Here is a 144179-nt window from a genome sequence, read left to right as displayed (position 1 = left end):
TACTAAGCCCTGTTAACCAACGAAAAGCCACCATTTACAAAGGACAGGCACAGAAGCCGAATAAAAAGATGAGCGGAAAGTGGGCGGAGTTCAATGTCCATTTCCTGAATACAGCATGTCTCGAAGAGACCTAAAAACGTCACTACATGGGCTTTTTAAAATGATGCATTGAAAATACTGGCTCTTTATCTAAATTGTCTATTAAGCAATACTTTTCTATTAATTCCTTTCGACGGTTACCAGTGACAATGAAAACAACATAATCTGTCTCCTTTTCAAAGCACAAATCTTTGAGGTTTAAGCAATGGGACATTACTCCCAGCTTCTATGTTGTTGTGGCCGGAGATGTTAGAGAAAATCTGCGAGACACAGCATAATTTCCTTTCCGTAAAAAGTCACAAACAGCATAAATGCAATGAATAATCCAGGTGCTTGTAAAATATTTATCAATTGCAGCTTAGGCAAGAATGAACACTTGTGAGAAATTGCAGAACCCAAACCTCTTTAATGTGTGCTTTTTAGGTCCTTCGAAAGATGTCGTTTCTTCTTAGCCATCGCTGTTTTTCATCTTCTTTAAACTAAGGATTAAGGAAGATGCCACATCACTTGTACAATTGCAAGTCATATTTCTATTATCTAATTTGACGAAAAATACTCCTTCAGGCACTGAATGTACCCTCCTCTTCCAACAAGAAAGTTGTACAGCAAACTGTCACTAAACTGCAGAAATAAGGCTGAGACGAGCTTGAAGATCACCTGCTATTTTGCTCGAAAAAGTTGATGTTTCAATGATACCTCTTGAAAAATCAAGTCTGAGCTACAGCGGTTAGCGCGGAGCGAGGTATAGCCATGCATCACACATGTTATCTTACCCTGATGGCGCCACTTGGGTTGAAATTGACAAGGAATTCAATGAAACCAGCAAATGGAACTGCTCGAGCCCAGAGTCAATTTCAACTGCTGTTTCATCTGAAATTGACTCGAGCTTCAGTGGTTCTATTTGTCAGTTGTGAAATGAAATTGACGTCAATTTCACTGTAGGTGATGGCAGCTGACAGTACTGGAAACCTTCTCTTTACCACCAGACCTGATATAGCGTGGGTAGCAAAACTGCGAGCGATAGAGGTACCCTGCCCGCGTGTGCACATGCAGGGACCTTGCAAGGCAGCATCGCTCAGCTGTTGCAGACAGGCTGCCTTCCTCATACCCACACACTCACAGATGTCTCTAAAGACGGATAAGAAGAAAGTTTTCGATTTGAGCCCATGCCGTTTTTCCTCTCTAACAGCAGCATCAAATCCCAGAAAGTTAAAGTAAATTTAGTCGGACCGCTAGGTTAGTAGCTTTTTGCAGTGGTGAATCGGATTAAGTTTAGTGCTGTTCAGTAAAACATTCCATGCATTTGCTCCAACTTCAACAGTTTACATTATAGGTGTGATCTTTAATGGGAGAAGGTGTTTGAATGTATTAAAATAATTGTCTGTATTAACTGATAAACTGCAGGATATTAGTTATTGTCAAGTTGCAGGGATATTACTTTTAATGGACATCTTGCAATTCTTTAAATGAGGTAGGACAATGGTAAGGGTTAAGGCAAACGTGTGTGAATAAGAGTTGGCGGTGCTCAAAGGTAGGAACCATGAGGCATATTAGCAAGAATCTCGTTAAAATTATCGCCGTTTTAACGGCAGGAAACTGCCGCTAAAACTGTGATAATGGGCTTGCTAATATACATTATAGAATTCCAATAGAAGCCCAGGTTGGATGTGCCGGACATCTAACATGGGCTTCTATTGGAATTCTATAACGCATATCAGAAACTCATTATCGCCGTTTTAGAGTCAGTTTCCTGTCGCTAAAACAGCGATAATTTTAACGAGGTTCTTGCTAATATGCCCCCATGTGTGTGTAATTAGTGCACTACCTATGTATATTTCCCACAAGGGTGGGAGAGGAATGTTATGCATGTAACTATTGCTTCTTTAAAGTCCCTCCCTCTCGAACTATCACACCTGAGTGCTCGCCATTATTCAGGCGTCATGGCCATTCAAGGTGACATTTTCTAAGAGCACACATTCCTGAATACAGGAAGCAATATTCCTCCTTGTTTTCGTTTTCTGCGTTGCTGTACATTTGTGGGAATATGGCATACATGTCAGGATCATCAGACTGAAAACCAAGATTTGGTCACTAATAGGGATTAAACTTTGTGAGTGCACAATGCATTTCCGAGATACTGTAGTGTAAGTTAGGGGTTTGAAAACTACATAGAAAATTATAGTCCATGATGGCGCTATTGTTGTCAGTTGTGACCCACTAAAATTCGCTGCCATTACAGGTATGGTGGCCTGCTGGGCTCTGCAGACCACCATGTCAGTGATTGCTTTTAAATAAAGCAGTCTTTTTTTAAAATGCAGATCATTTTCCTTAATGGAAAATGGGATGAGTTTTAAAAGAAAAAAAGGAAACTTAAAAGTTCATTTTTAAGGGTAGGCAGTGATCCCTTTGTCTACAGATTACAGAGGAAATAGTTTTGAGTTACTTCCCCGTTAAGAAATTTGACTAGGAGAGCTGTTTGAGATCAGTTATGGAAGCATGCATATAAAAGAGGCTTGAGTTATGACCAACCATGCCCTGCAACACTCTCCATGGGTTGTTTGGTTCTCTCTTGATGAGAGTATGTGCCACTTAGCTTTTGCATTTTCATGCATATTTCTTGTTTTACCACTCTTCTGTGCCCTTCAAGTTTCCAGTTAGTTTCCTTCAGTAGTGTGCCTTACTTTCTTCTGTATTGGTCCTTGTTTTGAGATGTTTTCCATCTAGTTGCAGGAGCTTTCCAGTATATCTTGGATTGCAGGAGGGGTTCAGGTACTCACAATACTATTTTATAGGCTCTCCCCTCGCGTACACAGGCAAACAGTCTTTTGTTATGGTTCATGTTCTCTGACTTTACCATATCAGACTACCCAATGTTATTATCTTGTAATAAGCTCCCTGAAGCCCTGCATGGAACCCATTACCTGAGACTCACAGAGACAAGAAAGTCAGCTACCATTGCCATACCATAACTGTCATCGGAAGGAGTGTGCTTTATTCTGTCTTCCCTGAAAATCTGTTAGGCAATAGTGAGCATCCATAAACTCTGCCAAGCCTCCCACATGTGCAGCTGCTAAACTGTCTTTTTTCAAACTCACTGGCAACAGCAATGATGTGTAGCTAGCAACCAAGTTCAAAGCATCCAACCTGACTGGACTGAGCGTAGCATCACAAATGGAACTTGTGAGAGTATCACAATAACTTCTTAGAGATTAAAGTAGGTTACAGGACCTGGGGCTAAACCACATGTTGCTGTTTCCAGCGAAAATGAAAATACTGGGTGGTGGTATATCTCACTTCTTCAGTGACGCTGATGCATCAAATCATTGGATGGACAAACACGCCACCACACTGGGTGACCGGAGAGAACATTACAGAGTGTACCAGTGGACATTGTGCAGGAGAAGGAATCACTGCAAGAAACTTAGGAAACCCTCAATGGCTCAGATGAAAGCTACTTGGGCAACGGCATTGGGGAGTATAAGGAAAATGAACGAAGAAACATTGAATGGTGCAAAGATTGATACAGTGGTCACCACAGATGGTAACAACTCCGGGAAGAAGTTATCATAATACAGCATTTAATGAAGGGGCAAGGTGGCTTAGATGATGGTAAAGGACATGACTTTGCAATAGGGTTTGGGGGAATTATTATTGGATCTATATGAAACTTACATGAATTTAGAAGTCCACTAAGGGGTCTCACTAAGCCAGCCCCTGGGGAAATAGACAAAGTGTCTTACCACCCATTACCTATTTGCAACACCATAAGAAAAATTTGAGTAGGATACTGGCGACACCAGTACTTAAGCTCTTACAGATCTTAGTGCACCCTGAACAATCACGATTAGTGCCCAAATGAAACGTGTCTGAGACAGTTGCACCGTATTCTGAAAGGGCTTTTGGAAGGCGACTGTGACAAGAAGCACCCACACACTTGTAAAGTCCAAGGGGCATATTATCAAGAATGGCATTAAAATTATCGCCGGTTAAGCAGCAGAACACTGCAGCTAAAGCGCCGATAATGGGCTTGATAATATGCCTGTTGAGAATTCCAATAGAAGTCCATGTTATGGTGTGAACATGGGCTTCCATTGGAATTCTCCATATCATATCATACAGGATTAATATCGGGTGGCAAAAGTTTGATGTTATTCGTGCCACAGATTTCTTCCCAATTCTTATCCCAAATCAACCTGAAAGGAGACCCTGAATTAGCAAGGACTCGAATAATTTTCCCACCTATCGTAACATCACACTTAGGCATGGTCAGGCCCCCCTCATCAACTGCTCCGACTTGTTGAACACATTCACCAGAGCAACTGACATGCAGTTCTGATTTACCAATGGTTCATCTACAGAGTTCACTTTTGAACTTCTACAAACCCTTGCAAAATTGCCCCTCCTTCCACAATTTCAGGAGGTGGCATTGTGAGCAAAACACTTAGGATTATTGGCCAAATGGCTTGAACTGCCACATTTATAGCATTTAACCGTAGAGAATTTTGTGTATCTTCAAATATTTTTAGATGTCCATCCACCTTTTGTACCATTTGCAACTCTTCATTTGTGTCCGACATAGAGATTCTGGACAAACTGAAATTCGATCATGTATCCCTCATTTCCTTAACCCAGGATGTTGAATGGTCTATGCTCTCAACAATGGTTACTGCATCCTGTAAAGTTGGGTTTCTTGACAGTAATTTTTCGTGCACTCTTGGATTATTAGTGCAGCACAGCAAATGATCTCTTATAAGGGACTGAGGGGCATATTACCAAGGCTGGCGATATTGGATTATCGCGGCCGTTTTCGGCCGCTAAGCAGTGATCCTTTTGTTGCCCTATTAGCAAGTAGTCGCTAACTAATGTTAGCATCAGCTTTGAGGCGATAGCGAGCGGTTTGGGGCCCGCTTTGCATGTTAGCGATATTTATCGCTAATGACATGCAAAGTAGGCGTACCCAAACTGTTAGCAACTGAAAATAGTTGCTAAAATCGCTATCACCAATTAGCAAGGCAGGCATAGCGATGGAAATATTTGTGCTAAGCGCGAATATCTCAAAAAACTAACGCCTGCTCAGACCAGTTCTTAGCCATTATATCCAATGGGAGGTGGATATAATGGCTAAGACTCTGTTAGCGATAATGCGTGAATATCGCTGTATTCTCAGCGATATTCACAGATTTCGCCGCTATCTCCGGAAATTTGATAGCTTTTGAGATAAACGTTGCTAATACAACGTTATCTCAGCGATAAAATCCGGCGATGCTTGGCGATAGGAAAATTGTTGCCAAGCCTATTTAGCGATAATTTTTGCTAGTTGTTGGTAATATGCCCCTCAGTTAGTTCAGCAAACTCACATGTTTGTGCAAGAGTCCTAAGAGAATCAATACAATTCCCAACTTTCTCATCCTTTACTTGGGTTCTCTTAAAGAATTTGTGCCTCTCCATAACAACAGTTATACGGGCTCCGAAAGGCTTCTTAAGCATCATCACCAACATCTCATGCATATCTCTTTGTTCTCCCTCAGCATTACCAATCGTAATTAGGTCAAGACTGTCATAAATATTCCTAGAAGAAGAATGTCCTGCTTCGTGGCAGGGGAGAACCTATAGCAACTAGATAGGAGTTAAACATATTATGTAGTTCCATCATCATACTATAATGCAGTATATATAATAAAAACACAAAACAACATCCCAACGGGCAGCCCTGCCTCGTACCTTTATGTATGGTATATTCCCCTGATATATGTCCTTCCGTTCTAGTACGTGCCATGGGGGCGCTGTATAATAATCGTATCCATGTTATAAATTCCATCGGGATTCCACATTTTCCCAATGCCTGGAACATATATTCCCAATGTAAAGAATCAAAAGCCTGCCTTAGGTCTAGGGAAAGGCAGCCAGCATGTGGATAGCGCTTCGTGGCCTCTGTTAGCAGATAATGTAATTTTCTTATGTTAAGAGATGTACTGCGAGCAGGCAAAAAAACAGTTTGGTCTATGTGTATCAACTTTGATAAATGTGGGAGCAGTCTGTTTGCGAGCACCTTACTCAATATTTTACATTCTGTGGACAACAACGACAATGGCCGGTTGTTTGCCATATCTGTGTGTTCCCTGCCCGGCTTTGGTAGCGTAATGACCAGGGCTTGAGCTATCGTAGTAGACAAAGAGCCCTTCTCCCAATAAATCCACTAATTGGGGCACCAGAGCCTCTGCATAGGTATCATAGAACTCAATGGGGAGCCCATCAAGGCCAGGCGTTTTGTTGCGCGGCAGCCCCTTCATTGCTACCCTGATCTCCTATGATGTGATGTGTCCTATAAGCCCCTTACGCACCAGTTCTGGAATTGTCGGGCAAGTTAGGTTGGATAAAAAATCCTCTGTGTAGTTCATTGTGGGGCCATCAGGTGCTCTGTATAATCTGGCATAGTAGTCATGGCATGCCACATTAATCTCCCCTTGAGAAGTAATTATGTCGCCATTCTCTTAAATAAGTAGAGGTATGACCACAGATGGAGGATCAGCTCGTGTAATTCGAGCCAATAATGCTCCCGCCTTATCGGCCTCGCTGTGAGTACGTTGTGTGAATGCCGCATAATCTGTGACTCTCAGGGATTCCAACAGTTCCGCATGGCGGATTCGCGCCCCTTGTAAAGGGCCTTTTTGTTCCGCATCCGTAACTGCCTCTTTTTCTAGTGTGCCCAGTGTCTCCTTCACCTCCACTAGTGATTTATGTAATTCCTGCCTTGCATCTACCGTCGCACCAATGGCCCTCCCTCGTATCACCACCTTAAAAGCTTCCCATTCTGTCCTTTCATTCGTGGCTGTATTACTGTTGTCTATAAAATAGTGTTCGATAGTGGCGGAAAGGGTACTTCGGAAGACTTGATCCTCCAAGAGTTGCGGCCAGAGGCGCCATGTGGGGACTGGCCTGGGTATCCTACCCCATGTGATTATGGATTCCAGAGGATTATGATCGGAGAAAGTCTTGGGGAGGTAAGTGGAGTCAAGCACCTGCATTGCTATCCTACTAGAACAGAGCAGCCTATCTATTCTCATATGGAGGTGGTGTACCACAGAATAATGTGAGTACTCTCTATGGAGGGGATGTCGCATTCGCCATACATCTTTTAAATCCCATCCCTCCGTCCATTGCAGTAGTGCCTCGGCCTGTTTTAAGACACCAGTGCCCTGTAACGGCGGATGTGATCTATCCAACGATGCATCTAGCACTACATTACAATCCCCTCCCAGTATCCAGGGATATGCCTCCCAGCCCGCTAATGCCCCACTCAGTGTATTCCAATAGTGGTCCTGCTCATAATTAGGGGCATAGAAGGTTCCCAGTACTACCAGTTGACCATCCAACAGCCCTTTAACAAGTACATATCTACCCAGTTTGTCAATCCTCTGCTCCTGCGCGACAAAAGTCACCCCATGCTGTATCCAAACCGTGGCACCCCTAGCATAATTAGAATATAAAGTGGAGAATACTTGTCCCTCCATTTTTTCCTGAGTTTCACGACTTCACTTTCTATCATGTGTGACTCTTGCAGGTAGACTATTTGCGCTTTGGGGCGCTGTAATTGGGCATGTATCCTGCGCCGTTTATGTACCGTGCCCATACCTCTTACATTCCAAGTTATAATTTTATACTTCCCTGGTGTATGCATCTGTCCATTAAACATAGCGTGTAATAATATAACAGGACATATCTGTGGATCTTCAGAAAAACAATGACGGACAATTCGAGACCGTACCCCATCTTAACTCCCTTAATACTTGGTCCAACCAGAAAAATGTATCGGACCAAAACTCCCAAGAACTGATCCAACATACTTGTAAGGATCTCCAATGAACATACAAATTGAATTAACGCAAAGAAAACAAAAAGAAGACATACATAGCGCCTTCACCATCTGGGGGGTTGTGCCTGCGCCTTGCACATGCTATTATGTGTCAAACATCTGCCAGGTTGAGCTTCTACGGTACAAGAGCGCTAATAAGTGGTGCCTGATATAAAATAGCTATGTTGCCTGAGGGGGGGGCCTATCGCAGCCGCAGCGCAGAATACCACATAAAGTCTACAATACTTGTGTGAGTCCATCACCCAAACAGGTCCGTGATCAGCTGTGGAGTCGCCGTGGGGAACAAAGCCACACTGCCCTCGGAGTCTGATTCGTGGGAGTCCTCCTCTTCCTTAGAGGATTTATGAACCGGCCTTGATGCATTCGTGAAGGTCGCTGTGGCCAATACCGCCTGTTGTTTGGTCTGTTGAATCTGTTGCGATGTAACCCGTGCTCGCCCGTTGGTCCTCCGCAGTCTACGGCCTCTGCATCCAGTCGAGGAGGCCGCAACGGATTTCTGTCTCTCCTCTGTGATCATGGCAATCTCCTCCGCATTAGTAAGTTCCATCACCTCCAGCCAATCCTCGGCGTCTCCAGGGCTCTCAAAAAAGTATGATTTCTGTTTGTGTACTATCTTGAGGCGTGCCGGGAACAACAGCGCATATTTTATCTGCAAGTCTCTAAGTCGCCGCTTCACCGCCATGAAGGAGGATCCCTGTTTCTGCACCAGCATCGTGTAATCCGGAAATAGTGAAATCCTCGCATCCTCAAAGTTGATCGGCGCTGCCACCCTGGCTTTTTGTTGTAGAACATCACGATCGCGGTAGTTCAAGAACTTTACTATGAGGGGTCTCAGGGGAACACCTGGTTTTGGCCGTCCAGTAGGTATTCTATGCGCCCTTTCTATGCAGTATTGTGAGGAGAGCCCCTCTGTGGTGATATGGCCCTTAAACCATTGTTCCATATATCCCATCGCGCCCCGTGCCTCGCTTCTCTCCGGCAGGCCAATCACCCGGATGTTATTCCTATGCGCCCTTCCTTCCGCATCCTCCACTCGTTCCATCAATGTGGCCACCTGTGTTTGCAGCTGCTTCACATCAGACTCCGTTTGTTTTTGCTTGGGCATCAGCTCTGCCAGTGTCGCACCCTGCTCCTTGACCGTCTCCGCCATCTTTACATGGTCTCCCCTAAGCAAGTTCAATCCCGTGGATAGGGACCCTATTTGGAGCTCAAGCTTATCTTCTGTGGTAGGCTCTCTGGTCGGGGGTACATATCCTGAGCTCATCTCCTCGTCCGTACCACCTAGGTCGCTCGGCGACAGGTTCGCATCCTTCTGTTCCTGCTGCTCCGGCTTGGTGCATCCCACCTTACTCATCGTTCATGGTGGAAGTGTGCACTGGGGTCAAGACACGAGACAGAGAGGGCCACACAAATAACCACGTCCCGACCCACCCGTGTAAAGCTCTCCTTTGACGCCGTAGGGGTGAAGAGGCGGCGACGCCAAATCCGCTAGAACCTTCCAGGACCTTGCTTGCAGTGGTAGTGTTCAGGTAGGGTCCCCCGGTCCCCACAGCCTCCTAACAGCACCTCAGTGACCTGCAATGGGGCAGTTACCAACCGTGGCGGTATTTGATTCTTCGTGTGATGCTATTACAGTGGCTTCCCTCTCGTCACGTCCCAGCTCCAGTAGTGAGGGTGAGCCCAATGGCGCTTGTAGGGAACTCACCAGCCACCTACGCCCTCATCAGCGATTTCCATGTGGTCGTCGGGGCCCAGCACTGTGGCAAAGCAGCGCAAGGTCTGCCCCCAAGGTTCCTTACTGGGCGGTGGGCCAGCATTGGTGCACGAATATGAGGGGGCGTCCTCCACATGAACACCTCGGCCCCTTTCCAGTCGTCCGGCCTGCCCCAGGTTATAAGAGTCGTGTAGCAGCCTGTCACCAGTCCGGCCGATCACATCCAGGTGATCATTGCAGGAGTGGACACCATATATCCACTACGCACTCAGAGTGGCGTGCAGCCCGATTACAAATGGCCACCACCGCCTCAGGACACAGTCGTCGGATCTCCACACCTCACACACAGGGGCAGGGTCCAAGATCTCTTTCTGTTCTGCCCCCGGTACTCAACAGGGTACAATACTTGGGTCTTCTCGCCCGGCAGAGCGGCTCCTCTGGTGGCCGCCGCCAGTGGAGAGTGGGCCTCACCTCATCCCCGGCCTCGCCTGAATGTGTGCGCCAGCGTCCCGCCTCGGGTCCCTCCGCATCTGCGGGTGTGTCTGTAGTCACGGGACCGGCAATCCCGCTGTCGAGTACATGGCTAAGTGCCCCGCCATCCTTCGCTGCCGCTTTTGTCCCCGGATAGCTATCCTCAGGATTTGCAGTGTCGGAACTCCGATGCAGGTTCCCGCGCGGCCTCTTCAGTCAGTATGTGGCCTCACCGATACTGGCACATCGCAGCACTGTTTCCACATATAAGCGTCTCCGAGAGTGCAGGCTCATCCACGCTGTCCCACACCGCAGCCACAGGCACTCAGCTATGACATTTAAGGCAGATAAAATCAGGAATTTGGAGGCTCGAGTCCGGAGCTTTCCTAGCAAGCGTCCGCCATGCTCGGTTGCTGGCCACGCCCCCCACCAAAATAAGTTAACACATTAAAATAATATAAAAAGATACCACATATAACTACATTAAAAACATTGTCCTTCTGTGCTTGACACATGTTGGCTGTGACACTGGCTGAATAAAGGATAAAAACGAAATAGAAACAGACTAAGCAACTACTTGTATATAGTACGCAGTTTTCTCCATAATGCAAAAAAAATGGAGACTACACCATCAACTTGGTCTACTTGCTCTTTAAAAACAAATCTTTCATTTGAGCATTTTCCACTTCGGATTAACTGTATATTGACTAGAGTAGGGTTATCATTCAACGTTAATGATGTCAATGTATCCATTACCATTGTACCTCTAAAATTGTATTTTGCATTGTGTTTTGTGTTGAGAAGAAACTAACACATAAGTAACAGCCTAACCCTTTCATTGCTGGGCCTCCCCCACACTGCTTAGCCTTTTTTTGGGATATTTGGGGTAGTTTGTGCTTAAGCCTCCATAACTGTTTTCCACATAGGCTACCCATGCCAAAATTGTGTCCTTTTTTCGAACATCTTGGGGTTTCTAGAGCTACCCAGAGTTTGTGGATTCCCTTGTAGGGGACTGAGATATTTGCTATAATATAGCTAAAGTTTGGATTTTTGGGGAAAATGGGAAAGAGTACTGCAGAAGAAAGTGGCATCAATAAAAGGTTTGTGGTGATAAGATCACCATCATCCCAGTTTTCAGGAACAGTCAGACTTGAGTCAATTCAAAAACAATTTTTATACCCGAGTTTTGGCATTTTACTGGGAGATAGCCCATTTTCCTATCTTATGCGCTTTCAACCTCTTTCCAGTATGTAGTGGAAGCAGGTGTATACCACAACTATACATTTCTTAAAACTAGACAAAATTCTGAATTCAGCATGGGGTCATTTGTATAGATCCTTCAAGGGGTTATCAAAGAAACCAAGGGCCTGATTATGAGTTTGGCGTCCTCGCAGTGGGCTGCCACGCCAGTTCTCCGAGCAAAGACCACCAAACATTTAGGCAGACCTCCTGCCTGATTAGGATTTTATTCCAGATGGGCTGTCCTGCGGCAGCGATGCCTTTCAAAGGCTCATACTCATATGTGAGCCTTAGAAAGACAGTGCAGTGCGACCACCACAGCACCTTCTAGCACACCATGTACTGTGAAGTCCATGCCGCACTGGTACAAGGGGTGGAGACAGACAGGGAGCACACCATGTGCCTCCATGCATGCACCACCATGCACAGAGGCAACTGGAGGTCCTATAGAGCTCCTTCGTTTCCCCACCACCACACTTTTTATGGCAGTGAAGAAATGCGTAATATGCTTGGTGGTGCCGCAGTGGCACCGCCATCATATTGCAGGCCTGGGACCTTTGCAAGACCGCCAGGTATCACGGATCCCTGATGGTGGCAGCAGTACTATGGCAGTCCAACTGATTATACAGCAGTTGGACTGCCAGTGCGGTGATTGCCTCAGTGCCACAGTGGCCTGCCAAACTCATAATTAAATAGAAAAGAGGGCAACCCAATATTCCCCTTGGAACTGGGTATAATCAATCGACAGCATACAAATGTCCCTTGAGGAATCATTTAACTCTTATTTCATGATTTAAATACTGTCACATTAGTGAACACAATTTGTAAGGATCAGGAAATTTCTCACAACATAATTTTATGTGAATACTTTTTTTAATCCAAAATTTTTGCAATAAATATCTAATTAGCAAGTACGGCAATTTAAACACTACTGATAATGTCTATTTGTTCAACAGTAGTGATCCAACACCTTTTGTATTTCTATACATATGGAAGATCAACCCCATACATCAGAATTAACCAAATCACCTTTCACAATATATTTGTTATGTCTTTACAGAACATAAATATGTAACAAAAAGGTGTGAGAGCGTCGACGTTTCGGTCTCTTGACAGTCTAGAAGATCCACGAGACAATCTTCAGGACAATATAGTTGCACAAACAATCTTCCTGTTGTAATCGGGATAACACAAGCCGTAGGATTCAATCTTTAAATGAGCTGTGTGTAGCAACTGGCGCTGCTCAATGCCCTCAACCTACATGATCATAATTAGGCCCTAAGTATTGAAATGAAAAAATATTGAAAATTAATAGGAAAAACTGTCCATTTGTGACAATTATTTCATTTGTAACTTTTCTTCACGATGGCAGATTTACAAAAAAGTATATACCATTAGCCATTACATCTGCTAGACCATTGTGGTTGTGGGTTTTCTGCGAACTCAAGGTACCCAGAGGCAATAACTGAGTAGCACCTTGCAATTATTTTTTAATTGTATACTGGGTATAGAGCAACTCAAATGGTACAATATAAAGAGTGAAATTGGCACAAGATAGGGAGTTCAGAAGCAGCAGTTGTTAGCACATCTCTGAATTTGTGGGTAACCACACTAGCATGTGAATTAGAGGGCATTTCTCAAACTTCTTCTTTCTTACACACTGCATTACATTTGAAAGGCACAAATATAGAGAAAAACAATTAGCAATAACACTTGTTCTATGATTCTCTGTTCCTCTAAGTCTCCCAATAAAAATGGTAACTTACTTGTGTGAGTAGGGCTAATGGCAGCGACAGGAATGGTGCCAAAACACAACATGGACACATCACATTTTTCCAATTAAAACTGACCCCTCTTGTACAATGTGCCTAGCTGTAGCTTTTGGGCTGAAGCTCAGTCGGCACCTATGGAAACCTAGCAAACCTGTACATTTTTCAAAACATAACACCTGGGGAAATCCATGGTGGGGTAACTCACCAGGGGCCCGATGTAGGTAGCCAAATACCGGTCGGTAACGGCCGAAATTCGGTAATTTCGGCCTTTACCGACCGGTATAAGTGCATCTAGATGTATGGGACCAAAAACGTACCGATTCGTTAAATACCAGTCGGTAAAACACCGAATCGGTATAAGACGAATCAGAATTTACCGAATTCATATTTACCGAGTCGGAAAATAAAAAATGGTAAATGTCCGAATCGGAAAATACCAAATTCATATTTACCGAGTCGGTAAATAAGAAATGGTAAAAATGGCCAGTTGAGATGCAGCAAATCCAAAAAATACCGATTTTCATGAAATTCGGTATTTAAGAGTCGGTATTTACCATGGATTGGAAGCAGGTGGAAACCAGGAACAGGATATATAAGAAGGTCCCAAAATGCAACAGTGCAACCACAATGGCGGCTTTCTACGTTATTGCAAGGCGGCTACGGATACAGGCAGCAGGAGAGAGGGTGTGGCTAAGGGAGGAGCAGGTGTATAGGCAGAGGATCACCCTCTTCCAACTGACTGAAGCAGAGATCCTGCAAAGGTACTGACTCCACCCCAGAACCATCCTGAACTTGATCAGAGACCTCCACCCATATCTGGAACACCCAACCCCAAGAGCACACGCCATCCCAACCCATGTGCAGGTGCTGTGCTGCCTACACCTTCTTGCCTCTGGGAGCTACCAGCACGTGATAGCCACAGTAGGGGGGTGTCCCAGAGCTGCCTATCACGGTTTTTCAGAAACTTCCTTGACGCATTGATGCAGAGGATGGAACACTACATTGAGTTCCCTGACACACCTGCAGAACTAGCAAGGACGAAAACTGATTTCTATCAGCACAGTTCCCTCACATCATAGGCTGTATCGATGGGACGCACATCCCACTATGCCCACCTGCAGCAACTGAACACATATACAGAAACTGGAAGTCCACACAGTCTATCAATGTGCAGGTGATCTGCAACGCTGGCAACATGATTACGGACATTGTAGCCAAATATCCAGGGAGTACCCACGACTCCTACATATTCACCAACAGTGGGATATACAGACACCTTGTGGCTGGTGATTTTGGTGATGGATACCTTCTAGGTGAGTATGTGTTAAGACACCCTGATAGTACATGCAGAATGAGCAATCATGAGTATGTGACTAATCAAAATGTCATTTTCCACTCAGGTGACAGTGCATATGCCCTGCGGTCATTTGTGCTCACCCCCTACCTGAACCCATCCACCAGGAGCGAAAGGCGTTATAACGTGGCACACAGAACAACACGTTGCGTGGTGGAATGCACTTTTGGACTGCTGAAAAGTAGATTTAGGTGCCTCCATAAGAGTGGAGGTGCACGGCAATACACGCCAATTATCTGTTGCAAGATTATTGCGACCTGCGCCATGCTGCACAATCTTGCCACCAAGGAGGGCACTGAGATAGAACTAACATATCATGAGGACATAGATGATGTGACAGTACAAGCAGATCACAATGCAGCAGGAGCAGCACCAGCAACAGATGGTCAACTGCGACGCGCAGAAATCACCAACAGATACTTTTAATAGAGTGATGACACACGGGCATGTTCATGTCTTGGAACACTCACTTTAATATGCACTACTGCACTTTTCAAAACCACATAAATTAAATTAAATGCACTTTGCACACTGGGTGGCCAAAGTTCACTTCACTGTGACCTGTCCTGTGTCCATTATGTTTCTCAATGTTTGCGCTTACGCATGTGGGAGCCACGGGGCTGGGAGTCTACCTGCGCAGTCGTGCCGGTGTCATCTGCATGGAGTCTGCTGCTCCGACGAATGTCCTGTACAGGCGTGCTGGACCCCCTCCTGCTTGTAGACTCCTCTGTGTCCCCAACACACGTGTTACCACCTGTGGCTGTCTGCTGTGTCACCAGTACCTCCATAGCAGAGGTCACCTTCCCCATCCCCCTGGACAAGTCACTGCAGCAGTGTACAATGTCAGTCTGCATGTTCACAGAGCGCCGGCACAGCAGTGTGGTAGAAGTTGCCAGACGGTTAGTAGACTGATTCAGCAGCCTGACCTCGTGCCTATACCTGCGCCTCTCTTGGTGGTCACTCTCAAGCCTGTCACAGAGGGAACCCATGCGCACACCCATGTCCCTCACCCCCTCTGCCATGGACTCCATTCCTTTGCCCATTGACTCCATTCCTTTGCCATGGCACTTATCCCCCGATCGATGTCTGACATCCTGCTGTTCAGGATGCGCACCTGTCTGTGCACTGCCATGATACCTTTGGCTTGCATGCGCTGGACCTTCACCATTGTGGCTTCCAGCCCAGCAAAGACCCCCTGCACATTCTTCCCCTCATCCTGCTCACGTGCCCTACGGCCACGGTCACTTACACGGCCAGATCCCATTGACCCCTGTTGGCCTGCGTCGCCAGCCAGTGGTGGTGTGCTAGGTCTGGGAGCGTCGACCACTTCCTCATCGGAGCTCTCCAGGATCCTTAATGGTGGTACGTCCTGCCTCCTTGGCCTCACATGCATAGGGGACCCTGAGCTGGGTGTTGTGGCATCTGCAGGTGCTGGCGGAGTCTGTGTCTCGAACAGCAGGGGCGACAGTGGCTGTGCAGTGGTGTCTTGCTCCATTGCTGTGGGTGCGTGCGTTGTGGTTGTGTCATCAGGGACAGTGCTTGGTCCTGCTGTGTCTGTGGGCTTCTCCCTCGCAGCCGTTGTTGTAGCACTTGACTCCCCTCCCTGCGCTGCTCTGCGCGATGACTCTCCTGTGGACAGGTATGGACAATGATCAGCTGTGTGTTTTCATCACACAGATTCCTAACACACATTTTCATATGCCTCAACTGTTTGTGTATGGGGAGTGTGGCATGGCATGCAGTGTTCGGTGTTGGCAGCTTTGATGTATGTACCTATGACTACGACTACCATGAGGCATTGCTGGTGACTACTGTCATGTGTGCTGGATTGTGAGTGACTCACCCACATTGGGGAAGGGGCCAGGAAATGGGTGGGGTACATGTCCCTGCATCTTACCTTTCTTTCTTGCAGCTCTGGCTGAGCTATCAGCATCCCCGATCCCGTGTATGCTCTCAGGCTCCATGGTGGATTCCACAAGCTGCTCCAGTTCAGTGAGGCTTGGAGCACTGCTCTTTCCCCCACCTGTGGCTGCTGATTCCTTCCTCTGGGTGGCAAGCTTCTTTTTGGTGGTGATCCTCAGATCATAACACCTTTTCTTCATGTCATCGATTTCGCGATGAGTCACTCCTAGGGCATTGACTTTGCTCTGGATTGCCAGCCAGGTGTTCCTCTTTACAGACTCTGCTACTTGCAAAGACTGTCTCCCAAACAGCTGACTGTAATGCTGTACAACCTCCTCCACCAGCACCTGGAGCTCAGTTGGGCTGAATTTCACCTTCCTCTTTCTGTCACCTCCATCCTTTTGTGCCTCCTGGGACTCCATGGTGTTGCTATCCTGGCCTCAGTGCAGCCTGCTCCTCTGTCTCACCTCCAGCTCTCTCTGCAGTTCTGTTGCTCTGCACCTGCATGGGTGTGGCCACCTCCAGGTACTGGGGTGTGGTACTTGCATCTGATTGGTTGATCTCTCAGATGCTTTGTTGTGGGGTGTGGTGGGTGTCCCTGATTGGTTCACAGGCTCTCATGTCATGTATTCGAATTTTCGAGATCGGAAATTACCGATTTGGTAAATACCGAATCGGTAAATACCGATTCGGTATTCTCCGATTCGGTATTCTCCAATTCGGTGTCTCCCATTCATTCCTATGGGAATGGAGGCCCATAGGGGTGAATGGGTGTTACCGAATCGGAGATTACCGATTCGGTGGTTACCGAATCGGCATTTACCGAGTGTGGATAGCGAATGTTACCGAATCGGTATTTTTTACCGATTATTTACCTACATATGGTTTTCCGGTTCATAAATACCGATTCGGTATGATTCGGTATTTACGAACCGGTAAAAAACATTTACCTACATCGGGCCCCAGATGTTCTTACCCAGAAGCCCTTGCAAACCTCAAACTTTGACTAAATAAGCACATATTTATTCACAGTTCTATTATGGTAAGTTATGGGATCCACAGGGCGTAACTTATTTCCTACCACCTACCATCCCCCAAGTCTCCTAATTAAAAATGGTACCTCACTTGTGTGGGTAGTGCTAGAGTCTGCAACAGGAATGCTGCCAAAACGCAACATGGACACATCAATTTTTTCCACTGAAAACTGCAACGTGGCTAGAGAAGATTTTGGGCCCTAGCTCAGCTAGGGAATCCCAGCAAACCTTCACATTTTTAAAAGCTCGACAACTGGGGGAATACAGAGTGAGTGACTTGCATGGCTCTCAACAGATATTCTTACCCAGAAGCCCTTGCAAACCTCAAAACTTGACTAAAAAACATATTTTGCTCATATTTCTGGGATGGAACGTACCTGTGTGGGTAGGGATAGTGGACGCGACAAGAAAGGTGCCAAAACGCAACATGGACACATAACATTTTCCTTTTGAAAACTGCCCATTTTTTTGCAATGTGTGTAGCTGTAGATTTTGGGCCCTAGCTGAGTTGGCACCTAGGAAAACATAGCAAACCTGAAATTTGTTTTTAAACTAGACACCTGGGCAAATACAGGATTATGTGACTTGTGTGGCTTCCACAAGGTTTCATGCCCATAAAATCTAGCAAAACTCAATCTTTGACTAACAAAACACATTTCCCTCACATTTCTGTCATAGAAAGTTATGGAATCAGCAGGAATCAACAGAATTCCTTCCCTGCAGCATTCTCCCACTTATCCCAATAAAAATGCTTCCAAACTTGTTTGACTGAGCCTAGAGTCTGTGACAGGAACAGATCAGACAAAAGTCAATGAGCATCTCTTTGCAAGGACTCCTATTGGTGTTAGTTTGAGCTGTTCCAGTCGTGGGCACTAGGCACAGCCATACAAGTGTAGCTGAATTTCTATTGGGACAAGTGGAAAAATGCTGGGTGGTAGGGCTTTTGTAGATTCCTTCTGATTCTGGGAGATTATGTCACAGAAATGCAAGACAAATTTGCAACTTTTATCAAATTATGAGTTTGCAGGGCATTGTGTGTAAGACAACTTTATAGGATCCTCATGAAGTACACCACCCTGTACTCCCCAGGATAGTTTTAAGAAAGGCCTGGGTTTGGTAGGTTTTTCTGTGTGGCTGCCGAACTCAGGCCAAAAAACTGCAGCTACACCTTTTGTTGTTGTTGCCACATTGTGTCCTGGACCCTTTACTTTTGTAGGCACTAGGCCGACCCACACCGGTAAGGCACCATTTTTATGAAAAGATATGTGGGAACTCTGAGAGGCAGGAAGATTTAGGCTCCCAGCAGACTGCAGTACTTTGAGGGATCCCGGCGAGCCACACTGGAGCCCCCTAGTCCCTAGTTTACTAAATAATCAAGAGTTGGTAAATTTTCCACAGAGACAATGTATACCGTGGCAGAGAAAAACAGAAAAAGCCAATATTATTGCACAGCCATCTACACCTCAAGTGTACACACATACTGGTTGGATTTGGCACGAGGGTGAGTGAAAAGATTTCACAAAAAAGAAATTATGTGGTAATATTTAAAAGTTCAGAATGCTGATCCAATGTCTCAAAGCTTGTTAACTGTAAAGCCATGGCAGCGCACCAACCACTTTACAGGCCATTCGCACACCTTTCAGTCCAAACTGCCAAACCAAGTCCTCCCTGGACGAGAAACAAGCAACCTGAGACTGGTTTCGGGGCATCACCCCATATCAGCCAGGCTAGCTTCAATCCGGTGGCAAAGTAAGCATGGGGCCCACGTCTGGGCATACCCTTCCGACTTAAGGCGACAAAAGCAAAAGGATGCTTGTTTTCCAGTTCATGGAGAACCTGGCCTGGCAATTCGGGCTGGACTGTTCCCATGGAGAACAGGGTCAAGAATGATTTGCATATGGCTGGGTTTAAACTGGAATGGCATGGGGAGCAAAAAACGATGGATTTAGGCCCAGATCTCTGTAGTGGGGTTAATGTTTGACATTGTTCAACATTCTGTCCTTTAATTGTTCTTTTTTTATTTGTCATCCCGAGTGGGGCGGGTGTGGGTCTTGTGCTTTCCATGCTGCTGGTGTCAAACTAGGCTGCTGATGAGAGGTGAAACCCCGAAACCGGTCATAGGTTGATTGTTTTCCAGTTCAGGGTGAACCTGGCCTGGCAGTTCGGGCTGGACTGTTCCCATGGGGAACATGGTCAACACGATTTGCATATGGCTGGGTTTAAACTGGAATGGCATGGGGAGCAAAAAACAATGGATTTAGGCCCAGATCTCTGTACTGGGGTGAATGTTTGGTATTGTTCAACATTCTGTCCATCAATTGTTCTTTTTGCATTTGTCACCCCGAGTGGGACAGGTATGCCCAGACGTGGGTCCTGTGCTCCCAATGCCGCTGGAGTCAAGCTAGCCTGGTTGCTGAAGGGTGAAACCCCGAAACTAGTCCTAGGATGCTTTTTTTCCAGTTTAGGGAGAACGTGGCCAGGCATTTCAGGCTGGACTGTTCCCATCGGGTACAGGGCCAAGACTGATTTGCAAATGGCTGGGTTTAAACTGGAAAGGCTGGGGGAGTGAAAAAAAGAAATGGATTTAGGCCCAGATCTCTGTACTGGGATGAATGTTTGGCATTGTTCAACATTCTGTCCATCAATTGTTCTTTTTGCTGGAGTGGCCAGCGGCAAAAGCTAAGTTTTTTTTTAAATGGTATTCTCACCCACCACGTCTGCACAACCCCACCCGCCCCACCATCCTTCAATAATGGCAGCTGCCGCTGGCCTTCAGTTCTTTACTCTCATTGCAAGCAATGGCGAGCAGTCACAGACTTCTCTAAGGAGGTAGTGTGGGAGTGAGCAATCACCCAGCAGCCCAATAACTTTTGTCCAACCCGGCACTTTATCATAGAAAGGAAAAGTACTTTATTACTTGAAAATTGAATACTACACAGGAAATACTAACAGGCACAGCTAAAAGCCCCCTATTTAGAGTGATGCTCCTCAAAGCAACATAGTCTCGAGCCAGGTAGTACCAACACCAGACGCACAAAGAGGTGTGAGCTTTCTGCCTCTGCCTATTATCAGCCACTCTGAGCAATGATTAGAGGAAAGACAAAAGGTTGGCTTCATGAAAGGAGTCCTGTTCCCCCTGAACAAGATGACTGCAGTTCTAACCTTCATCCCCACCATCTACCAAATGGCAATCCTATAGGAATACTAACTGGCAGTTCCACTTAGCAAAAAGAATAATCAAATTTCTAAAGGAGCCTTGCATCCCTACTCCCCGTTTTAGTGTCTATAACCTCACCGTCATCGTATGCACAGGAACAGGTAGAGGGCAGTGGCGGCTGCCTCGGAAGAGATGTGGTAGATGGATAAGAAAAATGAACTTCCCTTGTCTGCTGCACCACCTCTCCTCCATCCTTTTAGATGAAGAACAGCAGATGGCTGGTAGCACTGGCAACACTCTGTCTCCGGTACTCTCCCAGACAATCACGACGCTGCATGTGCTGCATCGTGATTGGTCTGAGTGGCCTGTTTGGCTTCTCAGACAGCATATGGAGCCTAAACATGTACTCCACTGGGCTGTGCAATTAAGCCCCGTGGAGAACATGCTAAGTGCGATTGATGATTTGGCTGTCCTAAGAGGGCTGACCAAATCGTCATGTGCACATGAAGGATTGCAAACCACTCCTCACTCTGCACTGGGGTTACAGAACCCAGCCCTGCCCAACCTGTCTCTGAGTCCTGCATAGAAAAATAAAATGATTATAATGTCCTTTTATTATCATTTTATTTATCATCCTCCTGTCCTGAACTGAGCGTCTGGATGGGGGTGGGGCCTCTGCTGAGGGTCAGCAGCAGGGAGGATGGTGGGCTGTTTGTGCACTTTTCAAAGTGCACATGTCCCTTTGGCCGGCTGTCTTACGACAGCTAGTCAGACACGTGCAATTTGAAACCTCTAACCCATCTGGGTTGGAGTAAGTGCAGGCCTCCAGGGCGCTGGGGAGTGCCGAGTGAAGCCGCTCCCTCCAATCAGGGCACTGCTCTCACAGCATAAGAGCAGCGCCAGGATTGGTGCCCACACTGCAGCTTCCAGTTTCTTCGAAGAGGTCCAGAGAGGAAGACGTCGAAGTTGGTTCAGGTAAGTTTTGTAGGTAAAGTTGTATTTTAGCATCCATCCAGATGTCAGGAGACCTTTCAGCCTTGCTTGCATGTGGGCCCATTGCACCCATGACACACTATCAGCTGTACAAGTACTTTGGGGTGGGCGATTTCTTTGTTTTGTTTTATGAAGTGTGCCACAATTCTCTTGGGGCCATATGTATCAAGGCCAAATGGGTTCGCAAATGCCGAAATTCGCATTCGGCGTTTGCGAACCCATTTTCGCAAAATGGTATGTATCAAACAATTTGGGTGCAAAATAAAGAATCGCAAAATTTGCCATTCCTTATTTTGCGATTGCATTTAAGGAATCGCAAATTTTGCGATTCCTTAAATGCAATGTATCAAGGAAAAAAAATTCAAAAATGCCCTTAAGGAATCGCAAATTACCACCAACTTCTCGTTGGTGGTAAGTTGCGAATTCTTTTAAAAAAGCATTTTTTTGAAAATCCAATGGTGCCATGTGACGCTCATACATGCCCTTAGGGCATGTATGTGCGCAATATGCGCACACCTGTCATTTTCAGGGGTGCAGCAGGGTGTTCTTGAGACACTCCTGCCCCCTTGAAATTATTCGCAATTTGCGATTAGCAAATTGCGAATCGCAAATTGAGAATAATTTCCCATTCATTTCTATGGGCCTCCTGGCCCATAGAAATGAATGGGAAATTATTCCTTAATTGCGATTAGCAATTTGCTAATCGCAATTAAGGAATTTTAAGGAATCGCTAAAAAATAGCAAATTTCTTCATACATACCATTTTGCGATTTCTAAAAAGAGATTCCTTAAAAATCGCTGTTTAGGAATCGCAAAAGGGTATGTTGATACATATGGCCCTTGGTTCGCAGTTTATCACAGTAGCAAACGTTGCACAGAATTTTGCAAGTTGTGGTTATGAAAGTTGCAGGAACATTATGAAATTCAGTCAAATTTTGCCCCACGGCAAAAAATCTGGAAACAGTGGCAACATTGTTCTGCAAGCAAAATTGCTTCTTTTGCATTTCTGCAAAGTTTTTCCACTGGCTGTAAAAGTGCAAAGCTTTCCCCTCAAGCTCTTACCCCAGGGACTGGCAAGGGGATGCAACGAGTATCGAACGACCTCTCATTGCAAGCACGCTACACATACCTGTTATTTGAGGGAATGGCCCAATAAGGAGTTATGTTTTAATCCCTAATTTCAAGAACAAAGAACTTGCTACCATTTCATTTCATTTCAAAATGCTTTATTCGGTTTGTACAAGTACAACCATATAGCAACATACATAAATACGGTTTCAAATTCACATTTATGTAAGTTAAAGAAAACAATTAAAATTACATCGATATCCATACACTAGTTTCATTTTAGTTCAATTATAATACAAGGTGTGTCTCACTTGAGTACAAAGTTAAATTGGTCACTATATACGTTTTAGCAGCAATTATTATAGGAAGAGTTAGTGCAAAAAAAAACGCTAATATAAAGTACAAAATTCTAGAGACTTATCATATACATAAAGTGCTATTAACATGTGCAAATATGCAAGATTAAGAATAAAGTGCAACGGCTGTTTGATCACTTTAAACATTTTAGCAACAATTTGTTTACGATAAAGGTATGTGCAAAACGCCAGTGCGAAATGCAAAATACCGAGAGACAAGCATTACCATAAAGTACTTTCGGCAGGTGCAAGTGTGCAATATAAAGTGCATTGCAAATAAATACATATATAAACAATGTAACTCAAACAATGAATCATAGGCAGAATAGGACATATTCGTGACATAAAGTGTAGCCGCCAGGGGAGTATTCGGGGGGAGAAGAAGTCATATTATGATTGATTTCCTTTGCCACATACATTTTAAGATATAAGTGGCCACACGATAACACACATCCGGGGAAGCCAAGTCGAACATCAATTGCATTGCGGCTCTTGGATTGTACATGTTATAATTTAAGAATAATTGCTTCAGATAAAACTTTCTAAAACCAGTATAAAAGTTACAAAAAAGTAAAAAATGGCGGGTGCTCTGTTTGGATTTCCCATCGCATGGACACAGACATATTGCAGGTTTTTTTACTGTGGGGAAAGCCACCAAATGGTGAACTATTCCCAGCCTCAGGCGAGCTAGAACAAAGCGGTGGGAATTAATACTGACAAATGTGAGATAAGGAGAGAGACCTGTGCTAGGATTGTATTCCATGTATAATTTAAACGTACTTTGCATTGCATACTCCTTCATTCTGGTCCCTTTTACATGGTCCAGGTAAATGGATTTGAGGTCACGCTTTGTTAAAACTGATTCTGTTAATATATCTTTAAAAATGTCCTGACCAAAGAGGGTCTTATACCAAAATTGAATATGTTTTAGCCAGGGGATTTTCGAGTGACGATCAAGTTTAATACAATCCATAATTACTTCCTGGGTAAACCTGGTTTCTTCCTTAGCCCATATAGATCGCCATAGGGACAGGGGGCGCAATGCAATCAAATCTGTAACGTAATTTAGGCCTAACTCTCTGTGAGTAATCTCAGTTGAAGCAGAAGCGGGGAGGCATAGTAGTCGTTTTAGGTACTTGTTTTCCTCCCGCTGGATGGACAGGGCAATCTGAGGATTATATCCCCATATCCCAGCTCCATACAGGGCAGAGGACATACACCTTGAATTATAGATGGAGATCATTTCTCGGATTCTACAGCCCCCCAGTTTTGAGGCAAATCTGAAGATGCAATTTACATTTCTGATCATTTTCAGGTCAACGCAAGATTGTTCATTTACCCATCTCCCATCTCCTGAAAAGGTAATACCTAAATAACAGAAATATTGTACAGCTTCAAGTTTATCCCCATCTAAAAAAAAGTCTTGTTTTTCTTCATTTTCTTTCTACAGGTCATAGTCATTGTCTTACCCTTGTTAATTTTAAGCTTTCTGCCCTGAATGAAAATATGGAACTTCTCAATTAACTTTTGCAGCCCGTTCGCGGTCCTGGAAATCAGGACCGCGTCGTCCGCGTATAAAAGGACGGGTATTTGCTTTCCATTAATAACAGGGGCATCGGCATTAGATTCTCGTAAAAATTGGTCAACATGATTGATAAAAAGGGAGAATAAAAGAGGGGCTAGCACGCACCCTTGTCAAATCCCTCTGCCAACTTTAAAAAAGGGAGTACATTCACCATCTGTTCCGAATCTAACCTTACTTGAGAGACTACTGTAAATTCTAGCCAGAAGGTGGATGATTTCGGGTGGTGCGCCCATGGCAAGTAGTGTTGGCCAGAGCAGTGCGTGTTCCACCAGGTCAAATGCGGAACTTAAATCAGCAAAGCACATAAACAAATTCCCTTCCTTGGCTTTCGTGTACTTGCCGATAATAAGTTCCATGTTCACGCACTGCTCCATAGTTCCTAGACCCCTTCGAAACCCGTACTGGATAGGTGAAAGGATGTTATTATCTTCTACCCAGGACTCTAGTCTCGTCACGAGTACACGACTCAGAATTTTTAACGACGAGTCCAAGAGTGAAATTGGGCGGTAATTTCGTGCTTCTGCCCTAGAGCCCTTTTTAAAAAGTGGCACTATAATTGATTGTCCCCATGAAATCGGTAACTTATCTTCGATTGCAGCATTAAAGTAACGGGTTAAAATGGGGGCCCATAGGGTAATCTCAAATTTGTAAAAGTCCACAGGGACCCCGTCCGGTCCCGGGGCTTTCCCCCCCTTACTCTTCTCGATTGCCTCAATCACCTCGCTTAATGTCACGGAAAACAATATTTTCTCCCATTTAAAACAGTTTGATGTGTCAGTTAAAACATTGGAATTAAAATCAGAAGTAAAACCAGAAGTAAAATCAGAGTTAAAAATCCCTGTGAAGTGTGCTATCCAAGCCCGGCAACTGACATGCGAAGTTTATTCAGGAATATTATCGCTCTTCAGGAACAAACTATTTACAGTGTCCCAAAAAAGTTTGTGATCTTTGGTATCTGCAGCCAAATCTAATTTTGCCCATGCCTCGTCCTGCAGTTCCTTCTTCCTGGTGGAGAGTGCAGTTTTGTAGTTGTGGCGCTCTTCCCTGATCTTGCTAACGTCTCTTGGTGTAGCATCAAGTGAAGTTTTCAGCCTTTTTAATGACTGGGCACAATGGTCATCAAACCACACCGCCTTGACCTTCCTTAATTTCCGGACTTTGTGTGTCAAGGATTTCTCAATCATTTTTGTTATGTTTAGGAAGTTGGATAACAAGATTCGTGGGCATGGATTAGAGGACAAGCAGTACTCTACATCTCTGCAACAATTTGTGATCACGTTGGCTACAAATTGAGTGGGGTCAACTTTTATCCATTTCACCCTCATCCCATTAGGTCTTTCTGCCACAATGTCCTGGATTGGTTGGCCATAGGTATTCCTTTTGGTTCCCCAGCCCAATAATTCAACGGTTACACCATTGTGGTCACTAACAGTTTGTTCAATTCCCCAGACATTGATATAAACTACGGAGCAAGATATCATAATGTGATCAATGAATGATTGGCTGTTTCTCCCATGAAATGTCAGACACCTGACATTGTTTATATTCTTGTTACATTCTAGGAGGTCCAGGTCATATTTAGCAAGTAGGTTATTTAGAGCACCGCCATAATTATTGTGTGGGAAGTGGTTATATACACTTGTTTCCCTTCCCGAGTACTCCTCCCTATGGCCACATGCCCCCTTGAGTGCATGGTTACATGTTTTGATGTTAAAGTCTCCTGCCCATAGGATTGCGGCTGGTTTGGATGTACTTGATAAGGTCACGTCAATGGCCTGCTCTATATCAGAAATGATCATTCCCCGTTTATGCCCCGCAATATTATTGTAGAAGTTTACTACTATTAGATCTCTACATCTACTATGGACCACGCGCAGAACAGAAGCATGGTCTCCTAGTACGACATAATTGCTAACACTAAACTCGGTCAATGCAGTGGATATCAAAGTCGCTAATCCACCCTTGGCTCTACCAGCCTGGGATGCCACAGCCTGCACACTAAAGGAGGTATATCCCTCAACATGTACATCCTCCCTGTCCCAGGTTTCTTGCAGACAAATTATGTCGTAACCCTGTTTAATAAAGTCATCCCAAACGGGGGTGTTTACCTTGGAGGCTATCCCAGCTATATTCCATGTAATCACCCTCAGGTTATCAGGTTCTGAAACCTCATGTGGTGGATCAGTAACTATTATAACTGAAGATGTTATCAGGTTCTCCAGTTGATTTACGCCAGTACATGTAATTGCATCTATCAGGGTTGGATCATTGGAGTTTACTACAGCGGTATCTGTTGGAAATTCCTCAACTGTATTAGCGGCCATCAACCTAGGTTCCTCAGTTACAGATGACTTAGCAACGTGAGTATCCCCTAGTCAGTCATTTTCAACTAGGGAGTTGAATATCTGAAATCTATTAGATGTTGGGACTGAATATTGGCCATAAACGCTAGTACCCAACCCGGAGACATTAGGGTTATTAAAATAATTAGGGTTTGGTGTTCTGAATAAGTTCAGTGGTTGCTGTAGTACATATTGGTTGTTTGGGTCATAAGGAATCATACGGTGCCCAGCTGATTGCACTGGTGCCTGCTGTACAGGTGGATGAGGCATGTGTATTGCTCTGGGGTGTTTAAAGTTCTGCATGGGAATTTTAAATCCCACCTGATTCCTGTAAAAATAGTCCAGTGGGAACAGGGTAGTGTTGTAATCATTATCTGATGGGATCGGCGCATTCAAGATGGAATCCCTTGCCCATTCAGTGGTCTTATAATTTATGATTACACAGTCCCCACTTATTTCCTTTTTACTGGGACCCACCCACCCTACCCTTTGGGTTGAGAGGATCTGACTTGCCCCTCATAGGGGGAATCCACAGTTGTGGACGAGCCAGTACAAGATTTTGTTTTTGAGTGTTTCGTTATTTTCGAATTGAGAGGGTTTAAGTTTCGGGACATTAGCGAGAATTGCCACATATGGTCTACTTTCTGGCGGGAGATTAATCACTGCAGGAATGATGTTATTGTAGTAGCTGCATACTGGTGGATTCCCGTTTGCTAAAGTATGACCCGTTGCCTCTCTACCTCTAACCCCAAGGGGCCCACTTGTGGTGTTACCTGGGATATAGGTGTGTAAGTTACTGGGCTTGCCGGAAGCTGCCATGGGGGCCACATTTCTGGCGGGGGGAACCTGCGTGTTAGTTGTGTTAGCAACAGTCTTATTGTCCTTATTCGTAGGAGGTGCGTGCAAGGGACTTGGAGTGACTTGTGAACCCAGATGTTCAAGGATGTCTAACTTGGCTAGACCTAATTTCTCCAGATTTTCCACTTTTTTACAGATCTGCTCAAGTTTGTCAGTTAGGGGAGCAATAAGAAGTTTCATAGCATCCACAATGTGACACATTAGAGACTCCCCATTGAGTATGGTTGCGTTAAAATTGTCTCCTGGTCCCAAATTTGGGCTTGACTGTGGTGGTGGAGGCTCTCCTCCATTAGCCTGCTCTAATAATGGTGAAGTTGCCTTCTTTCTCCTGTCCCTTTGTTTCATACACACCCTACTTGGGGCCAATAGTTTTCTGTTGCGTATGCGTCTAGATCTGCGGTGAGCAGAACCATGATCAATCGTACTATCTACATAACTATTATTAGGTGAGTCAGTTATAGGGATAGGATCTTCAGTGTCGCAGGAAATCAGAACTGCGCTGGTCTCAGGCACGTTACTGAGCCCCGGTGCCCCAGCCGGTGTAACATTAATCTGTAAATTTGGGGTTAGGGACAACCGACTTTCCCTATCATGAAACACTGCAGGAACTATGGGATGATCTTCCACACGGGTTAGCTCGGCCCCAGGAAGACCCGCGTAAGATTGCATTAGTATAGAGTCATTTGATAGTGATGTCACATTTATGTTATTTACATTGTGATCTTCGGGTTGTAATGTCTGCTGAATTAAACAAGCACTAGGTGGTAAGGATAATCGTCTCTCAGTATTTTCAATGGCGTTGGCTACCACCACAATTGTCTGTTGTAGCATGCGGTCAATTGCAGTTAGAGTTGGTAGCGGAGTTTTTACTGGGACAGTATTCCTTGTGACTGAACGTGTATGGATAGGCGTTTTTTTGACCATGGTCTTAACATTTGACTTGGGCTCCATAGGTGCAATTTACAGTATGCTTATTTTGGTCTAGTGTGTAAATACCTTTTGATTGGGCAGCGAATCGGCCAGGGGGTAATGCCCAGCCCAGACTCCTCAGGCCTCTAGAGGGCCACAGAGGGCCCGCCCTTTGCCCGGGCTTCGCCCGGCGTGACCCCGCGCGCTCCCGCGACGCGGGAGGAGATGCTCGCTTTTCAGCGCCTCCTGGCGCGCTCCGCCTCGACGCGACTTCTGGTCGCGGAGGCCGCTGGGAGTTGTAGTCCCACACTCCCCCGCAGCACAGGTGGAGAGAGGCTGCGGCAGGGGGAGGTGAGAGGCAGTGAGAGCGGCGGTGAGGGCAACAGTGCCGGTGACTCGATGAGGGCTCTCCTGAAGGTGAGTCTCTAGTTCCCTGTGCGTGGCCAAGAAAAAAGATTGTAGCAGCACCCGCTCCTCAACAGGAGATGCTCGCTTTTCAGCGCCTCCTGGCGCGCTCCGCCTCGACGCGACTTCCGGTCGCGGAGGCCGCTGGGAGTTGTAGTCCCACACTCCCCCGCAGCACAGGTGGAGAGAGGCTGCGGCAGGGGGAGGTGAGAGGCAGCGAGAGCGGCGGTGAGGGCAACAGTGCCGGTGACTCGATGAGGGCTCTCCTGAAGGTGAGTCTCTAGTTCCCTGTGCGTGGCCAAGAAAAAAGATTGTAGCAGCACCCGCTCCTCAACAGGAGATGCTCGCTTTTCAGCGCCTCCTGGCGCGCTCCGCCTCGACGCGACTTCCGGTCGCGGAGGCCGCTGGGAGTTGTAGTCCCACACTCCCCCGCAGCACAGGTGGAGAGAGGCTGCGGCAGGGGGAGGTGAGAGGCAGCGAGAGCGGCGGTGAGGGCAACAGTGCCGGTGACTCGATGAGGGCTCTCCTGAAGGTGAGTCTCTAGTTCCCTGTGCGTGGCCAAGAAAAAAGATTGTAGCAGCACCCCAACCATACCATTAACCCTATTATTGTTTAAGGAACTGCAAATGTGATGTTAGGTACTTTGGAGGTAGATAAAGAACACCATCAATAAACAGGCATACTTTAACAGCAAGTTTAATGTTAAAAATATACCTAGTACATTTTGATTACTCCCTAGTAGCAGTTTAAGAAAGAAATGTACATGCTTCACATGGCTGCTTTAAATATATTGTCACTTTCAGTCAAATCGGAGATCAGTAACACTTTTGATATGTGGAAAATACATGTACCTTAAAAAAAGGGAAAATCAAAAATTTGCTATTTTCGAGTCTCTTTTTGCTCATGTTACTTTGCGGTTTCTGGAAAATAGACCCTTGACCTATCAAGTAAGGATTGTTAAAAAGGTAAGGCATCACTTCTTGTGACTTCACTTCCTGTGTCGTCATTTGTGGTTGAATATAATAATGAGTCCCTCCACTATTTGCTCAGCCTGAGGGCCGTCTTCAACAGTGTTTTCATGAGCTTGTCTTCACCATCCTTCAAACATGTTCAACACATAAGGGCACTTGGACGTATGAGGCTGTGACAGAGTGAACCTCACACCGCTCAAGTCACCCCATCTCGTGCTGCCAGAGCGCGCGGCTGTAAATAATGGTTAGTATGCAAACTGTTTAGTAGGCATTGAGAAAAGGCATCCATTAGTGTGAATGAAGTTCCTAAGTGGGTACTTTAGCCGCGAACGACCGGCATAGCAATGAGAACAACGCCACCGCCGAGGTCACTGTTATTAACTTACAAGACTAGGAAAGGAATGGGCCCGTAATGAAAATGTATGGCGTAGAACAGAGTGGCGGTGTCGGCCGGGCAACGCTGTGGACGTTTGCATGTAGCCGTGTTTGTTTTCCCTCTGAGCGCCGAGTTGGGGTCGGGATTGGATTGGGGGGGGGGGTAATCTCATGAGCGAGACAACTGGAAGGAGGGGGTCCCCTGAGAAAGAGCGAAGCTTCTTTCATGGAAATTACAGAAGGAAGGCAAAACGAGCTAAAACTGCATTCTAGCTCAGGTGGAAAATATTCGAATTTAACTGATTCTTACTGTCTGGATATTTGCTCACAGTCATTGCTGGGGCAGATTTATGTGCACAAATGGAAATATTTTAGCATGCATGGCCGCCATACCTCAGCGGTGCAGATGAAACTGCCGAAGTGCTTGATACGCTGTCATCTTTTCCTAGACGCTGGTTGGTTCATTGTAAATACTACCTACCAATGCTTACAACGTAAAGCAAAATGTGCAGGTTTGTTTTAAAAAATGTATTTGAACACTGTGCATACTAAAATGTAACATTTATAGGTTTCAAGATGTTAAATAATGATGCAAGGTGTGCAGGAAGGCCTGGCACTTGTCTAGAAATCGAAACCAGTCTTAATTGAAAAAGCCACAAAGCGAATAGAGTGAAAGTGGCTAGTCTATCATGACTTCATGTCACAGCTTTAAGTGGAATGAAAAAACTAGGGGGTCTCTCAAAGGGGCGTGATCTGTGTAATTAAGGGCGTGGCTTAAAATAGTCAAGGTAAAAACTGTTCTTGGCATAGTGCGCCCCTAACGGTATTTTGCTGCTTTTGTCATTGCATACAGGTATATAATACAGTAAGTAACATTACACCTACAACAAGCCTGGACTATTGGCTTTGCCAATGGTTGTTAGTTGCATAAGATAAACAACAACTATGGCTTGGGTGCATATAATAGTGAAAATGCTTCGGTTATAAAATGATGAGACTGTGAAAGAACTATAGCGAGTCTCTTTGAGGTTACCTCAAAGACAGTGAAGGGGGGTACTGCTGCAGAGTTAAGATTGTTTTTTACCCTGAGTGCAAAAGTGGAGAGCCCAATAGAGACCCGTTTCGGCATCTGCTTTTTAGCACCGTCAGGATACGGCCACTTAAAGCCCTGACCGGGATAACATATAAACAAGCAGTAGCAAAACCAATAGGCCTTCTGTTAACTGTCATCCTTATTGCTTTGTCAATGGGGAAGCAGGCACTACCTCGTAAAGCTATTTGGCTAAAAGAAAAACATTTTTGTTTGGTCTCAAAAGGACACATTGCATTAGTGACTATTGGTAGTGAAGAGAACTATGTTTCCTAGACAAAAAAGTGTTACTGTGGTCAAATTGCCCTGCACTCACCCAAACATATAGAGCCATGTAAGTAACCTATATGGCTCACACTATACATGACACCAAAATAAAGTAGCAATTCTTTAAAAATACTTTACTACATGATATCACATTTAAAATATCCACATTTTATTTTGATTACTCTTAATACAGTATCTAAGAACAACACTATAAAAAGCAATCATATTTAAAAAACACTCATGGAGCGACTTTTCACTATGTCCAAGATTAGTCCATCATAGATCAATTCAATTTCCGCTCGTTTAAATGTCCGCCTTAATAGTTCACTTGGCTTGTTTGATTGCTTTCTGATGTTTTGATGGTTTTCCTACAAAATTAATACTGAACTCAAAGGGTTTTCAAAAAAATATCACAGTATTAATTGGGAATCCAATATAAAGAAGATATCTTTCTTTGGCATAACAGTTTAAAATTTATCATCAGATAATCTGACATGGGACCATGACATTTACACAATTACCAGCAAGAATCCAGAAACAGTTATCTGACATGGAGCTGATAGGTGTTTTGCGGCTTGTTGCTGCTTCCGCAGGGCTCTCCTATGACCTAAAGAGTCAGAAAACATCTTTTTACAACCAAATCTCACTTCATTATTCAACATATTTACACCATACACCAACCAAGAGTGTATTACATTATGGTGAAGCATAGATAATTCCTCATCAGATCTACAGCACATTTTAGGTATATATTCGCAGACAGCCCCACATCTATCATATTTAATGCAGTCTGCGACAATACCCTAAATAATTACATTTTAAGTATTCGCTCCCCACCAAATATCATAGATACACATATTCCCATAAACATCAAATATAGTTTAATCAAATTGTTTGAGACAGACTGATATAATAAGATTACAGACTTATAATTCTATGCCATAAGAACATCCTAAATTGCAATTATATTGACACATTGACCACAATAAGGGTGTGAGCAAAAACACAGTTGTCATCAGTCAGATCCATGTCCTTTCGTAAGCTGTCCCAGTATGAGTTTAGTGATGTCAGTGTTCCCCCAGTTCCTAAGTCATCATCACAGGAATTGGTGGTATCATGTCCTGCCTCTAAGCCCTACAGCTATGAAACTCAGATCCCAAAAAAAAATGTTATCAATGGGCAAAATCACAATTTCTTATATTGATTGAGATCTACTATAGTGTCCAATAGAATTCTTATCTGAGTAACCACTTTCCTTTTCCTAAATCCTACCGTAAGTACCATGTTTATCCCCAGTTCCAAGCACAAACTGAGTTCCGAAGTTGAGCTGCTTTATTTAAATTCACTTAGATGCTAACACAAGCGATGGTACCGACCAACATAAATAACATATACTAAACATTACATTTTTTTCCTATTGTTCCATAGTATTGATTAACATACATACCTACTCACTCTAAGATTAACCACCTTAGAGGATTAATCCCTTACACCGTCGTTATAATCTATTTTCTTTCTGTCACATTCATATAGGTAATTGCCTTAAGCAAAAGGCACAAAGAGAATTCTATAATAGATCTCAATATGCTTACACCAAACATTTCACTTTGCAAACTCGTCCAACTCACCTTTCACATCACGGACGATTCTTAATCATTCTATCAAACTTCACTGCCTGGAACTTCCCCCTTATGTGCGATACATTCGTGTGCTGTTGTGTGATGTGATTAACCGTCCCAAGTCCCAACCACACGCCCAATATCCCATCATGTAAAATTTGAAACACCTTGAGTACTCATTTGTCCATAACTCCAACATTGATGGTCACTGACCACTGTAAACAAAAAACACAAATTCCCTATCACAAACATCTCAAAACAAAATAAGTTCCTCCATTTTTAACGTTGAGCTACAGAAGATCATTTGCAAAAGACCATTTAGGGCATTATTATCACATTAACATTTTGAGATTTAAATTGACACATTATTAAACATCAGACAAAAGATTATTACATTAAGAAAACAAATATTCTATGGGGCAAATTTATGTTGGACTTGCGCCACGTTTACGCCGCCGTTGCGTCACGCAACAGCGGCGTAAACGTGGCGCATCCCTGCGACCCATTTATAACGTGACGCATCTAGGCAGATGCGCCACGTTGTAAAGCCCTGCGCCACCTGTGGGCGTTCCGGCGCAGGGTGGGCATTCCGGGGCAGGTGGGCCTCGCAAAAGCGCCTGCGTGAAATCTACAAGATTTCATGCAGGAAATTTTAGGCCAATGCTGCGTCAAAACTCTGCGCCTGCTTGAAGCAGGCGTAAGGCTTGACGCAGCATTGGACAGATAGGGCCCCCCAGAGCATTGCTGGAGCTGCGTTGCGCTTGTGATGCAACTTAGTAATGCGCCGCCTTTACGGCACAGATGCGTCACGCATCTGTGCCGTTTCTGCCCCATGGTGCGCCACATTGTAAATGCGGCGCACACCATGGGTGGCGGAGCTGCGGCGCACAATAACTGGCGCGTCCCTGGGGATGCGCCAGTTATTGTAAATCTGCCCCTATATGTTTTGAGCGAATATCTGCGGGGTAAAGGGGCAACCCTCTCTTGTCCTACGATACATATATATATAGCCTCCGGAGAGGCCTCGCAAACAAACAACCCTAGCAGTGAGCGAAGAATAAAGCACCTTGGTCCATTTACAAAACATGACCAAACCCCTTTTTACCATTACAGATCATACATACTGGCAAGAGACACTCTTAAATTCCTTTTCGGGATTCTCAAGAGGATTTTCCCAGAGGCCCTTTTCTGTTGACCTGCAACGTCAAGAACGAGTATAGCTAAATTATTGTGAGAAGTGGTGTCTCTTAAAGGGGATTATTCATTCTGCATTGGATCAACAAATGAGGTAATAATCGTAGCTAGTCGGTTAGATATTGTTCGAGTTTAGGGAAATTGGCCTGTATAAACCACAGTTGAGAGGGTCTTTTTTTTTTTAAATACCTCAATTTAATTTCCCCCCAAAAGAGAGGTACTAACTTCAAGAACATAGGGGAATTAACAACTTCCAGTGACAGTGGAACAATTGTTTTTGAAAACCTTGTTTATACAGTTCAATGGGAATTGAATCAAGACCTGCAGGTTTTCCAGCTGCTAATTGAGAAATGTATTGTTTTCTATCTTGCTCTTAGTGACTGGTAGATTGAGCCATTCCTACTGCTGTGCTGTGAATAGGTTAGGAAAAACCCGCCCAAAGATAGCTGCCAACCATATCTCGAGAAACCTTAAAATCTGCAGCAAAAGAGTAGAACAGAAATAAGGGAAAGCAGATAGGATGTCAGAGCACCCTGTGACAGTCTTACCTGTTGCATCTTTAATGCCCGATATCGAGCTCTTATTGTTCATGTACCTTATCTGAAAGGCTAATAGGCGACACATCTTTGAAACAGGATAATCGTTTCATCGGGAACTTTAAACTAGCTCTGCGCAGATCTTTTTCTTTAGTTGCATTCACAGTGAGGTCACTGTCTGATTATTTCAGATACCTTGTCCGGAGGGAATATTCAGCTTCAAGTGGAAAAAGTTTGTCCTGCGTCTGACCCACTCGGTCTACCGGTCTACTTTTCCCTTTTGAACACTATAGCTCAAAGTTTGACTGTGAACAAAAGCTCTTAGGGCATTCCAGCCAATTGTTAGCTTTGCAGAACCTCTATTAATACTAATAAATCCAGTTACGCATGAGCCCAAAAAGCTAATGTAAGGATAGTATGCAACTAAAGGTCAATCGACGTAGAGTCACGGCCTGACAAAAATTACTTGTCTTAACACATGGTAACAATGGATTGTTGTTAGACACAATCGTGAGATTTGCTTTAAGAACCAGGGCTGAAATAATACCGTGACTTGCAAAAAACATATCCATATGAGAAGATGTCCTGTGAGGAAAAGAGTAAAAATTGAACCCATGTTCCCTCTGCCAGTACACTCACCAAATATCAATGTTATGTTTTGTGTATTTGTTAATTGCACTCTCTCTAACGACGGTATTATGACACTGAGCAGGTGTGTGTGCCTAGTCCTGCCTACTGTAGGTTGGTTAATTGAAAAGCCAGGTCTTCAGCATCTTGCAGAATTCAAGAAGGGGTGGTGATAAAGTGGAGTGGGAAGCAGTTGCCTGCTTTAGAAGCGATGTTAGAGAAAGCCTGTCTCCTGAACCGGTTCTGTGTATGTGTGGGTTATGTGTGAGTAGGAGACCTGCAGAGCGGAGGAGTCTGGGTGGTTGGTGGAAGGAGATGCAACTGTTCAGGGAGGTGGGACTTAAGCTTGTGAAGTGCCTTGAATGTGTGTGTTTGTCAGGAGTTTGAACTGAGTGCGTTCATGTATCGGAAGCCAGTAGCGCTCCCTGAGGTGTGAAATGATCAATCAGGGTATGTGTCTTATGAATGTGTTTGAAGGTTGTCCTTGATTTTCTCATGCTATACTGATTAGATAAGTAAGGAGTTGGTGAATCCAGGTCTGACTGCATGGACATATTACAATTGTGCAGATAAGAATTGGGTTCTGCCACAAGCTTACCTTAACAAGAACAACATTTAATTTTGTTGAGCCATCAGTGTTTGGTGTGTAAATGACCCAAAATGTCAGTTGTCAGTCACAGTTTTCATTATGGACAATCAGCCATCTCCCAGATTTATCAAGATTGAAGATAAAGAGGGAGGAATCTATGCCCCAGACTCTGAAACTTTTCCACCTGAATAGAATGCTTCAACTTATCAGCAGAAGGGGGATCTGAAGATCTGACAACCAGCCCAGACGAGAATTATTACCACGAGTAGCTAAGGCTCTAAGGCTGACTGAGATGCAAGAAACCAACCTTCAGGCTGAAGTTCAGTGATCAGGGTCAACTCTATTCCCTCAGGATCCCAGACTAACTCATCCTTCTTGGCACCACCAATGGCACCACTGTTTTGAGGACCATCTGAGAGACCTATTTCCACTCCGCCGTCATCCATTTTTATAGGGCTTTTGGGGACTGACCCACCAACTGCTGCTAGCTGTGCACTCAATATAACAATTTTGTCCTCCGGCCCTGAGTCATGCTCACAGTTTGAACTTGAAGTAGCAAGGCTGCCAAATTCAGAGGAATCCAATTATGAGAAAACTATCTTCCAATGCTCCCATAGTCTCATGAAACTAGTTGTCTCCTGGACCATAAGTTACAGTGAAACATTGTACCGTTGCAGCCTCAGTATTGGTCTCAGTTGAAGTCAACCGTACTGAATTCCTTGTTGGACTATCCCCCTTGACAGCAAGGGCAGGAGTAGGCAGAAGGGTGTTATCCTCCAGATTTGCTGTGTTTGGGTTAGATCCAAAGTCAGCCCTAGGAATAAGTGTTACCGGACCAACCAGTGAGGTGATAGTAACTAGAGACACTGCACCCTTGGGGCTAAACATATCCACCATTGTCTTTTGTAGACAAGTCGAAATGGGATTATTTTCAAAGAGGGCAGAGACATGTTTGCTTGAGCTCCTACTTGTAGTGCCCTTGATGCTGGGGGCAAACACGCCAGCCTGAACCCTTCTCTGGGATCCTTGTCAGTATCCGAGTGCTCCATGCCATCAATATCCTCCCCACTGCGTGAGCTCCATTGGCTCCATTGGAATTGAATGACTCGGGTTGCTTAGTAGGCTTGTTGGGCTCCTTGTGCACCATTCAGTACTTTCGGTGCCCTGTTGGGCTTCTTTATTGGAGGTGAAGAATCCATCGCTGCATCTGATTCCTGACAGCAGCTCCTGCAATTCTCACACCCTGGATGGGACGTGGGCGCAGATGGACATCCTTGTCAGCAGTACGGTCACCACTGACACCCGACATGCCTGGTCAAAACTGTTATGCCCGCAAGCCTCCCTCACACAGAGCTTCAAGGCGCAGCAAGGGAGAGTAAGTGCCCATTAGCAGCTGCAATCTTGACTCTAGTACCCGGAGCGGACAACAACAGATTCAGGACAGCTTTGTCATTATGCAACCAGGCTAACACTGGATCTGAAAAGCCATATTGAATTAGAGACACAGGCACACATGCTTCATTTGTGTCAATGGTTGCCAGTTGTGAGAACCAGCAATCATTTCTGGGGTCATGTATTTATTTTTTATTATGAGACTTTTACTCAAAGCAAGAGAGTGAAAGGGAAAAAAGAAGAAAGGTGGAAAAGAAAGATAGGGAATAGTGACCAAGGGAGAATGCAGGGATGATTATGAACCTGGGAGAGGGAGAAAGATGAAGATACAGCTTTTACAAATTAAGCACTGATAGGATTCCCTTTCAGATACAGCAAAGACTTTCAATGGAAATAAAAGGACCACATCTGCTCAGTGTGAGAACCAACTGTATTGTGGTCTCGAACCCCAAGCAGGGTTCGAGGCCGCGCCGTGCCTCGTGCACCTTGCTGGTGACCGTTGCTGTGCTGGCCCTGGTTGTGCTGGTATTTTCCATTGTTTTTGTTTGCCTTGCATTTTGCCCATTTGTTGTGCCTGTATTTTCAATCTAATTCCATTCTGTTCTTCTTGCATTGGGCCCTTGTGTTTCCTCCTTGCATTGTGCCCATTCTCTTTGTCTCAATCTGTTTTTTGCTCTCTGTTGTTGGCTTTTCCCTCGTTCCAACTGACACCTCTACCCTGTGGCCCTCCGACCGCCCCCGTTCCCGCCTCCCTGCCCCACGTCCCTTCCCCTCCCCTTTCATATAGATAGGCTTTGCCTTCACACTGTGTTAAGTTAGCATGAGCTTATTAGAAGTTTAAACACCATTTTACCTTTCTGCTTCTTCTGCACACGGCATATATTGTTATTAGAGCTTTGAGCCTAGTAGAATATTTTGCTTCACACGAGAATAATATGTTTTCCTATTGTATCAGCTTTGCTTGGTAAGCTATGTCTGAACAGTGAGTGCCGAGGCCTTCAAGGTTATTTCAACACAGTGGTTGTTGTGAGGTCTGATCTGCGCACGTTCTAGACATAACACATATGCAGCTGCGGCCAACTCTGGCTTTAGGCGCGTTTAATAATGCACTGTGCAGAGCATGCACACACACTTGATGAATATTCGCATGCAGAGAGCTGGTGGAAGATGATGTGATCCCTTTCCCCTAAGATCAGAGGTATGGGGCCGCCCTTCTAAAACCCAAAGTCACCTTCTTTATATATAATATAATATACTAGCAAAGGAGGGTAAGACTTAGGTGCCATTTAGCCTTCTTCCCTATAGCATTTTAACATGCTTTCTCCCTTTGTATTTTATGGACTAGTAACTATGCTGTTAACCTTGTTGCTAATAATATGTTTGCTTGTATTAGCTAAGATATTGCACCTGAGAACACGGCATTAGAAATAAACATTTCAAACTTGCACGTGTCCTCATTTACTCCTTGTTTTGGATTGGTATGTTAGTATAACAAAAGAGTGTTCATGTGTTCCACGTTACCTGAGGTGTTCTAAGTCCCTGTTCTGGGTTGTCTAATCATTGGGGGTATGGAAGAACCAATGAGACACTGATTGCTAGTCTGGTAGGGGATTTTGGATACTGAGGTGAGTTTTGGTACATCCTAATTCACTGAGGTTCTAAGTCTCTATGCACATACCTAATGGTGACCGCATGCACAGTCGTGCCTCTGGCTTGCCAAAGGCGTGCCTAAGGCAAGCCCGTCTGCGCCCATCCGCCACCCGACTGTGACCAGCGCCAGGAACCCTGGATCTCCGACCATCCATCGCAACAAACTACCACCCTCCTCACTCTCAGCCCTGGAAGACTAAGAGACTGCCAACAGGCCTCGCCCAACACGACCCACGACCAGTTCTCCTGCCTCCACAGCCGCAAGACTTTCATCATCACCCTGGCCTCCAAGACCCCCAACGCCAGCAATGGCAATACCCTAAGATGAATCCTCCTCAATGTGCGCTCTGTACACAAACATGCCATGGAAATCTGGCACCTACTCTCTCTCGCCCGACATCGCCTTCTTCAAGGAGACCTGGAACAATCCATTCTCAGCCCCCGACATCAACAACGCCATCCCTGATGGATACAAGATCCAGAGGATGAACCACCCAAACCACCCGGGAGGGGGCCTCGCCATCGCCCAAAAGAGCACCCACCACCTCTGATGAAACCTTCCACATCTCTGATCACCTGCACTTCCCGATCCAGAACAGCCCCAACGCCACACTCCAAGGGACCCTCGTCTACATGCCCCCCAGTCCCCGGACACCCTTTGCCACCACCATCACCGACTTCATCACTCCCCATGCCATCGCCACAATGAACTACATACTCATTGGAGACCTAAACTTCCACCTCAACAACCCAAGCAACCCAAACTCCAGCATCCTCAGTGACAACTTCACCGACATCGGACTTAAACAACTCATCACCACAGAGCAGGACACACCCTCGACCCCATCTTCTCAGCAGGAAACAGCGTTCACTTCAGTCACACAACGCGACCGCCATGGACCCACCACCATTGCATACACTTCACCGCCGACAAACCCAAGGCACCCAAACCAGCCCCACGCCCTCCACGAAGGAACTGGAGCAAGGTTACCCACGAGCAACTTAAGTCCACCCTCACCCGAGACAACTACACCTGGGCATCCACTGCAAACAACGCAGCCAGAGAACTCCACACTTGGATCTCCATCTGGACAGACGAGCTCACCCCACTACGCAACCCCGACAAGCAGTGCCCCAAGAAAGCCGCCTGGTTTGCCACCGATCTCCAAGAAGCCAGGCGCACCTGCAGACGCCTGGAGAAGAACAGGAGAAACTCCAAGAAGACCAAAAACTACTCCACCTACAAGAACGCCATGATGGACTACCACAACCAAATCAGAACCACCAAGAGGAATTTTATCCACAACAAAATCCTCGCCAACTCCACAAACTCCAAGGCACTCTTCTGTGTAATCCAGGAATTCACCAACCCACGCAGCGAAGCCACAGATATCACCCCATCCCAAGACCTCTGCAACAAACTTGGAACCTACTTCCACCTCAAGATTAAAAACATCTAAGACAACTTCTTCGACCATCCACCTGATGCCACAGCCGGACCCACGCCCCCCAGAGACACCAGCCAGCCCACCATCCCAACTTGACATCGGTCCCGACCGAAGACACCGCCTCGACCATGAAAGACATCCACTCAGCGGCCCCTACCGACTCCTGCCCTCCACGCATCTACCACAGAGCCGCGACCCCATTGCCTCCGAAATACAATGCACCATCAACACCACCTTCAAAACAGGCACCTTCCCAGATGAATGGAAACATGCAGAAGTCAGACTCCTACTCAAGAACTACCGGCCCATCTCACTCCTCCCTTTCGCAGCCAAAGTTGTGGAGAAAACAGTCAATAGGGAACTCACAAGATTCATCAAAGAGAACACCGTCCTCGACCTGTCCCAATCTGGATTCTGAAGCACCCACAGCACTGAAACCGCCCTACTCTCCACCACAGACAACATCCCCACCCTCCTTGACCAAGCCCACACCACAGCCCTCATCCTACTCGACCTATCGGCGGCCTTGGAACCCGTCTTTCACCACACAATAATCGTCAGACTACATGACACAGGCATACAAGGAGCAGCCCTGGATTGGATCCGATCTTTCTTCACCGGAAGAAGCCAAAGAACCAGACTGCCACCCTTCCTCTCCGATCCCACGAGAATCACCTGTGGAGTCCCACAGGGGTCATCACTGAGCCCGACCCTCTTCAACATCTACATGGCCCCCCTCACAGCCATCGTCCGACAACACGGCCTCAACACAGAGAAGACAGAAGTCCTCATCCTTGGAACTACCCCCTCAGCATGGGACAACACCTGGAGGCCGACCGCCCTCCGAAGCCTGCCTACCCCCACGGGCCATGTCAAAAACCTTGGCATCGTACTTAACTCATCATGAACCGACAGGTCAACGCCATCAAATGTAGCTGCTTCAACACAGTCCGCATCTTTCGCAAGACTTTCAATTGGATCCCCACTGAGTCAATGAAGACAGTCACACTCATCACCAGCAGATTGAACTATGGAAACGCAATCTATGCCGGCATCAACACGTCCCTACTCTGCAAACTCCAGACAATACAGAACACCACCGCCAGACTCGTCCTAGGTATTTCCCGGTACGAACAATCGGCCAACACCTACAAAGACTCCACTAGCTCGCAGTGGAGAAGAGAGTCACTTTCAAAATCCTTACCCATGTCTACAAATGCCTACAAAACAACGGACCCAAATACCTCAACAACAGAATCAACTTCTACGTATCCAAAAGAAACCTCAAATCCACCAACCTCGCACTGGACAAACCCCACGCATCCACAGAGCCAGAGCAGGTGTCAGATCCTTATCTCACATTGAAGCCAAAACCTGGAACGAGCTACCAGCAGACATCAGACACACCCCCTTCCTGAACACCTTCAGGAAGTCCCTCAAGACCTGGCTCTTCGGCTAGACAGATCTGTGGACCCCCTCCATCTCAGCGCCTTGAGACCCTCACGGGTGAGTAGTTTGCTTACAATCCTCCTGATTGATTGATTGATTGATTGGTTCTCAAGACTTGCTGTGTTTATGAGACTTCCTTGGTCTAAAAGCTGACTAATTAGTGGCCCGATTTAATTGTTGGCAGACAATTAATATCCATGGGCTTGGCTCAGGGCTTAACGTCCTCCAGGCCAATACTACTCCGCCCCCTAAATTTAGAAGAAACAGCCAACAAGCAGGCAGTCATTTCTAAACCATTGGCAGGAGCCTCTGTAACAGCAACTCCTGTCAATGGTGTTTACAGTTTAGTGAAGGGCACTATTCATGAATGAGCCCCGCACCACATCATTTTTTTTTGTTTTCAAAAAGAAAATCCTGAAACCGGATTCCTTTTTGAAAATAAAAAATAAAAGCCTCCCCTCACCATGGGAGTCCTCACCTATGGCAAGGGGAGTATTTAGCAGCTTTCACTGCCTCTTACCACCAGGGTTTTCCTGCCTGTGGGAAGTAGTGAAATTCCACCCATCTAAATTAAGTTGGTAGAATTAGAGGTCCGTCTCCAATGTTCCTTACTCCAGAGGGCCTTTGGAAAGGTTTAATCATGGCCAAGATGGAGGAGCCTCCCTCTGATGAAACCTAAGGTCCTCCCACATCTAAAATTGGCTGGTGGATCCTTATTTTGTTGTTTAGATACTCTGCCACCATTACTGTTGATTATCTATATCACCGATATAAAAATGTGGCCCTAAGTACCACTAAATGGAGTAGAAGGATCTGAAAAATATTTTCAAATTCACTGATGTATCCACAAAAACACAAGCAATTTTTTTTTCCTGTGACACTATGAAAAAATTAGTTGGGCAATTAAGAAACAGGACACAAAGAGCACACAGATCCCTTTGCATTGTGGATAGGCAACAGACTTCTAAGAACAACATTGGCTTCTAGGTAAACAAACAGATGTACCCATGATAAAATCAAGCCAGAGCTCAAAAGCATAAATGACCATTAAATATCTCATAGGTTGGGCACATAATTCAAGAACCCTATTACCTGACGAAAGGCTAGGATTCTTGGAAAAGTCAAAGGAAAAAGAGAAAGAGCATGACCAGCTGCAAGAAGAATGGACTCCATCACAACAGCAACAATAAATGCACAATTGAGAAGTGTGAAGAGCCAGATGGGTGACAGTTTAACTTTAGGGTCCCTTAGATTTGCCATCAATTAAAATGGATCAATAATATTGTATACAGAGTTTGGACACCTAGTAGTTGTTACTGCAGCTACGAGCAGGCCAATAGAGTCACTATTCATAAGGCTATAGGCAATGCTTTGTAGAAAGCAGCACAACATGGATTTCCGTCATTGCTATCAATCTTGCTTATGTCTCATCACAGCATTATTTGTTGTTAAAGAATCAGTCAGGAGGGCGCATAGCTTGCGGGCCTAAGATGGCAGACGCGTGAGCCTGAAGTTCCGCACCGGCCTACCAATTATCCTATTATATCCATGGTGGACAGAGCGGTCCCCTCTACAAGGGAATGAAGGACGGGTACGGTCTGAGGCAGTGCACAGACAGAGGAGGCCCGAACACTGAAAACCGGAGGTAAACAGGCAGACACTCGCTCCCTCAAAATGGCAGCCAGATCCCCCATGAGGCAGAGGTGTTGTGACCTCTGGCAAAGGCACGGGCTGGCCGGGGACTGCGAAGACCGTTTAGGGGCTGCCTAGGGGAGAGGCAGTACTGTGGAGGTAGCTCTTGGCTGGAGCGGAGCAATCCACAGGAAAAGCACCACTGAGCCGTGACCAGGACCTGGGGCCTGATTGGATCCACGGTGCGGCTGGGCCAGAGGGGACGCCCTCGGAGGCTGCTTGAGCCCATGCGGGGCCCGGAGGTGTCTTAGAACCTGAAATGCAATAGTGAGGGGGTGGACCTGCACCACGGAAACAGCAACCTGACTTTCCAGTGGATCGGATCCAGATCGGACTGGGAGGGCGATTTGACCAACCCAGGAGAGTATGAACTAGATGCGCACTGCATGGCACAGTACAGTGCTGCGGTGGTGTCTCCTCGACGGTGCGGAGAGAGTTGCTGTGGTGGGCTCGGGGCTTGGAGGCCCAGCTGCAGTCTGAGCAGCACTGCTGCACCCGTGTAAGAACTCCGCGGAACAGCCAGAGGAGATGACCCGACAGCTACCAGAAAAGACGGGCGGTAAGTGGCAGCAGTAAATGCTCATGACCTAGGTCAGAGCCCGGCGCTGAGAGGGCATGAAGAGACAGCTGTTGTCTGTCCAAATAGAACATAATTGAGGCTCTAGTGTGAGTGGGGATTTCCCTTAGGTTGCAGGCCTACGAACGGCAGCTTGGAACTTCGAAGACACATAGATGGTCGTTATGTCCCTGGCTGGGTATAACATGGTCAGAAGTGATTGCCTGCTGGCTGGGGCTCGGAACGAGAGGCAGGCTGCGAAACTGGGCTCACCAGACTGAAGGTGCTGCAGTCTGGTACTACAGTGAGCAGTTACTCGAGACTCCCGGTGCTTCCCGCATTACATAACCTTAGATGGGAGTGTACTTGAAGTTGTTCCCCTGGGACAAGAGACACGGACCGGCCCGAAAGAGCTGAACTACTGATCAGTAGGAGAGACACCCCCCGAGGGCCTGCGACGAACAGAGGGGTTGCACTTCTGCTGGGGTTTTGGAAGGTGCTCATGAGAAGGAGACCTGCATTTAGTGGGTATTACGACTGTGCAATGGTTGGCCCCATGATCCAAACAGACTACACGCTATCAAACTGGGCAAAGTGCCCCGTAGATAGACATGCACCCCATCATGATTGCCCCAATTCCCTCTGAATGAACTGTTAGCCAAGATGGGCAAACATACGGCGAGACAGACGGGGGCCACTCAATACCAGGAGGATGAACAGCAGAATCAAGGACAGAATGATCACGGACATACCCCCAGGGAGGATCTCATTCAACAACAACTGGGCCAAATATTAGCGGCTATAGCTGACACCAAATCCACTTTACAGCAGGACACATGTACAAGTGTCAGTGTGATTGGTTCTCCTTAGAATAGAACATAAAAACCTAGCCGAAAGAGTGAAACTGACGGAAACATCGATAGCTGACCTCACACCGACGCACAAAGTTTGACCCACAGATGGGGGTACTCTCTGAAAGGGTTCACAAGCTGGTACGAAGGGCCAAAAGTGTGGCGGGTCAGAACAGAAGAAACAATGTCAGAGTCCTGGACCTACCGGAGGGGGTCAAAGGCAATGACATGATCGCCTACCTGGGACCCTGGCTCTATACAGTGGTAGCTCCGGAGGGGTTATTGACATTTTACACACTTGAAAGAGCTCACCGTGTGACGGCCATACCACCGGCTACGGGCTGACCCCGGCAACCGGTAGTAGCCAAATAGCTCCACTTTAAGGACAGGGATACCCTGCTGCAGAAGGTGCGCACTAATGGCCCAGACATAGTAGGCAACAGTAAATCATCCCTGTTGCCTGACTACACACTGTAGGTCCAGAGACGCTGAGCCTCTTTTCTTGAAGTCAACCAGAGACGCCAAGCCCCTTTTCTTGAAGCCAAGAAAGCATTGAGAGATGAAGGACTTCAATATTCCCTAACATTCCCAGCCCGAGAAGATGGCCGCCTGCGCTTGAAGCTCCGCCGGCCGGGCGCTTTTCCAGCCCAATATACCACTTGCCTGCACCTGAGACCTGGCGGACGCCTTCCCATGTGGCCCGGGAGATCCTGCTTTGCGAGGAGCTCCCATCGCCGCATTGATACGTGCGGCGGATCGCTCGCGACCAGCTGCGGCGTTCGCCGGCGGCCCTGAGGCCCTTGCTTGGACTGCGCTGATGCGGGAGCCTGTGAATCGCTGGTGAGCATGAGGGCCCAATCGGACTCCTCCCTTCCGGTATTGGCCCCGATCCTCGTGTCGTGTGGTTTCCTCCCCCCGCCCCTCTGACTGCGCCTAGCGTGCTGCCCTTGGTGATACCGATGGCTGCTAAGGCTGTTTCCTGGCCTCGTGGTTGCGGTTGCTCCGGACCTGGATTTGCTCTGCAGCGGTCGGGGGTGTGGCGGGCTTGTGGAGGAGGCCAGATAGGCTCCGCTTTAGGGGTCGTCACATCGAGAGGCCCGGTTGGGCATTCTGGCCCTCTTCTGCTCCTGCAGTGATGCCTGATTTAGCCCCAGGGACTGGAGTTGCTCTCCCTGCTCCGACCCTGCTATCTGATGCATGCTGGCACCCATGGAACTGGTCTCCCTTGGTGGTATGCGCACCGTTGCGGATAACGGCTGCCCCTGAGCTGCTGCATTGGCGTTGTTCACCCACTGTAGGAGGGTGCCTAGATCCTTTTCCATTTTGGCCCTGGGTAGTCAGGACATCCCTGCGTGTCTGTGCCTGGCCCTTCTGCATTGGACTGTTGGTTTGCTGTTTCTGGCATGGCCGCGATTTCCCTGCCTCTTACATAGACGTGTTCCCTGGACTGGGCTTTCCTGCTGGCTCTCCCATCCTGTTGGCTGGCGCGTCGGCGTTGGGCGGCCCTGGTACTCCTCTGCTTCGCTCCATTGGCTGCACGCCCCTTGGGCTACTGCCTGACCGCCCTGGTGGGCCTGGCCCTGTGGTACACACCCTGGGGGACTAACTCTGCTCCTTTCACAGTGTGCCTCTAAATTGCAAGATTGAGTCTGGTTGCTTGCCCCTTCCTGCTGGTCCACACCTCTGTGACTCCGTCCTTACTCTCTCCTTGGTTGGAGACACGCTTTTTGCCCTACCCTTCCTGCGCAGGCAGGCACGGTCAGTTGCGGTTCGCAATGGGGCGGAGAGATCTTAAACAGCGGACGTTGCCTTTTGAGAAGGTTATGGATACTACGACTGAAGACCCCACTGACGAGGCCGATGGTGCGCAGGGCGGTGTGGATGTTGATGACCCTGCTTCGCTCACTGTTGCTGTGCTAAAGGAGATGAGGGCTGGTTTTAAGGCTCTGGATGGCAGGTTTGATGCTCTGGACAAGAGATTGGCTGATATGGGCGCGAAGGTTCAGGCGCACGATCGTCAGCTGGATGTCGTCGAGGCCAGGGTCTCCGACGTAGAGGATGGGGCGACGCTCCATTGGCTGCCTGCCCCGTGGGCTACTGCCTGACCTCCCTGGTGGGCATGGGCCTGTGGTACACACCATGGGGGACTAACTCTGCTCCTTTCACAGTGTGCCTCTAAATTGCATGATTGAGTCTGGTTGCTTGCCCCTTCCCGCTGATCCGCACCTCTGTGGCTCCGTCCTTACTCTCTCCTTGGTTGGAGACACGCTTTTTGCCCTACCCTTCCTGCCCAGGCAGGCACGGTCAGTTGCGGTTCGCAATGGGGCGGAAAGATCCTAAACAGCGGACGTTGCCTTTTGAGAAGGTTATTGATACTACGACTGAAGACCCCACTGACGAGGCCGATGGTGCGCAGGGCGGTGTGGATGTTGATGACCCTGCTTCGCTCATTGTTGCCGTGCTAAAGGAGATGAGGGCTCATTTTAAAACACTGGATGGCAGGTTTGATGCTCTGGACAAGAGATTGGCCGATATGGGCGCGAAGGTTCAGGCGCACGATCGTCAGCTGGATGTCGTCGAGGCCAGGGTCTCCGACGTAGAGGATGGGGCGACGCTCCATTGGCTGCCTGCCCCGTGGGCTACTGCCTGACCTCCCTTGTGGGCATGGGCCTGTGGTACACACCATGGGGGACTAACTCTGCTCCTTTCACAGTGTGCCTCTAAATTGCATGATTGAGTCTGGTTGCTTGCCCCTTCCCGCTGATCCGCACCTCTGTGGCTCCGTCCTTACTCTCTCCTTGGTTGGAGACATGCTTTTTGCCCTACCCTTCCTGCGCAGGCAGGCACGGTCAGTTGCGGTTCGCATGGGTGGATTTTGCGGATTCGCAATCCGCGAATTTGCGGATTTGCGTATTTGCGGATTGCGAAAATACGCAAAATCCGCGAATTCTCGTGGATTTGCGTATTTTTTTGGAGGGGTGTGTTCGCACGGGTTTCTGCAAGTTCGCGAGGGTTTTGTACAATTTCGCAAATTGCGAACTTACTTGTCGGGTCGCCAGTTTTGCGAACTTGTTGTTTCTACGTGCCCAGCCTGTTTGCAAGGCTTTCTTCATCACTGCCACCCTCTGTCACCACTGGCACTCTCTTTGGTCACCCATGCCACCCTCTGGCTCACCCATGTCACCCTCTGTGTCATCACAGCACCCTCTGGTTCACCAGTGTACATTATTGGGGCAAAGCAAAGCACTGCCATCCTCTGTCAACACTGGCACTCTGGTTCACCCATGCCACCCTCTGGCTGGCACACCCATGCCACCCTCGGTATCATCACAGCACCCTCTGATTGACTAGTGAGTGTACATTATTGTGGCAAAGCCAAGCACACCTGCACTAAGTTTTGCAAACAACACCACCTGCCCTGCCCCAACTGACATTAATGAAGGTTGGCACCTGCTTGTCTGCTCCCTTTCCTTTTTGTTGCAATAACAGGATGCAATGGCATACTTGTAACTATTCTGTGACTGTCAGAGCAGGGTCACACAATAGTTGCAAGTAGGCAACCGGATTCTGGAGGGCCCCTTCAGGAAGCACTACAGGTAAATGGTTACAAATGATGAGCTCGAACTTTTGCACCTGCTCGTTGGTTTTGCTTTTGCAAAACTCGTTTTTCGGTAATTTCGCCCTATTCGCGAGGCGCGGCGTCGTGCGAACTCGACCGTGGAAGCCGCGAACTCGTGCGAATTACCCCAAGGTTGAGTATGGGTGCCGCCATTTTGTTTGCGTGACGTATTTCCGTTTCCGCCCGCTATGTGTAATCTCGCGCAATGAGCGCCTTGCAAATGCAAGTTCGCACGAGTTCGCGAGAGAAATCGCGTGCGAACTTACTTACGCGCACGTGATCGGGCCGCCATCTTGTTTTTCATTCATTCCTATGTGTCTGGGTATGGTGTTTCTATCCTCTGTATATCTCTGCCATCCTTTGCTTGTTTTAATATTTTTTTGATCTATTTAACTTATTTTCTATCCCTCTATTTTTCTAGATCTATATTTTTGTGTTTTAGGCTACTTTTGTTTACTTTTCAACTACTTTTTTAAACTTTTATTTCCTTCTTCCCTACTCTTATTCTTTTTCATTTTGTCTCTTCTTTACTGCTAACACCTGCCCAGAACATGGTCAAGACAGCTGTCAAGCTGCCCAAGACGGGCACCGCAGCCCGTGCCCGGCTCCCGTGTGGTCGCTTGAGGGCGGAAATGGTGGTGCCCCGGGAGATCTTCAGCCCTGAGGAGGTGGGCGCACTTGTTTTTTATGTGCAGCGCCGTCTCCCCAGGACCATCGCGGCAGGATCGCTGCTGGTTACACCAACAGCCAGGAGCGACGGAAGCGGTGGGGGCAGGTGTGCCGGGCCCTTTTTAAGATCACGGGGGTCCAGCGCACCTACAATCAAGTCACCCACCACTGGACCGATATCCTGGACCGAGAGCGTGACCTGCTAGACGTGCTGGGAGTGGAGGTCCCCGGGCTTGGTGAGTAGTAGTAGCAATTTTTTCATCACTCACTACTCTGTTTTTTCTCCTGCTCTGTGTGACTGGGTTATATTGCAAATGTTTGCTTTAATTTTTTTACAAAGAGCAATAATGCTGCTGATTACATTGATAAGAGAGGTAAATTAATATTTCAAAATCTTCTGTGCATTTCAGGTGCACTGTTCTCCTTCTCTGTGGCGGTGCCACTGCTTATTTGTTTTCTATTTTGTGTTCATTTAATTGGGCTGAGTAATGTATGAGTGTATTTTACAGAACTGCGTAATGCTAGACACAAAGGGGCAGATTTACAAGCCCCCTGTTCCACGTTTACGCTGCCTTACCTGACGCACAGTGACGTAAACGTGGCGCATCCCTGCGAGTCATGTACAACGTGATCCATCTAAGGAGATGCGCCACGTGAAGGCCTGGGCCTGCGCCACAATGGGTGCGTTCCCACGCAAGGGGGGGGTGGGCGGTCAGGCAGCTGTGCGCCTCGCAAAAGTGCCTGCGTGAAATCTACAAGATTTAACGCAGGCACTTCCGCGACGCTGCTATGTCAATTCTTTATGCCTGCTTGCTTGAAGCAGGCGTAAGGACTGATGCGGTATGTTGAGTATTGGGCAGCCCTGAGCATTGCTATAGTTGCATCGCGCCCGCGACGCGACTCTAGAGATGCGCCCCTCTTTCGTCACGAGATGCGTCACGCATCTGCCTACCCTTGCGCCAGGGTTTGCCGCATTGTAATAGCGGCACATCTCTCGTGACGCAAGGTTAGTTTTGCGTTACGCATTTGTTCTGGTGCACATCTGGAGGTGTCCAGCTCAGAACTCGTAAGTATGCCCCTAAGTGTCAGATTAGCAATTACCTGCGCATCCCTGCAAAGTGTGCGGCACGCCAGCACCACCCATGGTGCGCCGTATTTACAATGCTGCACACCATGGTCCCAAAACGTCACCGAAGCGTTACGCATCGGTGCCGTAAAGGCGGCTCATTGATGGAGTTGCGTTGCAACGATGGCGCAGCTCCAGCAATGCTGCGTCAAGCCGTAAGTCTGCTTCATGCAGGCGCAGGGTTTCAGTGACGCATCATTGTCCTAAATGACTGATTGAAATTTTATATATTCCCCATAGCCACTTTTAGCATGCGTTCCTGCGCAGGAACGCCCTCCCTTGCGCTGGAACGCTCCCTAATGGCGCAGGGCTTTAGAATGGGATGCATCTCCCATATGCGTCACGTTGTTAATATACGCCACACCATGGCGCCTCTCTTGTTGTGGCGCTGCGTCACAAAATTGGCGCAAGAATGGAGCAAAAGAGCTGCAAGGGGCTTGTAAATCTGCCCCTAGAGTAGAGGCTCAGGTGCAGTCCTTCCTTTGTAGCCCTCATTTTGGATGAAATAGTTGGTTCTTGTTCTTTCTAAATGTTTGATTTGGTTGACAAGGACATCGGCAAGCAGCAATCATCAATGATTCTGTTAATTCTTTCATGTTGTACGTCAGGTCCGCCCAGGGGCAAGCGGACCGAAAAATCGGATGCAGTGGCTCCAAAGGAGGAGGATGCAGGCCAGGGCGGCGAGTGCTCCTTTGCTGGCCCCAGTAAGTTTTCATTTAAATATAGAGGACCTATTGTTGTCCAAGCGTTCCTAATTTAATTTTTTCTAAATAGTGTTTAGATAGGAGCAAAATCAATAATCCTACTGTTGCAGGGACAATTCTCCACAAACCGAACTATGGACACCAAAGACCAGAGTAATAATATTTCAGAGTGGCGTGTTTGGCACACTGTATAAACCTGGTAGTGTCAGCGGCACGGACTCCTCCTTGCAAAAATTGCAAAACTTTTCGCTCAGTCACTCTAGTCTGGAGGACCAAAAACCACAGAGTCTATTCAAGTTTAAAAGCTTTATTAAAAGTTTAAGTAAACACATATATTAAAATAAAGTTAGTTGGAAATGGAAAAGTGCTTGGTGCTGAGTTGATGAGTAATGGAACACATTTCTTGTGGTCGAGCCGAGCTTTCACCTGGTTTGAAGTTGCTGTTGCTCTTGTCCTTAGAAGTCCAGTTTCTGTCTGTTCAGAGAAAAATGGTGTGTGTTAAAGTTAAGCAAGCATTCAACAATTGTGACAAAAAAATGAAGCAAGACAACAGCCTTCCCTGGAAGGAGGGACATTTTTACTTTAGACTAGAGTAGACAGTCAATTAATTTTTCTGTTGTTTTCACATTTTTTCATTCATAGACCAAATACTAGTGAGTGGTGTAATGTAACATTCTTAAATCTACTTTGTAGGTGGAACATCTGGTGGCGGGGCCAGCTCGGATGTGGTGGTGATCATTGACTCTGAGTCCGAGGATCACTCTGGGGAGGAGGCGGCGCTAGAGGAGTCAGACCAAGAAGTACAGACTGTGAGGAAGGAGACAGTGGCGGTGGCGAGTACAGGTAAGCTGGATCATGGTACTATCTGACTCTTAGATAGGATATGATGTGTATCCAGTGGTGGCCCAGTGACAAATTACAATATGGTAATTACATCAGGCTGGGACCGACAGACAGATAGAGGCAGAGACAGAGAGAGAGGAAGACAGAAGGAGAGAGAGAGAGGGAGGGAGCCAGAGGGAGGGTGAGGGAGGGAGACAGAGAGAGAGAGACAGCGAGGTAGAGGGAGACACAGGGAGACATAAAGAGGGAGACAGAGAGAGAGAGAGAGGGGGAAACAGACATATCGCCTGGGCTTCTGCCAGATCTCTTTCATATGAAAGAGCATCAAACCAAGGATACAAGTGAGTTGTGGGAAGGGAAATGGTGATTCAAGCGCCCCCCCTTGCCCCTCCCTGCGGATGCCCATGATACTGGCCTGAATATTTTTGTACTGCGCTGGCTGGTTGCTAGTTGTACTTTGACACAACTTCCTGCTGAATTATTTTGTGTTAATCATATTCTTAAAGAGCATTGGTTACATATTATGTCTTTCTTTCTTCATATAGTTGGCAATACTAAAACCTCCAAACCGACGAGGAGTATGCTGGCTGTACTGGCCCGGCAACGGAGGCTGGAAGCAACTGTTGCCGAATATCGGCGGCTGGTGGAACTGGAGGGGGACGACACGCACTCCAGTGCATCAAATCTAACATCTACATCCTCCTCCGTGACCCCATGTTCTGCCGGTAAGCGCAGTGCTCCAGCGAACCGGAGCCGTGCTGGAAGACGCCACCGCCGAGCAGCAAAAGCTGCACCTCACAGTACTGTTAAGGCTCGCTTGCGCCGTGCACTCCGCAGAGTGTCCGACCTAGAGGCGGAGGTCCAGAAATGGAACGAGTATCAGAATGTGGTGGAGGGCCTCCGCCTAGATCACGCCACCCTCCAGGAGAAGTATGATGCCCTGGCCCTAAGGCATGATGCCCTGGAGGCCAAACTTAACAGCTTGCATCCCTAGAGTGTCCCTTGCCCCTTTTTTAGAGACTTTTGGGGGGTGGGAATTGGGAGTTGGGTTTTTTGGGGACTTTTGAAGGACTATTTATTTGTTGGGGTTAGGGAGGGTCTTGCGGGAGATTATTTTGTTAGGGATATAAATATACTTTTTCAAACTTTATCTGAGCATACCTGTTTTTTTACTACTTTTGAGCTTGGTGGGTGGTGGTTTTGCAGTAAGTTCACTTAACTGAACACTGTCATCGTGTTGGTTCACGTGCAATAGGCCAAATGTTTTCCAAAGTAAATGTCTGTCACAGAGTTTGTTAATTCAAGAGCCCTAGGACTTTACTACTAGTACCACTGTCACTCTCTCGCCTCTCCGAACACTCCATCATACTACCTCCCATCCAAACGCTTATCTTACCTGTAATTTGTGTTTGAGGGCTGGCTCCACCTGGAATTCACAGAGTCCTAAAGCGTTCTGCAGCAGGGCCACAACTGGAGTTTCCCGGCGTGGATTTTCTGCAAAACAAAAGCAATCAACATTAGAAATGTGGCAGCGGTGCTCACACACCACAAAAACCTAGAAGCCCCACAGACAGCACCCCTAAGACAGGCAAGCGAGCAATAATAACGCCTAAACGTTCACGTGCAATAGGCCAAATGTTTTCCAAAGTAAATGCCTGTCACAGAATTTGTTAATTCAAGAGCCCTAGAACTTTACTACTAGTACCACTGTCACTCTCTCGCCTCTCCGAACACTCCATTATACTACCTCCCATCCAAACGCTTATCTTACCTGTAACTTGTGTTTGAGGGCTGGCTCCACCTGGAATTCACAGAGTCCTAAAGCGTTCTGCAGCAGGGCCACAACTGGAGTTTCCCGGCGTGGATTTTCTGCAAAACAAAAGCAATCAACATTAGAAATGTGGCAGCGGTGCTCACACACCACAAAAACCTAGAAGCCCCACAGACAGCACCCCTAAGACAGGCAAGCGAGCAATAATAACGCCTAAACGTTCACGTGCAATAGGCCAAATGTTTTCCAAAGTAAATGCCTGTCACAGAGTTTGTTAATTCAAGAGCCCTAGGACTTTACTACTAGAACCACTGTCACTCTCTCGCCTCTCCGAACACTCCATCATACTACCTCCCATCCAAACGCTTATCTTACCTGTAACTTGTGTTTGAGGGCTGGCTCCACCTGGAATTGACAGAGTCCTAAAGCGTTCTGCAGCAGGACCACAACTGGCCAATTTCATCCCTTAATAGACCTTGCCAGCAATGGCCCAGCCAAGACCCGTAAACCCAAGCGCAAACAAGTTTGACAGTTGACACCCCCAAACAGCCAAAAATGCAAATCGGGGAAAAAAAGTCACACTTAGCAAAATGTATTTAAATGAGGACTCACTACTTCCAGTCCCTCTTTAGGGGACTCAACGTAAGTTTCTTCATTGTGCAGAATCCAGGCATCAGCATTACGGGAAATGGATAGGATGAGTGGAGGAGGAGGATAGACGACCAGGACTGAGTTCTTGTCAACTAACTGTTGTGAACATGAGGAATGCTGCGGCATCAAAATCAAGACAGTTCTGCTGATGGGCTTGTTGTTGCTTGTGATGGGGTGATTACAGTTTTGTTGTGAATGTGATGAAGCACTTGCTAAACAAAGAAAGACAGACACACAGGAATAAAAGTGAATAAGGAGGACTAAATTTACAGTTAATGAGTCATTGACTCATTTTCAGAACTCGCTGTCAGGGAAGCAGAACTCGTCCTCATACTCTGCTAATTCATCAGTCGGTTCTACTTCTGGTAACTGAGGAGAACTTTCCTCAGGTAGGTCGGTGTCCTCTTCTTCCTGCGTGCATTTTCGTACTTTGTAATCTGATGGTATGAAGTGCTGGTTCATCTTTATCACGGTGAGCCGCTCCACATTTGCGGGCAAGAGGCGGGACCTTTTGCAAGTCACAATGCCACCAGCAGAACTAAAACACGTTCTGAAGACACGCTTGCGAGTGGGCAAGACAAGTAATTGATAGCCAGGTTGGTGAGCTCTCGCCATATTTTTCTTTTCCCATGCCAATACGCCAATGGGTCCTCAGTAATATTGACCGCTGTGGAGTCATCCAGATAGGCCTGCACCATTGAAAGAATGTCCTCCCGCATTCCTGTACTTTGCACTTCTGTGTCCTTTCTGGGACAAGGAAACCCTAGCTCACTTAGCCAATCCGCTTCAGACATATCGCCTGGGCCTGGGGCAGATGATACGGTTGCTGGTGTGGTTAACGGCTTAGTGGAAAAGTCACTCACTTCTGCCAGAGGCACAGATGCAGAAGTGCTTTTTTGGGACGCCTGATGGTCTGCTGATTCACTAGTAGTACTGTCTTCTCGTACAGTTTCCTTCCGCTCTCTTTCAAAACGAATGGCTGACTGAGCTAGCCAACCTTTGTACTCTGTAACATCTGATGTTTCAAAAGGAATTATTACTTTGCCAAACAATGGCTTTTTGTAACGTGGATCCAGAATAGTAGCACAAATGTAGTGCTGTTGTTTCTTGATATTTACAAGCCGCTTATTGCTAACTAGGCGTTGTAATAATCTCTGCGCCAACTCATATGCTTCATTCTTTCCAGCATCTTTTAATTGTGAAGACACCACCTCGACTTGGTGCTCGAGCTTCAGCAACAATGGGATAGCTTTGCTCAAAGAACAGTCCTCCCTGCTGACGTCACGCGTGAAGACCTCAAAAGGACGAAGCATGTCTGTCAGGCTTTTAACTAGCTGCCATTGCTCCACCGCTAGCATCATTTCTGTCGTATCACCACCCAGGTTGTAGAAATACTCATTGACTACTGGAAACAGCTCATGCAGACGCTCAAGCATGTAGAAGGTTGAGTTCCAACGTGTTGCCACCTCCTGGATAAGTGCTTTCACTGGCATACTACGTTAATTTTGCTTGCGCCTCAGCTCCTTCCGGGCCTTAAACGAATGGTTAAAATGTGTGCATATTCTTCTGCAGATGGTCAGTATTTTGTCGACTGCAAGTTCTTTTTTCAAGAACTTTTGCACGACAATGTTCATACAGTGCGCCAAACACGGCACTCTGAAATAGAAACCGTCCTCCATGGCCCTAACTACATTGCTGCCATTATCAGTAGAAACATAACCAACCTTGCATTTTCTTGGGGGCAGCCATTGCGAGACCTTTTTGTTAAAGTCATCCAAAATGTTGGCTGCAGTATCACTTTTCTCCATGCCAAACATGGCTAATGTTGCATGTTTACGAGCACCCTTAAAAATCTCGACCAAGTCACCACCTGCATTTATCTGTTGTGCAACCCCTGAAAAGGAGACCCAGTGTGCAGTGATGCACATGTAATCAAGGGCTTGGCAACTGGTCCACATGTCTGTTGTCAGGTGTATAGTGTGAACTGCACTCTTCTGCAAAGCTGCCCCAACCAACTCAAGCACCTCTTTATATAGTGCTGGAACAGCAACCCTGGCAAAATAGAACCGGCTAGGAACCTTCCATTTAGGGGCCAGTGTTGCCACGAGTTCAAGGAAACCCACACCTTCGACAAACGAAAAAGGGAGAAGGTCCACCGCTAGCATTTTAGCCAGCTTAGTGTTATACAGGCGTACAATTGGGTGGTTGCGTTGAAATTGCACATCTGAGGAGAACATGGCTGAAATGGTGTGCTGGACAAATTTACGGGATGATGCTGATGCCTTCTTTGACCCACTTCTGATCAGTGTTCACATTTTCCGCATTGGTGTGTCTCCCAGACTCTCAGTGTGCCTCCTATGTGTTCCGGAGGGTGTGGTGCTGCCAGGGGTACTGGGTGCAACCGGACACATGTCTGACGCTTCTTCTACCTCCCCGTCATCTTCAGATGAAACACCTAGTATGGGTATATTTTGGCCACTTGCCCTTTGGGATTGCTTTCCCTAAGATGTTTGCTAGGTGCGCAAACCATTCGACAGCGTGCCTTTTTTCAAGATGACCTATCTGGCCTCCGGTTCCATAGTTGGTACCAGTCTTACCACGGCTAACGCTAGTCTTACAAATGCAACAAACGGCTACGTTATCATACTTTGCATGGACACTAAAAAAGTTCCAAACTGGGGACTTGAAACCTCTGGTTTTGGCGCACGAGATGATACTGCCAATGCCAGATGAAGCAGTGGTGGATGAGCCTTGCAGACATCTACTGGGTTGTGCAATTATTTCAGCAACCCTACTTGAGGGAGTCGAGCTGGATGGAGTCCCCCTCTGGGGAGAAAATATGGGAGCTGTAGGTTTTGTTGAACTTGTTGTACTACTTGACTGCATTGGTGGTGCTACCAGTGGCACGTCGCCAGGGTCACGCTCAGCCTGACGTCGGGATAGGGTATAAATGTCTGTCTGCTGCATGGCCGGTGTGGCTGGAATGACGTGTGTGATGACTAGGTCATTGCTGTCATCCTGTTCATCAACATCAGAATGAACCACTTCATCAAGTCCGACGTTCGGATCCATAAGTATGAGCTTTCCGGGGCCCTTCCTTTTAACATTTGATACCTTTCGCAGCTCATGGTGTGCCCCCCTCTCAGACGTCGCAGATGGTTGCCAATCTAGATCCAGATCATCATCTGATGGAGCGGGGCTTGAAGAGGAACTTCTACACACACTCCTTGATCTTTTCTTTGGTGGGGAGCTGGGAGAAAATGAATCATCAGGAGGAGTGCCTTCGTCTTCCTGACATGATACCCCGGCTCCAAAGTCAATTTCCTCCTGTGCCCCTACTTCTGGAAGAACAACCATTGTGGGCACTTGCACCGCTCCATGCGCCGCTACATGGGCCTCTTCATTGATCGCTACTTGCAACTCTCCATGGACCTCTCCTTCTCGGCCTTCTCCTTCTCGGCCTTCTCCTTCTCGGCCTTCTCCTTCTCGGCCAGCTCCTTCTCGGACAGCTCCTTCTCGGACAGCTCCTTCTCGGACAGCTCCTTCTCGGACAGCTCCTTGCGCATGTACTTGTGCTTGTACTAGTAGCCCATACAGTTGTTGTTGCGGCTTTGGTTGTTGAATAGTACTTGTGAGATGAGTTACAACCTGTGTTGATGGTGTGCTGCTACTTTCTTGCAATGAGCCAACATCACTGGTCGTTGGTGATTTAACCATTAAACCGGCTACCTGTGCAGCACTCATGGTGGGCCTTTGTTTTCCCCACAAAAATTTAGTGGTGGTGCCACCAGTCTCCTTGGTAAGTGGTGCCACTTGCTTCTTCTTCTCCTTAGTAGAGACATCTTTCTTGCTAGAGGACCTACGGGCACCTCTTTTTGGAGCCATCTTCTTCAGATGTCGGAACAACAGGCCGCAGCAGGACTTCTTCCTGGCACTGATGCTCAACGATGATGCGGATTTATTGACTTTATGCACCTACAAGCAAACAAAGACAGAGGAACATCAGTAAATATATGTTGCATATGTAGCACTTCAATAATTAGTTTGCAAGTAGGCATTTATGAATACACTCGTGCACACCACACAATATGGAAATTTCAAAATTAAGAATTGCTACATTTTTGGGAAACAGGAATTTAACATTGATCCAAGAGAGCACACACAGAGAGGGTTATAGTTTCATGTACCACTGACTCCCCCTGGGCACAATGGGTGAAAGCAAGGCAAAATGGGTGCAGGCCTATGGCACAAAGCTCACTGCCTGCCTTCAAAATGGCCGCTTGACCCCCATCCACATGGCCAGGACCATGCCTCAAAATGGCCACCACCAACATAGCCAGCCCCCAACCCCTACTCCAAAAAGTCAAAAAACACAACACAACACAAATCAAATCACCACAATCCAATGCCATCCATCAAGTTTCAGAAGGCTTATGCTGCCTGCTGGTGGTTTTCTGGTGCAAAATTGCAATTTTTAGAATTTTGCGAGTGCGAGATTGTTGCTTCACGCGAACAGACCGATTCTGGGCCCCCTGGCCATAATGGATGAAATCAGAGCACACTGGGTGCAGGCCTATGGCACAAAGCACACAAACTGGCTTAAAAATGGCCCATAGACCCCCACCCACACGGGAACAGGCAATAAAATGGCCCCCACCCACATAACAAGCCCCCAACACCACCCCAAAAAGTCGTAAAACACACAAAAATCACCACAATCCAATGCCATCCATGCCCTGGCCAGAATCATGTTAAAAATAAAATTCAACAAAACAGTTATACATGCATGCAGCCATGCACCCATAACTAAGCCTGGTGGTTTTCAATTCATGTGCAGAATTGTAATTTTTACAATTTCGCGAGTGCGAGATTGTTGCTGCGCGGGACGCGAGCAGTGCGAACACAAGCAAAAAAATCCTCAGCTCGCGAACTTGCAGATTTTCCCCCCCAAAAAGTCGAAAAACAAGCAACACACACAAAAATCACCACAAACAAACAACATCAACTTACTTCCTTGTGAAATAAAATTTCGAATCCAAAAGTAATCCAAAAGGCCTCAAATCCAAATATCCAGTAGCATCCACAAAAAGTAATCCTTCCCAGTCAAGATCGAAATCAAAGTGGCCAGGAAATGGACTAAGCAATGCGAGGAGCTTGCTGGACAGGAACAGGAAGTTGGAGACTGGGGCACTTCCTTCACACCACCCCTATGGGAGGAGCTTGCTGGACAGGAACAGGAAGTTGGAGACTGGGCCACTTCCTTCACCCCTCCCCAATTGTAATTTTTGTACTTTCGCGAGTGCGAGATTGTTGCTGCCCGCGCCGCGGCCCGCGAGCAGTGCGAATACAAGCAAAAAATCCGCTTCGCACGGATTTGCATATTTTCGCCACATCCGCGAGAGTTCGCGGATTGCGGATTTACCGAAAATACGAAAAATCCGCGAGCGTAACGGATTTTACGCCCATGCTTATTCGCAATGGGGCGGAAAGATCCTAAACAGCGGACGTTGCCTTTTGAGCAGGTTACGGATACTACGACTGAAGACCCCACTGATGAGGCCGATGGTGCGCAGGGTGGTGTGGATGTTGATGACCCTGCTTCGCTCACTGTTGCCGTGCTGAAGGAGATGAGGGCTCGTTTTAAAACACTGGATGGCAGGTTTGATGCTCTGGACAAGAGATTGGCCGATATGGGCGCGAAAGTTCAGGCGCACGATAGTCAGCTGGATGTCGTCGAGGCCAGGGTCTCCGACGTAGAGGATGGGGCGACGCAGTCACAGAAATGGCTGGGAAGGGTGGAGAGGATTTTACAGGAAGTGGCTATCAAGAACGAAGACTTAGAGGCCCATAGTCGACGGAACAACGTACGCATCATTGGTGTTCCAGAGACGGCCACCTCGGGCCGGATGGATGTCTTTGTGGAGCAACTCCTTTCTGGTCTTTTTGGCAGGGAGTCCTTTACACAGGGCTTTGTGGTGGAGCGCGCCCACAGATCATTGGCACCTCGTCCCAAACCCGGTCAATCTCCAAGATCCATCATCGCCAGACTCATGAACTTCCGGGACAGGGACACTGCCCTTCGCTCTGCCCGTGAGCGGGGGGATATCCAGTGGCAGGGGAGCAGGATCTCCTTTTTTCCGGATTTCACGGTCATGGTTAGAATGCAAGACGTAAGTTCAACGGCGTGAGGGCCGCTTTGAAGAACTTGGGTCTTAGATATGGAATGCTCTACCCGGCTAGACTGAAGGTGCACATTGACGGCAGATCCCGCATTTTTGAAAATCCAGCTGAGGCACAGGAGTTCTGCCAGGAATACAAGAAGAACAACAATACTGCGGCGGCTGCTGCACGTGTGACATCTCCCCCACATAGTGGCTCGTATGCCAGTGTGGACCTTTTCTCCAATCCTGGGACTGGCTGATTCCCTTTACCGCTTTAAGGCTCTGTAATGTATATTCCATTGTGGTATTTTCTTCCATCTGTATCTATGATGCTCTATTTTGCCCAGTCGGCGTGGCTTTGCTGTGCCTCATGGTGTATACCGTGGTATGTTTGTTGTTTTCTCCAACATTTCAGTGCCTATGGATAAGTACTGTCTCACTATGTTTGTTTGAATTGCATCGATATTTAGTGGTAGGGGTTGGGTTTTGCCTTACCAGGGACTGGGTGGTGGGTGGGAGAAGGGAGGCTTGCTGTTTTTTCCTATTTGTTCAGTTCGCACTACACAGGTCAATGGTACATGGCGCTGGGTTCGATCTTTTAGACTTATGTTGGCTAATTCATTTGTTAGATGGCGCAACGAGGCTGGCAGCCTGGTCCTTCCGGGTTTTCTTTGATGTCCTGGAATGTCAAAGGTCTAAATAACACTCGGAAACGCAGACAGGTTCTAAACTACATCGCTCGCCACAACATTGATATAATTCATTTGCAGGAGACACACTTGCCCATGTCTGATGCAACGTCCATGGCACTATGCTGGGGACCCCACAGATATTTTTCCAACTTTAGCAGTTATGCTATGGGTGTGGCCATATTTATTCATAAAAGAATCCCTTTGTCCCTCACCAGGGTTATCTCGGACAGGGAAGGCCGCTTTTTGATAGTTGTCGGCTCTCTTCTCGGTCACAATATTGCTCTAGTTGGCATTTATAGGCCTAATGTTGAGTCACCGGAATTTTTTCATGCGTTGAAAGTGCACCTGTTGGATTTGGACCCTTGTCTGTTGAAAATAGGGGGTGATTTTAATCTGTTGTTAGATCCCAATAGAGAAAGCACTTCCTCCTCTACTGATGCCCAGCACCGCTTCCGGCTAGCCATGCTTGATATCTGTAAACAGTTCTCCTTGGTGGATATCGAGTGCACCCATCCCCCGGTCCATACAGCTTATACTCACTACTCTGTGTTCCACAACACTTGGACTAGGATAGATTATTGGTTAATTTCGACAAGGGTTGCTGGCTGGTTCCTTGGAATAGATACGTTGCCACGTATGTTTTCGGATCATTCTCCGGTTATACTTCGCCTTACTATTCCTCGGCCTGGGGGATATGAAAAGCAATGGCGTTTTCCTGGCCGGGCATTGCAAGACCCCGTGTTTCTTGAGGAGGTGAGGGAATCCATTGAGACCTATTTTCAGATGAACACTGGGTCAGTGGATACCTGGGCGGTCCTTTGAGAGGGATTCAAGGCCTATATCAGCGAGGTTTGCATTGCTAAGAATGCGGGGATCCTGAGGGATCTACGTTCCACTTTGAACCGTCTTGAATCTGACATATCCGCTCTGGATGTGGAATTGCTGAACTGTCGGTCGGAGGCTGGTGAGGCTCGTCATTTGGCTTTAATGATGGAGTTTAGGGAGGCTGCAGAACGCAAACTCTTATTTTTCTGCAAGCAGCAGGTGGCCAGGCGGTATGGTGAAGGTGAATGTCCTGGCAGGATATTGGCGCATACACTTTGCCCCCCCACGTAGTAATGCCTACATTACCGAAATAAGGGGTCCTGGTGGTCAGTTGTCTCATTCTGCTCCTGAGATATGTGACACCTTTCTTTCCCATTTTAAAGCTTTGTACACCACTAGAATCTCTGGGGACCTTAGTGAACAGGGTGAATATCTAGCTGAAATTGCTTTGGTGTATCTTGAACGACACATGCAGGATTTTCTTGCCATTCCCATATCCCGGGAGAGTGTTGAAGAGGCGATAGACGCACTTAGGGGTTCCTCGGCGCCTGGCCTAGACGGGTTCTCCGCGGATTTTTATAAAGCGTATGAGGATTTGTTGGTGCCGAGATTGAGTGATGTATATTCGTAAGCGCTCAAGGTCGCTGACCTTCCCCCAACCTTTCAGGAAGCGGTTATTATCCTTCTCCCCAAGCCTGGCAAGGATCTTTCCCTCTGTGGCTCCTATAGGCCACTATCCTTGCTGAACTTCGACTATAAAATCTTATCCAAGGTAGTTGACATTCGACTCTCTTTATTGATGGAGTTTATAATATCTCCAGTTCAATCTGGCTTTGTCCCCCACAGGTCGACTTCCCTGAACCTTCGCACTTTGTTTACTGTATTGCATAGGATAGACCCCGCTACTCCGGCTGCCGCTGTACTTCTTGACGCTCAGAAGGCATTCGACTCCCTTGAGTGGCCTTTCTTCCTTTCGGTGATAAGTCGTATGGGTATGCCTGAATGCTTCATCTCCACCACTGCTCTGCTGTACACGGAGCCTACCACTAGACTGCGCCTGAATGGCACAATCTCCCCGCCTTTCCGGCTATCCCGCGGCTCTCGACAGGGCTGTCCCCTGTCCCCATTGCTTTTTATCTTGGTGATGGACCCTTTGGTTCGACACTTTCAAGAGAAGCATCTCCACCGTGGCTTTCAGTTTCGCACTGGCCCCCTCTTAATGTCATTATATACCGATGACACAGTGTTATATGTTTCGCAACCCCACCTTAACCTCGAGCCCCTTATCAGGGAAATGATATGTTTTGGCAGGTTCTCGGTCTTAGCATAAACTGGCGCAAGTCAGTGATTTTTCCGTTAACAAGTAGGACGTCTTCATGAGACTGCGAGTTTCCGCTGGAATGGTGCCAGGATGCGGTTAAATATCTTGGGGTCTATCTTCATTTGGATTCTGCTTCCATTATGCGATTAAATTATGGCCGAGATTAGCGCGCTGGAAGCACAGTTCGATAGGTGGCTGCTGTTGCCTTTGTCCATGGCCGGCAGAGTTGCCATCATAAAAATGGTAGTCCTCCCGAGATTTCTGTATTTTTTTAATAACATTCCCATTCCTCTTATTCAGTCCTTTTTTTTACAATTGTGCCACCTTCTTCTGCGCTTGATATGGGGCGGCAAGAATCCACGAGTGAGCTGGAGGGTTTTGACACTGCCAGCGGAGCGAGGGGGACTGGGAGTCCCGGATATGTATCTCTAGTATTTGATTGCACAGTGTTGTTAATCTTATGCTTGGTACCACCCAGACGCCAGAATCCCTTATATGAAGCCAGAGGCAAATCTGGTACTGCCGCAGAATCTATCCACAATATTACCTACTGGTGTCCCTAGAGACCCACAAGGTATTCAAACTGTTTCCACCACTAGTTGGGCGTGGGACAGGTTGCGTAAACTGTTGGGTATCGACCTGTTGTACTCCCCGGCGCCCCACTCCTGAACCCCACCTGGCTTCCTATCACTGGTGAGGTTTTGGTGCAACGCACCCTGATGAAGTTTCAGATTTCCACACTTGGTGACCTGTTCCCCAACAATCATGTTTTTTCGGTGTCTGAGGAGGCCCGGTTTCAGGATTGCTCCTTTATGGATGAATTTGTGTTGCGTCGCTTGCTTTCCATGTTGCGGGCAACCTTCCCTACATTTCCGATAGCTCCTGAACCGTTCACTCCACTGTCGGTTATAATCGAAAGTCCAACGGGCTCACACTTGGTCTCTAAAACGTATAGGCAGTGTATTATGAATCTTCCTTTCTCTGACGCTAAAGTCCGCTCGGCATGGGAGTGTGATCTGGGCCGTCCTATTACTGATGATCAATGAGAGCAGTGTTGCTGAGGCCCGAAAGAGGTGTCGCTGAACAGTCGGCACAAGTTGTTGCTCACCAGGGTTATCTCGGACAGGGAAGGCCGCTTTTTGATAGTTGTCGGCTCTCTTCTCGGTCACAATATTGCTCTAGTTGGCATTTATGGGCCTAATGTTGAGTCACCAGAATTTTTTCATGCGTTGAAAGTGCACCTGTTGGATCTGGACCCTTGTCTGTTGAAAATAGGGGGTGATTTTAATCTGTTGTTAGATCCCAATAGAGAAAGCACTTCCTCCTCTGCTGATGCCCAGCACCGCTTCCGGCTAGCCATGCTTGATATCTGTAAACAGTTCTCCTTGGTGGATATCGAGTGCACCCATCCCCCGGTCCATACAGCTTATACTCACTACTCTGTGTTCCACAACACTTGGACTAGGATAGATTATTGGTTAATTTTGACAAGGGTTGCTGGCTGGTTCCTTGGAATAGATACGTTGCCACGTATGTTTTCGGATCATTCTCCGGTTATACTTCGCCTTACTATTCCTCGGCCTGGGGGATATGAAAAGCAATGGCGTTTTCCTGGCCGGGCATTATAAGACCCCGTGTTTCTTGAAGAGGTGAGGGAATCCATTGAGACCTATTTTCAGATGAACACTGGGTCAGTGGATACCTGGGCGGTCCTTTGGGAGGGATTCAAGGCCTATATCAGCGAGGTTTGCATTGCTAAGAATGCGGGGATCCTGAGGGATCTACGTTCCACTTTGAACCGTCTTGAATCTGACATATCCGCTCTGGATGTGGATTTGCTGAACTGTCGGTCGGAGGCTGGTGAGGCTCGTCATTTGGCTTTAATGATGGAGTTTAGGGAGGCTGCAGAACGCAAACTCTTATTTTTCTGCAAGCAGCAGGTGGCCAGGCGGTATGGTGAAGGTGAATGTCCTGGCAGGATATTGGCGCATACACTTTGCCCCCCACGTAGTAATGCCTACATTACCGAAATAAGGGGTCCTGGTGGTCAGTTGTCTCATTCTGCTCCTGAGATATGTGACACCTTTCTTTCCCATTTTAAAGCTTTGTACACCACTAGAATCTCTGGGGACCTTAGTGAACAGGGTGAATATCTAGCTGAAATTGCTTTGGTGTATCTTGAACGACACATGCGGGATTTTCTTGCCATTCCCATATCCCGGGAGAGTGTTGAAGAGGGGATAGACGCACTTAGGGGTTCCTCGGCGCCTGGCCTAGACGGGTTCTCCGCGGATTTTTATAAAGCGTATGAGGATTTGTTGGTGCCGAGATTGAGTGATGTATATTCGTAAGCGCTCAAGGTCGCTGACCTTCCCCCAACCTTTCAGGAAGCGGTTATTATCCTTCTCCCCAAGCCTGGCAAGGATCTTTCCCTCTGTGGCTCCTATAGGCCACTATCCTTGCTGAACTTCGACTATAAAATCTTATCCAAGATAGTTGACATCCGACTGTCTTTATTGATGGAGTTTATAATATCTCCAGTTCAATCTGGCTTTGTCCCCCACAGGTCGACTTCCCTGAACCTTCGCACTTTGTTTACTGTATTGCATAGGATAGACCCCGCTACTCCGGCTGCCGCTGTACTTCTTGACGCTCAGAAGGCATTCGACTCCCTTGAGTGGCCTTTCTTCCTTTCGGTGATGCGTCGTATGGGTATGCCTGAATGCTTTGTCTCCACCACTGCTCTGCTGTACACGGAGCCTACCACTAGACTGCGCCTGAATGGCACGATCTCCGCACCTTTCCGGCTATCCCGCGGCTCTCGACAGGGCTGTCCCCTGTCCCCATTGCTTTTTATCTTGGTGATGGACCCTTTGGTTCGACACTTTCAAGAGAAGCATCTCCACCGTGGCTTTCAGTTTCGCACTGGCCCCCTCTTAATGTCATTATATACCGATGACACAGTGTTATATGTTTCGCAACCCCACCTTAACCTCGAGCCCCTTATCAGGGAAATGATATGTTTTGGCAGGTTCTCGGTCTTAGCATAAACTGGCGCAAGTCAGTGATTTTTCCGTTAACAAGTAGGACGTCTTCATGAGACTGCGAGTTTCCGCTGGAATGGTGCCAGGATGCGGTTAAATATCTTGGGGTCTATATTCATTTGGATTCTGCTTCCATTATGCGATTAAATAATGGCCGAGATTAGCGCGCTGGAAGCACAGGTCGATAGGTGGCTGCTGTTGCCTTTGTCCATGGCCGGCAGAGTTGCCATCATAAAAAAGGTAGTCCTCCCGAGATTTCTGTATTTTTTTAATAACATTCCCATTCCTCTTATTCAGTCCTTTTTTTACAATTGTGCCACCTTCTTCTGCGCTTGATATGGGGCGGCAAGAATCCACGAGTGAGCTGGAGGGTTTTGACACTGCCACCGGAGCGAGGCGGACTGGGAGTCCCGGATATGTATCTCTAGTATTTGATTGCACAGTGTTGTTAATCTTATGCTTGGTACCACCCAGACGCCAGAATCCCTTATATGAAGCCAGAGGCAGATCTGGTACTGCCGCAGAATCTATCCACAATATTACCTACTGGTGTCCCTAGAGACCCACAAGGTATTCAAACTGTTTCCACCACTAGTTGGGCGTGGGACAGGTTGCGTAAACTGTTGGGTATCGACCTGTTGTACTCCCCGGCGCTCCCACTCCCGAACCCCACCTGGCTTCCTATCACTGGTGAGGTTTTGGTGCAACGCACCCTGATGAAGTTTCAGATTTCCACACTTGGTGACCTGTTCCCCAACAATCATGTTTTTTCGGTGTCTGAGGAGGCCCGGTTTCAGGATTGCTCCTTTATGGATGAATTTGTGTTGCGTCGCTTGCTTTCCATGTTGCGGGCAACCTTCCCTACATTTCCGATAGCTCCTGAACCGTTCACTCCACTGTCGGTTATAATCGAAAGTCCAACGGGCTCACACTTGGTCTCTAAAACGTATAGGCAGTGTATTATGAATCTCCCTTTCTCTGACGCTAAAGTCCGCTCGGCATGGGAGTGTGATCTGGGCCGTCCTATTACTGATGATCAATGAGAGCAGTGTTGCTGAGGCCCGAAAGAGGTGTCGCTGAACAGTCGGCACAAGTTGTTGCTCACCAGGGTTATCTCGGACAGGGAAGGCCGCTATTTGATAGTTGTCGGCTCTCTTCTCGGTCACAATATTGCTCTAGTTGGCATTTATGGGCCTAATGTTGAGTCACCAGAATTTTTTCATGCGTTGAAAGTGCACCTGTTGGATCTGGACCCTTGTCTGTTGAAAATAGGGGGTGATTTTAATCTGTTGTTAGATCCCAATAGAGAAAGCACTTCCTCCTCTGCTGATGCCCAGCACCGCTTCCGGCTAGCCATGCTTGATATCTGTAAACAGTTCTCCTTGGTGGATATCGAGTGCACCCATCCCCCGGTCCATACAGCTTATACTCACTACTCTGTGTTCCACAACACTTGGACTAGGATAGATTATTGGTTAATTTTGACAAGGGTTGCTGGCTGGTTCCTTGGAATAGATACGTTGCCACGTATGTTTTCGGATCATTCTCCGGTTATACTTCGCCTTACTATTCCTCGGCCTGGGGGATATGAAAAGCAATGGCGTTTTCTTGGCCGGGCATTGTAAGACCCCGTGTTTCTTGAAGAGGTGAGGGAATCCATTGAGACCTATTTTCAGATGAACACTGGGTCAGTGGATACCTGGGCGGTCCTTTGGGAGGGATTCAAGGCCTATATCAGCGAGGTTTGCATTGCTAAGAATGCGGGGATCCTGAGGGATCTACGTTCCACTTTGAACCGTCTTGAATCTGACATATCCGCTCTGGATGTGGATTTGCTGAACTGTCGGTCGGAGGCTGGTGAGGCTCGTCATTTGGCTTTAATGATGGAGTTTAGGGAGGCTGCAGAACGCAAACTCTTATTTTTCTGCAAGCAGCAGGTGGCCAGGCGGTATGGTGAAGGTGAATGTCCTGGCAGGATATTGGCGCATACACTTTGCCCCCCACGTAGTAATGCCTACATTACCGAAATAAGGGGTCCTGGTGGTCAGTTGTCTCATTCTGCTCCTGAGATATGTGACACCTTTCTTTCCCATTTTAAAGCTTTGTACACCACTAGAATCTCTGGGGACCTTAGTGAACAGGGTGAATATCTAGCTGAAATTGCTTTGGTGTATCTTGAACGACACATGCAGGATTTTCTTGCCATTCCCATATCCCGGGAGAGTGTTGAAGAGGGGATAGACGCACTTAGGGGTTCCTCGGCGCCTGGCCTAGACGGGTTCTCCGCGGATTTTTATAAAGCGTATGAGGATTTGTTGGTGCCGAGATTGAGTGATGTATATTCGTAAGCGCTCAAGGTCGCTGACCTTCCCCCAACCTTTCAGGAAGCGGTTATTATCCTTCTCCCCAAGCCTGGCAAGGATCTTTCCCTCTGTGGCTCCTATAGGCCACTATCCTTGCTGAACTTCGACTATAAAATCTTATCCAAGATAGTTGACATCCGACTGTCTTTATTGATGGAGTTTATAATATCTCCAGTTCAATCTGGCTTTGTCCCCCACAGGTCGACTTCCCTGAACCTTCGCACTTTGTTTACTGTATTGCATAGGATAGACCCCGCTACTCCGGCTGCCGCTGTACTTCTTGACGCTCAGAAGGCATTCGACTCCCTTGAGTGGCCTTTCTTCCTTTCGGTGATGCGTCGTATGGGTATGCCTGAATGCTTTGTCTCCACCACTGCTCTGCTGTACACGGAGCCTACCACTAGACTGCGCCTGAATGGCACGATCTCCGCACCTTTCCGGCTATCCCGCGGCTCTCGACAGGGCTGTCCCCTGTCCCCATTGCTTTTTATCTTGGTGATGGACCCTTTGGTTCGACACTTTCAAGAGAAGCATCTCCACCGTGGCTTTCAGTTTCGCACTGGCCCCCTCTTAATGTCATTATATACCGATGACACAGTGTTATATGTTTCGCAACCCCACCTTAACCTCGAGCCCCTTATCAGGGAAATGATATGTTTTGGCAGGTTCTCGGTCTTAGCATAAAATGGCGCAAGTCAATGATTTTTCCGTTAACAAGTAGGACGTCTTCATGAGACTGCGAGTTTCCGCTGGAATGGTGCCAGGATGCGGTTAAATATCTTGGGGTCTATATTCATTTGGATTCTGCTTCCATTATGCGATTAAATAATGGCCGAGATTAGCGCGCTGGAAGCACAGGTCGATAGGTGGCTGCTGTTGCCTTTGTCCATGGCCGGCAGAGTTGCCATCATAAAAAAGGTAGTCCTCCCGAGATTTCTGTATTTTTTTAATAACATTCCCATTCCTCTTATTCAGTCCTTTTTTTACAATTGTGCCACCTTCTTCTGCGCTTGATATGGGGCGGCAAGAATCCACGAGTGAGCTGGAGGGTTTTGACACTGCCACCGGAGCGAGGCGGACTGGGAGTCCCGGATATGTATCTCTAGTATTTGATTGCACAGTGTTGTTAATCTTATGCTTGGTACCACCCAGACGCCAGAATCCCTTATATGAAGCCAGAGGCAGATCTGGTACTGCCGCAGAATCTATCCACAATATTACCTACTGGTGTCCCTAGAGACCCACAAGGTATTCAAACTGTTTCCACCACTAGTTGGGCGTGGGACAGGTTGCGTAAACTGTTGGGTATCAACCTGTTGTACTCCCCGGCGCTCCCACTCCCGAACCCCACCTGGCTTCCTATCACTGGTGAGGTTTTGGTGCAACGCACCCTGATGAAGTTTCAGATTTCCACACTTGGTGACCTGTTCCCCAACAATCATGTTTTTTCGGTGTCTGAGGAGGCCCGGTTTCAGGATTGCTCCTTTATGGATGAATTTGTGTTGCGTCGCTTGCTTTCCATGTTGCGGGCAACCTTCCCTACATTTCCGATAGCTCCTGAACCGTTCACTCCACTGTCGGTTATAATCGAAAGTCCAACGGGCTCACACTTGGTCTCTAAAACGTATAGGCAGTGTATTATGAATCTTCCTTTCTCTGACGCTAAAGTCCGCTCGGCATGGGAGTGTGATCTGGGCCGTCCTATTACTGATGATCAATGAGAGCAGTGTTGCTGAGGCCCGAAAGAGGTGTCGCTGAACAGTCGGCACAAGTTGTTGCTCACCAGGGTTATCTCGGACAGGGAAGGCCGCTATTTGATAGTTGTCGGCTCTCTTCTCGGTCACAATATTGCTCTAGTTGGCATTTATGGGCCTAATGTTGAGTCACCAGAATTTTTTCATGCGTTGAAAGTGCACCTGTTGGATCTGGACCCTTGTCTGTTGAAAATAGGGGGTGATTTTAATCTGTTGTTAGATCCCAATAGAGAAAGCACTTCCTCCTCTGCTGATGCCCAGCACCGCTTCCGGCTAGCCATGCTTGATATCTGTAAACAGTTCTCCTTGGTGGATATCGAGTGCACCCATCCCCCGGTCCATACAGCTTATACTCACTACTCTGTGTTCCACAACACTTGGACTAGGATAGATTATTGGTTAATTTTGACAAGGGTTGCTGGCTGGTTCCTTGGAATAGATACGTTGCCACGTATGTTTTCGGATCATTCTCCGGTTATACTTCGCCTTACTATTCCTCGGCCTGGGGGATATGAAAAGCAATGGCGTTTTCTTGGCCGGGCATTGTAAGACCCCGTGTTTCTTGAAGAGGTGAGGGAATCCATTGAGACCTATTTTCAGATGAACACTGGGTCAGTGGATACCTGGGCGGTCCTTTGGGAGGGATTCAAGGCCTATATCAGCGAGGTTTGCATTGCTAAGAATGCGGGGATCCTGAGGGATCTACGTTCCACTTTGAACCGTCTTGAATCTGACATATCCGCTCTGGATGTGGATTTGCTGAACTGTCGGTCGGAGGCTGGTGAGGCTCGTCATTTGGCTTTAATGATGGAGTTTAGGGAGGCTGCAGAACGCAAACTCTTATTTTTCTGCAAGCAGCAGGTGGCCAGGCGGTATGGTGAAGGTGAATGTCCTGGCAGGATATTGGCGCATACACTTTGCCCCCCACGTAGTAATGCCTACATTACCGAAATAAGGGGTCCTGGTGGTCAGTTGTCTCATTCTGCTCCTGAGATATGTGACACCTTTCTTTCCCATTTTAAAGCTTTGTACACCACTAGAATCTCTGGGGACCTTAGTGAACAGGGTGAATATCTAGCTGAAATTGCTTTGGTGTATCTTGAACGACACATGCAGGATTTTCTTGCCATTCCCATATCCCGGGAGAGTGTTGAAGAGGGGATAGACGCACTTAGGGGTTCCTCGGCGCCTGGCCTAGACGGGTTCTCCGCGGATTTTTATAAAGCGTATGAGGATTTGTTGGTGCCGAGATTGAGTGATGTATATTCGTAAGCGCTCAAGGTCGCTGACCTTCCCCCAACCTTTCAGGAAGCGGTTATTATCCTTCTCCCCAAGCCTGGCAAGGATCTTTCCCTCTGTGGCTCCTATAGGCCACTATCCTTGCTGAACTTCGACTATAAAATCTTATCCAAGATAGTTGACATCCGACTGTCTTTATTGATGGAGTTTATAATATCTCCAGTTCAATCTGGCTTTGTCCCCCACAGGTCGACTTCCCTGAACCTTCGCACTTTGTTTACTGTATTGCATAGGATAGACCCCGCTACTCCGGCTGCCGCTGTACTTCTTGACGCTCAGAAGGCATTCGACTCCCTTGAGTGGCCTTTCTTCCTTTCGGTGATGCGTCGTATGGGTATGCCTGAATGCTTTGTCTCCACCACTGCTCTGCTGTACACGGAGCCTACCACTAGACTGCGCCTGAATGGCACGATCTCCGCACCTTTCCGGCTATCCCGCGGCTCTCGACAGGGCTGTCCCCTGTCCCCATTGCTTTTTATCTTGGTGATGGACCCTTTGGTTCGACACTTTCAAGAGAAGCATCTCCACCGTGGCTTTCAGTTTCGCACTGGCCCCCTCTTAATGTCATTATATACCGATGACACAGTGTTATATGTTTCGCAACCCCACCTTAACCTCGAGCCCCTTATCAGGGAAATGATATGTTTTGGCAGGTTCTCGGTCTTAGCATAAAATGGCGCAAGTCAATGATTTTTCCGTTAACAAGTAGGACGTCTTCATGAGACTGCGAGTTTCCGCTGGAATGGTGCCAGGATGCGGTTAAATATCTTGGGGTCTATATTCATTTGGATTCTGCTTCCATTATGCGATTAAATAATGGCCGAGATTAGCGCGCTGGAAGCACAGGTCGATAGGTGGCTGCTGTTGCCTTTGTCCATGGCCGGCAGAGTTGCCATCATAAAAAAGGTAGTCCTCCCGAGATTTCTGTATTTTTTTAATAACATTCCCATTCCTCTTATTCAGTCCTTTTTTTACAATTGTGCCACCTTCTTCTGCGCTTGATATGGGGCGGCAAGAATCCACGAGTGAGCTGGAGGGTTTTGACACTGCCACCGGAGCGAGGCGGACTGGGAGTCCCGGATATGTATCTCTAGTATTTGATTGCACAGTGTTAATCTTATGCTTGGTACCACCCAGATGCCAGAATCCCTTATATGAAGCCAGAGGCAGATCTGGTACTGCCGCAGAATCTATCCACAATATTACCTACTGGTGTCCCTAGAGACCCACAAGGTATTCAAACTGTTTCCACCACTAGTTGGGCGTGGGACAGGTTGCGTAAACTGTTGGGTATCAACCTGTTGTACTCCCCGGCGCTCCCACTCCCGAACCCCACCTGGCTTCCTATCACTGGTGAGGTTTTGGTGCAACGCACCCTGATGAAGTTTCAGATTTCCACACTTGGTGACCTGTTCCCCAACAATCATGTTTTTTCGGTGTCTGAGGAGGCCCGGTTTCAGGATTGCTCCTTTATGGATGAATTTGTGTTGCGTCGCTTGCTTTCCATGTTGCGGGCAACCTTCCCTACATTTCCGATAGCTCCTGAACCGTTCACTCCACTGTCGGTTATAATCGAAAGTCCAACGGGCTCACACTTGGTCTCTAAAACGTATAGGCAGTGTATTATGAATCTTCCTTTCTCTGACGCTAAAGTCCGCTCGGCATGGGAGTGTGATCTGGGCCGTCCTATTACTGATGATCAATGAGAGCAGTGTTGCTGAGGCCCGAAAGAGGTGTCGCTGAACAGTCGGCACAAGTTGTTGCATTTTAAATTTCTTCGCAGGATGTGTCACACCCCAGCTTGGTCACACAAGATAGACCCCTCCAGACCCCATCATTGTCCAAAATGTCATGCCCCACACACAGATTTTGCCCACCTCTCCTGGACCTGCCCCAAATTGCAGCGTTTTTTGGTACAGGTCCACGATACGCTAGGAGAAATGTTTGCTATGACACCTGTTCCCATTCCGGAAATTGTGTTGCTGGGATACATGATAAACTTTCCCAAAAATTTCAGAAGGCTCGCCGCACTGGGATTCCTACTGACCAAGCGGGAGGTGGTGTTGCTCTGTGGTAGCAGGAAAGCCCCTACTTTCCATGCATGGCTTAGTAGTTTGGCATATTGTAACGTGAACTGCGAGGAGTATGCTACTCTTGTGCCCAGTTCCTCTCACCCGGTAGATATATGGGGCCCATATAGAGCGTACATTACACGTAAGCGTAGTGAAGCTGATGCACCAGTTGCCAGTGGCATTGTTCCCGAGGGCGTAGGTTAGGGGTGCTGGTGTACTGTCTGGTATCATGTGACATGATTTTGCGTATGTGCTTTCTTAGTGTGTCGCTGGGGACTATGACTTCAATTGGGCGGGGCGGCGGGTTTGTTCCTTGAGATGTGAATGTTCTGGACAGATCATTGACAATGTGGCCTAACCTGATTATTTTCATTAATTGTTTCTGGGGCCTGGGGTGCTGCCGGATAATGTTATCTTGATTTCATATGTGTTGTGGCATCTTACCATTGTACTGATATGTGCATTACTTATTGACGTATCTGTGTGTAAAACTGAAAATAAAGCTTTAAAAAAAAACATTCCCAGCCCGATTGTGCATTCTTTTAGATGGAAAGGTCCATTTCTGCAAAGACCCCCAGATGGCCTGGGAATGGCGCGAAACTTATAAAACTGAAGGCCCTCAGGTGGTGCGAGAATCTGCGCTCCATACTCGGGAGCCCGGGAATAAAAACTGGAGATGTCTCAGGCGAAAGCTTTCAAAGAAGCCAAGTCTGTCATAAACAGAGAAAGAGAGAGCCGTGGCGTTGCAAGCGATGGCTGAGATCCTGCAAGACTAGCAACCAGCATCAGAGGCGGGGTCACACTCAGTGAGGGACCAGAATCTTACTCTTCCCGAGGAGATAGGAAAATCCTCTCAGTAGTGACCTCGAAGACGGTGGATAAGAATATTTAAATAAGAAACTCAAACAACCAGCTCAGATAGCGCATAGATGGGGCGGCGCCCTGCTGTCCGCTCGGGTATCAGCCTGAACTGGACATAGTCTGTGTTGGTGCGGCCCATGCCAACACCTGACTTCCATTTGAATTCTATTTAGGCCAATACCTCCTTTGTGGTCCTCTCCGTGGTTGGTTAGGGCCTTTACTAGCATCTGATGTTTTGCATAAGGTTTGGGCAGATGGCTGTTGCCAGTCTTCCCTGGGATCGGGGAGTTATTCAATGTGGGCGTTCTTCTATTATTTAGATTGTTCTTGTTTGCAGGAGAGGGCAGAACACACAAATCACAGTAAAGTTCCTCACATGGAACTTAAAAGGGATGGGATCCATGGCCAAATGTCACATCTAATGCACATACTTGAAGCACAGAAGTGTCCACATAGCCCTCCTCCAGGAGACACACTTGATTAGAGGGGAAGTCGAAAAATTGCACAGGCCCTGGAGTGCGCAAATCTTTGCAACAACATATTCAGCTTATGCCCAGGGCACACTGATATGTGAGCGAAAAAATTTCCTGTTCGATCCCATGCGTATCCTAGTAGACGGGGAGGGTAGGTATGCACTCAAAGTGGGGAGACTATTCGGGCAGGAGATAATGCTAGGCAGTTTATATGCGCCCAACCAGGAGCAGATTGCTTTCCTCACCTGCCTCTTTGCCCGGATGGCCGAGTTCATGGGAAGCCATGCAGTACTGGGAGGAGACTTTACCTGTGTTGCTGATACAATGGCGGACCATTCGCACCACCCCTTCCGAGCACGCAGGCACTTCCTACAGCATCAGGGTTCCGGGAGTGGAGGTACCACTGGGGGCTGGAGGATATTTGGAGGGTACAGCACGGGGAAAAAAAAGAATATTCTTACTTCTCCCCTATACATCAATTACACCCCAGACTGGACACCTTCCTGGGTATGACGGCCTTCAGTGGCTCTGTCACACATACTGAATATCTGGGGCGGACCTTCTCTGATCACAGCCATTTATTGATGACCTATCAGCCCATGGCTGAGTGTCCTCCAATCCCCTTATGGAGACTGAACCCCGCGATGCTCGAAGATAACCCATTCCGAGAATTCTTGGGTACCCTTATTGACACATACTTTCCTAATAATGTCCACACCACGTCCACAGTGTTGATGGAGTGGGAGGCGTTTAAGGTGGTGGTGATGCAGGGACATTGCCTGGGCAAGTAAATTGGGGCACAGAGAGAAATACGACAGGAACTGATAGACATAGAGAATGAGTTAAGAAGCTTAGATGATGCGCAGGGAACTGATGCATATGCCTTGACAGGATTGTGAGCGGTGCGTACACAATACAACGATGCCTTAGAGAGACTGAGATGTCACAATCATAGGGAATATCATGATAGGGTGCAGAGGAAGGAGCCCGGACTGATACAGGTGAATCTATTTCTGAACCAGGAGCGATTAACACTCTATTTTGGTAATACTATGAGATACTACATGAGGCCTCCCCTCCAGCGCCACAATTATCATTTACAGATATCCTGGCCCCTCTACAACTCCAGACTGTAGATAGACAGATGTAAGAAAAGCTATGTGGCCCAGTGACTCTGCAAGAAGTTCGCCAAGTCTATTACAGACATGGCCCACGGCAATACACCGGGCCTGATCGTCTCCCTGCAGAGTTCTATGCAAGGTTTGCATCCAAGTTTCTGCCACAGTTGGTGAAGCTGTACGCTGAATCCTTACCACTAGGCGGACTCCCTGCAACCACCAAGAGTGCGTTTGTGATCCCACTTCCCAAGACTTCAGCAGTGGGTGCTCAGATGAGAGACTACAGACCACTCTCCATGGACTTTAAGATTCTTAGCAAGGTCCTGGCACTTAGACTACTCCCACATATGAAATCCCTTATTCATCCAGATCAAAATGGGTTTATCCCATCCCGCAATACCTCTTAGAACCTACGCAGACTCTACTCCATACTATACTATCCTGAGGCGAGTACCATGTCGCAGGCCATGATCCTTTCAATCGACCTGGAAAAGGCCCTTGATACAGTAGGCTGGGACTACTTGTTTGAGACAATGAGATACATGGACCTCAGGGAGAGTTGGGTGAAATGGGTGAAGCTTCTTTAACCAATCCAACCGCAGGGGTGAAAACAGGTAGCACAATATCCACACAGTATGAGATCTCACGAGGACCAGACAGGGGTGTCCCCTCTCGCCTCTCCTATTTGCATTAGCAATTGAACCGTTGGCGGCATTATTTCACCATGAAGGCGAGGGACTGTTACTTAGGGTAGACAGCCGGATACATATAATATCTTTGTAAGCAGATTACCACCTGGTTTATCTAAGAGATGCTGTGGTGGACTCTGATATAGCCTTACGGCTCCTGGAGTGCTTTGGATTGCTATCGGGCTTTAGAGTAAACAAGTCCAAGACGTACTTACTCCCTCTGGCGGGGCCTCTGCCCAGACCCGTGACTCTGCCAGTTGGCCTATATTGGATCCACGCTCATTTAAATACCATGGCATTCACATTTTTCATTCCCTAGAAGATTTAAGGGGGGAACCTAGACAGGGTACTCCGGTCCTGTGTGCAGTTCTGTCGTACGCTGCAGCTACTTATAATGGCCAGGATCGCACTGTCCAAAATGGTCATGCTATCCCGTCTTTTATATTATATTGCCAACCTACCGGTCTTGATGCCCTTGGGGTGGTTTCGGCACTAGAAACCCTGCTGCAAGACCTCATTTGGGGAGACGGTTGGAGGAGAGAATTGCTGAAAACACTACAGGACCCTATGGCGGAAGGTGGCCTAGAGGTACCGAATTTTGAGCTGTATCTCCTGGCCGCCCAGCTACAATGCCTGGCGCAGTGGCTTGAAGGAGTGAATGGAGAGGCAAACTTCCTGATGGAGTATGGGGCACATCCTAGTACCTTGCTCGCTAAACTGTTAGACCCCACGACCATAGTCCCATACCAATCAACGTTGCAAGCCACGGCCCTACAGAGCTGGAAATGTGGCTTGGCCAAAATGCCTTTGTCCCCGAAATATACCCCACTTACTTCATGGAGACCCAACATCGATATTTATGGCAGAACAATTGTCTGCCTGGGTGGCAGTAGGACCAGACATGCTAGGTGACTGTTACCAAGAGAAGACACTAATCCTGTTCACAGATTTGATGGATAGCTATGGGCTCCCCCGGGACAGTTTTTGCAGTACGATGCGTTGGTGCTAGCCTTTGGACAGTTATGGGGAGGGGCAGGGAGGAACCGGAGACACATCCAAATATGCACCCACTGATTGTCCTGGGAGATGCAGGACACCTGATTAAATGGCTTTATGCTGCGCTGTTGGGCGCGTCTCTCCACCCATTGCATGTGTTGTGAGGGAAATGGGAGAGGACCATAGACAGGGAATTCACAGATGGAGAGTGGGGCCAGATTTTGCAATCCCCCAAGAAGATCTCTCGCAAAACATGATCGAGATATATATATAGTATAACTTCATGCACATGACATACATGACACCCCACAGCCTAAATGTCACATACGGGGGGCACTGGGGAAATGCCCAAGATGCAAGTATGTTGATGCAGACTTCACATAAATTACCTGGGGAAGTACAATAGTGCATATATACTGGGATGCAATATTGACTAAGATTAACTATTCACTGGGTCGGGAAGTGTCCACCACTGGTGTAGTTTGCCTACTGGGACTCTTCCCTCAGCCACATAAGCGCAAAGTTGGGAATAGATTAATAGACCTAGCAATGGCCTTGGCCAAAAGAAGTATAGCCTTGATGCGGAAGATCAGCTAGCGGGCCACAGGTTACGGCATGGAACAGTGAAGTAATCAGCTGGCCTGGGGTTGAAAGCAGAGCCCTGACATGGCAAGAAGCTAGGGGAGTGCGACAACACCCTATTACAGATCAATGGGAAGAAGGTATGCTATCATGAGAAAACCCTACACAGACAAGCGGTGACAGTGGGGAGGGTGGGAATGTCCAATTACTTACAGGTAATATTCATTACTCTGAGTCATAGCCCTCCCCGTCACAGTCCAAACCACATGAGCATAGCTCTTCCTACCAAAACTTCCAAGCAAAACTCTAAGCCAATCCCTTCCCTCCAGGCCACTCCTACATTGTGTGGCATATAACCCATGATCCGCCTAGCCACATCCTGTACCACCAAGCACAAGAAGCCGAACAGGGAGGGAGGGATCGAAACCAGGACTGTGACGGGAGGGCTACGACTCAGAGTAATGAATAATATTGGTAAGTAACCGGACACTACCTTCTCGTCAGCCCTCCCTGTCACAGTCCAAACCACATGAGCAGATACCAAAGCAAGAATCTGCTTCACTCAGTAGCAAAAAAACTACTTTATTAGCAGAAGTAGAAAGTCATATCACCTGAGCAGAACACAACACTGTGTCCCCAAACCCAGCAGACTCAGTCCTACCCACCACCAAATGATAATGGGACATAAAGGTGTGAGGAGAACTCCAAATAGCAGCTCTGCAGAACTTGGCCATGAGAACCCCTTGAAAGCAAGCCCAGGAAGTAGTCACCCCGAGTCGATCTCTCCTGTACCGACCCAGGTGCCAACACACCACAAGCCTCGTACGCAGCCCCCACAGCCCACCACAGCCATTGACTGAGAGTAGCCCCACAAGGCTTCAGACCTTGACCAGCCAGCCCAAAGGTCACAAAAAGTGAATCCACCTTACAAAAAGGTTTAGTACGCAGCAAGTACATCTCCAGATTCCGCCAAACATCCAAACAGTGCAGCCGCACCTCAACCTCCGAAAGAGGATCAGGACAGAAAACAGGTAACTCCAGATCCTCCGAGCAGTGAAACGAGGAAGAGACCTTGGGAACAAAGGAAGGATCAGGCCGCAGAACAATCCGATCAGGAAAAAAACGCAAAAAGGGCTAAGAACAAAGCAAAGTGCCCAACTCACCAATCCTCCGAGCCAAGGTAGTAGCGACAAGGAAAAGCACCTTGATCGTCAAAACTTGCAAGGACAACTCATGTAGAGGTTCAAAAGGAGCCCCCTGCAAGGCCTTCAAAACCAAAGGAAGATCCCAACTAGGAGCAAAGAAGTTAATGACAGGTTTCTGAAGGAAACAAATCCCCAAAAACCGGGACACCAGGGGGTCCTCCAGCTCACAGTCCGAACCCCTAATGGCCTGTACAGCTTCCCACTGAGCCCTCGGGGAGGACACCGCCAGACCAAAATCTATCCCATCCTTCAAGAAATCCAAGATACGCACCGGATCCACCTCCAACGCAGGCCAACCCCAAGCCGTACACCAATCCAGAAATTATACCCAATATCTGGCATAGGACTTGAGAGTGGAAGTGCGCCTGGACCGCTGAATAAACTCAGCCACAGAAGGAGGACACCCTAAAGCCATTAGGTTCAGCCTCTCAACAGCCAACCCGCCAGTCACAGGCAGACCAGACACCCCCAAGACAGAGGTAAATGACAGGTGACAAGGGACCACCGGCAACCTCCAGCAAGGCCCCACAGCCAACCTAAAAAACAGAGGACCAATCTGGATCCACCAGAACCACCGAGGCCCGATCCAGTTTGACTTTCAGCAGGGTCTGCGGAATTAGAGCAATCAGGGGAAATGCATACATAAGGCCCCCCTCCCACCAGAAAGACAGGGCATCCACCCTCCAAACCGCATTTGACTGAACCAGAGAACAAAATCTGTCCCTCAAGGCGTTCCCCGGAGCCGCAAACAGGTCCACCTCTGGGACCCCGAACAGGGACATCAGACAGACAACCAAACATCTCCTGCATCAGGCACAGGGCGGACAGGAAGGGAAACACCCTGCTTAGGTTAACCACCTCCAAGTTCAAAGCCCCCGCCAGATGTAAAGCCCCCAGAGACAAGAAGTTTGAGTCTGCCCACTGGCTGATCTGCTGAGCCAACAAGTTGAGGGAAACCACATTCGTATTCCTCTGGCGGTTGACATAACACACCACCACTGCGTTGTCTGACCGCACCATTACATCTCTCTGGTGGACCCAAGGCAGAAAATGAGTCAAGGCCAATTGAATTGCCTTCAACTCCCTCAGCTTCGAAGACATACCCATCTCCAGCACAGACCAAAGCCCCTGTACCGACTCCTGAGCCAACACAGCCCCCAATCCCAGCTTGCTGGTATCGGCGTCAGGATCAACCTCTCCTAGGACACAAAGGAGGCGCCCTGCAAGAGGTTCTGATCCACCAGCCACCAGGACAACTCCTGGGCAACGCCATACCCCCTGGAATCAACAGCTCATAATCTAGAGATGCTGGATTCCAATGCCCCAGAACATGATTCACCAGGAGGTACAAGTACAAACGGGCCCAAGGAACAGTCATCACAGTAGCGGACATCAGCCCCTGAATACGCAACCACTGACGAGCCGTGGATGACTGAGCCCCCAACACCCTCGTTTGTTCGGGCATCAGAGTCAGTCGTCAGGGTTCCGACAGGAAGACCTTTCCTAACTTCGTGTTGAAAACCCCCCCAATGAACAGCAATTTAAACAATCGTCCAAGTAAGGGAACACCTGGATCCCCTGAGCATGCAACAACCCCACCAAGGGCGCCAACGCTTTAGTAAATACCCTAGGAGAGGCCGATAGGCCAAATGGCAATACCGTGAACTGGTAATGATCCACTCCCACACAGAAACGCAGGACCCTCGGCGAAGCTGTGTGTACCTGCACATGAAAGTAGGCTTCCCGAGATCTAAAGAAGCCAGGAAACCCCCCACCGACAGGAAGGGAAGAACCAACTGCAGAGACACCATTTTCAAGGATCGATGAGGGATACACAAGTTCACAGCCTTCATATCCAGGACAGGACGGTAGTCCCCATTTGATTTCTGGATTAGAAACAGGATCGAGTAAACCCCACGACCCTGTTGACTCACAGGCACCCTCACCACAGTCCCTTTGGAAACCAAGTCCTGAACTCCGTCCAACAGAGCCCGACACTTTATCTGAGTTCTGGGAACAGGGGTAGCTCTGAACACATCCACTGGAGGAATACCAAATTCGATCCTGTAGCCCAGCTGGACCACCTGCAGGACCCAGTGATCTTGAACAAATTCCTCCCAAACAGGAAAAAAAGACGTAAGGCAACCCCCAACTGACTCCCCCAATGAACCCCCCACATAGTCACGACTTGGAGGGACCGGAAGAAGAGGAGGCACCCTGTTGACCCCGGGACTTGTGGAAGGAAGAGACACCCCGGCCACGTCCCCTCCCACGAAGGGCTGGGCTGCCATTTTAGTTTGAAACGCCTGCCCACAAGCCCGCTTATAACCCGCAAACTTCCCTCTCTGCGAAGAGCGTAATGGAGCCAACAATTTCTTGTATTCAGCTGTTTTCTTAATAAATGCCTCCAACCATTCTCCAAACAGTTTAGAGCCCGTGAAGGGAAGCTTCATTACAGCAGCCTTCTGAGCGGCCTCAGCCTTCCAAAGCTTAAGCCACAACTGCCAGCCACCGCCCCGCTACACTAAGGGAATCGAAGGACAAATCCACCAGGAAACGCAACTGTTGCTCCAACATGGACAAAGATTCTGAGGGATCCTCATCCTGCAACAGCTGCTCAGAAATACCCTGACAGTCTTTGAAAAGCAACTGGACCAGATAGCTGGTGTAAGCCGCAGACCAAACTGCAAGATTAGAGGCAGCAAAGGACCGCTTCAAGGCCCCCTCAACCCGTTTGTCCCTGGATCCGAAGGAACCACATATCTGGATACGACCAGGTTCTGAGATGCCATACCAGCAAGTAGGGAATCCACATTCAACACAGACGGGAATTCCTCAGCGAACCCCAGTAAAGGATACCTCTTTGCCAGAAACTGGGGAAAGGCATGTTTGTCAACATCCTTCCACTCTCCCTCTAGCACTTTCCTCACAGATTTATGAATAGGGAGGCTTTCAGGCTCCTTCTTCTGGTAATTGGCAAAAAAGGCTTCCGACTCTCCACCTTCCAAGGGACCAGGGAACACCAAATTGTCCCAAATATGTTGCAGAACACTGTGAAGGTCTCCCCCCTGGACAAAACAACCCTTCAACTCCTCATCCGATTCCACGTCCGGATCCACATCTGCTGAGGCATCCAATTTCTGCCTCTTAGGCCCCTTGGGCTCACAAGCCATAAATGCTGCAGCCACTGCGGCCTCAATCATCTTCTGCACCTCAGCCAGGGAAGGAGCAGTGGAAGACCTGTGGTTCTGAAAAATCTGGATCCATATAAAGTACTGAACTCGAGAATAAAAACGTTGTCGAAATAGGACGAATTTGGTATCAAAAGACCGAGAATGACGAGTACATCAAGTACATGTATTTTCGGCGTATTCGAGTGACGATTTCACCTCGAAATCGCCATTTGCATTCTCTACCCTTAGCTACATGTTGCCCTTTACATAGGCCTTAATCCAGTTGAATTTGATTCCACAAGGACACATACTCCTTAATCGACTTCTCCCTGACCCCAGTACAAGTTAGAACCATTGCCCCAGGCCGAACTCGTTAGGTCAGTTCCCTCCCAGTGGCCGAGCAAGATAGCATCTAGGCTCAACCAGCCATAAAACCATTTCAGCGCGCACACCTGCCATATCTCGCTCACATCTTTCTCCACTCCTTTTCTTCACTTGCTTTATGAAGGGGAGGTGACCGTTTTTATTAGGGGTCCAGCGATATCTGATGAAATGTTGGGCCTTGCCGGATGATTTGTTATGGGCAGCACGACGTGAAATATGTGCATGTCATCATGACTCTGCTTTTCTTTTGTAATCAGTAACCATAAATGAAATACCACGAATCCAAGGAATGTTTTGCCCAAGGCTGAATATTATGTATAAGAAGAGAAGCCTAACTTCGTGAAAGTGTGCAGTCTCCTGAATATACTCGAATTGTACTTCGAGGACCCTGTCACCTTGGTTGCAGCCAATAAACTAATCTTTGACTTCACCTAGAAGACTCTGAAGTTTCTGTAGGTCTGACTCAGGAGAACCCGAGGTCTCTGGGTGTTGATCCCCTGGCACCGCTGGGTTACCGGTTCTGTACCGGTTCTTAAAAACCCAGTACCTCAGTTGGCGCCCAGCGTTTGGGGCGATTCCAGTGGTACCAATCAGCCTGAAGATCGTGAGGAGCTTCGTGTGAAAATTCCGGAGGAGGGCCCACCACCTCATCGACCCCTGCATGTCGACGTGGTCCGAAGGTCTTTACTGCGAGGTTCCCCGCTTCCCGACGGCTACAAGGACTGCTGCCCTGGCTATCGCCCTGATGTTGGACCCTTGAAATTTTCGGTAGAGCGAAACGCTGAGACGAGTCTTCTGGTGAAGCCATCGATATTTTCAGTTAAGTATAAGTGGAGCGTCTCCCAGTCCTTAGTTGGACTTACTTTGTGGTATCTTGGAGATACAAAAGGTTTTTATTGGTTCTTGCAAGCACCATAACCGAAGGACTCGTGTTTTCACGAGAAATATCGTAATCGATAAATCCTTTGAAGTTTTGGAACTAGACTAGAGAGCGAGGATGCCTAGTCTTAGACTCGGGAATTGGTTTTGTCTTGGTAGTAACAATAGGGACTCCCGATTGGAGGACTCATGTCCGGTTCCTCCAGTTGGAACTCCGACTTACGAGCTATACGCTAAACATGGGGTAGGCCCCATCGTTTACAACGAGGTATGGATTAAATACACTAGGAAAGATGGTGTTTTAAAATGGCCCCAATATGGTAGCTTTGATTCTGAAATCTTAGACAACCTTGAAGTTAAACTCTTCAAAAAGAAAGCCCGGCCGGCGATGTTTGACTCTTTCCGCTTATAGCGCAAAGAAGCCAAACAAAAAGAAATTAAATTATCTAAGAAAAATAAGAGAGAAGGGGGACTTTCAGTAATGCAAGCTGCCGTGCAGTTTAAAGATAATGAGGAAGAGCAGATAAATGAGCAGTTGCACAGGCAACGTAAAATGGCAATAGATAAATGTTATCCAGTTTTGCCGTCTCTTCAGCAAGGGACAGCAAAAGAGCGTGAAAAAGACCAATTAATGTCGCAATTATTAACTTCACCACCCCCCTATGCGCAGAATGCCACAGCACCCCCGCAACCTTTAGTTGCACAAGCTGCGCCTCTGGCTCTTCCACAGCACCCACCAGCTGCTCTTCAGCTGGCTCCTACTTCTTCGGTGCAGCCTCCTCCAGGCCCACCGACCACTTCTGTTTCACCTGTGTTTTCTACGATTTTGCCTACAGTGTTTTCTACATCTCCTAATGCCCCCTCTATGATTTTGCCTAGTACCACATCCATTATTCCTGATACCTCTTCTGCCATCTCTACCCCCGCCTTACCTCACCCCATTTTTTCATCTGCTTGTCCTTCAGTTTCACCTTCCATTCGGCAGAAAATGGCCAGCACTGTTACTAATCTTCTTTTACCTCTTTTCGGGTCGCCTGCTACGACCCCTAACATAGGAAGAAGACAGTTGCGAAGTCAACTGCCTGATTATCAAGAGAGAGATTCCCTGAATAGTTTAGCTCGGAAATGGGTCCTGGACACTGCAAAATATGATGTACAGTCTGTCATGGAAGTCTTCCACCAATGGGAAGCAGCGACGCAGAGATATGTGTTCGAACAGATGTGCGTCTTTCTTGGCGAAGATTTAGAAGACAATGATCAAGAATGCATCCCACAAGAGATGTGTCGTGTACGATTTAAATTTGGAGAGGGTATGATTGTAGGTCCCGATGTGGAAAAAGCAGTTGAAATGCTATTATCATATCGAAGTAAGGGAAGCAGTTCTGGATCGCCATCGGAATCCAGTGCATCTAGTAGAAAAAAGGCACGACAATACCCTATGAGAGAAGTTCCCCCACAATGGAGAGAGGGTGACGCGACAGCTGTCCCACCTGTCCTGCCGCACTTTCACCGCGTATGGGTACATGTCCCATGGAAGCGAGCTGAAGTTTTAGCACTCAAACAAACACTACCAGATCCGCGTAAAAATCCTGCAGGGTACTATAAAGAATTGTCGCAAACTGCTGGGTCATGTATAATGAATTTGGCCGATATCGATATGTTATTCGGGAACGTTGTTCCACAGCCGTTATGGGGAAAAATTCGTCATGTAGATCATGACCAGGAATTAGGTGACACGTGGGCTAATATTGCTACTGCAGACGCGCGACAAGTCGGTGGTGCCAAGCCTGAGCCTTTGATAGCGGAACTACCTGGTAGAATAGTAGATTACATGAAAACGATAATGCCTGCAATACGCGTAAATTGGGATAAGTTATCTGCATGCAAGCAAAAGAAAGAAGAAACTGTTTCAGATTTCTTCACCAGATTTGAAGAAACATTCATTGACCACAGCGGTCAAGATATGACCACAGAAGGTGGTCAGAGATTGTTTGTCGATAAATTTGTGCACAATCTACTTCCAGATTTGTGTAGGAAATTAAAAGATTCGGAAAGTTCTTGGGCAGTCTCATCTTCAGCCCAGATATTAGCTACCGCACAGTACTACGAGAATAGAGACAAAGATGAGAAAGATAAAGTAGAGAAGAAAACTAGAGAACTCAAAACGAAGGTTTTGCTACAGCAAGCCTATCCGCCACGTGGTGGTGGTAATAAAAATAATAATGGTCCGAATCATTACCAGAACACTTTTCAGCAGCCTCAGAGAAACTTGCAAAGATTCGATTACTATCAAAACCGCGTAGGTCCCAACCAGTGTCTATACTGCAAACAAGAGGGTCATTACAAATATGACTGTCCTGCCCTACCACAACGTGCAAATGGAATTTCTGGCGTAAGAGGTCGTGGTAGTCAGCAAGCGCCTAGAGGTAGAGGGCATGGAAACGCCCCTCAGGACACACGTCCCCTTCCACCACAAAACTCTATGAACAGGTTTGACCAGCAAAATAACGTATCTGACAGGACAGCTCAATACTACGTTGACGAGTATTACACAGAAAATGAGCAGTGGGAGAGTAATGATTGCTAGGACAGCCTAAGACAAGGAGAGGGAGTTGTTTCAGTTCCAGTAGATCAGAGTGGACCTTACGTTGAGGTGATTACATCGGGTGTGTCAGAACCTTTTCTGTTGGATACTGGTGCTACAAAGAGTTCTATTATGCACTCCAAACTCCCTGGCGCACCTTTGTCTGGCGAAATGAACGTTTCCGTAGGTTTTTCTGGCGCCCCGGTTAGAAATCCAATTTCTGACCCTTTATCTCTTTCTGTTGGTCCTTGTGAATTCGAAGCACCCCTTATTTTGACAACAGGTTGTGGTGAAAATTTTCTAAAAAGATTATATGCGACTTTGTACTGTTCTCCCTCAGGAGTACAACTTACTTTAGGTAAGAAAGTGGTTTCTCCCATGTATTTGTCGAGAAATACACTTCCAGCAGAATTGGCACTTCTACCAGATATTCTTTGGGCTACTGGTCCGAATGATGTAGGTCTTTTAGAAATTCCACCGTATGTTGTAACATTGAAGCCGAATGTCAAAATGCCACGAATTCCCCAATACAGGATATCCAATGAGGGCGAAAAAGCTTTGCTAGCGATTGTTTGCGAGTTGATTGAAAAAGACGTAATTGAAGAAACACGAGGCAATGTTTGCAATAGTCCTGTTCTGCCTGTTTTAAAACGAACTGACCCTTCTCAGCCACCTGTGTATAGATTTGTGATTGATCTTAGGGAAGTAAATAAGATAGTGGTGCCACAATTCCCAGTTGTCCCCGACATTACAACATTATTGACTATGATTCCAGCATCTGCATCCTGGTTTTCGGTGATTGATCTGAAGAATGCTTTCTTCAGTATCCCGATTGCTGAGGAAAGCAGGGATATTTTTTCCTTTAGTTTAGGAGGTCGCAGTTTCCGCTTTAAACGCGCTCCTCAAGGCTACTGTGAAAGCCCCTCAATATATAGTCAAGCTCTGAAATGTCAGCTTGACACAATGGTTTTGCCCAAAGGTGCCACTCTCGTACAGTACATGGACGATTTGCTCATCGCTGCGGATACTGAGAAAATATGTAAAATGGCCACGTTGACATTACTGCGTCATCTATGTGATCTGCATCACAAGGTGTCACTTTCCAAGCTTCAATATTGCCGACAAGAAGTGACCTACTTAGGTCATCTCTTATCGAAGGAGGGAAGGAAACTGACCCCAGAAAGAATTCAGGCAATAGCGAAATTGAATGTGCCAAGAACGCAGAGAGAAGTACGCGCTTTCTTGGGCATCACATCGTACTGTAGACAGTGGATTCCAAATTTTTCGTTATTAGCCAAACCCTTATTGGCACTAACGTGTACAAATACACCCAATCCCATTCCTTGGTCTGATGAGTGTCAGAAAAGTTTTCTCGAATTACGCACAGCATAATGTTCGGCCCCTGTGTTAGGCAACCCCAACTACAGTAAGCCTTTCACATTATACGTCCACGAGAAGGAGGGCTGTGCATTGTCTGTACTGACTCAGTTATACGGAGATAGACAGCGGCCATGCGCCTATTTTTCGTCAACTTTGGATCCGGTAGCACGAGCATTGCCAAGTTGTTTAAGGGCCACAGCAGCAGCAGCTGTTTCTATTCGACAGTCTGCAGGTCTAGTAATGAATAATACACTAATCGTGATGGTCCCGCATGCAGTAGACACGTTGTTAAATAGGACCAAGACACAGCACTTAACTAGTGCTCGACTGTCCAGTTATGAATTGACGCTACTAGCAAGCCATGTGCACATAAAAAGGTGCAGTACCTTGAATATAGCCACATTGTTACCAATTACAGAGGAATCGGACGCTTCAGAACAGCACGATTGTTTCCTCAGAACAGAGGAAGAGACGAAAGGGAGAGTTGATTTATTCGACACTCCTCTTGCTGAATGTGATGGTACATTGTGGGTGGATGGTTCCTGCTTTAAACTCCCAAATGGTAACGTGACTACAGCATATGCTGTCACAACTTTGCACACAATCATTGAAACTGCGCGAATACCACATGGTTCAGCTCAAGCCGCTGAACTCGTGGCACTGACGAGAGCATGTGTGTTATCTAAAGGAATGAAAGTGACTGTCTATACCGACAGCCAGTATGCTTTTGGAGTGGCTCACAGTTTTGGACGATTGTGGAGAGAACGTGGGTTCCTGACTTCGCATGGAGCCAAGATTCAGCATGGTCAGTTGGTGAATGAGCTTCTTGAATCACTGACGTTGCCCCTGAAAGTAGCGATCGTGAAATGTAGTGCACACAAGAAAGTGACTGATGATGTTGGTCGTGGAAATGCATTCGCTGATGAAACTGCTAAGGACACTGCAAAGAATATGATGAGCCGAATGTATGTTGCGAGCCCAGAAAGATGGACTGGTGATGTTGGAATATGTGAAGACACGATAGAAAGTGTGAAGTCCATCCAAGCTGAGGCCACGGAGAAAGAGTTAAGCATGTGGAGAGAAAGTACAGGGAGAATGGATGCAAATGGTTGTTGGATTGAATCGACAGAGCAACAGAGATGGTTGTTACCCGATGCATATGTGCCTGCAGTGGTTACAATGGCTCATGGGATGGCCCATATCAGCGCGAAAGGGATTTGCGAGTTGTTGGCCCCAGTGTGGAAGAATTCAGGGATTCCCAAGTGTGCAGAGAATGTTGTCAAGAATTGCATGGTATGTCTGAAGCACAATCCTGGCAGGGGAACCCCAACTCCAGCTGGTCATTTTGCACCTCCTACGTATCCGTTCGAGGTTTTGCAGCTAGATTTCATACACATGGAGAGGTGCAACAACTTAAAATACGTGCTCGTGGTTGTTTGTGCCTTCTCAAGATGGGTAGAAGCCTATCCCCTAAGGGACAATACTGCCTTGTCCACAGCGAAAGCCCTTGTGAAAGAGTTCTTCCCCAGGTTCGGAATGCCTAGAATGGTCTGGTCCGACAACGGAAGTGAATTTGTGGGTTGTGTGATGAAAAGAGTGTGTGAAGGGCTAGGCATTAGGCAGAAGTTCCACGCTGCAAATCACCCCCAATCAGCTGGATTAGTGGAATGTTACAATGGCACGCTTAAACTTAAATTGGCCAAAATCCAAGCGAGCACAGGTCTTAAATGGCCTGACGCTCTACCCTTAGCACTCCTATCCACCAGAATGACTGTGCATTCTCGAATGAAACTCAGCCCCTATGAAATAATCTTTGGTCGGTCAGCCAACATATGGGGAGTGCCTAGACCCACGAAGTTTAGCGAGCTGCAACACCCCATTTTGCTTGACTATTTGTATGAATTGACGGCTAAATTGCGTGTTTTATATCAACAGGTTCACAACACCTTGCCTCCGGTCTCTGAGACACCGGGTCACTCCATTGACCCCGGTTCCTGGGTGCTTGTCCGAAACTTCCAGAGGACAAGAAACGACCAGCCCAGATGGACCGGGCCTCACCTCGTCCTCCTGTCTACAAGGTCGACTGTTAGGGTGGAGGGGAAGACCAATTGGGTCCACGGGATCCATTGTAAGAAGATACCCTTCCCTCTGCCACATGACCAATGGGTCCGGAAAGGAGGCACTGACTCAGAGCGCACAACTGATGAACGTGTAAAAGAAGCTAAACGTGATTGTAAGAGTGAGAACATTTTCCAAGAAACTGTGCCACCACCAGAACAATTGAACTCTGTGGAACCTGAACTACTATTTCTGGACCAGACAGTACCCGGGAAAAGACGCTACAATTTACGACCAAGAAAAACAGACTAAAGTAAAAGTGATTTATTTTATGATCCGAGAGAAAAACCTGTGGACTAATAAAAAATGCGTTTTTCCCAAATACTATTTTTGAAAGTGCAGATTCTCCCATCTAGGTAACTTGCTTATTTTTGTTTTTTTTTGAACCGCCATCCGGGTTCCGCTGCTAGGGTCGCGGTTGATTAAAGACTTTTGGGTGCAGCTGACGACGATAGGTCGCTGGTTCCGGTTAGTCCAAGGGAGCTGCCCTAGACTGACGGAAGTATCCTTTAGCAGAAACAACCTACCGCCGCGGGCAGCACCTTAGAGAGGATGGAGTTTCCTGATGTGGAGAGGCCTGCCAAACAAATGAACTTTAAGCAGAGACTTTTGAAAACAATGACGAAGAAAAACTTTATAATAATGTGTATTTTTATGCTATTTAGCGTAATGGTCTTTTTGATAAGCTATGTTTTATTCTCTTTTCACGTGACATTTGCGCCCACTACATCACCCATACCTCCCCCTACTGTTTCCTCTCATTCTTTCCACCCTTTGCCTGACCACGAATCAAATAGGAGATTAGAGTTCATTAATAACTCCTTCGTTCAGTTATTACACCAACACCAACTTGTAATGAACACAACCAACTGTTGGGTGTGCGGTCTCATGCCCCACACCACGGATAGAGGTATCCCCTATTTGGTCCTGCCATTTAGTCGCAATGGGTCAGTATGGGCATATAGGACAATGTTCATATATGCACGAGAAATCCAACCCCTACGTTCTGTAAAAGACAACCTCAAGACTAGCGCCCTAGTCAAGGGTATAGTTGACATGATCAAGGAAGTAACTTCTTACGAAGATACCCCGGATGATGAGGTACTTGCATATGTAGGTTGGAATGTGACCGGATATGGCACTACATTAAGTGAGAAACAGCAAGCCAAAAGATCGTCCCCAATCTGGATCGTACCCCATCAAGGTCACCTGTGTCTGCAAGGTATTGGCAGGAATCCCAGAGCTCAGCTAGGGAAGAGTGTCTGTACAGAAACGTATGTTTTTGGATCTCAGACTTCCCCTGCCTTTTTAGCCGCTAAGGGTACTTATTTCATCTGCCATGATAGAGCCTATACATGGTTGCCCCCTGACTTCTCGGGCTCATGTTTTGTTTCATTCCTGTTACCTCCCACCTACACAGCAGCGGCGGATTACCATCGGACAAGGGTAGTTAGAGGTGTTTTGAGTAAAGAAGACACTGCAGGTCAAGAATTTGGTGACTTTGCAATGGGCTTCCTGCCGTTCTGGGGAGCCATGGCTAACAGCAGAAACATAAGGCAATTGACAAGGGTAGTTGAATCCACCATGATTGAAACTGCTGGTGCCCTTAGTAACCTGACTGCTGAGCTCCAGTCGGATCGACTGATGACCCTTCAGAACCGGGTCGCTTTGGATGTAATACTTGCGGACCGAGGTGGAGTATGCAAATTGATCCAGTCCAGTTGTTGCATTTTTATTCCAGATAATGCTCCGACAGTGTACGGGGCCATCTCCAAACTACATAAGATTTCCGAATCTATTCATGTGGATAAAGGAGATTGGTCGTTAATGGGATGGTTCTGGGAACTAATATCTGCCTGGGGATGGAAAATTCTGATGGTCATTGGGATGGTCTTAGCCATTCTTTTCCTGTTCTGTCTATGCATACAGTGTGCTCCTGCAATATGTGGCCTCTGTGTTACATCATGTGTAAGGAAGCCTGTGTCAAGACATGCGCTCAGCACTAGAATGATGTTGCAGCAACATCTCAATGACTTTAGGAATATAGATCTGGACTCAGATTAACATGAGGATAGATTAATTGCCTATGTAAGGGCAAAAGGAGGGCTGTGGTTCTGAAAAATCTGGATCCATATAAAGTACTGAACTCGAGAATAAAAACTTTGTCGAAATAGGACGAATTTGGTATCAAAAGACCGAGAATGACGAGTACATCAAGTACATGTATTTTCGGCGTATTCGAGTGACAATTTCACCTCGAAATCGCCATTTGCATTCTCTACCCTTAGCTACATGTTGCCCTTTACATAGGCCTTAATCCAGTTGAATTTGATTCCACAAGGACACATACTCCTTAATCGACTTCTCCCTGACCCCAGTACAAGTTAGAACCATTGCCCCAGGCCGAACTCGTTAGGTCAGTTCCCTCCCAGTGGCCGAGCAAGATAGCATCTAGGCTCAACCAGCCATAAAACCATTTCAGCGCGCACACCTGCCATATCTCGCTCACATCTTTCTCCACTCCTTTTCTTCACTTGCTTTATGAAGGGGAGGTGACCGTTTTTATTAGGGGTCCAGCGATATCTGATGAAATGTTGGGCCTTGCCGGATGATTTGTTATGGGCAGCACGACGTGAAATATGTGCATGTCATCATGACTCTGCTTTTCTTTTGTAATCAGTAACCATAAATGAAATACCACGAATCCAAGGAATGTTTTGCCCAAGGCTGAATATTATGTATAAGAAGAGAAGCCTAACTTCGTGAAAGTGTGCAGTCTCCTGAATATACTCGAATTGTACTTCGAGGACCCTGTCACCTTGGTTGCAGCCAATAAACTAATCTTTGACTTCACCTAGAAGACTCTGAAGTTTCTGTAGGTCTGACTCAGGAGAACCCGAGGTCTCTGGGTGTTGATCCCCTGGCACCGCTGGGTTACCGGTTCTGTACCGGTTCTTAAAAACCCAGTACCTCAGACCCAGCGACCACGACCTCCTCCTCACATCTGAGCTCACTCACGTCCAAACCTCTACCTTCCATGATGGATCAGGAGAGCAGAGAAACCAGCCTCTAATAAATGACAAATCAAACCAAGACCCCTAAGGGTCAATCAGGAAACACCACCCGGACCCACAGCTAATCCCTAACCAGAACGTAGACTGGACCCCAAAACTAGACAAACAGAGACCTTTCCTTCCCATAAAATGAACAACTGTATCAGGCCCCAGCTGTAAGGAAACCCAAATGAGCCTAGAAGCCCCTGCAACAGGAATAAGAGAACACCCAGGTAAGGCTCTCAGCCCCGACCATTAACACTACTTTAATTAATGACTGAGAACTCACAACCAGTGAAACACCAGTTTAGAACACATAACCATTTAGGTAAAAGCCTGCCACTATAATCCGTAAGCCACAGCGCCTCATACAATCTGATATCCTCAAACACAGAGCCTGTAGAGAGAGACAGAGACCGTAAGTCAAGCGGGGAGAATCTGAAACCCCCAGCGGCCCCAGCAACAAGCAGCAATGAAGACGAGAGGTGACACCGGTTGTCCTACACCCAAAATACCAAAATTGCCATCTGCACCCCGCGAGTTCCATGAGGTTGAATCTGCTTAAAAAAAATACCCTACAGGAGTTACCGCATGTAACAGAGGGGCAACTCGGACTCCGAAACGAGAACCGAGCCCCCGTGCAGAAGCCCTCTGAGGAGGAGCCAATCCTCCATGCCCCCGGCGCGCCGAGAAAGGCAAAGCCGCGCCCAACACACCTCCCCTCTCTCCCCGGGTGTTCCCACTAGAGCAGGGAATGAACCCGGCAGTGGGAAAGCTGCATCAGGGGCTGCCACTACCCCACACCAGCCAGTCTGGGCCCCCAAACCTCAGTGCCACTAAAGCAGGGACTTAAACGCACCCAGGCAGGCATGTAGGGAAACCAACAGTCGCAAATGCAGACCGCCGCACGCTTACCGGTCGGTGGTATTGCAGGAACCCCACACAACAAGTCTTGCCCAGAATAGCATCTAGCAGAAAAAAACAACAGGATGTGGATAGGGAGGGTCATGCGTATATGCCACAGGATGTGGGAGTGGCCTGGAGGGAAGGGATGGGCTTAGAGTTTTACTTGGAAGTTCTGCTGGGAGCAGCTATGCTCATGTGGTTTGCATTGTGACTGGAACGGCTGATGACGAGGTAATGCATCTGACTAGTGGAGAAAATGTGTATACTGCAACAGTTCATAGGTAAGACAAAACACCCACATGATTACCCTATGTCCGTCTCCGTTTGCTACCCCCTCCCTTGGTAGGCCAGGCTACCCAGCCGTGAGCCATCCCAGCGTGGGTGGTCCTACACACTTGTCCTTAGGTCAACTCACCCAGCCGTGAGGCATCCGAAGGTGAGTGAACCTTTTCTGGCACACCGCCCTCCGGTGTGCCTCCGTACCAACCGATCTCAGCGTAGGTCTTCGCCCCTTTCTCCTTTCTCCTCAGCCCTGCGACATAGCTGTTCCTTAGGTGTGGGTGGGTGGGACAAGATTCCGCTTCCCTGACCGATGCTGCTCCCCACGCTCTGTGAATATAGGAGCTTACCTGGGGGAGTAGTGTTTTTAAGCCCCAAGTCTGCCTCGCCCCCCCTTGTCGGCCCCTTTCCATTGGGGGGTTTGTATCCCGCTTTGGTCCCCATTGGCCGGGGGGGGGGGTTTGTTGGCACCACTTTTCTCCCCCCAGCTCCTGGGGGGGGGCGTGGCTACTCCTTCTTTTCTCCTTTTTCGCACCAACCGGCCGGCCCCCGCTGGTTTGTCCGCGGCACCGCGCTGGTTTTGGCGCCGGCTCTCTAGCCCCCCTACGGGAGCAGCCTCTGCGAATTACCTGTAAGCAAAATGTAAACACAATTGGGGCGAGGGATACTGGTGCATCACTACCTCCACAAAGTTATGGTTGGGTAAATAATCCAGGGGTTGCATTGCAAAGAGCTCATACATCATGCTGCCCCCCCCCCCCCCTGTTAAGGAGGAGCACGCCTAATGGTGCACACTGCGCATCTGACTTCAGCTCTTCGACTTCTGTACTGTGCTGATCTGCACAGTTTATAACAACATGCTCCCTCGTACTCAGCCTTTTACTCTCCCCCCCCCACCCATCCTCTCTCTGCACACTCAGGAGCATCAGACTGAATCTACCAATACCAATTTCTCACCTTTAAGATTAACAACCTTGAATCTTTAAATTCATCTTGTACCGCGCACAGCGAAATTCTGCTTATTGACTTTGGAGCCCGCGGCAATTTCATCAACACCTAAATTAAAACTCCAGGGGCTCGGCAGGGGAAGATGCATTTTGTAACTAACATCTGTTACAGACACCTGAAATTCCCTTACCATCGCTGCGGTGGTAGCCCACCCTCTTCTTCCCTTCATAATTACTTGGCCCTTGGAATTCTGCACAGGGAGATAGGGCCAAATACCTCCAGAAAACTCACGGGGGAAATTTCGAGCTTGGATAAAACAGAAACATTGAAGAGGCTGCTGCAATTACTAAGCAAAGCCCAAAGGCCTTTACAGCAAGCACGAGCACCGATTTCTTTTTAATAAGTCCTCATTATAGGCCAAAAGGAAAGCAGATTAATAGAATGGTAGAGGAGGCAGAAGGGAAAAAAGCATGTTCTTGTTAATTCCCATGACCCCTCTGCGCGGGAAAGATCAGGGGCAGACCGCGTGCGAAAGCTGACAGGCGCCTAGGGGCGGGGGGCATTTTTCATGAAAAGCTCGAAGCTGTCCTCAGGCGCCTGCCATGCCTGGGGATTTTAGGAGAAGGTGTATATCTGGACGGCTGGGGTCATATTGGCTTCGCATTTAATGACCACTAACATCTCACTACATGTGAGGCCTTCAGAACTTGGAGAAAGTAGCGCAATGAAATGCAGAGCCCTCTGGACTGTTTGTGTCATTTCTGAGACGTCTTCAGAAGTCAGGCCTCTCTAGGATTCCTTCTAAAGAGACGCTGTTTGCAACCCGTTGCCTATTTTGTAAGCTTATTTCGCAACAATTTCTGGCCGAGAAGTCTGCCAAGCAGTCCTGGTACGTAGCTGTTTTGCTTACGTGTGCACAATGGTGCCATGTGTGCAGGAAAAGTTTTTGCTGTTAGTGTCTTTAGAACAAGTCACTGTATCACCTCTCGTAATACCCATGAATCCTTGTGCTACTTAATGAAAGGGAACTGGGTGCATACCGCACATGTGCTCACCCCAGTTTTCCCCACAACTCTCTTCTTTGTGTAGCTGTTTACTACATAAGGGCATAGGACCCCGCAACACCACATTGGTTTCACAAGCTACAGGGCCTGGCATGGCGTCTGTGTCCTGGGAATGATGAGGCCCACCTTGCACCAGGATGATCCAGGCCTGGTACTCTGATGCTCCCCGATCATTATGCTTACATGTCACCAGCACTGCGCTGGTGTGGTATCCAGTTCTTCTCCATGTATTTACGGGGGGCAGGTGGCACATGGAAGCTCGTCTCACCAGTGGAACACTTCACCAGATTCTGCCTTGGCTGTCGCATCAACTAGCTACAATACCATCGCCTATGCTGCCTCGATGCCCTACCGCTGTCTATAGTCAGAGCCAGCCGACCCCAAGGAGTGCTACAGAGGAGGCACGCAATCCCCACACATGCAGCATCAGCACACTGTCACCTGGCTTGACCTTTGAACCAGAGATTCCTCAGAATATACATAGGGAGCTTGCCTTCTTCCTGGTGGTCATCCACATGCCCCTCCAGTGCCCTCAGGGCCTCATTTATGTTTTGTTTGGCATAGGACAGCTCAGCAGACCTTGCTGCTGCGCTGCCCCACAGCAAAAAAAAGGGCAGAGACCAATCAATCAATCAGGATTTCTAAAGCACACTACTCACCCATGAGGGGCTCAAGGCACTGAAAGGGGGAGGGGCAGATCCGTTCTGTCGAAGAGCCAGGTCTTGAGAGTCTTTCTGAAGGTGTTCATGGAGGGGGCTTGCCTGATGTCTACCGGGAGTTCATTCCATGTTTTGGCCGCGATGTGGGAGAAAGATCTTCCGCCTGCTCTGTGGATGCGCTGGGTTTGTCCAGTGCGAGGTTGGTGGATGGGAGGTTTCTTTTAGATACGTGGAAGTTGATTCTGTCGTTGAGGTATTTGGGTCCGTTGTGTAGGCATTTGTAGGCGTGTGTGAGGATTTTGAAAGTGACTCTCTTCTCCACTGGGAGCTAGTGGAGTCTTCGTAGGTGTTGGCTGATGTGTTCATGCCGGGAGATGCCTAGGACGAGTCTGGCTGCGGTGTTCTGTATTGTCTGGAGGTTTCTCTAGATGGCTACCGACTCGGGACCAAAAACTCAGATGCCCCCTATGTATCTGAAAATGACCTGGTTTTGCAAGGGGGGTCCCATGAGTTTTTGAGCCTGGGCTCAGCAGCCATCTAGAGAAACCTACAAACCCACACATTTCTGAAAATTAGAGACCCAGGGAGTCCAGGGAGGTATGGCTTGCGTGGTTCCCCCAACGTTTTCCTACCCAGAATCCCATGCAAACCTTAAATTTTGATGATAAAATTCACTTTTTTTCTCAAATTTCTGTGTGGGAAAGTTCTGGAATCTATGTGGATCCACAAATTTCCTACCACCCAGCATTCCCCCATGTCTCCCGATGAAAGTTATACCTCACTCGCGTGTGTAGGTTAAGTACCCGTGACAGGCAAGGGCCCAAAACGTGTTGAGGAGACATCAAAATGTCCTCTCACAAAACAACCTGGTTTTGCAAGAGGGCTCACCTGGGTTTTTGGCCCCGGGCTCGGTGGCCATCTTAGAAAACTACCAAACCCACACATTTCTGAAAACGAGACAACCGGGGGAGTCCAACGAGGTATGGCTTGCATGGGTCCCCCAAAGTGTTCCTACCCAGAAAGCCCTGCAAACTTCAAATTTAGCTGAAAAATTCACTTTTTTCTCAAATTTCTGTGTGGGATAGTTCTGTAATCTACTTGGATCCACAAATGCCCTATCACCCTGCGTTCCACCACATCTCCCGATAAAAATGATACCTCACTCGCGTGGGTGGGTCAAGTACCCGCGACAGGCAAGGGCCCAAAACGTATTGAGGAGCTATCAAAATGACCTATCACAAAACAAACTGATTTTGCGAGAGGGGTCACCTGAGTTTTTGGTCCCGGAGTCGGTAGCCATCTTGGAAAACTACCAAACCAACACATTTCTGAAAACTAGACACCTAGGGGAGTCTAGCGAGGTATGGTTTACATGGATCCCCAAAGTTTTCCTACTTAGAATGCCGTGCAAACCTCAAATTTAGCTGAAAAAACCCTCATTTTCAACATACTTTTTGGGTGGAATCACCGTGCCGGCACAAATGTCCTACCCACAGCGTTCCCCTTAGTCTCCCGAGTAAAATGATACCTCACCTGTGTGGGTGGGGCACGCAGCCTGTGACTGGGAAGAGCCGAAAACCTAGGGAATAAGGGTATAGCAGCTAGAATTCTGAGCGCTACATTTTTTAAAAAATACGTTTTTAGCCAATTTTGCATTGGACACCCAAACAAGTGAGCTATCATTTTACTCTGGACACTAAGGAGAACGGTGTGGGGTAGGACAGTTGTGCCGCCATGGTGATTACAGTGCTCTGACACCTTCGGGTACAGTCCGCGCTATATAAAAATGCAATAAATAAATAAAAACAAAAATATGTGGAAAATGTCGTTTTTTCCAGCTAAATTTGAGGTTTGCAGGGGATTCTGGGTAGGGAAACATTGGGAGATCCACGCAAGCTATACCTCATTGGACTCCCCAGGGTGTCTAGTTTTCAGAAATGTGTGGGTTTGGTTGATTTCCCTAGATGGCAGTGATCCCGGGGCCAAAACCCCAGGTGACCCCCCAAAACCAGGTAGTTTTGTTACAGGTAATTTTGAAGGCTCCACAGTACCATTTGGGCCGTTCCTTGTTGCAGCCTCTATGCCTACCCACACAAGTGAGGTATCATTTTTATCAGGAGACTGGGGGAATGCTGGGTGGGAGGAAATTTGTATCAGCCCATGATCTTACAACTTTCCCACATAGAATTGTGAGAAAAAATAGATTTGTTCAACAAAATTTGAGGTTTGCAGTGGATTCTGGGTAGGGAAATATTGGGGGACCCACGCAAGCCATACCTTGATGGACTCCTCCAGATGTCTAGTTTTTAGAAATATGTGGGTTTGGTAGGTTTCTCTAGGTGGCCACCGAGTCCGGGGCCACAAACTCATGGGACCCCCCTTGAAAAACCAGGTTGTTTTGTGATTGGTCATTTTTATGTCGCCTCAATACAATTGGGCTATTGCCTGTCGCAGGTCTCTGACCCACACAAATGAGTGAGGTACCATTTTTATCTGGAGACCTGGGGGAATGCGGGCTGCATGGAGTTTTGTGGATCCACTCAGATTCCAGAACTTTCCATCAGAGAAATGTGAGGAAAATATGTTTTTTTGGACAAATGTTGAGGTTTGCAAGGGATTCTGGGTAACAGAACCTGGTGAGAGCCAGACAAGTCACCCCATCCTGGATTTCCCTGGGTGTCTAGTTTTCAAAAATATATAGGTTTGCTAGGTTTCCCTAGGTGCCAGCAGAGCTAGGGTTCAAAATCTACAGCAAAGCACTTTACAAAGAAAAGGTCAGTTTTTACTGTGAAAATGTGTTGTGCCCACGTTGCGTTTTCGGCCGTTTCCTGTCGCGGGCACTATGCCTACCCACACAAGTGAGGTACCATTTTTCTCAGAAGACTTCGGGGAACACAGGGTGGATGGGATTTTGTGGATCCACGAAGATTCCAGAACTTTCCACTACAGAATTGTGAGGAAAATGTGTTTTTGTTTTTCAAAGTTTGAGGTTTGCAAGGGATTCTGGGTAACAGAACCTTGTGCGAGCCAGACAAGTCACCCCATCCTAGATTCCCCTGAGTGTCTAGTTTTCAAAAATGTATAGGTTTGCTAGGTTTCCCAATGTGCCGGCAGAGCTAAAGTTCAAATCTACAGCTAGGCACTTTGCAACAAAAAAGGGTCAGTTTTCACAGTGAAAATGTGGTGTACGCACGTTGCGTTTTGGGCCATTTCCTATTGCGGGCACTCGGTCTACCCACACAAGTGAGGTACCATTTTCCTTGAAAGACTTTGGGCAAGGCGGGCTATGTGGAATTTTGTGGATCCACACAGATTTCAGAACTTTTGACCACAGAAATGTGAGGAAAATGTGTTTTTTGCGACAAATTTTTGAGATTTGCAAGGAATTCTGGGTAACAGAACCTGGCGAGAGCCAATCAAGGCCCCCCATCCTGGATTCCCCTGGGTGTCTAGTTTAAAAAAATATATAGGTTTTCTAGGTTTCCCTAGGTGCCGGCAGAGCTATGGTTCAAAATCTACAGCTAGGCACTTTGCAAAAAAAGGATCAGTTTTCACTGTGAAAATTTGGTGTGTCCATGTTGTGTTTTGGGTTGTTTTCTGTCGCAGGCACTAGGCCTAACCACACAAGTGAGGTACCATTTTTCTCAGAAGATTTGAGGAACACGGGGTGGGGGGAAGTTTGTGGATCCACGCAGATTCCAGAACTTTTCACCACAGAAATGTGATGAAAATGGGTTTTGTTTTTACAAATGTTTAGGTTTGCAAGGGATTCTGGGTAATAGAACCTGGTGAGAGCCAGTCAAGTCACCCCATCCTTGATTTCCCTGGGTGTCTAGTTTTCAAAAATGTATAGGTTTGCTAGGTTTGCCTAGGTGCTGGCAGAGGGTTCAAAATCTACAGCTAGGCACTTTACAAATAAAGGGCCAGTTTTCACTGTAAAAATAAAGTGTGTGCACATTGCGTTTTGAGCCTTTCATGTGGCGGGCACTAGGCCTATCCACACAAGTGAGGTACCATTTTTATCGGGAGACTTAGGTAACACAGAATTGTAGAGCAACTGTTATTACCTATTGACTTTCGACGCATTTCTGCCTTCCAAATTAAAGACAATGTGTAAAAAAGTAGATATTTTGAAAATTGACCTATAATTCTCATGCTAGTATGGATACTCACAATTTTGGAAATGTGCAAATATCTACTGTTTCTAAACTCTATATTTTGTTCCAATTTCAGAAATGCATAGGTGTCTTTCATACTGATTTTTCCATGTATATATTTTCCCAAATGAATTGCTACATAGCCGGTACATAATAAAAAACCATTGCAAGACGCTGCTCAGTTATTGGCTCTGGGTTCGTCGGGTTCTTGGTGAACCTACAAGTCCTATATATCCCCATTACCAGAAAGGTCCAGCGGATGTCACGGTATATTGTTTTGTAACATCTGTCATAATTAGAAGAAGTTACAGGTGAAAATGTTGACACAAATGGCTGTTTTTTTCAACTAATTCTCAATTGTTCCTATATTCAACGGTTAGTTTCTATAAAGAAACCTTGAAGGATCTAAGCAAATGACCCCTTGCTGAATTCAGAATTTAGTCTACATTTCTCAAATGTATAGTTTTTCAGGATCCATTATTGCTTTCATACCCATTTCTACCATTAACTGGAAAGAGGCTGAAAGCACCAAAAATAGCAAAAATAGGCTATGTCCTAAAAAAATGCCAAAACGGTGTACAAAATGTTGGTTTTCTGACAAAAGTCTACTTGTCCCTGAAAGCTGCGAAGATGGTGATTTCAGCACTACAACCCCTTTGTTGATACCATTTGCAGGGGGAAAAAACCAGATGCTTTCCTCTGTAGCCCTTTTTGCCCATATGTAAAAAAAATGCCAGTATTTTGGCTAATTTCCGTGTCCCCTGGGGAATCCACAAACACTGGGTACCTTTGGAATCCTCATGATGTTGGAAAAAAGGGACACAAATTTGGCATGGATACCTAATGTGGTCAAAAGTTACAGGGGTCTAAGAACGAACGACCCCAAATAGCCAAAAAAAAGGGCTTAGCACAGGTGGGGGGGGGGGGGTAGAGGCCTAGTAGTCAATTAATGTTTATACGTTTTTTTATCAATAATTTATTTTTAATTCATTATGAATTATTTTAATTATGTAAATAAATGTATTTAAAATTTTGAAGTGTTTGGGTATTGATGTGGTGTTATAGTGTAGGAAATAAAATATTTACATTTTTATTTTAATTCTTTTTTTGTTGGTAAATATTTTCTAATTTAAAATAGTTGTAGTTTGTTGTTATATGTAAGTTGTATTATAATACGTGTTCTTTTTATATGTTTAATATTTTTAATTTTTATTTTTTATTATTTAATTGTTGATTTTTAATATATATATATATTTTTCCGAAGTGTTTGAGTGTGAATAGTAATATTAGGTTTTCCGCTATCCAACACTTTGCCTACTGTTGCCTACTGCCTACTGTTGCATTTACTGGAGTGGGAATAGTAATTTTTACCCCTCCGCTATCCAGCACATTTACTACTGTTGCACTCACTGGAGTTGGAATAGTAATTGTTACCCCTACGCTATCCAGCACTTTCCCTACTGTTGCACTCACTGGAGTGGGAATTGTAATTTGTATCTCTCTGCTATCCTACACTTTCCCTACTGTTGTACTCACTGAAATTGGAATAGTATTTTTTTACCTCTCTGCTATCCAACACTTTCCCTACTGTTGCACTCTCTGGAGGGGTAAATAGTAAATTTTACCCTTCTGCTATCCAGCACTTTCCCTGCTGTTGCACTCACTAGAGTGGGAATAGTAATTTTTTACATCTCAGCTATCTAACACTTATCCTACTGTTGCATTCAATGGAGTCGGAATACAAATTTTTACCCCTCCGCTATCCAACATTTTCCCTACTGTTGTATTCTTTGGAGTGGGAATAGTAATTTTTGCCCCTCCGCTATCCTACAGTTTCCCTACTGTTGCACTCACTGGAGTGGGAATAGTAATTTTACCCTTCCGCCATCCAGCACTTTCCCTGCTGTTGCACTCACTGGAGTGGAAATAGTAATTTTTACCTCTCAGCTATCCAACACTTATCCTACTGTTGCATTCAGGGGAGTTGGAATGCACATTTTTACCCCTCCGCTATCCAACATTTTCCCTACTATTGCATTCTTTGGAGTGGGAAAGTAATTTTTGCCACTCCGCTATCCAACACTTTCCCTACTGTTACTCTCACTGGAGTGGGAATAATAGATTATACCCCTCCGCTATCCAACACTTTCCGTATTGTTGCACTCACTGGACTTGGAATAGTAATTTTTACCCCTCTGCTATCCAGCACTTTTTCGGCTGTTGCACTCACTGGAGTGGTAATAATAATTGTTAGCTCTCAGCTATCCAACACCTATCCTACTGTTGAACTCAGTGGAGTGGGAATAATAATTTTTACCCCACCGCTATCTCACCCTTTCCCTACTGTTGCTCTTACTGGAGTGGTAATAGTAATTTTTACCCCTCTGCTATCCAACACTTTCCCTACTGTTGCACTCACTGGAGTGGAACTAGTAATTTTTACACCTCCTCTATCCAACACTTTCCCTACTGTTGCACTCACTGAAATGGGAATAGTAATTTTTACCCCTCCGCTATCCAACACTTTCCCTTCTGTTGCACTCACTGGAGTGGGAATACATTTTATTACCCCTCCGTTATCCAACACTTATCCTACTGTTGCATTCAGTGGAGTGGGAATACACATTTTTATCCCTCCGCTATCCAACATTTTCCCTACCGTTGCACTCTTTGGAGTGGGAATAATAATTTTCCCCCTCCGCTATCCAACACTTTCCCAACTGCTGCTCTCACTGGAGTGGGAATAGAACATTTTACCCCTCTGCTATCCAACACTTTCCCTACAGTTGCAGTTTTCCTACTGTTGCCTTTATTGTATTGGGCAATTTAGGTTTAAATGTTTTTTATAGTCTAATTTTTTAACCACTTGGCTGCTAAGCAATCCCCAACATTATCATTGAATTTCCATTGAAACCAATGGAAACTCCATGACGAGTTACCCTTGTCATTAGCACTGAAGGGGTTAATGTACTCTAGAATGTTTTATTATATTTTAAGTATTGATATATATATATATTTTATTTTTATATAATTTTAAAGTTTTAAAATAAAAGAAAGATTATAGTTTCTTCATTATTTTAAAGTAAATATATATATATATATATATATATATGTATGTATATATATATATATATATATATATATATATATGTATACATTATTTACATTATTATGTTTGTGTGTTTATTTTTTTTGTTATGTTTATTTGTAATATATTGTAAAAAATGTATAATAAATGCAATTTATTTCGTTTAAACTTATATTAATATTTAATATATAATATTTTATGTTATACATATATTTAAATTGATAGTTTTTTACATCTATATTTTTTACATCAATATTTTTGATTCAATATTTTTGTACTTACCTGTGTAGGTATGGGAGTCAATATTTTGTAGTCTATATTTTCTTTCTCGATATTTTTAACATCTACATTTTTAACATTGATTTTCTATCAATGAACCCACCTTTTCTACCCAGAGCCCTCTATTCTGTCTCTCCAAAAGATGGCAGAAATCCAATTTTAGTGTACATACCAGACTGTTCACCCTGGAGTTTGGGCTAGCCTTCTGGGTGTTGACACCTCTCTTACTGAATAATTTCTCGCCTGACTGGGTGCAAATGTGCTTGCGACAGGGGAGGGCTATTTCATCTACTGGGAGGTAGCCCTGATGCATATCAGTGGCAATGCAACCTTTGAAGCTCACCACTTTGATGCACCACTTCACTAACCTTCTTTGGATGATGGAGGTGTGTCCTCCTTCCTACCCAAGCCTTTGTTCTTGACTACTTGGAGTGATCAAACTGCCTGGCAGGATATCATAATCCCGTCTTGGTGTCATCAAATGTGGGAAGCGCAGGCTTTGCCAGCCATAGCACAGAGAAGGTGGGCAAACTCTAAGGTAGCTCCAAGAGTGCATTCCACATCACCCACAACACATGACATGATTTGTGTCCGAGGTGAAAAGGCAATTTGTTTGATATCAGACATGACATTTTTCAGCAGTGCCATAATGGAACTACCAACCTTGAAAATGCCCCGGTGCTAGCCCATATTAATCTATGGACCTCTAACACTTACAGTAGTTTCCAAGGGGGAACACCACTGTAGTGACTGATAGGCTTGCACTTATTTGTACTCACCTTTAATATAATGCACCCTGCCTCCTAGGCTCGGGAGTCCTTCCTTAGGGGTGCCTGACATATGTTAAAATAGTGTATTAACACACCTGGAAAGGCACAGTTGAGTACGAGCAGTCTGCACTGCTCCTGCAGTTTAAAATGGCAGGTCTGCTATAATGTGAGTTGCCAAAAACGGTGAGATTGTGCCTGTGAAAAGAAAAATTTGCTCAGGCCTAACTTCGGACCATCACTAATGCTCCAGATGCTGCTGCACATGAGGACACAAAGATATGCCTGATAAAAGCCTCATGCGTTCTTTCATAGGCACAACACTTGTTCAGTCACTGCCTTGGATGTTGTGGATGATTGAAATTCCATAAGAAGGAAATGAAACACATACGATGAGTTAAGTATTAAGTTGAGTAGCAAACTTAAAGGGTACACATGACTTTTTTACAGCTAACCCCACCGTTTTGTCAACTATGTACAGCAGGATCCCCAGAAATGTATGACCCTGAGGAAGTTAGAAGAGCCTCAACAAATCAAGTTAAATTACACAGGGAATCGCCTCATTTAATCACACCAACACATACAGCTTTGTCAGAAACCTTGGAAAATTCGATTTTTCAATTCCTTGGCGAGCACTTAGCAAACTGTACTACGGTGAGGAAGAATTTTGGCTCTTTCATTTGTAATTGAAGATAGAAGTCCTTTTCCCGTTAGTCTTATGATCAGGGAGGGATGATATGTTGAAATATGTCTGTTTACTCAGTCCCCTGTACTAAATGTCCTCTTTCACCATGGTCATCCTCTTGATCAGTGTCAACAAGATCTGGCCGACCTTCAAATTATGGTTGTTTTGACTCAGAATAGCCCTCTCTTCCCCAAAGGCATATGTTACAGTACTGTCACTCATCTGCTGTGGGGTTGATATTCAGGCAAAAACAAGGTATTGTGCTGCTGCTTCCTCTCCTATATCAGATACAGATGAAGCAGAATTAATGTTCTCCATATGTTGGTACTTTTATATGAGTTTTGTGCTCCATTTTATACAGAAGAGATATCCAGAAGAAGAAAGCTGTTTGTCTCAGTTGCAGCTAGAATCTGACCAATACTTTCTGCATGTAGCTAGTTTTTATAGCAATGACATCTTGTGTCTTACACAACATTGCAAAATCACCACTAGTAATAATGTACTATCTTAGATGGCCAGCTGAAATAAAAGATGATGAGAATCAGTAACAGCCCTAATCCTCCCACTGAGCATGAAAATAATCTGTCCACCAACTAATAACAGCAAGCTGTCAACACTAAACACATTTCTACTCAAGCAGGTCCCTGATGATATGAAAGAATAGATATTTAATTATCAAGAAACCTGTCTAGAGCACAAGTGCTCATATTTATAATAAGTAAATAATAAACACGGGTAAAGCCAATAGGTTTAGCCTTGGGAATCTATTGACTTTGCCAAACGGTTTTAGCTATGCTAAACAGTGTCCAGTGCAGCATGGCTAATTAACGGGTAAAAAGCCTGCATAACGAACACCGTCACATTAAAGGTATGCACACTAAGGGGCCCATTATGATGGCGGGTGAATCGCCACCGCCCGGCCGGCAGTGGCGATCTGTCCGCCATCACAACTACATTTATCCCCTCCACATTACCATAGCGGCGGACGGAAAGTCTGTCTGCCGCTTTTCCACCGGTTGGCAATCTGCACGATTGCCTGCTGGGCGGAAAAGGCCCACAATATGGTGGCAGTGCCTTGCAGGCACCGCCATCCATATTATGATGCTGGCAGAGGGAATGCATTTCCATGGCGGAGACTCCGCCATGGAAACGCATATTGTAAATTACTGTGGGAGCCCGTTGTGGCCCAGGGGGATAGGGGGGTTGGGAGCTGCACTTGGGGGGTTCCTATGGTACCCCCTTCATTGCCATGCACAAAGTGGCAGGCACCGCGCAGTGCCTGTCACGTTGTGCATGGCAATACAAAACATGCCACTTTAACATTGCGACGGGTGCTGCATACAGCACCGCCCGCCATAGTGATAAAGATGCTGGATGCATCCGCCAGGGTGGCGGTCGCATCCCAATTGGCCTCGCGGGACCGCCGCGCCTCTGGAGGTCGGTCCCGTTTTCTGATACGGTGGCGGGTATCGTAATGGGGCCCTAAGCATGGGTGTGCCTATAAAATTCTATGTTTTTTCATTTTGTTTACAGATCTGAGTTGGATCAGAAAATAAACAAAAAAAATAATGCATGAAAGTTGGGGGAAAGACCAGGTTTTGGGAAAGAATGCAGATGGGGTAAGCAGCATGGAGGGGAGAATAACGGAGTTCAGAGATGCAACAGGAGGGGGAGAAAGCAACACAGGGTGCAGGTGGAAGCAACACATGGGTGCCTGGGGTCGAATCATCAAGAAAGGCACCAATGGGGAAAGGTAACACAAAGGGCATGCAGTGGGAAGGAAACAGACAGTGAGCAACATGAACTGGGTGGAAGCAAACTAACAGGAGAGAAACTATATGGAGAGAAGCTCAAAGGACAAAGTTGTACACAATTACAGTATTATAACGTTATGAAAAGAAACTTGCAGACAGACGTGAGAAAACACAGAGAATGGAGGAAACACAAGCACTTTCATAGAGTTCTAGAAGGTGGTGAAGATGAATTGAAGCTGGGCCTAACTTGCTGGGTGGCCGTGAGAATACTCCCCCCCCCCGGAGATTTTGAATGAGGGGGAGCAATGAGACACCAATCAGGAAGATCATCACTACTCAGAGAACAAAATCTTGCAGACTAAAACGTAACCTCAAACTTAACCTTTCCTCAAACTACCCAACCTTGAAGGTCATTACAGGGCGCGTGGGGTGCGATTAATCTCTACGAGTGCATTGCAAACACAAAATATAAACCTCAGATCAGCCCTGTGGGACCCATCTAACGATATTAAGATTGAGAATAGGATGAGCCCACCATTGATTCTACAGATTGCTGATGCATCACAGACAGCAATTACTGAAATGGGAGGAGTCATGCTTGAGAGGTAAGCTAACAATGATGATTTAATCCAAACTGCACCCTCTAATTTCGTGGTAAATCCAGAATACCCCAAGGGGCCAGGAACAATGCTCGAGGGAATCTATTAAAATATGCAAGTATGTATTGGCACAGGCTGCTGGTCAGACATTTTTTGGGAATTGCCTTGCACCAATCTATGTGCATCTCTGGCTGAGATTGAGACACATCCTGGTACAAGGCCTAGACGAAGGATCCATGTACACTTGATTTCTGTGACTGACATACATTTAGACTCTGATGCCAGCACAGAGTCAGTGAGCTCAAAATCTACGAGTACAAATTATACTATCAGTCAACTAAGCAGAGTATAATGAAAGAAATCAAGAAAGAGCGAAGTCCTAAAGTGAAGGCCCTTACAGAGAAAACGGATGCAATGGACATGAAACTCACGGAATGTATTACTTAGAAGAACCAAATGGAAGCTTGCTTGTAATAATCCATATAAGACTGTTAATAATATAATATAATATAATATAATATAATATAATATAATATAATATAATATAATATAATATAATATAATATAATATAATATAATATAATATAATATAATATAAATGTTAATCCATATAAGACTCCTAGCTCCACACACTAATTAAAAAATGTGGGGACTTAGAAAACAGGTAATGGTGCTCTAACCTAAGGATTATAGGAGCCTCAGAGGGGGCTAAAAATGATAAAGAGCATAAGCTCACATGGGTGGCTCAACTCCTACTCAAAACTCCTCCTTAAGGAACTACAGGCATTGAAGTTTTTTCTTTGCTCTACTTTGTACTATGACACCATTTACCTTTTGCTTCTTCCAAAAATGGTAATTACTCTAGATTCTTTCCAGGATTATGGAATCATGGAACAGGCACCTGCAGCAGCCAGGCACAAGAGACAGTGGGCAAATACTCAATTTTTCAGTATCCAGCATGGGAAACTGCTAAAGGAAATTTTGATTTTTGCACAATTATTCCTGAGTTTATGGCACTCTCAATCTCTGCCCGATTTATAGGGTCCAAGTTACAGATTAATTGGCAGGGCCAGTTTCAAGCCAGGTGAGTTTCGGGATTTTCCTAAACCAGAAGAGGCCCACCAATGAATTGCCCAGACTTAGAAAGCTTGTGCTATTGAAAGTATAATTTCCTGTTTTTTAGTACTTTTGTACATATGAGAAAAAAGGCATTGAGAAAGGTTGGGGGGTGGGCGGATCTTGTGTAATACATGCTATCACATTCAGGTTAGATATTAGGAGGATTACTCATATGTTGTTGAGGTGGGTTGAGGAGTGGAAAATGGGAGGGAGGAGTTGGTGACTTAGGTGGAAAGGCAGTGGGAAATGCAGCATTTCAAAAAACCTTAGACTGACATATACTATCCATACAATATGGTAAATGGCACAAGCAATGCCAAGATTAGGATAGTTACCTTTATTGTGAAGGGAAAGGATGCCCATATTAAACATCAAAGGATTCAGCATGATTTAGGGACCTTTCATAGTGATAGTGTATGTTTACAAGAAACCTGAATAGCAGCCAAGTATCGACTTTTGTATAAGCAACTAGGCACCTAACATATATTTGATAGCTTAACTAACACCTCTCTCACAGGTTGTGCCATGTTACTGTTTAATACCCAGCTTTGGATACTGAAAAGTGAATCTACCCCCTTGGGTGAATGGGCCCTAGTATTTATAGAATGTAATGACAATATTATTAACGTATGCTCTGTGTATTGGCTTAACCAACCACAAACGTCATATTAGGATAACCTTTGCACAATGAAGCATTGAAATTGGAAGTCGTCCCATGGATCAATTTGAAAAAAGTGAGGCAAGAGGTTAAGAGACTCCTAACAAGATGGTCTAACTGGCCATTTAACATCTGTGGTAGAGTTAACATCATTAAGATGATAATTCTCCCAAAAATGGCCTTCTTCTTTATCTTTATACCCCCTACTTTCCAGAGAAAGGCATTGCTAAGTTGCAGGGTAACATTGGGAGCTTTATCTGTGCTGCTAAAGGTTCTAGGATCACCTGGAAACAAATGAGGAGAAAGCTGGGGGTGGGGGGGTTGGCTCTTCCTGATCTCCAGACGTATTGCTATGCTTTCCACTTTAAGAACTTTCTTATGTTGGCCAATAAACCAGCTAGATCCTCTATGGGTAGGTTATATGAGCCAATGCTCAGTGGACTGGGGTAGAGTTGATTTTTGTTCAAATACTGAGACCCAAAATACTTAAAAAAAGTCAAGTTGAAAGTTTTGAAAACGGCATTAAGAACTTGGGTATATTTCTGAAAGGGGTTTAGTATATCATACTATACGTCTTCGGCACCAATCTGGGACTCCCCGGGCACTCCAGTCTGCCTGGAGGATCAGCTAAGTCAACTCTTAAAGTCAGCTGGTCTAAGATGTTGCAATACTGGGCTGGCGGCGAAGGAGGATATGTGACTCTGAGTTTAATGTGAAGAAATGTTGGTTTGGCCATACTGTGAAAAGTGAAGATTCCCGCGTTACAAATTATCGCTTTGGCTTGTTGTCGGACAGAGAAGGATAAGGCATTCCATACTTCAGATGGATGTTGAGCTTTGTTTGCCCAAAGTCCTGAAGATGCGTCAATTTGATGAAAGGCTGAAATGCGTCGACTGTTGTTGAAAAGGCACCACCATACAAGAATTAATGTTGAACATATAAAATTAATGGAGAGGAGCTAAACATAAGGGAAGGGTAAAGGATTGTACCTTCATATGCTCCACCGTATTTGGGTTTGGATGGTGACCTGATCATAAGGAATGGGGTTTTGTAATTAATCGCCAAACATCCTTTTTGAAATAATTGTGGGCAAAAGAACCACAAAAAAGGTTCAATAGATTTTTTAATTGTTGATTTTTTCCATTTATTTGTATATTGTGAAAGTATATATTGTAGATATGTATTGATATATATGTTGAATGTGTATATGTAAGTGTTTAAAAAAACAGAGAAAAAATAGAAAAGAGAATTAATTTTCTTTGAAAAAGATATGGTTTACTAAACTAATTACGCTAACCAACCTTTGATTGTTTCTCCTGATTTATTGAATTTGTTGGATTGTACTTAGATGAATAAGTGTAAATACAATTTAAGATTGATTTAGCTCTTTTGAGATTAATTTCTCTAAGGAAAGATAATTAATAGCATCGGTCCTGAAAAAAATACTGATAAAATATACCACAGGCATCATTTTTTGATTTCTTAGTGTTTTATTCCAGATGCCGCCTGGTTTAATGGGTTCCCCCTGTTATATTGATGATGGTCTAAGATGTTGGGCAGATCTCAGAGCAGGTTCGGGTTTGGTGGAACAGGTAGTGTTGAGGGCATACACTAACGATCAGCTAAACAAAATTCAAATACTATCAGCTACAATCATGGTGGGCAAACGAAGAGTGGGCAGAAGAGGAGGAGGAACCATGGCTTGAACAGGTGATGAAAGTTGGCCCCTAAAGAAGGAAGTATCAATGTGGTATTGGGCCTTTCTCGAGGCCAAAGACAAGAAAATACCGGATATTATCACAATTTGTGAAGAGGGAATTGTGGAAGGTAACTTATGGCAATTATGGCAAGTATCTGTTTCTACAATATATGCAGTGGGGAAATCTGCCTCACTCAAGAAAAACCCTTTGTTTACTACACACATGGGCTACTGGTCAGCTAGCAAGCTCTTAAAAATCAATGGGAGAGAAACTGTAAGTCTGAAGTGTAAGTCCCTAATGGCGGAGGATATACATATGTTTATGCAATGCCCGTTGATTGCACCTGTTTGGATCTCTGTATCCAACTTTATCTAAGAGGTGACAGGATACCAAATAGAGGTAGGTCCACAACTTATATTTTTTGGGCTTAACCCTGATGTAGGTTTCGGGGCAAGCTCTCCTATAACGAAATTTGTTTTTATGTGGTTTTGCTGGCAAGACAAGAGATATGTAGGCTTTGAAAATCTGCTAATGTCCCACTTTTTTCTGACTCTGTTAAAAACATCAGGCATATAAATCAGATGGATATAGCTAGCGACCCCCAAAGCCTGGAGAGGGTCTGAGTACACTACGAAAATTGGCAACAAACGAACAGGTCCAACGATTAAGCCATGTTTGCTGGGCTCCCCTGTTTTCTCCTCTCTCTCTTTGTGTTTGGGGCAGATCACCGTGAAACAGAAATATCTTTGTGTGGGCAGACCACCCTCTTCTTATAGAAGATGAGAGCTGGGTCGGGAATAAAGTGATGGCGGAATGAGGACAAAAAAAAAGAAAAATAAAGGAAAGGTATGAATGGAGATGTTTCTAGGTCAGCCACTGACATGTCCGTAATAGGTATATTACAACCAGACATGTGTGCTGTGTGTAAGGCTTTGACCTAACTATGACTGAGAAACGTACAGACAGCTTGGAAGTCAATTGCTTTGTAGTAACCCCAACAAGAAAAGAAATATGCGTTCAGGCTGTGCTTTTGGGCTGTGAGAACAGCTTGGATTTTATGACAAGTATATCAGAGTTAACCATTTCATATCTGCTGTTTATTTTGCAGGGATAGCTAAACTCTTTCGTGGGGTTCCAACACCACTCACATTGTAAGCACTGCAATGAAGAAGGTGAATGAGGAGGTAATAACCAGGTTAACATTTTTTGTTTCTGATTCCATCTTAATAACAGAGCAAGCAATCTAGTAGTATTTGAGACGTAAAAGAAGGCTGGCAACTAAATCCTGGCTTTATCAAATGCACTGGATGATAAAAGCCCATTAGGGTGAATACATTTACAAAGTAATAACGATATTACCTTGAGTGGTTTTTACTTTTCTGTTCCGACTTGTACTGTTGTAAGAATGTGAAATAACATGCAGTTTTAGTTTGACAAAATAGTGAAACTCTATGCAGTCCCCTTCTGATCTGTAATCCTTGTGCAAACTCTTTCAGCTCATACCAGTTAATCATGACTAACTTCAGGGACATACCAATCAGGAGTGGGTGATAAACTCCGCTCTACCTGCGTAGTTCGCAGATTTTTCCAACTCTATGTTACCCTTGTAACAAGGAGCTGCAGCAACACTCAACCAACCGCTGCATGGCAGAATATTTTCTCAAGCTAGGCACGCCAACGTTAAATTGGTGAGTAAGAATTTGCATCGCCTAGCATGATTTTTGGTTGCTAGAACGCCGCTTGTTGTGATTTAGGCAGTCACAGCAGGTTGTGCCCGTTTGGTTTGCGAAAGCTGCTGCTCAAGTGGAAAATCCACTCGAGCGACAGAAGGAAACAGCGCTCTCTGGCATATCACGTGGTGCTGTTTTACAGTATGGAACAAGCTCCTGGCACTAAAAATCAGTGTGAGCAGCGCAACGTGCGGATTTGCGCCCACTTGTGGAACTCCACAGAATCTCACGGTGTGTTTATGTAACTCTGCGGAATTCATCAGAGTGAAACTCTGTGAGTTTTACACACGCCTTATACCAATAAAGTCCTTGTTTAGAAGTTGCAGCTAAATAGATGATAGCCACCAGTGCAATACCGCAAAGTGTTTAACCTGTATTTAGACACTGATTTAAAGGATGAGGAATAGTTTGGGGTAATATGATCACGTCTGGTATTTTCCGCATCTTTCCAATGTATGTTACTATGATACTTTACAAGAGTTTAACTATTAGAGGAGCGGCTGGTACAGTGACTCCAGGACTCTAAGAGGGAGAAGAGACCCAAACTACCCTCCACTTGCTGCAGTTATTTTTCAGGCATGCTCTCTGATTTTTTTACCTCGAGGCCTGGCTTTGTATACTGTCTTCTGCGAGTGATGTAAACGTAATTGACAGCAAGACATAACACAGGTGGGAATTGGTGCACCAGTCTGGAATAGGCACAACAGAGTGGTAGGAATCAATTGCAAAGCTGTCAGTATAGGAGGGGCGAACTAATAATCGTCATGAGCTGAGCCACTTTGTAATTCCATGGCTGCAACGCAGGTGACTGAAATCAGATCAGCTCAAGTTAGTAGAAGACAGCAAGCACCAATGCCGAGCACTGTCACTGCCAGAGAACCATATTGAGGTGGCTGACTGGCCACTGCAGCAGCTGACACTATTGTATTCATAAGAGAACCCACCTTCATGTATCCAGCACTGATAGAGAGCAGACAGACTTTGACATATGCACCGGAAAGCTGTGGCATGCAAAATTGGGTTGGAATCACCAGGTATAGCTTGTGTTTATTATAAGGTCGCTTTGCTCATGACTAACCAGGACGTTCATACTGCCAATCTTTGGCTTACTGTCACACAGACTAATATGTACTCACAGATCTCTACCAAATAGTAACTATTCCTCCCTTGCCCCTAAACTTTGACACCCTCCCCTTTCAGAACATCAAAAACTTTCCTTTTAGTTTGTTGTTTAGGCTCATTTGCCCTTTCTCCTGTCTCCAATGTTTCTTTCCACCTGAGCCACCTGTCCACTCCCGGACTAAGCCTGCCTCTCGCTCATTTCCATATTATTTCCTTACTTTCCATTGTTCTATTTCCTATTACCCCATATCTTGTCTTCAGCATCCTTCTCTCGCTTGCTTAACATCGACAAATACCTCTCCTTCTGCCCTCAGCCTACAGTTAACCCTCCTGCCTTTGTACCAGGGTGGGGACCGTGTAAAAGGGTGGGTTAGTGGGCTCAACACTTCTCTGGAGCTAATGCTGTGGCTTGAATCAGGCATGTTTGGCTCAACGGCAGTAGCTGCGTTGCTGCTGTGTCACTGCATCAGCCATTCCTCTTCGCTCCCCCTAAACAGTCCCCATCGCTCCTTTAACAATGCCCTCTTTAGTTGAACAACTTCCGTTTTTTGTCTTGCAGGTGCATTACTGCCCTTCTCCTGTCTCCAATGTTTCCTTTGGCCTATCGGGCCTGCTGCTCCATTTTCTATTGCTCCTAATCTTGTCCTTAGTGTACTTCAATCTACCACCAGAAAGAACCCTCTCCAAAGGGATTGCTTCTGCCCCCCTCCCACCGAGGGGGTGACAGAATTCCATGATCGTGCCAGCACTTTTGTCACTTCCTCTAAATAAATCACATTTCGCAGCAATGATAAATGGACATCAATTGTAGGAATAACTGTGAAGATTCATAAACATTCATAAACATTGTAAAATTCCAGCAACTCGCTGTTCAGCTCCTACATACACTTCTGGGCAATGCTGTGTCCACATTTTGGCCATATTTTTAAATGACTTCCTCATTGTTCCCTAACCCCGCATCCCCATTTTTATCAGGTCCAGCCCTGTTGACTTCCCCAAATCCCCAAAGGGCACCAATAATGCATCCATAATTTTCATTTCTCCAGAAGTTGTCATAGTGTCAGCATCAATTGCCCCTGTCTCATACTTTGTATTCCATAGCATCGAACTGCCACCTCTTCTCAATCCAGCCCTAACTGCGTCTCTTTCATTTGTCTTTCAGCTTGCACTGCCACCCACTTAACGATTGAGTGTCCGCAGATCCAAGCTGCCTTCTTCCATTATCCCATCAGCGCCTGACTTGCCACTCAAAGCACAACTCTTTAGATGATTATCTGACCCTTTATAGTCTCACAAAACCTCATGTGCTAGCAGTCCTTCTTCACTTGTTCCTACCCAACTCCGTGAAACCCATCTGTGGCCACTCCTATTTGACTGTGCCCCAAATACTTCACCATTTTATCCCCCTTATTTGAAACATAGTCTTAGCTGTCCCCAAACCTTGAAAATGATGGTCCCTGGGAAAAAGCTTGTGCCCCAAAAACAGGACATGGATAGGATAGGTGGGTTGGGGGGAAGGAGCGGTTGTAGCATTGGAGGATATAAGGGTCCCGAGGGGCGGGACCTGCCTCTTCCGGTCCCTGCGAATCATCGAGAGGATTAGAAAGTTGTCAGCCCGCCCACCCTACAATTGCAGGTGTTACAGGATCAGGAGAAGTGATCTGTTCAGTGTTTGCCAAGTTTAGGACAGGTTGCAACTCTTACACACCCTCGAGGGGAGAAGAACGGAGCACAGGTCAAAAAGCAGTGTGCAGTACCTTGGCGAGTGAAGAGTGAGTGCGGGGGAGGGGGTTGGGGAGATAGAGAAAGAGAACAGAAAGACCATAAGGATTGGATCAGGGAAGGATGGAGTGAAGTGTGACGTTGCAGAATGGAAGTTGGTGATATGTGAGTGGCCGCGTGGAGTATAGGGAAGCGTTCCTTTGTTGATAAGTTGATGTTAAAGTTTAATAAAGTTAATAAGTGCAACCATGTCCTAATAAATGCCCTTTTACGTTAAACATGGGTCAAGAGAGTTTTGTTTTAAAGCACGACAAGCAATGGCCCTCACGTCCCACTCTCACCCACTTCTATTTTAGCAGTGCCAGCACTGGGCATATTCCCTTCTTTCGATTGGCCTTCACTGAAACCAAACGTAATTTTTATTTCTGAGCCGTTTTGCTCAATCTCAGGTACACCAATACTTTGCTTTCTTGTACCGATGCATATTCCTTTTGTAAACGTTCAAATTCCTTTCACCCCTTGCATGCTTATGACGAGCTCAGCTGGTCATGAGGCACATTGGAGCTGTGCTCATGACAAGCTCAGCTCGTCATAACTGCTGCGAACGGCCCACGCGGGGCTAATTCCCCGCCTGTGCGGGCGTTCTATGGGAGTGGGCGGAGTCATGACGAGCCCAGCTCATCATGAGCACAGCTTCACTGTGCAGCATGACGAGCTGGGCTCGTCACGAGCACTGCGGTGCCGGTCACAGCCCCTCCTCCCCGCACCGCGGGGGAATTAGCCCCACGTGGAAGGGGTTAACCCAACACCCTCGGACATCCTGAATAGTGAATACCCCAAAACACACATTAGGATGAATACGCTCAAAGCAGGCAGAACTCGCATGCGGAGGTGCACGCCTCTCGCCAGTTTCATCACCTCCTCCAAACTTTCCATGGTAATCAGTCATCTCTGATTCTTCATCGTCCCCTTTTCTGTCACTAATCTCTTGAGTTCTTTCCACCAACACTCCTTTTCCTGGTTCAAATCTCCAATAGCATTTTCCGTAAAATGCTTAACCTGCAAGCTTTCCCGCAATTGTCACTGGTGAACTCCCTATTCCTTTTTTTTAACAACTTTATTTAGCATATTGGTTGACAAAAAAGAATATGACAGACATGTCAGCAGCATCATAAGCATCGACCACCTCCAAAGACTACACATGTCAGGTGAGCAGGAGAAGTCCAACAGTGCACCAATAAACTCAGCTGTCTCTAGACCCCACCCTCCCTCAGAAAGTTCAGCCAAAAAAGGAAAACCACATTATTCACTTATGTTAATGAGAAACATTCCACGATAAAGTGGGGTTCATCTGCATTGAGAATAGGCCAGGGGGGGATGTATCAGGGTGGGTCATCATTTGAGTAGGCTTGGGCAGAGTTAGTGGAGTTTTGCTAGATGGAACTCTGCATAGTGGCCAAAAAATCTGCTGCACTGCGCAGAGTTCTGCAACCAGCGGAGTGCGTTGGGTCGCACCGTTCGCATTGATGTTTAGTGAGGAGTGTTTGTCCTGCACTGTAAAATCAGCGTAAATAGCACCAAGCACAGTGCAAGAGGGTGCTGCTTCTTTCTGCCACTCGAGTAGATTTTCTACTCAAGTGGCAGCTTCCTCAATGCAAACGGATGGTGTCTCAACACGAGTGGTCGTGACCATCCGTGACCAACCACATTGAGAAATCTCACCTTGAGTTGGTCTAGCTTCGGATTTTCTTCTCCAACTTCACGTTGGTGAGGGAAGAAAAAACTTTCAGAACTATGCGTGTGCTGCCGATTGCTGAAAACTACCCGAACAGGCCGCTCAGGCCAACCTCTGAGCCCAAGGGGGGGAAAACCCATATATTGGAAGTACTTAGCATTTTGGACATGGTGAGATGTATCCCCCAAGTCTAGTTTGTCTTTGTACTGTCCATGAGGATAGTAGTAAGCTTTTCCATTGCGTACATATTCCACAGCTTTCCCCACCATAGGTTCAAAGTGGGCGCATGAGCTTGTTTCAACATTTGTACTATACATAATCTTGTGGTCAATAATAGATGGGAAAGGAAACACCCCTGTGGAGTACACACAGAAAGAGTTCTCTCTGCACCAGGGTCACCCAGGAGGATCAACAATGGATTACAGGGGGGAAACAACCTTTACAATGCAGTCATCTTAGTGCACTACATTTACAACCCAGTCACTTCATCACAACATCCTTTACAACGCATGTCACTACAACGCAGCTATTACATTGCATGTCACTACAACGCATAACACTACAACGCATGTAACTACAACGCATGCATTACATCGCATGTCATTACAACACATACCATTACAGCGCATAGTACCCTTACACTATCCAACATTTACTCTACTGTTTCAAGGTGCACTGATGTCACTGCCTCCTCCGTCTCTGGCGTCAAAACTCACAACTTTGCCCACTGGGAATGAGACAGTGTATCAGCCACCTGGCTTCATAAGCTGGTAATATGTCTTGTTCTTTAATCTTATGATCCGTTGCAAACATAGGGGTACACATTCCCACAACAAACACCTGCTGGTCTTTCATGGTGTGTCTGTTCACTTCATTGGTCACTGTTTGGTTAGCAGCCCTGAAAGTAACTTTATTTGTCCTGCACCTTTCCTCCTCGCAGTCTTATTGCTGCTACCTACCACTGGAAAAAACGAAAGTAAATCAAATAATGCAATCATGTGTCACCTTCTTTTTCATGCCTCTAGTAATGCGTCTGCACCATCTCCCTTTCCAGTAGATCCCAAATCACCCTAGTCCTGAAGTGTCCAGGTCACTGGGTCATCTTGTTGCCATACTGTCATACCATTGTAATTCACCAAAATTCTCTGCCACACCTTTAAGTCGTTCGTACCCTGTCTGTCATACTAATCTGCATAATCACATGACATACAAATATATGCTATATTTAAGCACAAAATACATAATTGCATCAACTTTTAGTGTGAGGATGCATTTAAACAAGAGCACCGTGAACAACAGCCACTCAAGTTCTATTGTTCTGGTTCTTTGTCAGTAAATATTTACTGGGAAATACTGCAAATTGCACCACTCACATCATTTTGTTTTGCAGTGAATTGTGGATAATTATATAAAGTGCAGTCATGGCGTAACAAGCCCAGCGTGATATTAATTTGACCAAGGGCTAGAAATGATCAGGCCGTCAACTGGGGGGCTGTAAATGTACCCAGCATCCTGCCACCGGCACTTCTTTGGCTAGTTTTTCCAATATGATGTGCTCTCTACTTTTATATGATGAAAGGTTTTCGCCCACCTCATCTTCCTCGGGAAAGGGCAGTGCTTAATTTGTAAAATATGAAGTGCAGGTGCTCAAATGTTTGTCGGAGGCCACACCTACTTTTCTCTGGCTCCACCCACTTCCTCCACTGGCTCCACCCACTTACTATGTTAGCTCCACCCACATCTTCAACTGGCACTAGTATAAGAAGCACTTCTACCAAACTCTTGAACCTGCGATTTGACTACGCTAAAAACCAATGTGATGCAAACCATCTTTTAACTTAAGTGAGATATCACTTGGTGTTACAAACCAGTGTGGAGAGACTAGGGGAACCAATACCCCAGGAACCCTGGTAGTCACGAATACTCCAAGGTGCGTCCCTCGAGGGTTTGCTCCAATCCAGAACATACCTTGAGCCCTAACTCCCCAGTTCAGGTAATCCCATACTATGGGAGTGTGGCCTCTTAGTACATAAAGTGAGGAGAGGGCCACTAAACTGTCTATGAGACATCAAAGCAACCACAAAAAATTGCCTGTGCAACAATGCAATGGGGAAGATGTCAATGTACTGTGACGAGGAGACAGTTATATTCACTCCAAGTAATTGCCTACACTTCTACCCCATGATTCCTACAATGCATATCCCAGCTATATCTTACAGAGCCTCACTTAAATTAGTGTAATGATATTTTAGGCTAACTAGAAATTCTGTGTCTGTGAGGCATAAAGGTTGGAGATACAAGGTTAGATAGAACAATAATTACTGATGTTAGCTGCTTTCCCTGTTAAACACAAAAGTCAGCACAATTTTATAAAAGTAGTTATTAAAATGTATACACATAGCCAGCCATCCGTGATACTACCCCGCCCGTGAAGGCAGAGGCGCGAGAGGGTGAGGGTGAGAGAGACAGCACGCATACAGATACGGAGAGCAACAACTGGGACCCACTGACCCGAAGCAGCCTGCGCCCCCAGGTGTGAACATACACCGTGGACTCCAGAAACGAGTGCCACCGAAAGTGTCAAAACCAGCTGTCACATGGAGCCCTGCTGTCGCTGGTACACCTGGGAAGACTGCCGATGAGGAGTTCCTGTCCTCCTGGACACCGAACACCTCATTGTGTTGTTTGCCTCTTTCTGTCCCAGCACTCTGAAATAGCAACCGTAGTGACTTGTAGCGCTTTAAAATCCTAAATAAACATGACGCATCTAACCTCACTCATTTGATGATGTGAGTCTAACCCTTTGTAGCAGAATCTCACTCTTTGCCCTATTCACAGTAGGAGAGTCACGCACTAGGGAATTATTGTTTTTATTTTAACACTTTGCAAACAAAATCCCCAAACTCTCGCCCAGGCCCTACTGCCACAATTTCCTCCACCATGATGTGGGATGAGAGCCCCGACTCGCAGCCGGCAGATGACGAACCCCTGCCCTGGTTGCCTCACCTGCGCAGCTTTATTTATAGGCCGCCGGCTCACCCCAGGCCATGCCTCGCTCGCCCTTACCTGGTGAGTCTGTCTAGCCGGCCGCTCAACCTCTACGTCCGGCGGACTCCGTGGATACGGTGCTGGTCCCTGGTGGTCGGTGGGGTGCGGTCGTGCGGGTATGCTGGGTCGGTCGTGCAGTGGCAAAATTAAAGCAGTGAATATGCGTGCATCCAACTGCAGTCAGTAAAATCTGGCTCCCCTTTGGACCCGGTGTCCCCCAAACGGTTGGGAGATAGCTTGGAAGTCCTGGAGCCCTATATAAGGCATGTCCTGGAAACCTCCTTTAAGTCTGGCATGTTACCCAAGGGGTGGAAACAGGCAGTGGTGCTCCCTCTCCGGAAGAAATCTCACATTGGTTTTGAGGTGTTAGAAAATCTGAGGCCCATCTCACTCCTGCCTTTTCTGTCCAAAGTGGCTGAGAAGGTGGTAAACACCCAAATTATGGAACATGTGGAGGAGGTGGGATTGCTCCACGCCACGCAGTTCGGCTTCAGACCGCGCCACTCCACAGAGTCCGCCCTTCTTATGGCAACAGAACATCTGAGACAGGGTGTAGATGAGGGGCAAACTATGGCCTTGATCCTGCTAGACCTCAGTGCGGCGTTCGACACTGTAGCACATTCCACCTTGCTACAGTGTCTGAACAGAGGTGGCATCGCTAACACTGCACTGAGGTGGATCCAGGCCTTCCTAACGGGAAGAAGCTTCCAAGTGAGGCAGGGCGACTGCTACTCCAAAGGGGTACTTTTGGGCCAGGGAGTGCCCCAGGGCTCGTCCCTGAGCCTGACCCTTTTTAATTTGTATGTAGCGCCTGTTGCCTCTATTGTGGAGAGTCATGGCCTCCAAATGGTATCCTATGCCGATGATACACAACTGGTCATCTCCCTGTCGCATGCGCCCTGTCTTGCTGCAGATGGCTTTCGATCGTGCATGAAAGATCTTGCCGATTGGATGGCCATGAATTGTTTGAAACTCAACGGCAGCAAGACAGAGGTGCTGGTGGTAGGGAGAGCCCAGTCTGCCTGGTCGTCGGCTTGGTGGCCATCCTGTTTAGGACCGACTCCCACCCCCTGTCAGGAGGCTAAAAACCTAGGAGTATGGTTTGATGCGGGTCTTACTTTTGGGCCCCAGATCAACCGTGTGGTTGGCGTGTGTTTTGGGGTCCTGAAAAGGCTGAGGAAAGTCCTTGACCTACTGCCACTGGAAGCTCGTCAAACCCTGGTACACGCATTGGTGACCGCAAGGCTGGACTATGCGAACCTGCTGTACCTGGGGGCACCGGGGAAAAGTGTTGGTCGCCTTCAAGTGCTGCAAAATGCGGCAGCACGTTTGATCCTCAGGCTGCCCAAAAGGGCGCCCTCGAAGGTGGCCCTGCAGAAGTTACATTGGCTCCCTGTGAAGAGCAGAGTCGAGTACAAGGCCCTTTGCACCTGTCATCGGATCCGGAATGGCAGGGCACCTCGACCACTGCAGAGATTGATTGAAGCCTATGAACCTGCCCGAGCGCTCAGATCTGCGGGTGGGGGACTGCTGAGGATCCCCAAGGTGAAGAAAGCTCGCATGGGAGGCAGATCCTTTAGGTATTTAGCGGCAAACTACTGGAACAAACTCCCTGTAGACCTACGCTTGGAACCAGTAGAAACGAGGTTTCAAGCTAAATTAAAAACCTACCTTTTTCTCAGATAATGGCCTGCCTGGCAGCTAAATTTCCCAGTTTTCCGCCTCTCTCATCGTCAGCGCGGGGACACGCTGGTGTGCGTAACTCAGCGCTCTATAAATGCCCCTATTATTATTATTATTATTAAAATCTGCGCATGCGTCGCCGCCTCTGCCGCGCACAGCGCCCACCCCCGCTGAAGACCAGCCGAGGCCGGAAGTCTTGAAGTCACGTGACGCCGTCACCATTTAAGAAGACAGACAATAAGTGTTGTACATGCTGAAGATCGGTCAACAACGCGGTAACCGGCCCGGGTAACTTCAACAGTTCAACTAACACTGACTCATCAGCACTTATGGTACTACACAGCAGCAGCAGCATAGCACACGCTCTCTGTGCCAGTGCCACGACTCATTTTAAATAAATCAATTGGTGACGGATGGTGCTCTTAATCCTTATGCGTGTGACTCACTGTAGACCCGGCCCTGATAATTAGGTGTCGGTGCTAAGCACCGGCAAGTTCCGGCTCAAATTAAGCCCTGGGAAAGGGTAAGGTATTCTGAAGCCCTTGATAAAGCCCATCTCCAATTAACTTGCTGATGACTGATCTGCGTACAGTAGCAGCCATTTTTCCAGAACCTCTACATTAATTGCCATAACTTTTTTTTCCAGGTATCCCTTTTCGGTCCTCCCTGCCTCCTTCTCCTTGGTGAACTCTTTGGCTACTGTCACACTGCAATATTTGGTGTCTGCCGTTGCATTGTTGACACTCATATGCACTTGCAGCAGCATGGAAAACAAGCCCCCTTGTTGTAGTTCCAACAGGCATCAATCGTGCCTATTCTCCCAGGATGTCCCTCCGAACTGGGGTGGTCTGCTTTGGAAACTGCTGTATGGGGAGCAGAAATGTGCATGCTGTGTACAGGGTCATCAGTGGCCTGGTTGGAGTCGTGAATTATAACCACAACTCATTGTCCAATTCGCCCCATCCTTGGCTGGGTTCTGTTGCCAGCGGGATCAAACTTATTGTCATATCTCAACAAAGGTAACCCCTTAAAACTTATATTCAATGACCTTTGGCCTCTGGTGTCTTTTTGCATGTAATGTTTTCGGCGAACGCTGCTCTCCACATATCTATGTTTGTTGAAGTCCTCAGTCTTTTTGTCAATTCACTTTTTTCTATCTTTGACCCTTCTTTGTGTCTTGTCTTTCTCCGCAGCAACTCAGAGTTATCTATACATTCATTTTCCCACTTTGTTTCTTTCGTCCTCAGCAACAAGTGACTGCCCAGGGCATCCTCTACTCCTATGTATGGTATTTTTTTCTCTACATTGCCGTCTGCTGCTCTCCTTTTTTTCTACAAGGCATACAACAACTATGTCCTGTCCTGGGCTTTTCACGTTGTCTCTTTTTGTGCAACTAATTGGAAAGTTCAATGATGACTTCGAGTCAAAGTTAATTCTCCAAAGATCCTTTATTACTTTTCCGTCAGTTAGTGACCAGCAAAGCTAACGTCTCAGCAGCAACTGCCAAGATTCCACACTCATGCATCCACCCGGTGTGGTTGCCAAAAGGGGCGGCCTTAGGCATGTGCAAGCTGTGCACCTGCACAGGGCCACCAAACCCCAGGGGCCACCATGCCAATATATATTCTTAAAATAATAATCCTCTGAGGATGGATACATATTTGTGTGGCGGCCCCTGGCAGGGATTTGGTGGCCTCCAGCTCTGTTCCACTTCCAAACAACCTGACGGCCCCCTCTTTGGGGCCCCGTCCGGACCCCCTCTTCCGGGGCCCCCTACCTACGCTCCCTGCCCAGGGCCGCCATGAGCATAGAGCCACCCCTGTTGCCAAGGTGGCACCACATTCGAAGTGAGGACCCAACACTTCTTCCCACTCACAAAACCCACAGCACAGACCTGCATGTGACATTAAAAACAAAAACCCCAACTAGGATATGGAAAACAAAAGGAAAGAAAAGAAAGCCAATAGAAATCTGGACACAATGTAGTGAGGGACTGACACCAAACCACAGAACAGAGGACAATAATATAAACATGTGTCCCCCACCCAGAACAATTCTCAAATCGTGATATAGTCATTGAAATGAGTAGGTGGACTTTTAGCTCTCACAGGCCTCCCTGAGCTGGTATCAAGGCGGATCTGTGTGGTTCCCAAAGTTCCTCTAGTCTCTCACCCAACACCCACGGTATCCTTGGGCTCACTACTTCGTCCTGCACCATTTGTTCTCTGCTTAGACAATTTCTCTTTAATCCACCATTTCCCATCACTCACCCTCACCACTCTTTCCCTAACTACTTCAACCTTAGAAGGTTGGGAGAATTTGGAATGATCCTTAGCTACTTTGCCAGGCAGTTTCACTTTCACCAAAACCCCTTCAGTGAAAGTAGGTTGTTGTCTTCCCCTTGTCGGAGCAGTACTAGCATACTTCCCTTGAGCTTCCCTGCATCTTTCCTTCACACACTCGCAGTTTGGCTTGTGGTACTGCCAAACCATTCATCCATGGTCAGACCAATTTGTTTGCAGCCATCCTCCCCTTAAGTAAAACAAAAGGCGAGAACTTGGTGAATGCAGAAGGAGTGGTGTGTGACGCCCATAACAACTCCAAATGTTCTTCCAGTCAGTTCAACCCACTTGCTACAGTAAGATGAATATTTTCCTTTATGATTCTGTTGTAGTGTTCCAATAAACCATTGCTGCGGGGACAATAGAGAGAAGTAGTGACAATGTTTAATACCCAACGAGACACAAAACTCCGAAACTCATTCGATGTAAACTGCAGTCCATTGTCAGTGACCAGTTCCACAGGTGCCCCTTCCCTTAGGAACACCTTTGGCAAACATTTTAAGCCCTCCTCAGTATTGGCTAATTGAACAAATTGGACCTCTGATCATTTTGTGCAATATTCTACAAGTACTATTCCAAACCTACTGCATTCATCCAAAACATGCATGGGACCAATGATATCCAAACTCAAATTAAACCAGGGGTTCTCTGAAACGGGAATGGCTTTCACTGGGGAAAGTCACCTGAGACTTATCACTAACTGCGCACACTGTATACTCCCTGACAAAATACTCTACACTCCGATCCATTCCTGGCCACCAATAAAGTTCCTTGATCCTCCTTTTCATGACTCTCATTCCCACATGTCCTTCGTTAGCTAAAGATAAAATCTTACTTTGTAACTTCAACTACCTCTCTATCATCCCGTTTCTGCAACAGTACAGCACTCAAACCATGTTGGCTAGCATCCGCTACAATAATTGAAGGATCATTGGTGTCAAACGGTTGAAGAGAAATGGCATTCCCCAAAGCACATTTGACATCATGGAATTCCATGTCATGCTCATCAGACCACACAAACTGCTGATTCTTTTTCAATAACGACCTCATATACTGTGTCCCATCACTGCAATTAGGAATGAATCTGGCATAGAACTCGAGCATGCCAAAGAAAGACGATTATTGATCCTTGTTGAGCGGAACGGGGAAATCCTTGATGGCCCTGATTAGAGCCTCTTTAGGTTCTACCCATTGAAAAGACAATCTGTATCCCAGATAAACTGCAGTATCAACTGCGAACTTGCATTTATCGATCCTGAGTGTGACTCCTTTATTGGTCAGAATGGAAATAACAACAGCTAGGGTCTTATCATAGGACTCCAGGTCTTTCCCATACACTAAAATGTCACCCTGGAAGCATCTAACGTGTTAGCACCCTCAAACATTGCCTTAATGATTCTCTGAAATACGGAGGCAACTGGTGCTAATCCAAAGGGCATTCTTTTGAATCTGTACGCATGAATGACATAGTTGACGGCCCCTTCTTCCCACCGGGGTTCAGCCACCCTAGCATAGTGGAGCCCAGACACCAGAGGTATGTCTCGTTATGGAACTGTTATTCGCTGTTGGACACCATGTTTATGGCTCCATTCCCAACATTGCCTCTTGGCCTTGACCCCTTGTTTTCTTGTGCCCGCTTACCCGGTCTGCAAAGTCTATTGTGTGGAAACTCAGTTTCACTATTGTTATTTGTGTCTTAAAGGTTGCAAAAAAGAAAAAGGCAATTTCAGGTGGGCGGCAGCTAAAATAAAGCTTGGCTTTAAAAATCAGGAGTCTCCCTCCTGAATTGGATCTGTTGCCATTAATGTTCGTATGCACTTGGTCTTCAGGTCTTGACTACAGGAAACAGTGTAAGATGTCGGATTGCAAAATTCCTTTTGTGAACCTACAGTGGGCTTACAGCCAGCCCATAGCTTACCATTGGTTGGATTTATTGTCACCTTTGTTTGTTTGCTTCTTATTAAATGTCTTTCTTTCTTCTTTGTGTATTTTTGCCCTCCCTTTAAGCATAGCTTCTTATACACACTTTTGATTTGCAGACTTGCACCCTTCCATTCCTTCCTTTCAGTGAACTTCTTTTTTGGTTAAACACTTAATAAGAGTACCATACCCAGTGATGCCTGGAATTGACCATTTTAGAGGGCTTCGGCTGGTGACAAGCACCTCTGCAGGTACGGAGTGCTATGCGATGCCCTTGTGTATATGCTGGTATGGAAATGTTGGTATTGCCCATCCCTCTGTGAGATGGAGGGGAAGTTGTAACTAATGTATGATGCCCTTATTAGAGGGAATGGGTGCTGTATAAGGAAAAGGGGCCTCCTGGCACAATGCATTCTGGAGAGTTACACTGCAATGGAAAAGGGGAGAAAACTGTTGTCTTGCTTGTGCAATCTTTGAGCTGTTTGCTGCTCTTGCATCTTGTATTCTCATAACAAATCTATACTTAACTATAGTTTTCATTTCTCACTGTGGAGAAGTGTGGCTCAATGGTTAGAGCGGCAGACCTTGATGCAGAGCTCTGGCCTGGGACCAGGGTTCGATTCCCGCCTCGGTGGGTCTCGGGCTCAAATTCCTCTGACTGGATATTCTCGCCTCAGTGCCTATTCTAATCATGGGTCCCACGCTGCAACTCTGGGCAATAGCTTGCTTAATCTCCACAACGGTCCCAACAGCGTGAGGATGCCTGGTTTCACCATGGGGGTGCCCAGGAGTGGACACTTCACAAGGAAAACCAGGAAGGGTTCCACAGCGGTATGAGTACAAGCGCTGGGAGACCCCGTCTGGGTAGCTGTGCGCTATACAAGTACAAAAACATTCACATTTACTGTCCTGTGTGATTAAAGGGCTACATCTTGGTTGAACCACCATGATCGAAGTTGTCCCTCTCCTTGGAAGGTGAATCAGTGGGGGCTGCGACTTGTGTGTTGTCAGGGCACTGTTGTCTTGTGTGCTGCTATTCCTGTCCTCACCCACTCTTTCTACCATTGCTCCCACTCCAGCACAGCATGGTCCGTTTTTATGTTTCGGCTACCGTCCCACTGCGTAAGCAGTGGGTGGGCGGAGCCGAAATCTTTTGTTAGTAGTATGGGGCCTGAACACGCCCCTCTTCTCCATTGGCTGGCCTCGTAAATGCTGGCCAGCCATTGGAGGAGAGGAGCGTCACTGAGTTCAGGGCCCGCCTTGACGCGATTCGGGGGCGTTTCCGTGTCTTTTTTTAAGTCACGCCCTCTCCTCTTCCCATTGGCTGGAATTTTACCTTCCAGCCAATGGGAAGGGGAGAGCACGCCCCCGAATCCCTACAGGACGCTGTGCTTTCCGAGCAGCGTCTACCGAGGCTTTTAGGTAAGCCTCTGCCCCCCTTTTGTGCCGTTGTTTCTTGTTTGTATATGATATTATTACATAGAAACACCACAGTCTCTTCAGTTCTCTTACGAGGCACAGGTTTAAAATACTAACCGGATCTGTTTTGGGATTACAATCCGAATCACGTGCTTAGAAGCCGCCGTTTTTAGCTTAAGGAGCACGTTATAAATGGGCCACAGAGAGCTCGATTCTAAACATTTGAACCCAGACCCTGGCATGACACACATCACATGTTACATGTCTCCGGCCTGCACTCACCTATCGCAGATCCAAGCATGTGACGCTTGAGCCGTCTCCATACTCGAGGCGCTAGATTCGGAGCCTGCAGGGGGCGGGGTCTGGCTTTAGGACGCTGTCACTTGCAGGATTCCTGCTGGGGTCACCTGCAGCTCATTCTCACAGAGCAGTGCCCGCCACACGGGCAGAGTGCCGCGGCTAGCGCTGCCTGCGGGAGCAGCCGTGCCAGGCCCGCAGCGCTATGGATGGAGTCCAGCTGCTGTGCTTGCACTTACATGCACGCCACGACGTGTGCAGTGCTGGAAGACTGTGAGCCCAAAGAAACCCTGGGCTGGCACCAGAGCCACGCAGCTGCCCCCCCCGTCCCTCCATGCAGCTGCCCCCCCCATCCCCCCGCCGCTCCCCCCAGCTACGCCGTTGCGGGGTTGTATTAACATATTGAACTTTGAAAAAAACACACTGAACACTTTGTTTTTTTACGGGGAAAAAAATAAAAACTATTCTCCCAATACACATTTCATTTCTATCCCCAAAAAAGTATAAAACTCTTCAAAAAAGCTTAAGAAACGAATTTTGCTAAATCATACTCATATCAAAACAAACAGGTAGTCCACACACACAAAAAAGTGTCTGAGCAATTAAAAAAAGTAATTTACAATCACATTTTACAACCCCCCCAAAAAAACGAACGTTTTAATTAAACAACTAACTCGCGAAGGCTGCCAGCTGCTGCTTTTAAAGGCAGAAAAAAACACAATCCTCGGTGCAAGAAGTGACGATAGTGCAGGCCCAGCCAATAGAAGCCCCGAGAAAGAGTTCAAACTGGGCCTTTCAGACTGACTCACCTGGCATTAATTATGCAAATGAGTCAGGTACATAGGCGCTACTCCGCAGCGCTCAGGTTTGGTCCATCAGTGCCCAGAAACCCTGCATGGAGCCTCATAGCGCCCAGAAGAAGTAAGTGGCGCCTCTGAGGGGGTTTCAGGGCACGAGTCGGGGGGCCATGCACAAGATATTGATTCTAGCACAGCTGCTGTCAGCGGGGATGTCTCCAAGTTTGGGCGGGGCGGGCGGGGATGCCTCCATGGGTGGGGGGGTCGGGGCGTGATGCCTCCATGCCTGGGGGGGGCGGATGCCTCCATGCCTGGGGGGATGCCTCCATGCCTGGGGGGGTCGGGGCGGGGATTCCTCCATGCCTGGGTGGGGTGGGGATGTCTCCATGCCTGGGGGGGTCGGGGATGTCTCCATGCCTGGGGGGGTCGGGGCGGGTATGTCTCCATGCCTGGGGGGATGCCTCCATGGGGGGCCGGGGGTGCACGCACGGAGGAAGATCAAGCAAACTAGCGCCACGAATTGAACATTAAAAGATAGAAAGGAAGTAAAGAAAGAAACGGGATTCAATGAAAGAATAATTAATGAAAAAGCAACTTGCATTTAAAATGCAATAAATAATAACCGTCTCTTCATTTCTGGGGGGGGGGGGGTGGAAGCCTGAATTGTAAGAGGGGTTCGAGCTCGGGACATGCTGAGCACTGCACGTGTCAGCAGCGAGCGTTGAACCCGTGAGCGGCCTGTGCGAGGAGCGCTGCTCCGAGCGGGTGAATGTGAGATAGCACAGGGGGTTGAGGCGCCGGCTGCGGCGTCTGGAGATGTTGGTGCTCAGCGCTCTGGGGTGCTTTACACCATCCTTTCTTTCAGATAGCCTGGGCGGTTGAGGCGCCGGCTGCGGCGCTCAGCGCTCCAGGGGGCTTTTGCTGGCAGGATGATGGTGTGCATTTATAGAGCGGTTTTCACTGTAAACATGTTTTCGATGCATTAAATGCAATGTCCGCTTTTGGGAATGAGGGGTTATTGTTAAATGCTCGCCCCAGATTCTTTTCCGGTGACCTGCGAAGCACCGGCTTGAAATGCAAACTATCCCCCGCCCCAGCGCGCAGGTCCCCCAGCAGAAGGCAGGCAGGGCCAGGGGTTACGTGGGATGGAAAAACTGGGGGTCTCAGAGGGGCGCAGTCGATGGAATTCAGAGCTTTGCTTAGAAACGCATAAACTAAACTAGTATTTTGCTGCTTCTGTCCTTGCATCTCGATATAGAATAGAACCCGGAGCATGACACTTAAAACAAGCATTGGCGTTGCCAATAGGTTTCGCATTTGGAAAGTTGGAGCTATTGGTTTTGTAAATGACATTTTATATTTATATATCGTTATTGGCATTGTCAATAACAATATATAAATATAAAATGTCATTTACAAAACCAATAGCTCCAACTTTCCAAATGCGAAACCTATTGGCAACGCCAGTGCTTGTTTTTTTTGCTTTGTACTTTCTTGCTAAAAAAACATGTTTTATTTACCAATTGAAGTGGCATACACCATTCCGGGTTATTACATTAAAAAAGGGGAAATGGACTGGTGCTTGCACCACTCTTTAGGCACACACAGCACGGTCATGACTTTGCCCCATGTTTCTCCTCAATACTGTGCAGCATTGGTAAACTTAATTGGCAAAACCAGTACTTCCAAAAGGCACGAATAATGGCTTTGTCAATGCTTGTTCTTGCTGGCGAACAAACCATGTGCATTGCCTACCAAATGAACGGAACTGCTTTTCTGAGGAATCTGGCAGAGTCCTTTCCCCTCCCTCTGATGCACAGGCTGCCTAGGAGAAGCTGAATCTCCTCACGGTTTTAAATTGATAATAATGCTTTGCTGCGTTGGAGTCACTGGTACCGAATCCAAGTGATTAGGTTTTTCATCAAGCTACTGGGAACATCAGCAACCGCAACCAAATGAATGATTTTCTCTATATGGTTATTAAGGCTTGGGTACAACAAAGGCTTATTTACACTCTGTTTTATTTTCTTCAATTGGTTCACCTCTGGGAAGTCTAATTCAGCAGGAATTCCACATCAAATGCAGAACCTCTGGAGGGAGTCGCTGCTTCATGCGGGCAGAGGACATTTCCTTTTATACTAGATCCAGGGGCCTAGCTTCGATTCGTGCTGCAAGTGCAGTGGCACCGGAGCCCAGAGGCCCGAGTGGCCCACTGAACCCTGATTATAAGCTGTATTTTAGAGCTCCAGCAGCAGCCAAGGGGACCATTTCATTTCTTGCACTGAGACACGACACACTGGCTACACCAATGTCTAGGTCGGATTCATAAGCAAACAAGTGTGCCATTCATATGTTTTTCTTATATTTGTTTTTGCTTCATGTTGTGCTTAGTTTGTAACAGAAATATAGCTGCAGGGGCCTCCAATTTGCTGAATACCAAGGCTGCATTGTCTTGATTAGACTTTAAGCCTCTTTCTTCCCTCAGCCTAAAGATCCTGCGGCATATTTATGAGTTCTGATGTAACGCTACATTGTGGCAGCGCTGTCAGAAAAATCTGCACTGCGTTGCAGCATATCCTTGCCCCATGGATGCGCCGCATTTATGGTACGGCGTAACATGGCATAAGGACCAAAGATGCATCACAAATTCTGATGCATTGTCTCGAGGAACATGGCGGCGGGCTGAGAGCCGGTCGCGGCAGCACCGAGGAGTTCTCTGATGACTGAAGCTATGGTAGCGCAATAGCGAGATTGTGAGTTTCCCCATTAAAAGGTAAGCGGCAGATGTATTTTGCCCCAAAAATTGCCTCAGGTTAGACTAAGCCGGCTCCTTTTCTCTTATGAGGTAAACGGCGGTTTGTGCGTGGACTTGAAGCAGGCGGCGCTAGGACCAGCGCACACCCGGACCCGCATGACACGGGAGGAATCACTTTCACCACGGAGCCCGGGAGAACGCCGGCGGAGCGTATGGATCAGGTCGCGCCTCGCGCTTATTCAACTCCGGCTCAGAGGACTGGCGTGTGAGGGAACTTGGAAGGTTATATCCCGGAGAACCCGGAGAACATAACAGTTATACTCCTGCGGTAAGGTGGAGAGTAAAGGGGGGATTAACAACACGCCCTCTGCCTTTCCCTATGAGGCAGGGTTATATGGAGCAAGCATTTACAGAGCTCTCTGTTAAGAGTAATTGCACTAAAGAGGCTCCAAAAACTGTGGAGACTTCCTCAGAGTCAGACGTGGCACCAGGGCAAGAGCAGAGGCGACCAGAGCCTGTCATAGCTGCCTCTGTCACAGTAACTGCGCTAGGTGCTTTAAATTCTAGCTTGAAAACAAACACATTGAAAACAAGAGCTACCCCCCCCTCAAACGAGGAACAGGTATCAGCTGAGATCTCGACAAGAGCTGAAGGAGGGAGGGGTCCTGGACTTCGAAGAGAGAGAGAGACCCATGCCATTAACCCCCTGTAAAAGAAAAAACAAAAGGGCGACTACTGTAAAAAAGCCTAAAGGGACTAATATAGACAAACATGTGGTAAAGAACACTCCCTCGCTCAAAACTTATTTCAAAGTTAGGGATCAGTCCACGAGCTCTATTACACAAATAGAGGGAAGCGCTATTACAGTACCCTTAAAAAATCGGTTTGGGCCTTTGGAAAACCTATTTACCATGGAAGATGCCGGGCAGCCAGATCTGTTAAATGGAGAGGTAATAAGTGAAGAGGCTGGGGATAAAGAGTCTTTGGTAACATCAGACTCAGAGCATCAACAAGTTCAATTAAACCACCTAGACCATATAAGCTCCAACGCACCCCCCATACTCTCTATTCCCTCTTTCACCTCTCCCCTTCTCCCTCCCCCTATCCTCTCTCATAAGACTCAGTCCAGCGACACAGTATCAGGCATACAAGACACCAGACCTAAGAAACCTCTAGTAACAGCTGCGCCTTTACTAAATGGCTTAATAGGAACCCAAGAAGGAACCTCGAATCAGGGTCCCCATAAAGATAGGAACCCAGAGCCCGCTTCTTCCAGATCAAGACGAAGATCAGAAGAACTCAGTGAGCAAGATAGCGACTGATTGGGTCATCTTTTTCAGTCTTTAAGGGGGGACATGATGTCTAAATTTGAGATATCTGAGAACAACCAAAAGACAATACACAACAGATTCGACCTCTTGGAGTCCAAGTTAGATGATGTTATTTGCCGTACTGGGAAACTGGAAATGGAAATGGTAGTATTAAGTAAAACTGCACAAGGAAACTCAAAAGATATAGATACCCTGAGAGCGCAAAATAGATCTCTGGTTACAGATGTCGAGAGATTGGAAACTCAGGCCCGAAGAAACAACTTGAGGATTCTGAAGATACCAGAGGGCGAAGAGCTGGAAGACATCAAGGGATTTGTTTGTCGGCTTCTCAGGGAAGGAGTCTTAAAAGACCGCCCTGATATAGATCTGGAGGCGGAAATCCAAAGAGTACACAGAGACCCCTTCAAGAGACACACAGAGAGGAAAGCCCCTAGAAAGATATTGGTAAATTTTCAAACTTTCAGTGTCAAGGAGCTTATCTTAGGGAGATGTCTGTCAAAAACTGATCTTCGTTACCGGTCTAATCCCTAATCAGGTCTAATCAGGTCAGACCTAGGAGCAAGAACTGCACAGAGACAATGGGAGCTCGGCACTAGAATGCCAGAATTGAGATCATTAGGTGCCCATGTGCAAATGAGGTTCCCCGCTTTACTTAGAATTATGTGGAAAAATAAGACCTACAGCTTCTTACAGCCTGATGAGGTAGATAATCTTTTGGGTCGTATGAGAGAAAATCAAGAAAGTTAGTGAGGAGTAAGACAAGATACCTATATTAAAGTCGGGTAAAAAAAAAATATATACATATATATGAAAAAAAAAATATCAAAGGGGAAAATCGAAATAAGGAGAGTATGAACTATTGAAGTTGATTTAACACATGTCGTGACATAATGTACTGATACACTAAAGGGGAAAGGGAAATCACCAAGTACTATATTTTACTCGCTGTAAAAGACAAGTTTAAGTTTAGATTCAGTCAGAGAATCCTCCTAGGAGCTCCAAAGGCAACGACATTGTCTGGTATGTTGGGGGGGTTCCTCTGGGGGGAGGGAGCACACTGGGTGGAGGGAGCAGTGGGAGAAAAGAAAAAAAATTCCTCATATATAGAAAAAATCCATTCACATAAAGCTCAGGATGGGTGTGAGATCATAGTTGGGTCATGAGTAAGGCATATAAGCTTAAAGCCCTTTCATGGAATGTAAATGGATTGGGGGGAAAAAGGAATTTCTAAGGGACTCAGATGCAAATCTTATAATGCTTCAGGAGACCCATTTAGAGGCAAACGCTTGTAGCTCACTTTTTAAGAAACTGAGGTGGGTGCAGGAAATTATATGCTCTAGACAGACGGGAACAACTAGGGGGGTCACAATTATAATTCGTGCGAATAGTGGGATAAGTTTGAAAAAATACGAGACAGATCAGACAGGAAGATGGTTGGTAGCAGCAATATCTATTCAAAATATTCCTTATACACTTGCAGTATATTACGGCCCAAATGACGATAACCCCCGTCCGCTTCTTAAGTTAGCAACAGCTTTGCTGGGGACAATGGGCCCAGTAATTTTGGGAGGTGACTTTAACCTGGTATTTGATCAGATACTAGATAGAACCTCGAAAGCCAAGTATCATGCTCCCACCAAATCCCTTTCTACCTTAGGTGGTATAATGAAGGATTTTAGTCTCTTAGATGTATGGAGGAAGAAATATGGATCTACACGGGGGTTTACTTTCTACAGTAAAAAATACAAAAATTACTCAAGGATCGACCATTTCTTAGTTGATCAGCACCTTCTCACAGATATCAGTTCTCTCTCGTTTACACCCGTTGGGATGTCAGACCATGCAGTCTTGGAACTGGTATTTTTATTAAACTTGAGTCCCTTAAAAACTAGATGGACTTTGGAAAGGACACTGTTACTCAGTGACCAGGTAAAAAGAGAAGTCAAAGAAAAAAACACAGCATTTTTTGCAATAAATATAGGCTCCTCTACCCCCCAGGTTGTTTGAGAAACCTATAAGGCTTTTTTGAGAGGGGTTTTGAGTTCCCTAATGGCCTACAAAAGAAAGGCTATAAAAGTCAAAAGAAGGGAAGATCTAGCGGCAATAAATAGAAAAGATTCTGAGCTACAAAGTGCCATTCTATCAAACTCCGAGAGGGTCCGGGTTTTAGAGAAGGAGCTTATAGAGTTACAACCTCAGCTTAAAATCTGCGACAAGAAAATTATAAAAGAAAAATGGGAGACCAGCAAATTAAAGAACTTCGAATATGGCGAAAAATGCGGGGCTCTCCTAGCTTGGAAATCTAGAGAGGAAAGAACTAGGAACAGTATCAAAGTTTTAACCCAGAGAGAGACAGGAGACTTGATTGTGGAAGACGCTAAATTTAGAGATGAAGCCAGGAGTTTTATGAAAGGCCTCTATACTGAAGATAAAGACCCAAAGTTAGAAGAGATAGAAACCTGGTTGTTTCAGAAAAACTTACCGCAAGTTTCTGACCTGGATAAGAGATATCTAGAAATTGAGATCACGGAGGGGGAAATATTAAATCAATTAAAGAGAATGAAGCGGGGCAAAGCGGCAGGTTCAGATGGGCTTCCGGTTGAGCTTTACTTAGACTATATAGAACAATTGTTACCCATACTTATAACACTCTTCAACCACTTACTATCCCACGGATACAGTATCCCCCCTACCTGGGCTGAAGCCACAATAACGCTTATTGCAAAACCCAATAAAGACCTCAAGAAAATAGAGTCTTACAGGCCAATCTCTCTTCTAAATATAGACATGAAATTATACTCTGGGATTTTAGCGACTAGACTCGCGAAGATTATAAAATCCATAATCCACACTGATCAAAGGGGCTTTATCCCAGGGAGACAACTTAATGAATTAACCTTTCAAGTGATAGGAGCCATAGATTACGCTAAAGATAAAGGCCTCCCGTTAGCCTTGGTGGCGATAGACGCGGCCAAGGCCTTCGATCAGGTCAATTGGAACTATCTTTGGGCCACAATGAATGCATTTGGGTTCCCCCCAGTGTTTATAAAGGGTATTAAATCACTGTATCACAACCCAACGGCAAAAGTACTGGTTAACGGGGCATTATCTGACTGGTTTGACATATCCCGAGGAACTCGACAGGGCTGCCTCTTATCCCCTCTTTTGTTCGACATTTTTATGGAGCCTTTTGTTTGTGGCATTAGAATGGATAATGTTATTCAACCATTTAGGATGGCTAACTTGGAGTTAAAAACTGCCCTATATGCTGACGACCTCCTCTTATATACCTCTAACCATACAGAAGCTATACCCAGGCTATGTCACCTGGCAGAGGAATTCGGAAAACTGTCAGGCTACCAGATCAACAAGGAGAAGACAGAGATAATGGGGTGGAATAATAATACTCCCATACAGGGGGTGAAACAAAAGATGCGATATTTGGGAATTTATTTAACTCAAGATCTAAAGAATATACCGATAATTAGCTGTCAGACTGTTGTTAAAGATATCACTAAAACATTAACTAGATGGGGCAACCTTCCATTAAATATATATGGACGAGTTAATCTCATTAAAATGACTATACTCCCCAAACTGACCTTTCTTTATAATTCCATCCCTTTATCCTTCCCGGTAAAAGATATTACCAACCTCCAGGGTAAGATTGGATCTTTTATATGGGCCGGTAAATCCTCCAGGATAGCCTGGAAAATATTGAGGAGGGGCTTAAAAATTGGAGGTCTGGCCTTACCGGACTTACTGGCATAGTGCCACGCTTTCCATTTTAAAAACTTCAGGCTACTTGCTAACACACTAGATGCATCTTCACAGGGGCGTTTGTTCCAGGCTTTATTGTATGATTTACCATATGGACATGACTTCTTTTTATTCAAATTTGGCGACCAAAAATTCTTTAAGAAAGTTCGTCTTAAGATCTTACAGACCGCACTTAAAAACTGGGGGTTTATCCGTAAGTTATTGGGAATTCCCTATTATCATACGTACTCTCCAAACTGGGATTCTCCGGGCACTCCTTCGTGTCTTCAGGATCAGCTTTCACTTCCCTTGAGAACAGCTGGAATTTTGAATTGGGGGGATTTATGGGTAGACTCAGGCCTTATGGACTGGAACTCCCTAACATTACTTACAAACGGGCTACTGACGAGATTTAAATTCTACCAATTATCTGCTTGGTGGTCAAGCCAGACTTTACAGCGGGAAAAAGACACTGGAATCCTGGATGCAATTTGTAGAGGGGGGGGGATGGATTAGAGAAGTTTCATTCTGGTATAAATTGTTTACTACTGATGAAAAGAATAACTTACATCTGGAACTGACAAGCCTTTGGGGGAACATAATAGCTGAATCACCCGAAGAGCGTAGTAAAATCTGGTCAGATTCCTTCTCTTTATCCCAGAAATTAATTAAACCAGCGAATTTAAGGCGGAATCATTTATTCACGGCCTACAGAGTATATTGGACCCCGGCTAAATTATATAAGATAACTCAGAACAATTACCACTGTCCCCGCTGTAAACTCATAGCTGCAGATGACATTCATATATTTTTGGAATGCCCGGAGATCCAGGAGTATTGGAGAGCGATAGTTGGCTTCCTGGGTGAGGTACTATTAACAACTATTTTATGTACACCCAGGTTAGTATTTATTGGTTTACCTCATGACTACAACATCAATAATGTACATTCACAGTTTATCTTCTATGTGGTGGTTATTGCTAGAAGAGAAATATGTAAAGAATGGAAGTTAGCTGCCCCTCCCAGATTTGCAGAGTGTCTAAAAAACATAATGGAAGTCTGTAAGATGGACATGGCCGGTCGCGATGGAAACACCGAGAATGTATGGTCAAAACTGTAGGTCTGGTCGAACAAGTAAACGGTCTGATGATTATGCCAGAGGTTGTGTCGGTCATGTCCTCCCTTGGCCTGAATAATACCACCATGAGTCAGGGGAGTTGGATAAGGAAACAACCTACCTCTGGGACATCCCTGTCTGCTAGAGACTGACCCCGGGGCGGATACAGAATTGTCAGTTCAAATGGCGACAGTGAGACCCATCTAGAGTATACAAAAAACTGGTGGCATATATGAGGACAAAAAAACAAACAAAAAAAAAATTCTGATGCAACAGTGTCACGAACGGCGCAAGGTGCCTCAACGCAAGTACCCCCACCGTGATGCAAAGCTGACTTGCGTGTCGTAAAGCAGCTCTACACGACACAAATCAGTATTGTGTCACACAGGAGTGCTTTGCATGGCAGGAGTGCCTGAAACATTTATACAATCATGCCAGCAATACTCCACAATACCAAATGGATGGAGCCTCAGGGAGCCAGCAGGGTAACAACCCCAACACAGAATACATCCCACCATCGCAGGGGAAGAGTTAGAGAAAGTCGAAGTTCAGTGAGAAAGGGAATCTGATTTGAATACGTTAGGTGACAAAAAATAAAAAATCTCCTTTTTGTCACCTCAAAATTGCCATTAGGGAGGAAAGAGGCCATTTGTCAATCCATAGTAGACAAAATCAACTGCGTCACACAAACAAAGAGAACAACCCTGGAGTGCAAGAAGCAGTGGCACAATTATAAGTGCAGGAGCCAAGAAAAACTGGCCACGAACATTAAACTAGCCATGAGGTCTGGAGGAGGATCTGATGCCCAGGGGGAGTTGGATCCATTGGAGGAGCAGGTGGCATCCCTTATTCCAACAGAGTTGGTAACTGAAGTGGAAGAACAGGAGAGGACTGAAGTGAAGGACCAGGATGAACTAGAGGGTGAGTCAAAACAAGGGACCATATATCAGCAAACTGTAATGCAGGCCAATGTATCAACACACTTTGCTGCGCTGTGCTGTGCTCCATGAAAGGGAAAGGTGTTACCGTAAGGGTAGACCCAAAAAGTGTCCCTGGGACCTGGGTGTATAGCAGTACAATATGGGAGTGGTCCCAGTACAAGAATTATTTGGACAAAGAGAACAACAGTCAACAAAATCCAAAAACATATCAAACCAAAGCAATAAATGAAGTTCACTGTTTTTAACCACAGTGAACGCATAATTGAATCAGAACATTACATTAGAATGAATACGTGCCCCAGATTAAGAAAAAAGGAAGGGATGTGAGGGAGGGTTCAAGTGATTGTAGTGCAAATGGATAGGTATAGGACAAAGGTAAAATGCAGATCTCGTGATCCTCATAAAAAAAACAATACACATCTTCACTCAGAGCCACATTGCAAACAAAAATGTCATGAATTTACATAGCCATGCTTGAAACATTTGTACTTTATAAATTGTTGATGTGCAAGCTGGCAAGTTGAAAAGATGTCAACGTTTTGACCCCACAATAATATAGGTATCTGAAAGACCTTGTGGGGGTCTTCCTCAGGACAGGGAGTAGATGAGGAGGTGGGGGCACCGTGAAAGAGACTCACGGCAGGGTAATCATGGGGACTTGGGCGCGTGGACTCCAAAGTGCTGAGAACGGAAGTGGTATGAGTGACTAAAGAGGGAAAATAAATTTAATGTCTCTTCAAAACATCAATATAGGGGTCACCATGGTTGGCCTGCCCAACCGTATGATTCTGAGGGTGAAATCAAAGGTCGTCCGGTTGGGATTGGGGCGGTTCATACAGCTTCCTCAAAAGATCTCTAAAAAAGAGACCCTTCTGGGGACCCATAAGGCATTGCAGCGCCGGCCCGACGAGGAGCAAAAGCCTAATGATGAAGCATGACATCCTTCAGGGTGTGTTAGGGCATCAAGATTAGGACACACTGCCCCCCACAGTTAGAGTAGCACACAACGAGAGCTTACTTCCCTTCCTTTTCTCTCTCTACTTAGGACCAGTGACTCGCTTTTGGTATAAGTTTAACTTCGGGAGCATGGGTCACCGGACATTATGAATAGCTCCTAGAGTCCCCCTCTGTTGATAAATAGCAGCAAAGATGTCATAGTCACATTTCAATAGGGATATTGACCTGTATGAATCACATTTGTCAGGGGTTTACCTGGTTTCAAGATTAAAGAAATGACCACTTCCTGCCATGCAGATAGAAGTTCAGAAGCGCCTGCCAAGATATTATTGAGGAACCCCCCCTCCAAACAGGAACTATTTTTTCCCGTAATTTAGCATAGATCTCCCCATGGATGCCATTGGGGCCTGGTGCTTTCCCATTCCTACTCTTTTTAATGGCCTCTCTAATTTCAAGCTCACTTATTTCTCAGCCAAGCACTTCTTGCTTTTCAAACTTTAAGTTATTTTTGTAGATCTTCCTTAACCAGGACCTTAACTCAAAAATAGCACTGGTAGACTCATCTCTATGCAAGTTCTCAAAAAAAGTTTAAAAAAAGCTCCGACCTCCAGATTTGTAGTAGCGCTAATAATAGCATTACCATCTTTAACCTCTCTTATACAGTCCCTGCTCCGATCAGGTCTTCCTTTCCAAGCCAACAACTTCCCACACTTCTCGCAATATTTAAAATTGGCTATCTTACTGACCTCCTATCTATTCTTAAGCTAGGTTTCATTTTATGTTTCAAAAGCCTCTTGCACAGCACTGAGATCTTGTGCTAATTGCCGTTTCCCAATATCAAGTCTACTATATTCAGATTATTTTGAAGGCACTCAATTTCCTTTTCCAATCTTTAAATATCCTTGCTCCTTTTTTGTTGAGGTCAGAAACAGCCCCTCCTACCAGCCCTCTAAGAAAGGCTTTATATTCATACCAGACTATATGTATACCTGTGGTTTCCAGATTTAACTAAAAAAGAGCTCTGTATCCTCCCTAACCTTTGGAATCACATCTTCCTCTGAGAGAATTCTTCTGAATAGAGTCCATCTCAATTCCCTCCCTTGTTTCTCACTGGAAATAAATTCCATGTAAACCACTGTGGGATCTGATATATGTATTGGGCAGTGCTTCATTCGCCTTACACTAATCAGTTTGCTGTTATCAACTAAGAAAAGGTCTAACCTGGAATAGTGTCCGCACTTTGCACAATTATGGGCATACCTTCTTGCTGTCCCAGCTCTAAACCTTCAGATATTGCTAAGCCGTAACTCTTTCCTACAAAAAGATAGTTACAGCAAGTGTTTTGGGTTTAATGCCTGCTTATGTCTTTAAGATTTATCTAAAAAATTATCGAACATGACAATGAAATCACCCTCCATAATAATCAGACCATTAAAATTCACAACTTGAGAGAAAAGTTTGGGCAGGGGACCTGGGTCATCAACATTAGGACAATAATATCCAATGCATATAACATCCCTTAGATAAACCCTGATCTTCACTATCTCCCACCTCCCCTTGTCATCCACTCATGACGCCAAAACATCCACTTCTGACTTAAGCCTTGTCAGCACTGCTGTCATGTAGTTCCTACATTACTTATACAGGCTCTGAGCGTTTGGATAACATAAACTGTAGGATTAGTGGCAGATTGACTCTGTACACCCACCGCGAGAATGTTAGTGTATCTGTTTTAGCCAACTCACAGTGCCACTAGAATCCCCTCTTATCAGGGAGAGGTTAGTTCTTGGCAATCTCAGAACATGACAACCCTGATCCCTCAGAATCATGGAAACAATATTCTAACTTTCGCTCAGTCACTCGTGCTCACTTATTCAGTCTCAGATAATTTACGCACAAGAAACAGTTAAGTGTGTTACAATAAGATTTTATTGCACAGTTGTTCTTCTAGTGTAAAATAGCTGTGCTGCAACAACCGTTAGACAGTAGCAGATATATATGATTAGCAGTACAGTGAAAATAAAAGGATAGTGCAGTTCTACTATCTTGCAATAATCAGGAATACATACATGAATATAAAAAGCACGATAAAAAGAAAGCGTGTACTCCTACAATGCCTGTCTAGATGTACCTAAGTGTACCTAGCATGTGGATAGGTGTGAAGCCAAGAATCCCTCTAGATTTTAGTCTAACTCCATTACCTGAAGTGAGTGAGTGTGGGACCCGTCCTGGTCTACAGTTGGACACCCCGCGAGGGATGTGTTAGACCACTGTCAGCTGGAGCGTCTGCATGTAGGATCCTCAGCATCTCTGGACAGTGTGTCGACTGGGAAGTCTCTGTCTCCTCTCTCTAACCCTAGTAAGATGTGCTGTATTTATACATAAAGTATCAAGGGTTCCTTTACCCCTAGCATGTGAGTAGGTGTGAAGCCAAGAATCCCTCTAGGTTTCATTCTACCAACAATCCTACATTTTATGTTATCCAAGTGCGCAGATCCTGTATGGGTAATATAGGAACTACACGACACTGCCACCCTCTTTGTGCAACACAAGTGTGACGTGCAAACCACTTGCCCCACCCAACTCTGGTCCTTAAAAAGTGCTACACACTCCGGTCTAGTAAGGTGCATTTCTTGAAAAATTCCTGCATTTGTTTCCCCTTATGCAGCAAAAAACAGTAATTTAGGCTCTGATCACTTCTAGGTTGGAGTACGCCAGCTCACTCTACTGGGGGTGGCCTGCTTATCTCATGAGGAGATTGCAGCTAGTGTAGAATGCTCCTGCCTGACTTTTGCTGCATCTTCCCAGTACAGCTCACATTCAGCCAGCCTTAAAACATCTACACTGGTTACCTGTGAAAGAATGTGTTAGGTTCAAAGGCTTGGGGCCTGATTACAAGTTTTGCGGTCCTGCAGTGGATAGTGCAACATGCGACCTCTGTAGGACCGCCAACCCTGTGGTATGACAACCCACCAGATCAGGAGTTTATTCCTGGT

The sequence above is a fragment of the Lissotriton helveticus genome, chromosome 11 (assembly GCF_964261635.1).
Source record: "Lissotriton helveticus chromosome 11, aLisHel1.1, whole genome shotgun sequence".
NCBI classification, from domain to species: domain Eukaryota; kingdom Metazoa; phylum Chordata; class Amphibia; order Caudata; family Salamandridae; genus Lissotriton; species Lissotriton helveticus.
This window is presented reverse-complemented; position numbering follows the sequence as displayed.